At 38.3% G+C, this 144,179-nt stretch overlaps 2 protein-coding genes and 1 pseudogene across 4 annotated transcripts in view; 1 reads left to right on the forward strand and 2 right to left on the reverse strand.

The window, feature by feature from the left end:
• Positions 1-4,405, forward strand: part of VGLL2 (vestigial like family member 2) — an 8,050-nt gene extending 3,645 nt beyond the window's left edge. Inside the window, exons 3-5 of one of the 3 annotated variants that reach the window (XM_054568912.1) lie at positions 1,405-1,959; positions 3,076-3,138; positions 3,220-3,245. In XM_054568912.1, coding sequence (XP_054424887.1) covers positions 1,405-1,959; positions 3,076-3,119 — 599 coding nt within the window. In that variant the 3' untranslated portion in view covers positions 3,120-3,138; positions 3,220-3,245. Of the gene's footprint in view, positions 1-1,404; positions 1,960-3,075; positions 3,192-3,219 lie in introns of those variants that run through there. The other 2 variants (XM_054568913.1, XM_054568911.1) reach the window with 2 other exon arrangements.
• A 10,983-nt stretch (positions 4,406-15,388) lies between these two features.
• ROS1 (ROS proto-oncogene 1, receptor tyrosine kinase) lies at positions 15,389-116,826 on the reverse strand. The gene is made up of 44 exons (XM_054569869.1): positions 116,704-116,826; positions 110,431-110,475; positions 107,094-107,153; positions 105,458-105,484; positions 101,625-101,685; positions 98,315-98,463; positions 96,699-96,837; positions 93,813-94,014; positions 93,080-93,156; positions 91,527-91,649; positions 90,947-91,131; positions 90,133-90,230; positions 88,686-89,182; positions 87,102-87,314; positions 86,258-86,368; positions 84,768-84,946; positions 82,517-82,708; positions 78,691-78,791; positions 77,288-77,505; positions 76,539-76,699; positions 76,012-76,156; positions 73,524-73,786; positions 71,523-71,586; positions 71,007-71,209; positions 69,169-69,374; positions 68,039-68,325; positions 64,121-64,297; positions 62,560-62,762; positions 60,404-60,548; positions 59,388-59,620; positions 59,111-59,287; positions 52,754-52,916; positions 51,957-52,074; positions 48,670-48,860; positions 46,897-46,980; positions 43,540-43,675; positions 42,150-42,312; positions 40,353-40,417; positions 39,228-39,357; positions 33,127-33,224; positions 32,703-32,906; positions 31,355-31,489; positions 23,659-23,819; positions 15,389-15,721 (listed from the first exon to the last, which is right to left on the reverse strand). The coding sequence occupies exons 1-44, from the start codon at positions 116,824-116,826 to the stop codon at positions 15,411-15,413; spliced, it is 7,023 nt and encodes a 2,340-aa protein (XP_054425844.1). The 3' UTR covers positions 15,389-15,410.
• Positions 30,077-30,652, reverse strand: LOC129067726 (60S ribosomal protein L9-like; annotated as a pseudogene).
• Positions 116,827-144,179: the final 27,353 nt, after the last annotated feature.

Here is a 144,179-nt window from a genome sequence, read left to right on the forward strand (position 1 = left end):
TACAGACAAAACATCTCTGAGGGTTTTTCCCCAAACATATCCCTCTTTATTGCTCTACCCTTCTCAGAAAATACTGCTTTTTCTAGTCTTGGACAATGATTTCTTGGACAAGTCTACTAAATTTCCCTTCTATTTTGAAATCTCAACCTCCCTTTATTACCAAGGAGAGAGTGAACTATTTCATAAACTTTCTCACTAAGCTTAGAATTTGATGTGTACCAAGCTAAGAAATGAGGACTTTGTACAACAAAAAAAAGGAAAACAAATATTATATTTTGAGGGAAATGACAACCCCTACCCTTCCTTTTTTCTCTTGAGTTTGACAGTTTGTAAAAGCCTTGCCTAAACAAACTCGAAAAAAAATTAAAATGCAGAATGTTCTTTTTATTCTTCAGTTGCCTAAATATCTTTAATAGGAAGCCTGTTCATTACTTAGAAGATATTTTTAAAGTATTTTAAATTCTATAGTATGCATACAGATGCATTCCCCAGGGGTTCTCAATAAAGGCCTTTTAAATTAAATGTCTTTCTTCCTCTCCCTCCTCACTAAAGGCAACAAATTTTATCTAAATACTGTTCTCTCCAAAATGCTTCCAGACTCTAGGGGTCAACAATGATACCGATGATGATGGTGATGATGATGATGATGATGATGATTGATGATGATGATAATGTTGTTATTAGTGTGGCTTCCACACTCTGATGCAGACAGTTCATGCCCCTTTGTGCAAAGATTATAGCTGCTCTTTTAGTATGTCTAGTTTCACTATTTTGCTCAAGTTCTTGAAAAAAAATTTCAAAGACGGTTTCTAGAAAGGAAGCTAATAATAGCAAGACTTCGAAATATGTTGGTGGACTTCTAGTCTATCAGAGACACATTTTCTAGAGCAAGGGAGACTGAAACGCGAGAGGGGTTTAGTGAGATCACTAGGCGGCCTACCAAGAGTCGGAAGTGGTATCTTTAGCTTGAGAGGTTGCAGATTGGAAAGAGGAGGCCATGTCTGTCCTGTGGCCTTGAAGGTGGCTCAGATGCAGTTAGGTGAAACTCCCTGTGCCCCAAAACTGAGACTTAGGAGCAGGTCTCTCCGCTCTGCCTTCTCCCCGCCATTTCCTGGGTTTGCGCTCTGGACGCGTCTGCAAAATCCGAGGAAGCAGACCTCCACTCCAAAAAAATTCCCCCAATTTGTGGTGCCTTTACCTTAAATTCACAGGCCTCAGCCCCCTTAGAAAGGCACCTCCCCAAAGGCTGGGCTGCTAATCGGTCCCCAGCCGCTGCTTTCCTGCCCTTGGACGGGCCCGCGCTTTCAGCTCTCCCGAAGTGGCCTTACAAGGTCCGGACTCGCTTCTCTCGGCGGTGACGAGCTCCTGTTTTCCTTTCCTTCCCTTCGGCTCCTCGACCTACAGATGGCTCCTTCCCGATGAGCCAGCGCAGCTTCCCTGCCTCCTTCTGGAATAGCGCGTACCAGGCGCCTGTGCCCGCGCCCCTGGGCAGCCCGCTGGCCGCTGCGCACTCGGAGCTGCCTTTCGCCACCGCCGATCCCTACTCGCCCGCCGCTCTGCACGGCCACCTGCACCAGAGCGCCGCGGAACCCTGGCACCACGCGCACCCGCACCACGCCCACCCGCACCCGCACCCTCACCAGGCACATCCGCATCCGCACCATCCCTACGCGCTGGGCGGCGCCCTGGGCGCCCAGGCCACAGGATACCCGCGGCCCGCGGCAGTGCACGAGGTCTACGCGCCGCATTTCGATCCGCGCTACGGCCCGCTGCTGATGCCCTCTGCCTCGGGGCGTCCAGCCCGCCTCGCGCTCGCCCCGGCACCTGCGCCAGGCAGCCCCCCCTGCGAGCTCTCGGCCAAGGGCGAGCCAACTGGCACAGCGTGGGCCGCTCCCGGTGGACCCTTCGCTAGCCCGGCGGGAGACGTGGCCCAGGGTCTGGGCCTCAGCGTGGACTCAGGTAAGCCAGAAAGCGAGCATGGCGGACCCAGGTCCCTTCTGCCCTGTGCTCCACCTGGGGTTGAGCCCTGGACCCACTTTAGTTCTCCTTGGAAACCCCAGTGACACTGTGGCCTGAAGGTCTGCAATGCGGGATTGTGTTTCAGGAAGCCGATGACCCTTGGGCCATGGGTAGGGGCAGAATGAGAAAGTAGAACCCTGCCCTACTCTAGCTGGTAAATATTACAGAGGATTTTTTAAAAAATAAAATTTGTTGGAAAGGCTCTAGCTCCACCCTGTTCAGTTCTGTAGCCACTAGCTACATGTATGTGTTGAGCACTTAAAATGTGGCTAGGCCGACCTGCGATGTGCTTTAAGTGTATAATACACATTGGATTTCAAAACTTTGTGCAAAAAAGAAAAGTAAAATTTACCTCATACGTTCATATTGAGTCCATGTTGAATTATTTGCAACACATTACATAGTGAATATATTAGGTTAAGTAAAATATATCACTAAGTTTCACTTGTTTCTTTTTACTTCTTTTCAACATGGTCGCTATAAAATTTAGAATTATGCCTGTGGCTCCCATGTGTTTTTATTGGACAGTGCTGATCTAGAGTACCTGCTAAAAGTATAAAAGTCTAAAATCCTCTGGAAGGGGGGGGGGGGTTGTCTTGTCACCTAGTGATAAGGAAAGAAAAAAATATGACTCTGATATCAACATAATTGCCAAATTAGATCTCTTAAAAGCATAAAACTTACCAAGAATGTGATTTAAAGGATAATATTAAGTCTCTGTTTTAAATAGTTGAGTTTTAAAGATATATTCAAACAAGAGCTAGCAGTTTCTTTTTGCAGTTTTAAGAAAAATGAAAAATAAGTTACAAATACAATCTTTGGCTTGTAGTTTTGCCCACTCCCCCTTCCTCAGGTGACGATTTGACATTTCTGTTGGCTTTGCTTTTACTTTCATTCATGCCCATTAGAAGAATTGTGTGACTTTCACAATAAAACTGGTGTTTGTCTTTCTCTTTCTCTTTCCTTAAATATCTTGTCCCTTCCCTCCCCCACCCCCTTCTCTCCCCTCTCTTTCTCTTCTCCCTCTCTCTCTCTTATTTTCTCTCTGCTTTTCAGGTTTGCAGCCTCAGGACAAAAGCAAGGATCTGTACTGGTTTTAGACAGCCCACCTTCTTCCCTGTAGGTCTCTGCCTAGCGCCCTTGCTGACGCTCAGAGCTGAATGGAGTGGGTTTGTAATGGCTTCTGATCTTGGTTTGCAGCTCGTCGTTATTCCCTCTGTGGTGCATCCCTCCTGAGCTGACCTGCTGACCCAGGGTTCCCCTTCCCTTTCCCTTCTGACCAGCCAGAAGGCTCAGCATCTGTGCCTCTCACTGCAAGAATGAGGACACGGGGAAAGGCAGAGACTTCGAGCTTCTCCGTGTGCCGGGAAAACTAAAACACACATCTCAGAAACTTCATCTAACAAGAACTCCTTCTGCCAAAAGAGCAGATCCGAAGACTCTCAATTAAGTTTAATGACTTTTGGGCAAATCACTGGAAATATCTGTGGTGAGATCACTTAGGTGATGTGATATACATTTTCTTGGAAGGAGGGAAAGGAAAAAAAAGGACTTTTTGGTGTGAATATTTTTATGCTGATGTGAATTATTTCATTAAGTAGTGTGATCATAGCACTACTGGTGTCAGTATCCTCAGATTTAAAATGTATTTGTATTTGCATTGAAGACTGTGGTAGAGAAGTAAAAAGAAGCCAATCCTTCTTCCTCACCTCGGGAGCCGCCAGCTTCCTTCCTGCCCACTCCCTCCCTACAGCCCAGACTCCAGGCACAAAGACACACTTTTTCCTTTGGATTGTGAACATGGAAGCCTCAGCCTGAATGTGAGTGGCAAGTGGCTCATCTGGGGCCACCTGCCCAAGTCTTACTGAAATGCAGCTGTTGTAGGACAACTGTTTAAAACTCCAGAAATACATCGACCAAGGTGGCACTTCCCAGTGTTTGGCACAGCAATTGCAATTGCACTGGATATATTTTATATGTGTGTATATGTATCATTTTTTACAAGGAATATTTTACAATGAAAAAAGAAACCCTTCTCTGCCTTCTCTCCCACAAATTCTGTCCCTCTCTCTTTCCTCCCCTGGATGAAAAAAGACATCAGGAGACCCTATTTCTCTCCACGAAGAAGTGGGAATCACCTCAAGGGGAAGGAATGTTCCATAGACTCTCAAATACCTCGACTATTTTTCTCAGTTTCTGTGGTGATGACTGGGACACTTCAGTGTTGGGATAGGGGAAGGGGTCTGTGCATGGGCAAAGCTAAAGATGATGAGGAAGAAGAAATAAACATTAAAGGTGTCTGTTTACTACAAGGTCGCTGTGCTGTTTCATAACAAGAAAATAAATGTCTTCGTTTTTCTCTAGTAGAATAAAATAATTTATAGTAGTATGGCCTGATGTCAGAAAGTAATATTACTTTATGGTGTGTGCATGCATGTGTGTGTGTGTGTGTGTGTATAACACTTTTCATTTTTCCAATGTATTTGCTGTGCTATTAAACTTGTTGACCCCTCTACTCTCACATCAAGCCTGGAGATTAGAAGTTAAGTATCTTTCTTCTATTTTACAAATAAGAAAATCAGCCTTGGCCCACAGCAGCCCAAGGCTTACCTCTTAGTATTCATGGAGTCAGAAATGGAGATAGTACAGAAAGCACTACTCCACACACGATTCAGTCAGATACACATTTATTCTTTTCTGGAAAAGAATTGTTGCCTCTTAAATTCTAGACTTTTAAGACAGCAGAGTCATTGGTTTAAAAGTGTCTTTGAAATATTGGTTATTTTTATATTTTAATAAGCTAGGCTAAGAAACCAAAGCTACCACAAGGAAAAAAAATTACGAAATTAATGGTTTTCTCATGATGCCAAAATTATTTATCTCTGAGATATTTTGTATTATGCCCAACTTGCCCTTGTAGATTGTTAAAGCATAACAATATTGGTTCAAATCTTGACCTTTATTGTAACATGAGAGGCAAATATCATTTATCTTGACTAATAGTCTCAAGAGTTGAGGGCAGTTAGGAAATTTACTCAGAGCATGGCCTGACAAACTTACCTATTCCCTCTTCCTATGTTGGTAAGCTGGAAAGTAGACTATGAGCATTATAAGGACCTATTACTGTTTTTGCTGTGTTTTTGCAGGTGGGAGGTTCTTTATGATTATACTGCACTAGATGTGATAGCAGTAGTAATAGTTAATCGTTTTTCATATACCAGGCATAGTCTGAAGGTTTTATATGTAGGCCAACTAATTGAAGCCTCACAACAATTCTATGAGATATTTATTATTATGATCCCCTTTTTACTGATGAGAAAACTGAGCCTCACAGAGCAGAAATAATTTTCCCAGTCACATAGCTTAGTTAGTGGCAGAACCTGGGTGCCCACCCAGGCAGCCAGGTGCAGAGGCTGCGCCATGATCCACTGCCACGACTGCCTGTCCACTTTTGATTTGTCTTTGGCTTCTCAACTTCGGGCTTAATTTCTCCTCCCCAACAGATGACTGAGGAAGGGAAGAGTCAGGGTGCAGAGACTGGCTCACTATAGAACTTATGGAATCCCAGGTCTCAAAGGAACTATCGTAGGACATTGTCCAGACCCTTCATCAGATGCCACTACCAATAGACCAGTCAGTCAGATGCTGATTTCCCTTCTCCTCCAAGAGGAAGTTACCACTGCTTCTCTTAATTCGTTTCAGTATTTAAGCAGCCTTCACTGCTCTGATGTTCTTCATACAGAATGGAACCAAGATGTGTAAGAGTTGGCCAGAAGTTTGGACATTGAAGCAATAGCTAAAATTAACTTTGGACTTCTCTGTGGATTTTTTAAATCCATGTTCCGTTGGCATGGATCGCTGCAATATACAAGCATAAATAAAATGCATTAAGTTCCAGTTCACTTTTTAGAAGATGCCATTGAGTATGCATTGGAAGCAGAAAGCACTGCAGTGCATTCTCTGCTAGACATCTTCTTCAAGTAGTGCTCACTGGAAGAGGCTCTTTACCTGCGCTCCATCTTCAGGAACACTCACAATCTCTCTGATCAGAACCCACTGGGGGCATTTTCCCAGCCACAAGGTACTGATTACTGAAACCTCTCTCCTGAGCTGCATCTGACCTGAATATCAGGTTGCTGGTGAGGAGACTCATTCACTGGAACTGGCCTTTGGGGCGGTCCTGAACAGACTGTCCAGACGGCTGTACAGGGCTTCAGCAACTGGACCCACAGGACACACAGAGCAGAGCATTTCCCACCATGTTATAGGTTCCAAAAGTAGAAAGACAAGATGGCCTAAAACTCTAATGACTCAGTGTAATAAGAGCACCAAAGAGAACACTGGTGAATTCATAAACCTCACTGACATTCTTTAGGCACACCAAGTCATACACCAAATGAATTCCCATGCCTGTCTTGCTAATATTCGTGAAACTGTGCAGATTAGAAAAGGCTTTAGTAGTTGAAAAAGGGGCATTCAAGGAAATGAGAAGTGAGAAAAAGATGACATGAGAAAAGGCAAACATGATGTTCTTACCTACATTATACCTGGTGAGGGGCCTGAGAGAAAGATCAGATTCTCCCTTGAAGATCCCCATTGGGATCTTCTGTGTCCTCATCCAGTTTTCCCTTTGCACTTGGCCTAGGCCCTCAGAAGGAGAGGTGATGAAAAGGGGAGAGACAGCTCTCCTCCACCGAATAATCCTTTTGCCGATTGCCCTCTGGCTGAGAACTCAGTCACCCAACTGCAGGGAACTCTATCTGTTCTACTCCTTTAGTTTAAAAGGAATTGCCATCCTGTCTCATTTCCCCTTTGAAGTTCTATTTCAATGGATGGCATATTGTAGCAATGACTTAAGACTCATTGGGCCTGAATGGGAATGAGGGCTGGGGCGGTGGGTGCTGAGACCTACTCCCTGACTGGAAGCTTCTCTGGCCACTCTTTCTGGGTAAGTATTGCATTTTCTCTGCCCTTTTCCATCAGAGGGAAACGATTCAACCTTAACCTTCCGGGTCACTTGGAATCACAAACCTTGCCTCTATGTGTAGGCACCTGTACATCTTCTAGCCAAATAAACAAAGAGTTCTTTTTTTTTTTAAGTACTTAGTGATTGGTTACTTTGGAGACAGAGGACCTAAAAAAGAAAACTTAGACAAACTGCTTTCCTTTCCATATAAATGTCATTTCTATAAAATGCATTTTAAGTGTAATTCATTAAGTGGCAAAACATGGCAGAAAAATGGAAAGGTGTTTGAAAACACTTTAAAATAAACGAAACTGGAAAACATATGATTCCTTTATAAAAGTGCTTTAAGTCTTAATAATTTGCATGGAAATAATTCACACTTTGAATTGTCAAAGTCTTTGCTCTATATATTCTATTCTTCTTTGCAAGGTTTTTAGGATCAGTATTATCTCTTGCATATTCTGAAAATCTGGAGAAAAGGAATAATGTTGTAAAGACAGTATGGTTATTACAGTTGATGTTTGTACTTAACAGTTTTCATATGTACACAAGGAATAGGGTTAATCAAACATAAATTTCACATTTTCTCAACACCTACTCATCTGCAATGGATAAATGAATTGAAACGCTAATAAGGTAAGTACAATATCTGCACAATAAAATTTATTTACCTACAAATGTGCACGCACACACACACACAAACCCACTGGTATAGGCCTTAGAAATCAGAGAACCGTGCCCTAAGACAGGCACAGTCACAAATGATTATTCTCACTTGACAGACCAACTGTACCGCTCTTTCCTTGTATTTCACTCCAGCCCCAGAGGCTGGATCAGGAAAGAGACACTTGATAGCTGCTGTTTCCGTGGTTGAAATATTTGTGAAGTTAACGCATAATCTGAAAGCAGAAGCTAATAAATTATAGGGTGCTAATTGGAACGGGAGTGGAGCTGTCAATCATGTTATCCTAAACACAGAGAGACCCTCATAACCTAAAAAGGCAAGGCAGCCTTCAGGAGCAGCTCCCAGTTGTTTCAGCCTTGACCTCCACTCCAGCAGAAACATCGCGTCCAGGCAGGGTGGCCGCTGGCACAGTCGGCCGAGGCAATTCTGCTCCTCGAAGCTCATTTTGAGAAGACAGACACATTCCCTTTTAGGAGAGATGAGTAAACTATTTTACTGAAGCATTAATGTTTAGAGAAGTATATTGTTTGGAGCAATATATTGGATTTATCAGAATAATATTACTTTGGTAAAACATTACCCTTTTTCTGGAATATTTCACTTTATAAAACAAGTTTAACTCAATAAGGAAAATTAAAGTTCTCCACAATGTAGTGTCATATCTACTTCAAATTATAGTATTTCTAGGAGTTGCCAATGTACTCTTACGAAACTGAGCTCCTCGAAAACCAAAACAAAATGTCCAAATTTCCTTTGCCTTAGTGGAATTCATTTATTTCACCTAGAAAAGCAGCCAAAGTGTATTTCCTATTCCCTTGTTTTGTTCTTCAGGTCTTCTAGTCAGCTCTCACTCTGCTTGTCTCCCAGTGCCTCAGAAAAGTGATTTTGTTCAAACTCTCTTCCGCTGTCATTATTTCCATATCCTATCAAAACTACATAAATGAATAAATACATAATTATCACAATATAAGAGAAATTTAGGTTAAAGGTAAACTGAACTTTACAAACCAAAACTAAAGAATTAAAATTTTTTCATTTCTAATTAATAGTTTCATGACTCTAATAATCTAGTTACCAATCACATTTTTCCCAACATTTATTTTCAAAGTACATACTTTAGTCTCTACAAGTATTTACAACTACTAAAATATTCAGTTAGCTTTGTAATTAGGAACCTTCTTTAGAACACTTCAAATAAAAATAGTTTTCACTTTGGAAAAACAAATCAAATATCTGAAAGATTTTACACACACTCTTGCTCAAAACAACAATTATAATCGACAGCAATGTCTTGAGCTTATTTATTTTCCTGCTAATTCTCATTACTACAGTCTTGCCTTATTTTTGGCAACTATGTTATTAGCCCTATGCCAATAGTGGTATTACTGAGAAATAGGATGATAAACAAAACAAAGAATTTTTGCTATTGCTCTTTATTTTTACTAAATATAATCCTATTATCTTCTTCTAGTGCATTTTACTCAATGTGTAATCTAACCCATAAAACAGTTGGATATTTTTTTCCTCTAGTATCATATGATTTCTTTTATTGTACCTACTTCTGTATAGAATTTTCTACTGTCTCTGTAAGCACTACCTAAAAGTTCTGTATATTAGTGTTGTTCCACCCTACTTTGTGCAGTGCGAAATCTCCTCTCAGGCAATTTCTCCTCCAAACTCAGAAATTAAGAGAAGGGCACTGACAGGCAGGTTTCGGTTAAAAGAAGCAGCAGAAGAAACAGAACAGAGCTTATGATATTTGTGCTTCCTTATTTAAAGACTTTTTCTAAAAACACATTTTCATTTATACTTTTTTAAAGGAGTAAGAAGAAGATTTAGGGCAATCTCAGACTTATACCCTCAGGGAAAGCCATAATGAAGTCGTATTTGATTAGAATTGGTGAGAAGACCCACCAGTGGGGCAATGGACCCAGCGGACACACTGTAGGTTAGACTTTAGCCAGGACTTAATTTAATAGCTGGCTCCATAAACCCCTCTAATGGGATGTATGTGTAAAATGACGCTTCAGGTCTCTGGATACCAGTGCTAATTCAGACCCTGTGTTTAATAGTCTGAAATGTCTGGGAATTCCCTTCTTCTCCAGGGCACAGTCACTAGACCAAGTGGCCATAGTCCCCTGTAAGGGTGACATTACAGTATATGCTATGATGGTGTTACAGCATCCTTCGCCAGGATATTTCTTCAGTCAATGGGTGACAGATTTGAAAATTGTCTCAGATCTAAGATCTGAGCAAGGATCATAATTTTAATTGGAGTGACCATATCAGCTTCCTAGTTCTCCATTTTTGCCTGATTATAGATATTAAACTACTTGTCTGTTTTTTCTTAGAGACAACATGCTTTATTAACCATCTGCATAGCTCCCTATGCTCAACCCCATTGGCTGCCTCTCCATCATTACATGGACGGGGTTCCCATGGTTTCTAGTGGTCAAGTACAGCCATCTAGCCTCTATTATTTCAGGGCTGCCTCATATCCGCGGATGTTAACAAGCCCAGATCTGAGATGGCCTCTCCTAGCATCAGCTCTGGCCAGCAGAGCAGACCAGCACCGAGCAATAGGAAGAATGGAAGTCACCACTCAGTGAGGTGGAGAAGATTTGCAGAAGGAGGATTCATTTGGAGAAGCAGGGTGGCAATCAGAGGTTCAGTTTGCAGTATGTTAGTTTTGAGATGACTGCTAGAGATGTAAAGGAGACCTGAGTATGCAGTTGAAGAGGAGTTAAGGAGAGATGTTCAGGCTAAAAAGTCATCAATATGTAGATAAGGCTGACACTAGCCATTAGACTGGTTCAGCTCAACCAAGGGTGTATATAAATAAAGAGAAAGTGCAAGGACGGAGGCCAGGGTCACTCCCATGTTTAGACATTAGGGTGCTGAGGAGGAACCCACAAACAAAACTATGAAGAAAGGGTTTAAACAGGAGTAGAAAAATCCAGAGACATTGGAATCCTAGAAGTCAAGTGAACAAAGTGTTTGAAGGATGGAATTATGCACCATGACCTATTATTCACAGGTAAGGTAACCTTATGTCCCGCCTTGCCTGGAATAGTCCTCGTTTCTGTCACACAGCTCTTAATCCCTTTTCAGCTTACAACAGCCTATGCGATCTGACCTGCGCTACCTCTCTCCCCACCCCTCACGTCACTCTTGGCCTTGGTGGTGTTCCTTATGCAGGCCAAGCATCCCTCCCTCTCAGGGAAGGCTTTGGAACTTGTCTTTTCTTCTAATACATATTCTTATGACCTATTTTTAAATTTACTTGAGGTCTTTGCTAAGTATCTCTTTACCAGAGTGGCCTTCCCTGGCTGCCCAACATCAAACAGCCACTACCCTCACGCTCCATCTCTCTGTCTATACCTTGTCCCTTGATTATATTTCTACTAGCATTCAGTGTCCTCTGTCATAGGTTATATATAGAATACTTGTCATATATATTTTTGCTTGTTTATTTTTTATGTCTTCTCCACCAACTAGAATTCTGGAAAGTTAGCTCCATCAAGGCAGACACTTTGTTTATTACTCTCTTCCTAGTGCCTATAACAATGTTTCCTTCATAGTAAACACTCCATATAAACACTCCATAAATATTTATTGGATGAGTGAAAAGAATGAATGAATGGGGAGATTTACAAGTGAGCAGTAAACTACAGTATATCCATCCTAAAGGATTTTTTGCAGCCATTAGAAACATTACCAAAGAATTTTTAATAGTAAGTGGGAAAGCATATACTATCACGTTAAGTAAAAATACTAGATGCAATTATTCCTGCCATGAAAATAAGCTCACATTTGGGATGAAAACAAAAAAAAATAAAAGCTGAAAGAAAATATCCTAAAATATTTACAATACAATTTGGGTGGTCTATTTTGATGCATTGATTCTGATGTAAAAATGCCTGTAAGGATTGGGATAGATCAGCTGATTGGGCCACCACATAGCCCTGGCCATCCGCAAAAAGGAAAGTTGGAATGGCTTCCTTTTACCAAGAAGGGGTCAAAGAGAGGTCAGTGGCACCTTAATATTTATGCCATTTCCATAAAAGCCATTATGCAGATAAAAGGTGGGTTTGAGACAGAGGAAAAACATAATGACACAATAATTTTTTGCTTCTTTTAGCATACATTCACCACCATTTCAAACTGCCAGAATCCCAGGCTCCGCCTAAGTCTGATCAGAAGCTCAAAGCAGTTCCCTAGCTTCCATCATCTGTCTGCCTACGTCTTTTTTTAAAATTTTAATTAATTAATTTATTTTTTTCAATTACATTTGTCTCTGCCTTCCCCCCACCATTTTCCCCTGCCCTCCTCCCCCATCTCCCTCCCTCAATCCTTCCCCACTTTGGCTTTGTCCATGAGTCCTTGCTATATGTTCCTTGACTTTCCCCTTCCCTTCCTTTTCCCCGCCCACCCCTCCCTCCTTCCCTCTTGACTCTGTTGGTTTCTTTTTTCTTTCAGTGTTGCTGGTCTTATTTTCCTTGCATCTTTGTTTTGTTGGTTAGGTTCCACTTATAGGTGAGATCATATGGTATTTGTCTTTCGCCCTCCAGCTTATTTCGCTTAGCATAATGTTTTCTAGTTCCATCCATGCTGTCGCAAAGCGTAGTAGTTCTTTTTTTCTTTCTTCTGTGTAGTATTCCAGTGTAAATGTACCATAATTTTTGATCCAATCATCTACTGATGGGCATTTCGGTTGCTTCCAACACTTGGCTATTGTAAATTGTGCTGCTATGAACATCTTGGGAGATAATTCAGCATCAAACAATCTTCTTGAGTCCCTCCTGGCATTGGACCAATTTTCTGGCCTCCCTTATGAGATAGATATAGGTGAGACCTTATTGTGAAATGTGTTGGGAAAAGGATGACAAGAAAATCAGCCAATTAATCCATTAAAAACAAATACCTGCTTCAACTTAGAGAAGATACAGAGTGTTAAAAGATACCACCATCTCTTCAGAAAGCTTGCACTTAAGTAGATATGATACATAGAAATAGGATTGGATTACATGTGTCTGCTGCCAAATGAGATGTAACAACAAGAAAGGCAACAGTAGTTCTGAGAAGGGAAAGAGGAGGGGGTTAGGGACGAACCTTTCCAAAGAACTGAGACACGAGCTGATCCTCAAAGATGAGTGGGATTTAGATGAGTAGAGAAGAATGGGTGAGGAGAGTGCAAGAGGCCAGGGGAGCCAGTGTGGATAAGCAACACAGAGTGTATCTGGGGACAGGGACAGGTGCTTCTCTCAAGGGCGCTTGCAATAAAGCATTTTCATCAGAATTATATCAATGTTGGTTTTACATAGGTAAATCTTTGTTCACTTGGTCATGTTAAATCATGAGAAATATTTTTCATTTTCAACCTGAATACTTTTCTTATGAATTATTACTTCTCCTTGAAGAATTTGAAAATTAGATTTATTGCTTTTGTATTGTTTTGTTCTTTGTTTACCAATTACACTTTCTGCTTCTATGAGTAATTATTTGCCCCAAGTGTAATACTCCCAGGTCATATTTTGTAGGTAAAAAAGAATTCATCAATAAGATTTTATACTCCTGTTAAATTTTAGTGAGAAACACATTTTAACAAGTGCCATTTTTTCCCTCTTTTTTATAAAATTCAACTTTTACAGAATTAACTTACATGGTTTTTAATAACAGCCATATTGTATTCTATCAATCGCTACTTTCCATAATAAATTTTACCTTTGAGGTTTTAGCTACTGCCTATTTCATTTTGCATTAAATATTTCTACAAATATTATTATTATGAATTATAAGAGACTACTAATTTGTACTTATATTTTAGTTGAAACATGATATTTTTGGTCTGTTCCTCTCAGATAGTCTATACATTTCTTCACTGTCCAAATTGCGATGAAAATGTATTATACTGAAAATTCAATCTTTGTGTACATTTCTGATCCCTTTGTGTTTTTCAAAATAAAAGTCCATGGCACTGGCAGAGCAAAAGTCCTGGATGCAAGCAATGGAAACTATCTCTGGTTGATTTAATGTTTATTAACAAGATAAGGGGTTACTGATAGAATCCCAGACTGGGGGCTCTCTGCCCAGAGCAATGGCTAGAAGCAGACAGCAGGACCGGTCACTCTGGTTGCCCCAGCTGCCAGAGGCACCATGCTCTAGATTTGCTCTGCCAGCCCTCCTGGCCCTGGACACTGCAGTTGTGCCAGACCAACTGCAGTTGCCACCATCACCAGGAAAGACTCGCTGTGATGCCTGTTCTGTGCATCCTTAGCTCTCAATCAGAAGCCTGTGGTGGGTGCGTCTGAGCGGTGGGGCCAGGTCACGTGCCTACCTTCTTTGGGCAAGAGATCCTGGAGGAGTAAAAGGAGCACCATTCCCATCTGGAAGATGAAGACAGAGGAATTCCCTAACCTGAGAAGGGGTGTCAGATGCCGGGCTCTCCAAAAGAGCGATAAGTGCCCAGTAGAGGGTCAGAAGATGAGAGAAAACATTCTGCCTGGCTCAGCAGAATACCAGATGTGACCGCAGATCCTGGACTTTTACTTGGAGGTTGCACACCGCACAATGCATTGACTTCCCTGTGTTCCTCACCCCTCAGCCAATCATCTGTGAAGGTCAGCATACACTAGGCAAGTTTAAAAATGAGCTGCAGTCTCCAAGGTGGGAAGGGATACATGATCCTCTTCCTTGGTAGATGTTAGCAAATGTTTTCATCAAAGTGTTCTTCTCTATATCTAAGAACATCCTGTGTATCGCTATTTAGTAAGACGCAGAAAGTTTTCATTAGTGTTGCTATTAGAGCAGTTAAGACTTTCAGTTTAAATGGATAGCTACAAAAATAAATGATTGATTTTAAATCAAAGTGTTTCACAGAAAACATTTTAAATAGTTCTCATTTAGGTATTTATTATTTCGTGTAGTTTCTAAAAATCACAGAGCTTTTAGTTAGCATTGTATAATCATTTATATTTAATTTTCAGAACAATTTAGTACTAAATGGAATCTTAAGTATTTTATATGTAAAATAGGTATGACAAATAAAAACAATCTTTATATTAGCTCATTTTCATCATAGTACCCAAGTCACAGAGAGATTTTTATACTACCAATGCTAAACTTCAGGATTTAGACATCTTCATGGTCCCATTTCCATTATTTCAAAACCTTCAAAATACAAAATATTTCCAAATGGTCATTGAAGACAGTATTTTATTATAGCAATAGCTTTCCCAATGACTTCTTATGTCATAGGTGCTGGTTCCTTTGGGATGTGTAGTTATTTATTTTCTCAGTTTCTTTTGGGATCATCTGTGGCTCCATTGGACCCCTGAGCATGCTTCTCATCCCCTTCTTTCAGGCTCTGAACAGTCCCATTCTGTCCCTGACCATCTGACCCAGATGTTCCGGTTGCCATCCAGACGGAAGGGCGGGCAACGGTCTAAGTGTCCTCAGGGGGAAGGGAGAGCAGTTTCCCTTCCGGACTCATGAGCCTTCCTAAGCTTTCCAAATGCTAAGCAGTTCACCTCAGAATCTTACTGAAGTTTATACAGCTGGTATGGGGATTGTCACAACTGAAACAAGTGGTTCTCAGAACCAAGGTTAGAATTCAGGAACTTCCCAGTGTTCGTTCAGAGTCATAGACCACCACCAGATCTATCATTTTACTAGGGTTTCCTTTCAGTGACTGGTTAGTGGGAGTGTTTATCTCGACTGTGCATTTCCCAAACAGAGCTGTTAATCAGACCCATCTCCATGTCCGCTGTGAGTGAGGCAGGCATAGTTCAGGCCTTCGGGCTTGCCAGGAGGGCAATAAGCCACTTGTTTTTCTTGGCAGAGGCCTTTGTCTGCATGTGGTTCCTTCTCTCCTTTCCTCAGACCACAAGATCCAGATTCCTCGGAGCCTGGAGGACCCTCAGAATTATCTTCAGCTTGGCTGTACTCTGTAGCAAGTACCATATAGTTTAACCCTTCTTGGTTCTTGGTTTCCATTAGAGCAATTGGCATACTGTCATCCAAATTCAAACAAACCATGTTGCCATCTTCATCTGTGAAAAAAATATAAAAGTTATCTTAGTATCTATTTGATTTCCTTTATTTGTAATATACAGGCAGTATGAGAATTACACCACCAACAACTATATACATTGGTTCAGCAAACATTTATGAGGCCCGCAAGAGAACACAGAGATAAACAAGACATGCTCCCTGTTCTCGAGGCAAATACAGTCTAGTAGGGGAGCAGATGTAATACCATAGGGTGATATATGCTATAATAAAGGGATACATAAAACATGGTGAGGCACACAGAGCTGATTCTGCCATAACAGGTGGAATGGGTCATGGTCTTTGTGATAGAAGTGAAGAAATCAGGATCCTTTCTGTTTAAAGTGCTTATCCTTCCATCCTGCCACACCAGCTAAACTATCTACCTTTAAAGATGTGTTTCTTTAAATTAACTAACGTAATCATTTATTAAGATACTATTTATGGGATTCCTACTATGTGCCAGGCTGTGTTATCGATAACACAGCAGTGAATGAAACAAATTTGCATGTTATTTGGGGTTTACATTCTAATTGGGAGAGACAGAAAATAAATTAGCAGACAATTAAAGCTATGTCAGGTGGTAAACAGTACAATGAAGGAAAATTCAGTGGAATAGCAGGCAAGAAAGGAACGGTGGGAAAGGGACTGTTATTTTAGATGAAGTGTTAGCAAAGTCCTCCCCCATTAGGTAAAATTTAAGTAGAGAGTTGAATTAAATGAGAGAATTCGCCACAGGGAGAGCTTAGGAAGAAGATTCAAGTAAGAGAGAACAGTAAGAACCAAGGTCCTGAGGCAGCAGAGTGCTGGGTGTGGACTGAGGAAGAGCTAGGCAGCAAATGTGGCGGGCCCTCCTCAGCGATACCCCCAGGACAAGTAGCACTTGAAACCGCTAACAGTAATTGACAAATTTAAAACTAGCATGCTTCTGACCTCCGAAGGCTGATAGGAAATGGACCTAGGCTTGGCAAGTTCTGATGGCAGGATGGAGGTAGAAGGAAAACAACATGATATTTATTATTAATAATAACAATTGTTAACACTTACAGAGTACGTCCTATGTACCAGGCACTATTCTAAGCTATGAACATATAAGAACACATTCTTCTATTAAGTAAATACAAGCATTATCCCTAGTTAACAGATGAGGCAATTGAGGCACAGAGGAGTTAAATAATTTGCCCAAGTCACACAGCTGGAATTTGAGCCCAGGCAGTCTGCCTCAAGTCTGTGCCTTCTTATTTGCCCTCCCCAAGGGGAAGATGAAGTTGCTGAGCTGTACAAGGGGACCCATGTGCGTGAACAGTGCGCCCTGCAGGAGTCCATGAGAAGCACAGCCTCGGACGTGTGTGTGTGTGTGTGTGTGTGTGTGTGTGTGTGTGTGTGTGTGTGTGTGTGTTTGAAAGAGAGAGATGTAAGGGGGGCAGCAGAAAAATGGACAGCCAGAGGGTAATTGGCCTTCCTCACAGTTATGCTCATGTTACTTTCGTCTTTTTCTACTGAAAGGCTGACTTTCTTACACAAAAATGTATAAGAATTTTTAATTAGCAGAGCTTCTGAAACATTTCACAGGTAATCAAAAAGATAAATACACAATACAATATAAATACACAAATGTATATTTTGGGACTTGTTTTTTATCAGTACTTTCCAATCTCTGGGTACTAGTGCCTGGATAAAAAAATATGATCAGAAATATTACTGTCCTTGCATAAAGTATATTTGAAAAATCAGAAGTATTTCAGTAGCTGCATGATGGTCCTTCCCTTTGTCCCCCCACCTTTTCAGCAGGAGGGCATCGAACATGTGGGTAAGGCCTGCCAGGCTGCCAGCCTTCAGGACCGAGTCCCGATGTACATGCAAGTTGAATTTATTTGAAATGAGTTTATACCGAAATATGAGAACATGTCAAAGGACTAAGGGAAGCATCATTGTATCTACTTTTTTCTCGTTGGATTTTAGTGGCTCTACCTATTTACCAAGTTCCACACCTGATGCAAAGTTTATTTTATTACGAGAGCATATGAGCTACTGACCCTGCTCTGTATTATTAGGTGCTTTTTTTTTTTTGCAGACCCTCCCACTGAGGGCAAACAGGATGCCCAAGCTACAGGCTCGCAAGCTCTTTGGCATCATCTCATGTTCAAATACCATCATATTTTTGAATATTTCAGACCACATAAATGGTTGCACAGTGTTGTAAAATATCTTCCCCATAGAAATAACTTTATCAGATGCCAGGTTTGGTTAGTGCTTAAGTGATGGAAGGATCTAAACGTTATGAGTATTTTCAGTATGTACTAATTACCATTGAGAAACTCATAAGAATTAATTTGTCATATATAATAATAGCAATATAACCTATCAAAACGTGATAGAAAGAAGTAAGATATTTAACTTCAAGTAGTCCAGTGGCGCAGAGTATTGAAGAAATTAGGCTGTTCCTAAAAAGCTTATAAAAATTAGGCTAAGAAAAATTTAGAATTTCAACAAAAACTGAAATCTACAGTATAAGTCTGTATACTTACTTATTTTTATCCCATTAAATAGCATATTGGGAAACTTTCTAATGAAACATGATTTTAATTTTTTTGTCTATTGTTGATTTAAAAAACCTCATATAAGACAAATAAATGTTTTATACAAATCCTGGCACATATGTGAAAGGAAAATCATTAGCTAACTATTTTATTGGTTCGTGATACTTAGAGCAATATTTAGTAACCTGACCCTGGCAAGCTTTCAGCAATCAGTACATCTTATTGCATAAAGAGACGTGCAGTTGGTAGGGGGAGGGGTGTTTGTTTATTTTTGTTTCAAAACTGCTAAATAGAAAGCCTGCAAGTCAAATCTTAAAAGAGAGACTCTAAGCAAAGACAGCATGTACTCAGCAACCCTCTCTTTAAGAGGGAAATATTAAAATAAAGACTTCCAAGTAAGACAGGGTATTAACAGACGAGACATATGCCGGCTGACTGGCTATGTTTAGAACAGCAGCGGAGCATTTAGATTTGTTTCCTGTAGAACTCTGTGGGACTGGTGAGGTGATGTTTACACAAATGTTTGGATGAAGTCACTGGGATATTTTTACTAGATGCCCAGATATGTTACTTCTCTTTCTATCCCCTCTCCACCCCATTAGGTCAGTAGGACCACGGGATAAGCATGGTGTAACTGCTCCCTGTTATCGTAATACCCTTTTTTTTTTCCCAAAAAAGTCCTTCCGTGACTTTCTTATCTTCTTATATGTGTCTGACAATAACAATGAAGACAGACATTGCACTGCTTTGCTAAATATGCCTACCAGTCTGCCAAGCAGCAAACTATTACTCAACACATTCTCTTTCATTAAAAAGGTAATTAAGTTAGGCTTGCCTTGAAGGGATTCTTCCTTGAATTCCATCCTTAGCAAATATGAGAACTCTTTCATTCTATTTCTTCTCTCTTCTCTGCCCCTTTGGTTCAATGACTTATCTATCAAAATTTTTAGTGATTTCCATATCTCTTACTTCAGGAATTCCTTACCTTCAGGAATTACATGCATTGCAAATAACAGAATGAGATTTTCCCTTTCCCCTAAAATTATGTGTGTGGGGCACAGAATTTCTTGTTTTTACCTAAATTATCAAAGTTTGGTTATATTCCCGGTTAAACTCTTTCTGCGTTATTATTCTGCATATTTATGTCTGCTTCTCTATGTTTTTGAACACTATTTAAAATTTTAATTCAGTCTGCCGAAATCTGGCACTAAATAAATTTTATATACTATTGTTATATCTTTTCTAGTAGGCTAGAAGTAACGTTTTTTCCCGCCCCCTAGCTGTGCAGCCCACTATTGATAACTAATCGGGGACAGTGTACGTACGGGCCTAGTACTTCCCCAGCCATGGCTCTGCGGAGGCTGAGAGCACAGGCTCTAGAACAGAGTCAGATTTCAACCCCACCTCAACCGCAGGACCTTGGGCAAGTCGCTACACTTCAGTCTTCTCATCTGTAAAGTGTGATGATAAAAATACCCACGTCACAGGGCTCGTGTGGGGACTTAATGACTTTGCCTACATAGCACAGCGAGTGGCACTGGAAAAAAAGTGCTAAAATAAAACCAGCTATTATTGTAACTAAAAGTCACCTACAAAAAGGGTCTCATCCTGTATATTTACTGTGAGCATCATTTGTTACTCATCTCAGTTTCTTAGGTGAACTAGGTAGTGCAACGTGCTAAAAAGATTTTCTCGAGGATGCACAGGGACTTGTGGTAGAGCCAAAGGTGGAGCTGAGCTCTCAGGGCCTCTGACACCCCTTACGGCAGCCTCTGTAATTTTGATAAAAGTTATGCACATATGAGAAGGAAAAGATTCAATGAGCAAAGAGTTGGATTTTAAAACAGAAGTTAACTGTAAAGTCCTGCATCCCTCTGGAACTTCACTTCTGCAGCATTTGATGGCTCCCTCCTCCCTGAGCCGCCCTCCCTGGGGTTTCCATGACAATGCTCTCTTATGCTTTGCTCTTCTCCCTCTGGCTTCTCCTCTCTGTGCCCCCCTGATTTCTTTGTCAGCCCCTCCCATACTGGCAGTTTTCTGTGTCTCAGTCACTGTGCACTTCTCTTCTTAGTCTGCACACTCGAAATCAATGACCTCTTCTGCGCCCTGGACATCAATTGCCGATATTTACAGGACTGACCTGTAACTGAACACTGGGCTTCCCCACGTAGCCCACACCCAGCTCAAACCAAACGTGGCTCCTCCTCCCGTGGCCCCATCCTCTGGGAAGGGCACTGCTTCTCTCCTCGCTCCTCAGACCACTGGCACCATTATCTCCTCTCTCTTCTTCACTAAATCAGACACGACGTCCTCTGCCATCTAACTCTGTGGTGACTCTGAGTCCGTTTCCTTCTCTCTACACCTGTTGCCATTCATTAATTCAGCTTTCATTAGTTTTCATTCCCTACAGGAACTATCTGTCCAATTTCGTCATTTGCCATTTCCCACCTTCATACATGTTTATCATGTATGATAAACAACGTGAAGATCTGTGCACACCTCATTCGCTATTACTCCTTGCCTTTCTGCACACTGCTCCTACTCTTCTGAAATAGGATTTTTTTTCCTCACCTCCCTGCAGAACTCAGCCTAGAAGTAACCTCCTCCGAGTGACTTTTATTAACTGTCCTTCCACCCCACAGTGTGGATTCGACGCCCTTCCTCTGGACTCCCACAAAACATGGGTTTCTTCTCAGTGACAACATACCTCCTGGCTTCCAGCAGAAGACACAATATAAAATCATCTACTCGCCAAATCTTTAAAAGTAAGCTTATTTGTAAGGGAAAGCATAGTAGAGAACTGACCAGAGAATCTACAACTCATGTATTCCTCTAGATTACCTAAATTCTATCTCTGAATTCAGCCAGTACACATACAAACATGCTCAAATGAACATTTCTGTGAATTGGTTGTATATGCATATAAAATACCAGGAAGAATATAACCAAATTGTAAACTATAGCTAGCACTGGGGAGCAAAGATAGGAGGAAGCAAGAGACTTTTACTTTTTACTCTGTTTAGCTCATTTTAGGTTTTTACACAATAAACATAAGTTACTTTTATAATGAAGATCTGTAGATACAGTTATAAATAATATAACAAGAACTGTTACTGAGATTAATTGATGACAATGTTAAAAAGAAAATCAGAAAGAAATCAGCAAATGTTTTTATGGTTAATGTAAAACAACATAAAATTCTTTGGAAACCTTCAAAAAGATAACGATTCTGTTTAATTTTCATAAGGCCTACCAAAATAATATTCAGGAACAAATCTGCGTCAGAGTCTTATCAGTGAAGTGCTGCTTTTAGAGATTAGATCAGTGATTTAGTAAGAAAACCATGCTTCCAATGCCAGGTAAGCAAAACCAGGTGCCTCTTGTCTTTCAGATACCTACACATTCAACTCAACCCAGTTACTTCCATTTATCTACCTTAGGAACAAAAGATTTCGTTTGACATACAAGCATACCACTCGAGGTCATGGTTCCTCTAACATTTCCACACATCAGGTTACGTAGTTGAGAACTAAACCAAGAGGGGGCAGATTCAAATGGCTTGAGCAAAACAGTATTATTCACTAGTGAACCAGGACACTCGCCTTTCCTGTGGATAGAGACACAGTCCTATGACAGGGACAAGGCAATTTCACCAGGAGAAACAGAGCTCACCATGAAGCTTAACATATAAAATTAAAGAAACTGACTCTAGGTTTCTGAAGTATTTCTTACTTCAAATATTCTTGCCTCCTCTTTGTCTTTAAAGCAGCCCAATGAAACACATTGAATTCAGGTGCTTAAAACACCACACTGTGGGCAAAAATTAATAATTTTGTTGAAATAATTTCGAAAAATGTTATCAAAATTTCATTCAGAAAAATGCATTACATAAATATTTAGAAAATGAGATGGACTTGATAGCATGTAGAAGGACTTACAGGTATGTTTTCCCTTATCTTGTGTGACCTTCACATAAGCAAGTATAAGTCTAGAACCTTCCAAAAGGATGGAGTTGTGTAGCAGTTATAACTCTGCAGGTCTCAGCCCTGCTCTTGGAGTCAGCCAGCACCACAACGAGGATGCAGGTAGAGACAGTGTGAGACTGTTCTCTTGTCTCACAAGGGCCATGCATGCCAATGGAAAGCAGGGTCTTTCCAATCTGTCACCTAGCTGTTTATGTCAACGAAGTCACATGATCAGAGTCCTATCTCCGTTCATGTCACCTATTCGAAGTTACTCAAAATATGTAGTCAGAAACACAGCAAACAAAACAAGCAAATATTCACCCTTGAGTTTCTTATTTTCCTGTGATTAGTCAAGGTGAAGGTCTCACCATGGGCTGAAGTAGTGAGAAGACTCCACGACCGTCACCAGCCAATCACTGTAAAGACCAAGAAAGAGCCTAATTTCTGAGAAATTCTGAGTTATGATCCATCTTGCCGGGTTTATGTCCAAGCTCTTGCATTAGAAAAAAATAAAAATAGGGTGGCTGTGAACTAATAATGGGAAGGAGTTCCAAAGCAGCTGAAAAGGATCATTTTAAAATTCATTTTGCTGCAGCCAATTAAGCAAATGTATTATAAATCTGGTTTTGGAAATGAATCAAGTGACTACTGTGTTTTAATTATGTTTTGTACTTTTCATAGAACTATAAGGCTTAGTCTGTCCATCACAGGAGAATGACTCCAGAAGATTCTTCTCTTGATTAATAAAATACTGAAGTTGTGGAATCAGACTAGACTGTAGCAAGGTATGACCCACTGCAGGAATCACAGCAAAAATACTCAGCAGTTAGAACCAACGAGTTAGATATATGCATATCAACATGGATGGCTCTTAGTGCTTGATGAAAAAAGAAAAGAAGCATTATGTAACACAACAGCATTTGTGCATACAATGGACAATTTGCAGGAACATATACAGATAAAAAGATATACATTAAAAACATTAGAATGGAGTCTGGCAGGGGAAGGAAAAAGGTGGAACAAAAGAGGAATATAGAGATAAAGGAACCAAACAAGCAAAATAAAAGAGAAGTCCTGTATAGACCAGTGATGATAATGGACCATAAACTAAGAGTCCATAATTAGCTCAACTCTGCACTTGAGGGCCAAGCTGCTGTGAAGGGTGGAGGGGAGAGAGCCTCGTGAAAATGTAGTGTAACAGGGTAGTTCTCCTCCTCACTGTCTGAGATTATAAAGTCATGGACCACATCTCTTTTTTTTTTTTAATTTAGTGCATAAATCAAAATTATTTTCAAAGACCACTAAAATAAGGTGATGCAAGTATATTATCCTTTTTACCCACTGTAAAATGTCTTCTACACACATCCCATTTTAACTTTGTTCAGTCCACAGTGGAGAGAAAACCAGAAAATTTTGACAAAAAATCAAACGTACCTTCAAAGCCTTCATTTATGATTCCACTAGGGTTCACTTCTCTGCATTGAGAAATACTATTTAAGGAAAAATTTCTGAATAACTGAAGCTGCTCTTGAATTTTATGGAAAGTAGGTCTTTGGTCAGGTTCTTGAGCCCAGCACTGGGTCATTAAATTCCACCTGGATATGTGAGTAAAGGCATGAAAGTAAATAGTGATTGGATGTCTTTAGGCAACCATTACTGATAACATAACCCAGATAAGGTTATTTTAGAAGAAAAAGATTTTGAGTTATTGTCAGTTGTCTGTAATTAATAGAAATGAAACAAAACAAAGTTTTTGGTCTCTTATTTAATAGTAACCTGCAATATAGCTGCCTTTATTGGATAACACTTTTCTTTTGAAAAGCTGACAATATTTTAACAGTTATTAATCTAGATAGATAGATAGAAAGAAAATGTTCACTCAACACCTAAGGAAGCTAAAAGCTATAAAAATTATTGAAGATTAAAATGACTTTACATTCATACCTTAATATTTAAAACAAAATCTAAGATTACTCCAGTCCACAGAGATATTTAGTGGCACAACCAGAGGCAGAAACCATATTTGATTCTCATGTTTTTATTCTTCATTACATTGTCAGGTTAATTAAGAGACTCAGTTCCCCCAGACATAAATAGCTGATTGATTAAATATTATCTTTCCTTAAGGATTGTTTTAGAAATTTCTATGCAGCACTCTTAGCCAGTGTTCATCTATTCATTAAGTAGTTAACTAATTTATTGTATAGCTCAATAAATTGTACTTTATTGCCAGCAGTATCTCAAGAGCTGTGATGTGGCAGCGTGGCAACCTGTCCTCTCAGGAATATATTTGCATTGTAAATGTAAGAAGGTGATAAAATTTATCTCACTACAATTCATACAAGCAGGGGGGAAAATATAGCTCATTTATATTGTTTGTAACTAATTAGGCCTGTCTCAGAGCCCCCACCTGGCAGAAGAAAATTAACTACTTTTAATGAATGCAGTTTAAAACATAATCCAATTCAGCACTTTAAATAACCTTGGTAGGTACTGCTCACTCTTTTCTGGATAATAGTTTAATCTCTCATATTTTTAGGCTATTCCTACTCCCTCCGCCCTCTTCCTCAAGATAATGTCAAGATACAGTGTCAGGCTGAAAGTCTTGTGTGACATGCAGGGGCACAGTGAAACAGCGAAGCGTCCCTTAGGCCCCACTGCCCCTTGGATCTCTGCAAGTCTCCTAGTGGAATGATCAGTAATTCCATAGCAGTGACTGATCTGGTCCAAGATGCAGGCACCAGATGCTATCTGCAGGCTATGATATCTCTGCCTTATCTTTGGGCCCTGAACTGGTCTTCCTTTTCTCTTTCTGGCCATAGCCTTGAGGCTGTCCTTGTGTCTGCACGGTGTCCTTTATCTGCAGACAAGACCTGGGAATCCATTCTGTTTCTACTGCAAGCCCACAGGGCGCTCCCTGGCCTACTCTCTAGCATCCATCAAAAACTTCACATCACGTGGGGGAAAAAGGAGGCTTTAAAGTTGGAGCTAGACTTTCTCTGTGTGAACATGCCCTCCTACCCCCTTCATGATGCTGGGTCTGCACGATCAATGAGGGGCATCCCCTGCTCAATAATCTCCTTGCCATCCTCCCACGCCGAGAGGAGCGGGCGGTTGCTCCATGCCCTTGATGTTGCGCACACCTGGTCTGACCGAACCCTATAGAGAAGGCTGCAGGACCTGGATGTCCAACATCTTCACCCTCCTGCCTTTACCTGTCAAGGTCTCTTCTTCCTATGCTTCTCAAGGGCTTAGCAGGAGTAGTGTTTCTACTCACTTCCTTTTTTAATTAGATTAACTTCCTCTTTTTTATTAGATCATCCTTATATAGATTTGTAAGTCTTAGTCACCCAAACTGGCATTTAATACACTAACAAGGAACTAAAGGATTCTAGATAACACTGTCTCCTCCAGGCTTGGTTTTTCAAGTCTACTGCCTTACTAGGAAGGTCAAGTGCCTTTCTCTCTCTCTCTTTCTCTCTCTCTCTCTCTCTTTTCTGGTATTATAAGGCAGGTTGGGTGCAGGGAGAGAAAAACTAACAAAGAAGCATCAATTGTGAAGGATTTAAAAATATTAGGACTACTATATCAACAGATAAATATAAAATTACAAAATACAAGTTATTAAAAAAAGTGCTAAAGAAAACACTGTAAAATCTAACAAAGATGGAACAGTTTGGGTAAGTTGCTCATGGAAGGCCCCTCTGCAGATGTGACATTTAAGCCAGAGAACTTTGTGGGAAAATAAGATGTTAGTCATGGGAATAGGGTGGGGATGGGAGTCAGGGAACACACTCAAAGGAAAAGCATGTGTAAATTTCTAAATTTGGAAAGAGCTCGGCACATTTTAGAATATGAAGGGAAGCTGGTATGGCTGAAGAGCTGTCACTGAGGAGGGGAGCAGAGGAGATGGGGTCAGAGGAGGGAGGTGACACCATGCAGGTCACGTGGACCCGGCCAGGAGCTGGACTTAGGACACTGCCATGGTGAGCTGTGGAAAGTTTTTAAACAGCCATGATTTTTATATTTTTAAAGGATTACTCAAGCTGATAGGTGCGGAAAATGGGTTGTAGAGGAGCAAGTTGGAAGGAAGGAAGTTATTAAAGAAGACTAGGTGACAGTTAATGGTGGTTTGGACTAAGACAAAGGCAATGGAGCTAGTGCAAGGATATAGTCAATCACAGGTGACAACGATCTGCTAACCATTATGAGTATTGTAGTGAAAATAGCAACTATCTATTGTAGGAATTATAATCTCCATTTCATTAGAATGTGGTGAGCAAATTCTCCTTCCATTTCTATCATTTCTTGATAAGCATCTCAGGTCAGAGTTAGTACTGAATACGGAATACTAAGGAGAAACCTGATACTGGTCTATTTTCTAGTATTGATCTGATGCCTTTTCATATTTATTTATTTTTTTGTATTTTATATGTTTATTATATACTCATTCTTTTTATACATTCTACCTATCTGTATCACTTTGTTATAAATAATTTTTTAATCTTTATTTTTTGGTCAAATACATTTGCCTCCACCTTCCCCTTTTCATATTTATGACAAGAAACTTACATTCTGGGTATAGAGTGCTAAATTTGGCTCTATTCTTATAAAAATTAGAATCATGGCTGAGAACCTAATCTTTTACATAACACGTGGCATTTAGAAATAAGGCTGATACAAAGACTCCAATTAAGAATGATTATATTTGAAATAAAACATTTTTAAATATTTTAAGTAATAGAGTAGAATTTTGATGACTACGCCAAGGGTTGTTTTAGGAGGTGTAAGGAGAAAGTAAAGTATAATTCTCCACAGGAACCATTTTCTTTCCGAAAAAAAAGGTTATAATTCAAAGATATGGACAAAAAATAGAATCTCTCTAGACTTCTCATACTTCAATTACATAATTTTTACTTATTTTATTTATTTATAATCTGCCTCATTCTACAAAGGATTTTAAGACACTTGAAGGAAATTATTTAGGACAAAAAGAAGGAAAAAGCAAGAAGGAAGGGGAGGAAGGAACGGAATCCATGCTGATAGTTGCCACTTAGCCACACTGCACACTACCTTCACACTACCCTCCAAAAAGCTCAGCCTCTTGTTGAATCTGTGTAATTTATTTAAGCAGATATTCCTATTTTTTCATTGGCAGAGACATAATCTACATTAAACCTCATCATTTTTCTTAATTTTCTGATGGCAAAAACATATGACTTATGGCATATAAAACCTTTCTGTCCCCCAATCCAGGGACAAATGAACACTGAATTGCAATAGATTAAGCAAAGAAGGACTCTATAAAACAATAGTCATTTAAAAGTAAAGAGTACAACTTGGACAACTTGAAATAGCTTTAAGCTGGCAGTGGTATAAAATGAAGTAGCTTTCAAGAATTTAATTCTGAAAATGCATTTCTTACCATCAGGTAAATTAATAACAACTATTCTTTTGGCATACAGGTCTTCCCTTATAAATAGGCACTTGTTACAATTCAATATCATGCATTAGATACTTGCACTCACTTATAGTTACAAATATTCAAACTTATTACTCTAAATAGATACACAGGTACCTTACTGTTGTTACAAATTTATCTGGGCTGGTTGTTTCAGCTCTATACAGATACATACTCATTATACTTAAAATATCTCATTTAGCTAAGTGCTCACATTCAAATTCCTTCATTCGCTATGCCAACCCTTAACTCTTCATTGCCTCATTCTTTTTTCAAAATAACATGAGACTCATTAACCATGTTCATTTTTAGCATCAATGAGTAAAGTATTTGGATTCACAAATCAATTAAAATTCAACAGATGAAAACTCCACGGCATCTTTCAGTATTAAGGGTGTGGGTGTCTATAGGTATTTAAACAAAGCACATAAAACTTTGATTTTAAGAACTACCTTACTCATTACGCCAGTCCTGCGGAGACTCAATAGCATCTGGATGCATCACCCATATTTTTAAGGGGTAAAAATGAGAAGGTGAACCTCGTGTCCTCCCACTGTCCCTCGCTGCATTCGAGGGACTCCCCAGCAATTCCAGCTGCTGCCATGATGCATCAGTCAAAGAACCCCAAGAGCTCTCACTTGAAGTAGATTGCCCTTTGATCCTGCTTCTTCTTGAGAGCGATGTGGTTGTTGTGTGCACTGAAAGCTGAAGAGAACACCGAGGACTGGACTTTCCACATACATCCCAGGCTACAGGAAGAAGGGGGAATGCTCTGATCGCCTGCATTCCATTAATAGCTGAACACAGCATAGCCATCTACAGGCTCACCTGACCCAGAGTGCATCCAGGTGCTGAGAATTTAAGCAGTGAATAGAAGGTGCAGCATGGCTCAGTGCAGACTTTCAACCCTCTAAGCTGGGCCTGTGATCTCAGAGAACTGCTTCAAATAAAAATCAGTTCCCTCTGTACTCTAAGGAGAGTAGTTAATCTTTATCGTGACAACTTAAGGCCTTGGCCAGATTGAATGGCACTGCTGAGAGCTCCATTTCCTAGCACAGCTTGTTTTCCTGGTTGGCAATGAGTTAACCCTTCCTGGGGCTCTGAGAGTTATACAGCACTGGGTGGGGGAGGGCTGGGGGCATTGTTTACTTTTTAATTACCAATGTTTAAATGGACTTCAAAACCACAGGTGGAAAATTTGGTTTCATAAAAACTACATTTTTATAAAACTAGAGCAATAATGTATCCAACTGAATAATCAAGATAAAATTATGTAGAATATTATCTTTTCCTACTTATAATCAGAAATGTTTTTCTAGCATTCTTCCCCTTTCTTCCAGTTGCATTTTTGGATACCTTTGGATTAGAGCAAAGTTCAACATACGTATACTTTTCTGCTCCACAATAGTTAATTAATTATCCACCTTTCTGTCCCCAAACAATATAAATGAACACAATAAAAGTGTGTAACTCAGTGATTAATTCCTAAAGTGTTTATGCCAGATAAAGTCTAACAACACAAAGAAAATTTAATGTGATTGAAATTCTGGGAAAATTTTCTGAGTGTTTGATATATATGTAAAAGATATAAATAATGATTAGTTTACTTATTATTTAATAAAAATGTATTTCATATTTAGGTATCCTGGGTTTTACTCAAACCCTAGATCAAAGGTTTTCAAATTCTATATAAGTTTTTATCCCTAACTTACAGGATTCTTCCCATCTCTCCCCAAAATATCAGAAGCATATTTTTAGGCACTATCAGCAAACTTGTTCATGTATGTGTATAACTAATCTCCCTGTAAATACACCAGATGCTGTAAAAGCTAAATCATAAACAAGCAGTGATTCAAATCTTCTTCTTCTAGCTGGAAGGTTTAAAAACATCCACCAGGAAAACATCCAACCAAGGTGCCCAGTTCTTAATCATCTTTTGGCTCTGGTCTGAATAATCCTCTAAATAACACAGCACAGTCAAGGCAGTACAATCATGGTGTGTATCCGCATACTGCTAATTCCTTTTGCACTTGTCTGTACCACACAGTTTAGCACTTTATTACATGTTGGCTTGTTATCCAGCTGCTCCATCTGAATGTCTTTTCTTTCAAAATACATTCTGAGATGCTGAAGGGACGCGACCCTGTTTTAAACACCTCTGAATGTCATACAATCCTTAGTAAGGTACTGTGCACATAACAGATAAATTTATATTTGTTGCTTGCATATTCTTTTAGAAACTTCTTGTGTAAAACACCTCTTGGGAAAAGTCTCAAGACTTATTTTTTTCTCAAACTAATACATGGCTTTTATTGAATCTTTAAAATATTGCAAATAAGTCTGAGGAATCATTTGGCATCTTGCTCTTTCTGTAGCTGAACAACTTAGATCTTATTCATCAGCCTGCTGAGCAGCTCCTTTTTCAGAAACGAGATATCATCCCAAAATTTTCTGATACCTTTGTTTTTAACTGCTGTGTTTTGCTGAATCAAAGGAGCTGAATTGATACAAGTTCAATGTTGTTTCCTTCAAGAATCAACTTATATTTCTGGGCTTCAGATAATGAACAAGCAATGCCTGAACTCATCCAAACCCTGAAGATGTATTTGTCACCCACAATATTTTTTATTTCAACAAGAGAACCATCCTCCTGAATATCCACATTGATGGGGCAGTGAGCATACACAGACCTCACCTTGAAACGGAAGCCCAGAGCAATACCCTTGATCGTGGTCTGCGAGTGACTGCAGATGGCGCGAATGGTGGGCCGTTCCTTTCTATTTCCCCACCATTTGCCACCCCTGCACCTCTTCTTTTTCTGTCCATAGAGGCTGAGTTATGCTTGCTGTGACTTAAGTCCCTCCACAGGGTGCCTCCGGGGCCCTTCACAATAGCTGTGCGTCCTTTCAGAGTGAGGTCAGCATTTTCTGGCATGTCCACAGTCTGATTGCTGAGAAGGGTCTTCATCCTCACACTGCAGCAAAGTGACTCAAGACAATATTTCTGCTGATGTTGTTCACAAAAAGGTGGATGAGTACTCAGCAAAAATAGCTTGGCTTGTTTTTCTTTTATAATTAAGTCAAAATTACATACTCTTTGAGGATCACAGATTTATTACAATTCAACAGTGGCCAGAATCAATTTGATAGAGTCACTAAAACTTAGTCATTACATGTTAAGTTTATAAACAGATAAGAATTCATATACTTTTTATTAGTACTATATCTCAATATCAGGTCTATCAACAAATGCAGTCTAACTTTTAAACAATATATTCTTACCTAATAGAATCTTTTAATCTGCAGATTAAGATATTAGCCAAATCATACCTTCCAAAATAAAATGATAGATACACACACACACACACACACACACACACAGAGTTTTCATTTATTTATTAAAATTCACTTAGCCAAGTGTATGAATATATTCGACTCTTCCAAATTTTGTTTCTGAAGTGAAACAAAATATACACATTCACTTCAGAGAGAGAGAGAGAGAAACCATCTTGTGTTTAGTGAATTGTTACAATCAACTTATATTTTATGTAGGATATACAAATATATAAATACCAGTTTTTGTTTTAAAATACCATATCAATGAGTCATAAGATTGCATGTGCACAGTTTTGTTTTTTTGGGTACTTATGTTAACGTGATTATAACTTACAGATCATCAGGACAATTTCTTGGCGGCTCCAGTCTCCCTCCTGTTTGCACATAGTTTAGAACGTCAAGGTTAGAATGAGTTGGATAAGGCTGATGACCAAGAGTTAAAATCTCCCAAGTCAGAATTCCAAAAGACCTAGGATATTAGAGAGTTTGCTTTAATTATACGTATTACAAACCTCATGTTTACAGAAGTTTCTCCAACATAATATTCCTGGGGTAATAAGGCTATACTTTGTGATTGGAATGATGGGCTCCATAAAAGGCAAATGGGAGACTTAAAAGCAAGTTGATCACAAGAAAGGGTAGAACAAGCAACTGCCCACCAGCAACACTTCAAAGGCTATAGGAAGGCTCAGTCGGGACACACACACACACACACACACACACACACACACACACACACACACTGCTCCTTTTTTCTGGCTGAACCTGAGCTGCAGATCTCCATTATGCAGACATACTTAGGGGTGAGTGAGAAAACATTTCAGCTTTTCTTTTCTGAGCTTGAGTGCTAGTAAATGTAAAGAGGGAAAGCAAGAATCAAAACAGGTAGCACTGAAGACCAATTTTATCTCATCCCGAATTGGGCCTAGGACCAGTTCAGCTTAAAAGTTGTTGAACAAATCTTTCTGTTTTGAGCAGCACCCGTCAGAAGTTTGAGGTCAACCGCAAAAATAAGGGGTCCCATTCATACGCTAAAGAGATTTCCAAACCTCCTCAATGTCTTAATGTTTTTGAGATCTTTGATTTAAAGTTTGCTTTAATGACCAAACATCTCTAAATAGTAGGCATTTAAACACATAGGTAGACATTAATGTTTAGGTACCAATTCCTATTAGCCAAAGTTTCTACACTTTGGAGGAGTAGTAAAATATCTGAAGTAAATGAAGCTATTCCACATACACTAGTAAGATCAAGGATTGAAACTAATTGGAGGGGGGATGAGACCCAGGAATAGCTCCACCTTGGACATCAGCTTTCACTTTAACTTAAGGCAAATGACAGCCTCTCTGCTCTTCTGTTTTCTCATATTAAAAAGAAAAAAGAAAGAGATTAGGAGATCTCTTTAAAAAAAGACTTCCCCTGAAGATATGTTTATTGATTTGAGAGAGAGGAAGTGGTGAGGGGAGACAGAAACGTCAATATGAGAGAAACATAGGTTGCCTCCCACACTTACCCCTATTGGGGATCAAACATGCAATGTAGGTATGTGTGGGTCTAACCGACAACCTTTTGGTGTACAGCCCACTGAGCCACCTGACCAGGACCAGAAGACCTTTAAGATCCCTTTGGGCTCTGACATTGGATGGTTCTGCCCACATTTTTCTGTGTCCTATTGAGCTCACCATACATCAGACTGCGTAGTGAAGATTCCATCCATCAAACTTTCTGGAGCCATCCACCGAACAGGGAGAAGGCCCTCTCCTCTCTTTCTATAGTAATCATTTTTATAGATGTCCCTCGCAAGTCCAAAGTCCCCAATCTTCACTGTCCGTGATGGGCTGCTATAGTCATTCACAGAGACAAGGCAATTCCGAGCTGCGAGATCCCTATGGCAGAAGCTCTATTTAGTAATAAGAATAATAATAAAGTTCCAGAGATCAGACAAGTAATAGTAGTAGGTCTGTAGAGAAGGGAGACTTCTTTTTGTAGAATTATTGCTATTTTGAAGGAATAAAAATGTTTAATTATTTTCTATGTTTTACCCAAACTGGAGATGTCTATTGTGCTAATAACCACAAGAACCTTGTATCCAGGATATTACTGTACCTGTGAATAAAGTGCAGTTGCTCCAAGTAGACACAGCCTTTTGCAATATCTACAGACAGGTCTACAAGATCAACCAAAGTGAGTAAAGGACCATGAAACTGTAAGAAATGAAAGAAAGATTACAGGCACTTTTTCAGTTTACACAAAATACACACACATATGTGTGTGTATAAAGAGCTACATATATCTGCATGCACACACACGTGATTCAAAGAAATGATCAGTTATGGTTACAAGAATTCTAAACCAAGAGGAAAAGAACTAAGTGTACATGTTTCCTACCCAAATACAGAGAAATCAGGCTGCAGTTAGTAAGCAGAGGCAATAATGGGACCTCATTGGAAACAGGGTGCTAGTTCTGCCAGACCAAGGCTTGAAACTTAGTTCTGCTACTTACTGTTGCGTGAATGTGCTCACTTTGCTTTATTCACTCAGCAACTTTCTCACAGGTGTAATGGAAACAATAGACCTGACTTCATAAGATTTGAGATAAGATATATAATCTGGCTGGTATTTAAAAAAGCTCTGAATAAACAGTAGCTGCTCTCGTAGTAGCAATAATGATGGTTCAATCAGCACTCACCAGTGTAATTATTGGCCCAATGTCACACCATAATGTCAGTCATGACATTGGGCTTATTCCTCGTATGAGATCCATATAAATTGTTAGCAGCACAGATCCTGTTTCAAGGTCATGGATGACTCCTCTTATCTAAGGGAGCCAGCACAAAGAAATTGAGCCTGAACTGGCTACAATGATTTCTACATGAAACAATCAAACAAACGAACAAAAAGCCAGTTCAAGTTCTTGTTAGTACCATATGGAAAAAACTCAAGGTCTTGCAAAGACACTATATATACACATACTCTCTGTCCCTTGACATTTCCCTGAAGTTACCCTGGTTCAGGCCTTCATCATCCCTGTCTGACTCATCCCAAACGGACCATGTCTCCAGCCTCCTGTGCTTTAATTAGCTCATTCCACTGCGACCCACAGCCTGTAGGATTCAGGACAGATTCCCGAGCACAGCCTCCATGGCAGCGCCAGGCTGCACCGGCCTCTCTGTATGTCCATTTATTTCCCATAGTTTCTCCTCTCACAGTCTGTGCTTTGGTCACACTAGGACACTACAGTTTTTTATACTTTCTCTGCATTTCTCAACCTTTCTTCTATAGTCCTGCTAGCCTAGAATGCCTTCCCTAGTCCTAATTTCTATTCATATCCTTCACTGAGCATCTATAATGGTTCCCAACCTTGATATCCCTCAATGTCTCATAGACAGGTGTTCTTAAGTGCTGCTCCCTCTGCATCCCCAGCTACCTTATGTCTTTTCCCCAAAGGAAGAAGAATCCTGATATTCTGGGACTTAACATTGCCATGGTCCCATTCAACCACACCTAGGTCTGATAACCAGGGCAGAACTTATTGCCAACAATCAGTCCCCTTGAAGCCCTGTTCAGGTCCACTAGATGCCAATCTCATGGCCTGTGTGTGTTTGAGTATCCACTGTGAATGGAGCTCTGCTTTGCTCTTGGCAAAACCTGTCCCGCTTGTGAAGACTGTCTTTGCAAGAGAATCCTGCTCCTGAACTTTAGTCTGGTGCCTAGCGCCCTGCTGACAGATTTTCAGAATGCTGCCTGCCTGCCTGGATTTCTAAATATCATTTGCTCCTGAGAGCCTATGTGACAACTCATTGGGAGACCTCATCAGCCCTAGTTGAGTTTCCTTGATTCCAGATGCTACCCTGGGTTACCATGTATCATTTCTTGCTAAAACATCTAAAACATTGAACTTCTATCCAGGTCTCTCCTTGGTCAAAGCCTTTCAAAACTCAGTCTTAGCTGGTGTGTCTCAGTGGATTGAGTGCCAGCCTGCAAACCAAAAGTTCATTGGTTCGATTCCCGGTCAGGGCATATGCCTGGGTTGCAGGCCAGGTATCCAGTAGGGGACACTCGAGAGGCAACAACACATTGATGTTTCTTTCTTTTTTTCTCCCTCCCTTGCCCTCTCTCTAGAAATAAATAAATAAAGTCATTTAAAAAAAATTAAAAAGTCTTCCAAAACTCATGCTACTATAGTTTCAGAAAGCTTTCTGTCTCCCACCTTAGTTGCTTCTTCTCCACAAAGTCTTTCCAGGACTCCGCAGTTGGAAATCATCCTTCTCTGCTCTGTGCTTCAGCAGTATATTCTCTGCGCCACTCAAATGGGCCCTCCCACTTTCCACCTTAAATGGGTTGTGTCTATGTGACATACTTCCCTACCACGTGGTAAGATCCCTGAAAAGCCATATTCTTCACAGTTGCACCCTAACCATCCCACAAAGATTTGATGAATTATATTGTTTCTGGATATATGTTTGTACTATTTTGATAGCCTGGTTTTGTCTATTTGTTTTTACTTTTTTCTATCTTAACACAATCTTGGAATATCAAAGCTAAAGGTAACCTGAGAAAGTTTTTAATTTAATATTCTATTTTATACATGCAGAAACTAAGATCCTGAAAATAAAGGACTAGACTAACAATCTCAGTTTAGGGAAAAGGAGAAGGATGTTTGTCATAGTTCTTCTGGAATGTGCATCAGAGCACTCACTCTCTGTGGACAGATGACTGGCCAAATGAACTCAGCATGATGAGGGCTTAGAGCCTGTGGTGGTCCACTGAGGGCCCTCATTCCAGCACTGAGCACCTGACAGCACCCCATCCTCTGTGGCTGGAACAAGGGGGACGAAGCCTGGAAGCTGTCCTAGGCAGCTGGCAGGAAGGTGGTAGGAGAACTGAATGTACTTGAGGACTAGTCATTACAATCATTAGGGCCCTGGATGTATAGGAAGAGTTTGGAAAAATTGGATTCATGTTTTCTTCTAGTCCACCTTCACCCTCTCTTCTCGCCTCAAAAAATAAAACCTTAAAAATGTCTACAGATACATTTTCTTGTTAAAGACAGAGGACTGGTGCATTTTTAGTTCCACTAACTCCCCAAACCTTACTAAAATGACAGTCAAAGGGAAATTTTTATAATCTCACAAGGGCAAATAGATCAGGTGACTAGACACAAAACAACAAAACATGGTAGAACAGGTAAAGCAGGTGGGGCAGAAATTCAGCAGGTAGGTTGAAAGCTGACTACCTGCAGAAGAAAAAGATAGAGTTAAGCTGTCCTTCACTATAGAACCCCATAAAGGCTCTGGAATTGGAGGTAGCAAGCATTTCTGAATGCTGGTGTGAGGCCAGGACTCAAGGCAAGAGGAATATTTAAAAGTTTATGTCAAGGGCCAACTAGAACCTAGATGTCACCAGTGTAGCTGGAGGCTTTCCTCTGAGATAAACATACACACGTACACTCACATACAGTGAACAAGAATACATCAAGTTCAAAAATACCAAACATACTAAGGTGCTCTGTTGAAAATGAAGAGAGAAATTAAACAAGCATCCACATAGTGAGCCTTAAGACTCTCTGCCTCCTCTCTCCTGACTCCCCAAATGGAGGCTCAGTCTTTATTGTCTGGACTGGAGACCCTCCAATTCTTCTCTGGTGAAGCTGGGCATATGCCAGGGAAAACATCCAGATGCTGTCATTAGGGGACACCGAACAGGACAACTGAGTCCCACCTGACAGCCCAAAGGAAGTTTCTACAGACACACAGGTTCCAATCAGCTATTAAATATGAAGGCCTCACTATTAAGTATGAAGATCAGGCACAGTTTGACAAACATTTGAGAAAATCTCACATTACAAACAGATCCTAGAACAAAAAAGAAAGGAGAAAATCAGGATGATGCAGAAACCAAATTAACTGTTTAAAAAATATAATTAGCATCGTAGGAAAAATAAGAGAAGGTTTTGCATGTATGAGGGAAAAAACAGATAATTATTTTAAGATGTGCTCAAAATATAGGGTCGAGAAGAACTGAGACTTGCTTGAGCTTGGTGGGTAGGGTAATAACATAGGTGTAATAATGTATAGTTTTAACTTGAACATTTCACCTAAAATGTCATATGGTGTGCTTGAGCGTAATATTGTTATGTTACAGAATTACATGCTTATGATTTTGTAATAAAAGATTTTGTAATAAAAAGGGACATTACTTGTGCTGGACTCTGTATAAGAATGGGTTTGTAAAAATTAAAATTTTAAACTCTATAAAGTAGTTTAAACTCTATAAAATAGATTCTGGTAAACTTCCAGAATCGAGAGCAAAAGGACAAAGAGTTAGAAAATAGGAGAGAGCAGCTAATTTAAAAAAATGATAAAACAAAACTGTCCATTATTCAACTAAGAAGACTTCTCGAACAAGGAAATAGAGGGAACAAAGAGATATTTTTAATCAAAGAAATAAAATGAAAAAGATCCCAGGGTTGAAGGGAATGATTTTCCAGGATGAGTACTGAGATGTGTATGAAATACCACAGATAAGAAGTTCCTAAAATTTTCCAAAGAGGAGGGGCAAAACCAAGGTCACTTATCATAAGTCTGGGAACCAGAATGACAAAAGACTTCTTAAAGGCAATTGTGAAAGCAAGAAAACAAAGATGGAGTGGATTTATTTTTGAGAATAAAGGGTTTTCAACCTAGAATTAACCAAATTATGAATCTCATGTGAGGGAAGAATAAAGGACATTTTTCTCACAAAGAAAAAGAAAAAAAGGCAATTATAGCCTCCTACACATGTTTTCTCTTTTCTAAAACAACAAAGAAGTCATGAAACAGAGGAAACAAAGGTTCAATATGGAAAATACCAGGGTAAACATGAAGGAAACCCCTAGGATAACAACTGTGTAGGCAGCCGAGGACAAGCACCCTCATTGGCCCAGGAGGGAAGTGCCCGAGAAAAAAAATTGTTACATGCTGGATTATCTGAAATATTTAATCATCTTGAAGAAAGTATTACAATTCTGTTAGGAAGTTTAGGTATATAGAAAACTAAGCAAATACCAAAGAAGACACATTTATTAAAGTAGCATAAGGAAAAAACACAAACATAGCACTTGAATAATTCTGCTGCAAATGATAGTTAAGTAGTCATAGTAATGTAAATCTGCAATACTGACATATCTGACAATTGTAATACTGTTGGGGGATGGAGGAACAAACTGTGTAGAGTTGGTGGGGTGTGGGCTGGTACAGAAGTAAGTCTGAAAGAGTTAAATCCTCATCCTTCATCGTAGGCGGTCAATAATTTCCTTCAAGGTTGATAATCAGTTGTGCAGTGTTACCAGAGTATTTAGGAGCCTGGAGGTAAGTACCAGAGAAACATGTAGCAGCTGCCTGGGATATGAGGACAATATAAAGCATGGGAAGAGATAGTGAAAAACTCCTGTTTTTTACAATATATAAACTTTGTCATGTATCTAAATTTGTTAGCTATATAATGTACTTTGATATAAATGAAAACCAATTTTTTTTAATCTACAGATTTAAATTTTAGTCTCTTGTCTCCTGTGTTTCTCATCCGAGGTTTAATGTAGGTTCCCTAGGTGCTGTCACCTCCCCACCCCTCAGGAATCCCCACGGTGCCAGGCAGTGCTCCAGGTACTGGAGGGAGAGCAGGAGGGATTGGGGCTGCATCTTGCGGGCAGAACTGCAGAGCCAACAGGCCCTGTCAGTGTGGTTGTAGGAAAAAAGAAAGCAAAAAGTTGGGTGGATGGCATGGAGGAGAGTGTATGACATCAAGAATCTTTTTTTGCCCCAAATTAGTTTCAGCTGCCTATTAAAATCCAAACAGATATGTCAACTGGGTGGGGACATATAAGTCTAGTAAAGACATAAAGACATATCAGTTTGGAATAGATAGACATAAGGTATAGAGAAAGATGTGCCTTTTTCAACTTCACACAATCTCTGTTTCCAGAAAACATAATTCTGGCAGCGAAGGACCTATTTTCCTGTTAAACAGGCTCAAATAACCAGAAAATGACAGAAATTTGTCCAAGGTGCTAATTGTCCTAATCCAACATGAAGGATATTTCTTTCCAAGGAAGTCTTCTAAAGTTCTCCCATTGGCCAAAACTGCAGTCTATTGAATTTAAAGAAAATTAATAGGACATTATAGGACATTTCCATTACAAAACCAATACTGAGAACCTTATTTCCCACCTTTGTCATCCGGGCTTTACGCAAATAGGTGAGGAGGTCTCCTCCTTCCATCAGTTCCAGGATAATGTACTGGGGTTCATTCAGCAGACAAACTCCAAGCTGCTTCAGGATGTTGGGATGATTAAACTTGCTAAACGGCGGAAAGACACAGGCGGAATGATGTGATAGCAACAGAAGTCCTCACTGAGGGGCTTTACGGACTAGAGCAATTGCTTATCTAGAGTTTCCATCAAAAACCCTGATTTTTTTTCCTCTGATAAATGAAAGCCTCCTTTTTCAAGGGTTGTTCTGTGTTCTTGCCTTGCAGAGGTAAAACGGCAACCTCTAGTGGCCAGTGCATATGGATAGAATAGGGTGAGTTTTAGAAGAAATCATGTTTATATTAAAGCATTTTGTGTTTTGGAAAAGAAAGTAATTTTAACCAGTTTCCTTCTTCAAAAGATATTTGAAAACTTTATGTTTTGGGGCTTCACAAGTATGAAATGTTATTCTTTCTTTCTTAGAATAACAATTCAGACAGGCAGGTTTGGTTCCCACTGTTTTCTCAAGACGTCAAAGCAAGTAAACCTTAGTCTAATACCTAGAGCCCACAGCTCAGGACCACTGCCTCAGATCTTCCCGTTAAGATGTCTTTGAACAGCTTTTTTGTCCAACAAGTAACTCTAACATCGAAGATAAATTTATCAAGACAAGGGATATTTTCATCGGCACCATTATATTCAAGAGAACTTTCACTCAGTCTACTTCAACCGTTATCATACATTTAAAAGAACATAAACATGTCTAAAGCCGAACAGCTTCAGAAGACACTTGTAAAACACACTTCTTGTTGAAGGTGAAGGGAAGGAAGACCTTTTGCCTGAGGACAGCCTGTGCCCAGGCTTGGAAGACTGGCTTCTTTAGAATACTTGTCATTACAGACATACTTCTATTTCAACTTCAGCCATGATCATTTTGGGCATGATTTATTATATCAGATGATTTTGAATTGTTAAAAGTCTACCAACCAGATGTAGACAATTGTACTTGAACAAGAATAAAATTTTTTTTTAAAAAGTCTACCAACCAGATGTAAAAGCTTCCTACCCATACCAAGGGAACATTATTTCAGAGCTGCCCTGATACCTCATCAAATGTGCTTCCTTCAGGAACTCGATCTTCTCCTGGTCTGTGGAGCCCTTCTTCAAAGTCTGTGCAACATAAAAACAAGCCAGGAATCAGCACAGGAGAACTTTCTGTGAGCTCAGTGGGTTAATGGAGATAATCTTTGCTTTGTTTTGTAATATATACCCTGAAAGTTCGAAATAGGTAATGGATAATGAATGTGTATTGCTGTATAAACTATTCAAAAGATAACTTCTGTTATTGAAAGTATTTAAGTAGAAAAATCTGTTAAAAGGCCTAGTAATATTTATACAAAGTCCCTCCAAAATGTAGAAATTTTAAAAAGAGATCAAATTTGACATTTAAGCTAATTTCTTTTTTTCTTTTTGTTTTTCTTTCTTTGTCCTCACTCGAGGACATGTTTATTGATTTCTAGAGAGAGGGGGAAGGGACAGAGAGAGAGAGGGAAAGAAACATCAATGTGAAAAGGAAACATTGATCAGTTGCCTTTCATATGTGCCCTGATGAGGGACAGAACCCATAACCCAGGCATGTGCCCTGACCAGGAATCGAACACGTGACCTTTTGGTATAACGGGATGATGCTGCGACTAATTTGAGTCACAGTAGCCAGGGCTAAGTTAATTTCTTAATTTTCAAAATTTTCTACTCAATAACTGTTTCCCCACCTTTCTTGTTGACAATATTGTAATTTGTTTCTCAGAGGCATGGTGCCCAGTCCCTGACAATTGATCTGAGATAATTATGAAAATCATGTTCTGCAATTCTTCAGCCTCCCTTGTAAATATGGTTCAGTTCTGGTCAAAGAACGTTCTGACCTGAACAGAAATTCAATGCCTGACTTTTCAGCAACCACCTTGGGACCATGAGGCAACACATATGTACAGAGTCAGGAGAATTTCAGATGTACTGGCACTGCATTAAAGGCAGCAGTCATCCGGTTACATGAGAAAAATAAACATTTATTTAAACCAGTTGAGAGAATCTTGCCAACCCTTCTGGTTGTATAGCCCACCCTCAAAGCAACAAATTCCTAACAAGCTGTGGTCAGGGTATTGCTCAATTACATAAAAGATTCATCATCTCTCAATCAAAAGCAAGCTTTACAAAAATCTGAGAATATATCCAAGTGCTTCCTTAAAACCACATCAAACATACGTGGTGAATAATTGTGTAGCACAGGTCAGCAAAATATAGCCTGGGGAACAATTCCACCCTGCCACCTATTTTTGTATAGCTGGCAATTTGAAAATAATTGTGACATTTATATTTTATTTTATTTTTTCTAGCTTTATTGAACTATAATTGACATGTTACATTTCAAATGGTTGAAAAAAGTTAAAAAATAGTACTATTTTATTACACATAAAATTATATGATATTCAAACTTCAGTTTTCACAAATAAAGTTTAAATGGAACATAACCACCCTCAGTGGTTTACAAACTGACTATGGCAAATTTGCAATTGACATGAGGTGGTCACAAGCCTAAAATATTCACAATCTGCCCTACTACCTAGGACCTTGAGAAGGTGCTTAACAACCTTACTTCTTTATAGTGTATTTGAAGGGAAAAACTGCTGGGTGTTAACTAATCAGAAACCATAGAGGTTACTATTAATTTCAGAGCTCATGTAGGAAGTGGAAGAAAAATGTGATTTCTATAGCCATAAATAGGCTCCTACCTTCTACTAGTTCTCTTTTCAATTAATATTATCCATCTTTTATTATAGTTGCACCCATGTAAATCCATGTAAATGTGCAAACAACATGTCAAGCAGTTAAAGATTCACATTACCTTCACTGCTACTTTGGTTTCTCCACTTCCAGCTCCTAAGATGTCTACTGCTGTCCCTTCATACACTTCTCCAAAGGCCCCACTTCCCAACAAGAGACGCAGAGTTAGTTTCTCCCGAGGAAAAGCAGGAAGACTTTCAATCTCCTCTTGCGTTGGAAGAGTACTAGAAAATAACAATATTTTTCATCTCCCAAAATACATAGTTTGAAAGTTGGTGTTGGTGTTAGTGTTTGAGAGAGTATGAGGAAGAAATGTCATGGCTTTACAACACTGCAGTGCATTCTATGTGATACAGTGATGCAGCATTTTGTGTTCCTCTTCCTTCCCTATTCCATCACCCAGAATATTCCTTCCTTATTCTAAAACCCATACAGATCATGTCACTTTGTTTCTAAACACCTTCATTGTGATAGAAACATGCCCATGTGCGTATTGCTCCAAGGTTTTTTGGTTTTTTTGTTTTTTGGGGTTTTTCTTGCTGTAGCTTGTTTTGTTGCAGTTATCAATTATTAACTTTTTCAGGTCACCAATTTGTGTAAAAAACTATCGTAAATTAGTAATAAATACATCTGGGTTTATGAGCTAAAAGACATTTACTTTAACAATTTCACACACCTGGTCTCTTACATAAAACAAATTTACTATCATGACAAAAATCAACTTCATTTCCATCAGGTTAACTTTTATAAAGCCAAGCTTCTCACTTGGAATATTATGAGGGAAAAAATGCATCTGCATTTAAAATGCTTTGAATTTTTAAAAGAGAACCTTCAATGTTGGATATGCTGAGTATTTTTCTCGAGGAAAAGTCACCTCTGAGTAGCTAATTTAGATCATCTCTGTGTCTACTCCAAATCCTTCATTTTTATTTCTTGAGTTACAAATTTCAAGGCCTATGACTATATAATCTCCTTGTGCATAGACCATATAATACAATGTCTTGTATAAAAAGACATTTAAATATTTTCTTTAATTATCATGATAACAGAAGTTCAAAGTACACCTATCTTAGAGAACTTTTGAAGCCAACCACCATGCAACTTCTGAAAACAGAATTAGACTGAATTAATAGCGCGCGCCCACAAGACTCCTGAAATTCCTCTCTCCCAGATGCCGCCAGCTGAACCAACCATGTTTCCATCTGCTTTCTTCAATGTGATATTTATTTCCGTGTTTCATTTATTTTTGAACTATGTGATAAGACACTGGAAAACAACTGATGTTTGCTGATTTTCCTTAGGAAGGCAGAACGTTGTCATTTGCCCCCAGGCCACATTTGAGGCTAGAAGGGTGTGTTGCTAATGATCATGCCAGAAGTGGGGGCGTACACCAGGGTAACCCCGCCCGCTCTCCCTCTCGCAACCCCAAGCTGACGGCCCCTGTTACGCACCGTATTGCACAGCAGCCATTAGCCAGTCCCACTGCCGCCGCCAGACCTCGTAGCTCAGCCAGCTCTTTGTCTTCGTTTATGAAAACTGTCAGCCCTTCCTTGGGAGTTTTTTGATCCTTTAATCTTCTATGCCAGACTATAAAGAAAAACAGACATCATTTACAAAATAAAGCACTGCTTCTTTTTCCCTTTAGGATATGTTAACAATACATTTTAAGCATTTATCTATAAGAACATCACTGGTAAATAACTGAATTTGATTGAAAAATATGCCCATAATAAAAAAAACTAATCAGCCGTGGCCAGTGCGGCTCAGTAGGTTGGAGTGTCATCCCATAAATCTAAAGGTATCAGGCTCAATTCACGGTTAGGGCAGGTGCCTAGGTTGTGTGTTCAGTCCCTGGTCGAGAAGCACTGGGAGGCAACCCATCGATGTTTCTCTCTCACATCTCTGTTTCTCTCCTTCCTTTCCCCTTTCTCTAAAATCAACAAGTGTGTCCTCAAGTGAGGATTTTTAAAAAAATGTTTTAATTTAATTGAATCTATGTACAAAGTCACAGAGAAACACATAGCTGATACTACCTCACTTTTCATTTCATATCATAGTAATATTTAATATATTTCTTATTGCTATTGCAAACAAGTTGAATTATCTTAATATCAGAATTTAGTTTCAAAACCACCCATAAACCAAACTCAAACCAAAACATACTTGCATAATAATTATTAGTGAGACAAATTCATTTCTGAATCCAGATATGTCCAGGTTATACTCCTCAGTAGAGCTGAGGAGTGCTTTCAATATAATTAATGATTATAATGGCATGCTTTGTTTACATGCAGAGTACAACAATGCAGAGTGTATATTCCATTGTTGTTCCATATATACATATTCAAATACACACCAAATGTTAGTTGTGGTCCTCCCTAGTTGAGAAATCATGGGTGATTTGTATTGCCTTCTTCATACAATAAGCAAATATTTTTATAATCATACAAAATAAATGATATTTTAAAGATTAAAATACAATTATGTCAATAAGAGCATTCATCTATCTTAAAATCTTGGCTAAGAAGCTGAAAACAGCAAAGATGTTTTGTTAGATGATCATGAAAATTTGAACCTTATTGCACAGTACCTTCTGTATTCAACAGGTTAGAGTTTTATTCGGGTGAAATTCCATCTAAGGCACCAAACAAGGATAGATCTTAAATACTTTTGTTAATGTAATTTTTCAAACCCAAAATGCTGTCATTACTCCTCTTCACTATTAAAGGCCCAGGATAATGTCCCCCATCTTCAGTGACATCTTCTTCTGAGACTTCTGCAACCTCTACTGATCTCTCATCTCAGAACGTATAAGACTAATTGTGGCTCTTGGCACTTCTATGTCACTGTCTTATGTATTTCATGTACCACTCACTGCCTTTTATTGCTGCTTAACACATATATCTCTATTTATCTTTTCACACAGGTAGATCTTACCTCCTGCTTTAAATGGCAAGCTCCCGAAGCTGGTATTTTACTGTGTTACCTTTCCCTCTGCTCCCAGCATATGGCTAATGTTGCACACAAGATGTAACTACTCCCCACAGCAAAGGCTGTCAATGCTTATTTTTAAACCCTTGTTTCAACTTTATATTTATAAGTATGACTGATGAGAGAGCCCTCGGCACACTACAAATTTTAAAATAATTCTACTTTTCGTTATTTTAATAACTCCGTCTTTTCTCATGTACTTATGCACCCCTACTAGTAAAACCACATGCACTGCTCCTAAACAACCAGATTAGCTTATCTATACTGAGAAATCTGTGAGTTCCAAACAGAATAAAGACCTTTAAGTCCTGAGAAAGCCAGATATCCAAGGGATGTCTTGAAAGCACAATAGGTTGTCTGAAATTATCTCATGTTCATCCACTAAAGTTATGAGTTTAAACAATGGTGATGTACAAGTAGACAAGCAAAGGTCAGATGGAAGATTCTTCATGTACTACTCCTTCTCAGTAGGAAAGCAGACAAGCAGTCAAGCCTATATGCCAGCTGCCAAATATACTGCAGTCATACGCGTAACTCTGGAGGGGCTGGCTTAGCGACACAAACATCAGCTGTGCAATACTTAGACTCCCTGGAACCACAGGTTAATATCCTGTCAGGGTCAGCTGAAATTTTTAGCTTTCCAAGTTAGCAGAAGGAGTTCCATGTCTTATATGTGTGGAATCTATGAAAAGAAATCTCAATTCAAGTTCTGGCATGCTCTCCAATAGCTTATGATTCTAACCGGTTTGGAGAAAAATAAAAATTTAGAACATTTAGTGAAATATTGGCTTTCTTTATCCTGAGAGACTTCAGCTTTATGTTTGTAACTTTTCCTTAAATGTTCTCTTCTAACTTTTCCTTATTGATGAAAAAAATAGGCCACAATTTTCTGAATAGGTATATGAGTGTTCTTTTATGGTAAACATCATGTTTTTCTTGTAATGTTTCAGCATGTCAGGGACTCCTGATATGAATAATGATAGGGTGACCATACATCTTATAAACCAAACCAAGACATTTTAGGGACTGAAAGGAAGTACTACTGATGTATATGCTGCAACAGGAATGAACCAGGATGTTCATGAGCATGACAATAACATTATAGGCCCAATATTTGACCAACCTCTTTGGAGTTGTCACTGTATTTTCTCACGATTAAACTAAATCTTCACAGACAAAAACTTTTAGGGCGAGCACATCAGTATAGAATGAATAGTGGGAAAGAGCCAGTTTTCTCTCCACCTAACCTAATTCTTCTGTTTTTCTGATCATTTATAAATGAGCAGGGATTTGAAATAAGCAAGTTAGACATCTGAAAGTAAGAGCAGACCCTACAAACCAGAAACGGATCTTCTGCAAAAGAGGCCCTGCTCATTCCAAACCGGGCCATCTGCCTGGAAACCCAAACTATCCCAACCAAGAATTTCCTCTGGTCTTGCATTAATCTTACTCTTTAAAAAAATATGCCCAGAGCATTTTTTAAATTTATTTCAAACTATAAGCCACAAGATACTTGTTACATAGTCAATCAGAAACAAATACTGTTTTAAAGAAAGCTCAAATAAGTGTTCTTGCAAGTAGTTTTATATAAAATATACCATGAAGTGGTAATGTAGATATATATTATTCATAATACAGTTATTCTTATATCCAGAAAACAATTCACACAATATAATGGTTATGAAAGTATAGCCAAAGATAACATTGTCAATTTTATAAATTTATTTCATGTGGAAGATTAAATAAACTAAGAGATAAATCAATTAGTGTAACCAAGTAAATAATTTATTACCTATGAAAAAATCTTTTTTACTTACCATAGACCAATGGAATTGTAACAACCAGAAATATTCCAATTATGATAGTAAGTATAAAACTTGTTTCTGGTATCCAAAAACCATCTAATTAAATAAATGAGAAAATGAAATTAATTCATAGGATAGTCCAGGTAGTCTGCCTGATATATCAGAACTAGATCCTATGATATTTTAGGAGCCAATTTAACCATGGAGCTTGAAATCATATCTATGGTGATAGTATTTACACCATTGGAAATAAAACTCAATGTTTTATACATTTTTTTTCCAGAGAGCCAGTTTACCAATACATCATAAGGACGTACCCACTAAGGTTTCTCCCTTAAAGTGACTGAGAAAACATGTATAATCCTTTTAATGAATTTGGGACAAAGAAGTATCAGTCTTTAAATATATAGTCAGGATTATTATTGCTCTATAACACTTTTATATGCATTTAGTCCCATAGGTATTAAATTGAAGAATATAAACAAGAGAACTTGGTAACTTCTCTTAAATAGTTTCAGTTGAGAAGAGATAAACATGAGCTTGGCAAACTATGGCTTGTGGGCTAAATCTGGCCACAGCCTGATTCTGTACTGCCCATGAGCTAAGAATGATTTTTAAAGTGTTATTAAAAAAAGAAAGGAAAGAAGAAGAAAAATATGCTACAGAGATCAGATGCAGCCTGCAAAGCCTAAAATATTTACTATTTTATTCTTTTCAGAAAAAGTTGTCTGGACTCTTATCCAGATAACTAACTATAATTTTAAAAAAAATAATAATGAAAGTTTTATATAAAATATTGGGCTGTGTGTTTGTAAAGTGCAATTACTTATTTGCCTAAGTATTATCAGTTAAACATCATGATGGGTTCATTTAAATTAGGCCTTGAAGGATGAGAAAAATTTCAGTGGACATAAAGTGAGGGAAAGGAAATGCCAGGTATTGGGATGAATAGTGGGTTGCGGGAGACTGCATTCCAGGCTGATGAAAACAGGCTGAAGACCCAGTGTCTCAAAAGCTTTTTAACAATCTACTAGGGGCTACCAAATAGGGATAAACACCGGAAGAGATAAACCACAAATGCAGGACAAATCACAGAAGGCCTTAAATGCCACATGGAAGTTTGTAGATGGTCCTGAAGGCAGTGAATGGAGAGCCATTTTGGGCACTTCAGAGAGGGGTTAAGTGATCCAACTGTGCTTTGGCTAGATTAATTGTGAGATGTGATAAAGCCAAGATGACACCCAAAAAACAATAGGTTAAGTTTGGAAAGTCAAAGTGGAACTAGGAAGATGGGACCTCATCAGATAGAAATCAAGGATGGTAAATCAACAGAACCCAGTGACTGAGTAGAGGGAAAATAAAACATGGCACTGAGATTTCTAACCGATGTGATTAGAAAGATGATATACCATAGACTGAAATAGGACACACAGTGGAAGGTGTATATATTGGGAAAGAGACAAAGCATAGTTTTAGGCCTGCAGTATAGAAGATGGGAACAGAGTAATAAGGCTGGATAAGGACCAGACTCTGGACAGCCTTGGGAGTCTAAGTAGGAACATGGACTCGGTGAGATGGACTTTAAGGGGCAGCTGATTATTACTGGGAAGAAAAATGGCCATGATCTTGATCTTTTAAGAAGAACACATCAGATGAAATGAACAGTTCAGTACCTTGAATGATAAATTATAAAGTCACCCAATTTATTGCTAATGTTAAGAATGTACTCTCTTATCTCCGAACCTTTTGTAGTAAGTTAGTATGTAAACAGACATGGTAATATACCTCCAGCTAATAAAATATCCTCGCTGATTCCACTATATTCACCGAATCCCAGATTATTTGCAGCTACTACTCTGAACTGAAATGTTCCTTTAAGGTTTTTGGATTTCCATGTACAAATGCTACTGCAGGATCCATTAAATGCCATCTTCCACATTAAATTCTGGTTCAGTGAATCATTAGAAGTACCTTTTCTGCAAAAGAAAGAGCAAAGCCATGAATATAGAAAATATATGAAACAACATATGTGTTATTTCTAGATGCTCATAGATCATTTTAATGGCAGAACTCCAGGGCATGCCCAGTTGCACACGTTACCATTGATCTCATTCCTCTCACATTGTTTGGCCACAGAACATAGCATCATCTTATAAAGTCATCCCAGAAATGAATGGAATCAACCAATTGAGCCCATCATAAAAATAATGAATAATCAATGGCCAAGAGAACATTTAAGGATAGTAGCCTTTCCCTACTATCAGAATGTGTACACTTTCTTCAAGTTCCAAGCACGTAAGACAATTATTCTATAATTTTTAATTGGGGATTTTTTTATCCTAACTGAAGGACATGTGTATTGATTTTTAGAAAGAAGAGAAGGGAGGGGAAGAGAGACAGGGAGAGAAACATGGATGTGAGAAGCATTGATTGGCCACCCCTCACACATGCCCCAACTGGGACTGAACCCGCAACACAGGCTCTGCCTGGGAATGGAACCCATGACCTTTCAGTCTATGGGATGACACTCCAACCAACTGAGCCATACTGACCAGGGCTAACTGAACATTTTTTTTCTTACTTCTTAATCTTTATATCTGTAGTTTTCAAATACCATATCTAAAATAAAATACAAAATATAATATTGATAAAGAAGATGTAACAGCTCAGCTACCAAAATTACTATGTACGAGATTCCAATTTTTGTTGTTGCCATTTGTATTGGCCTACACTCACCTCAAAGTCAAAACACATCATTCTTCACATGAAACATGGAAAAAGCACACACAAGAGCTGGATGTAAAAGATATAATTGGAAAGGCTTTTAACAAAATCACAGACTGAAGGTCTTCCAGTTATGTTTTCTCTGACAAGAAGTCAGAAACTTTTCAGAACACAGCAGTTTTAGGAACTGGTGCCAACCTACAATAAGCACGGGGGTATGTTATAGAGGCCAGTTCTGCTCCTACTAACTGAGCAGCTATCCCAAAAGAGCAACAATGACAGCAAAGACTGAACCTGTTAGGGACTGGGGATGGGCAAGAACATCCAGAGGATCAGAGCAGCAGGTCTGGTCACAAGTAGCTCAATGTCCTAGGGACCATCCTGAGTAAAGCTTTATGATACAGTGTTTTTGTACAGTTTGTGAAGTCTCAAACAACTCTGACCCAAAAGAAAGAGACCCTTAAAAATTTGTAAAGTGGCTCTTCATAGCTACTGGCAACTGAGAAAGAGAAAGAATTCTGACATTGATTGATCACCTTGTATTTACAACACACCATATTCATGTTTTCCGTATGTCATTCCATTTCACTGTCTTCACAACAGCCTATAGAGATATAATTACCCCAGTTTGTGGATGAGAAAATTTAAGTTTAAAGTGGAGTAAAGCAAGGAGTTAAACATGGTCTATGTACTAAGTCAAAGAGGGACCCCCAAAATTCATGCCAACCCAGACCCTGTGAACATGACCTTGTTTAGAAAGAGGGCCTTGTCAGATGTAATCAAGCTAAAGAGATCATGTTGGATTAAGATAGGCTCAAACATAATGACCGATGCCACGTTCCCCTAAGAAGACAGAGATTTAGGCACAGACACACACACGGAGAGCACCATGCAATGACAGAGACAGAGGCTGGAGCGATGCATCTACAAGCCAAGGAACGCCAAGGACTGGCGCCAAACGCCAGAAGCTAAGAGGAGGCAGGGAAGGATTCTTCCCTAGGACCTTCAGAGGTGGCATGGTCCTGCCGACACCTTGATTTTAGACCTCTAGTCTCCAGAACTGTAAGAGAATAAATGTCTGTTGTTTTAAGCCATCCAGTGAGTGGTACTTTGTTGTGGCAGTCCTAGGAAATACAATCTGTTTAGCTCTCAAGTTCATGCACTTAGCACTAGCACTATCAAGTTGTACCAAGGGAGCAAGTACACAGGGTATACTAGAGTGTCCTGACTGAAGAAGTTATTTTGAGATACTACAGGTACAGCAATTCATATATTATCCCACAGATTCTGTCCTAGAAGTAGAGACTTGTGGCAAGGAAATGCAAAGTATTTATGGAGCAGTGCATTTAAGGTGTTACTGAGGGGAACACGCTAAAGGAGCCCTGCAAGACCATGGTGAGGGCTGACTGGTGAACACAATTGCAGTCACAGACCACCAAGACAGTACTGCAGGTCAGAATGTATTTCACTCTGCATAAAAAGCAGTAACAGAAATTTTAAGAAGGTTCCAGTTAGAAATACGGCTAACGCAATCTTCTGGCATGAGCAGGAAAAATTTTTTAAGGTTATGGGAATGCCAGAGCAAGATGTAGCAAAAATAGATCTAAAGCTCAAGTAGCCAGGACTATAATTATGGAAGTGACTTTTGTCCTTGGAGCTTCTTAAAAGATGGCTTCATAGTCCCGTGAGAGGCGTGTCTGTGGAATTTGGAATTCTCCCCTCATGTTGGCATTAAATCAGTTCATCTGAGCCAGTTATGATTCACAGAGCTCCTCATACTGGCGGGACCTGAGATTGCATGCGTTCATCAGCTGATACATTTTCATCAAAGACACATTTTCCCCAGGAACACACTGCAAAACCATAATCTTCACAGTGAATAAAAAGTCTGGCGTGACCTATGCCTGATTTTACATTCAGAAAAATACCTAGCTCATTGACAATTCTCGCTAGACATTATTCACCTCGCTAAAACAAATTAACATCAGAAATTTTTATGCATCCCATCATCTAACATTAAACATAGCTCAGCTTCTAGGACAGAATAGATATTAAATAAATAAAAGTTGCATGTGCCAACAAAGGAATTATTTTCATAAAGTTTTGACAAGCAGTTACAGATTTCTGAGAAGACTGGTGTGACCTGCTCATAACTGGAATGCCGAGGCTGGCTGCTCGGAAGTGAGCAAAGAATAGAATGATACATTCAAGGTCTTTAAACTAAAGATCTCTCATGTTTATTTATAAAGTACACATTGATAAACCTTGTTAATTTTGATCTAATAACACCTTACGATTAACTGCTTAGTTCTTTGTAGTTTACAAAGCACTTTTGCCAACATACTTACCTTATCTCAAGGATATAGTACATAAGTTGGCTTCCATTATCATCAGCTTTTTCCCACTGTACTGAATTTTTACTGCCTTCTAATAATTTTGGAATGCCTGGTTTACTTGGGACGCCAGCTTTGGAAACAAAAGAAAATACTAATTGATATGTGAGAAGTATAAAATATTCTGCACAACATATTTCTATAGACTATATTTTCTAGGAGGAAAGAGAAATACATTAAAGAAATGTTCAGAAATATTCTCACATGAGTGTAAATTTTTAAATGACTATTTGAAGTTTCTATTAGTGGTGGATCCTTGATAGGACTAACAATATATCTTAGCTTGATATGAAATAAGTGATACAAAAAGAAAATATTGTTAGTTTTGAAGCATTTTCCCTTGATTCTTGTAAGGGTCAACTTGGAGTTATGGCATACTTTTTAGAACACTAGTTAATTTAATGAGTACACTTTCAGATATTTTACCTTTAGCATGTGGATAGCAGTCAGAAAGTAAATATTGTAACATTGTTTTCATTTAGCTCTTACTGCAAAACATCATAGCTAGACAAGAAATCCGAATACTGAAAGGCAAAATTACTTTAGCCTGCTCAAGATCTTGCAAAAGCAGGTGAGTGTTATCTCGTTATTGTCTATAAGGACTCCTAACTCTTCCATTTCTTCACTCAAGTTTTAGAAATAGTGATTAATACTTTTTTAAGAAAAGTGTCAACTTCTAGGATTGGTGAAATAAGTGCTGAGAAAAGAATTGAGAAAACTTATAGGGTTTTCTGAGTTCTGTAATTACTCACCTTTTGTCTTAAAACTTTCTGAAAGTGAGGTGCTATTCTCTCCTGTGCTGTAAACCACCACTACGCGGACTTTGTATGAAGTATAAGGCTGTAGCTCCGTGACGTTACAGACATAAGCAGGACCTTGGCTGCATGAAGCTTTAACGCGGTAAAACTCATTGTACTTCCATCAGAAAGAGAAGACTAGATTAAGATTTTTTCTCTTTAAGAAAACCTTCTTAAACATAGAAATTCACAAATGAAGGCAAGAAGTTAAACTTTAAATAAAATTTATTTTATATTAAAATATAAGAGCTCCTTTGTGTTTGACCCCAAACATCATCCCTACCACTGACAGCCCTTTTCTCTTTTACAGCAAGCTATGACTGACCTGAATGGCAAGTTCTTAGGGTAAGTCCAAGGTGCGATATATACTTCTGACTACACTTCTGTCATTGGAGAAGATATAGAGCTTGACTTCTTTTCTCTGCATGTATATGTCTACACTAAATCAGGGTGGCTAAGAATACAATTATGGATCAAAATTAATTTCAATTCCACAGATTTATTAATTTCAAAATGATATTTTTACATGTTTTGATTCTATGAAGAAGTCCACAGTGAGTTATAGATTAAAACATTTAGGGTTTTTTTCCCCAAACTCTTTTCAGACATCTAACAAGCATTTCTTACTATTATATAAAAGACTAGATCCCCCAAAAAATAAAATTTTTGTCCATCATTATTTAGCCACTGAGTAGCAAGGTTAAAAGTTATATATAGGAAATCTTACTTTTCATTCCACTTTAGATACTCGGTCTCTAATTACACCTTTCTTAAACTTCTTTCTCTATGACATTACTTTTTTAAAAATCATGTATTTGGACCCTTAAGGTCATTATCTGAAAATGATTTTTTTTTCAATGTACAAATAGGAAAAGAATAGGATGTGGCATTTTGTCAAGGGTTCTTAGTGTATTTTCCCCAGTAGAGTGTCTTATGAAGGACATCTTCCATACATAAACTTTACTTTACATCTTATTTTTCATTTAGCACTCCAAGGTCATGTGATTTTATTGGGTGAACATTTTATATTAGTTTTCTATTCAATTAGGAATGATTCTCTATAGCCCTTTCAGGAAGTAGGCCACCTTGTTACATGAAGAAAGGGAAAAAGGGAGTATGGAAGGACTGAGAAAAAATAAAAATGCTGATGTCAAGGACAATGTCTTATACATGTATCAATTTCACTGAGACATATATCCTAATGAAATAGGTGCATTGGATCCATAACTTTTACTCTGAACCTGTGCACCTGTTTAAGCAGGAGAGCGGGGAGAAGGAGAGAGAAATGTTGATTACTGGCCCAAAAATTGTATCCCTTTTTGGTCCTGCCTCCTTAATGATCTGCTATAGAAACTATCTTAATTAAATAGTCCGGGTGGCCCAATATTCCACACTATCCAGAACTTATCACAGCCCCTTGAATTGTCAAGGTAGATATTTGACCAAAGGTACTCCTGGAAGACTGTAGAGTATCAGCCTTACCACAGCAATGAGCGTGCTGGGCAGACCACCAACTTGGAGGGGTGCCATAGGCTGCGCCAGTAAATCACAAAGCCAGAACCTCTCATGTGACAGTTCAGAGGTGAAGGCTACCACGGAGGGATTTTCAAATTATTTGGTGGAGAGGGGTGTGATAGTGCAGACTATGAAGTCTCAGAAACTGGAACTTCAAAAATGTTTGGTTCTGGTAGGGATTTCCCTAGGTAACTGAAGAAAACACAGTGTTAATGCGCTTCCATGAAAAAAAAAAAATTGCCAAAACAAAATTACTTCTTTCTCTCCAGTCTTAAAGATGTTCTTCTTTCTTATATTGTTGTGATTTGGAATCTATAAAATTAAGACCTACATAGAAATTTAGCCCTGTGCTTTAATTCCCTCATTTTTCATATAAGGAACTTTTGGCTGAAAAGAGAGAGACTAAAATTTATCCTTATCTCCTCTTTCTTTTCTAAAAAAACTATTAATTAAAAAGATAGCTATTCACTGTTGGTGTACAAAATGCCATTGATTTCTGAATACTGACTTTGCATCCAGCTACTTTGCGAAATTCAGTTATTAGGTTGAGTAGTTCCTGGGTGGAGCCTATAGGGTTTTCTATGTACACCATCATGTTCTCTGCAAATAATGACAGTTCTACTTCCTCCTTTCCAATTTGGATGCCTTTTATTTCTTCTCCTTGTCTGATTGCTGTGGCCAGGGCCTCCAGTACTGTGTTGAGTAAGAGTGGTGAAATCAGACAGCCTTGTCTTTTTCCTGATCTTAAGGGAAATGCTTTTAGATTTTGCTCGTGGAGTATGATGTTGGCAGTAAGTTTTTTTGTATGTGGCCTTTATTATGTTGAGATATGCTCCGTCAAATCCCACTTTGCTGAGTGTTCTTATCATAAATGGGTGCTGGGTTTTATCAAATGTGTTTTCTGCATCTATTAATGAGATCATGTGATTTTTGCCTTTTATTTTATGCGATATATCACATATATTGATTTGCAAATATTGTACCATCCTTGCTTCCCTGGAATAAATCCCACTTTATCATGGTGTATGATCTTTTTAATATATTGTTGGATCCTGTTTGCTAGTATTTTGTTGAGAATTTTAGCATCTATGTTCATCAGAGATATTGGCCTATCACAAAGAGAAACTAAGACAAAAATCCCATCGATTATAGCAACAAAAAGAAAAAATATAAAGTACCTAGGAATAAATTTAACCAAGGAGGTAAAAGACCTGTATTTAGAAATCTATAGAACACTGAAGAAAGAAATTAAGGAAAATACAAATAAATGGAAGCATATACACTGTTCATGGATTAAAAGAATTAACATCATTAAAATGTCCATACTACTCAAAGCAATCTATAGATTCAATGCAATCTTATTAAAATACCAATGGCATATTTCACAGATCTAGAACAAATACTTTAAAAATTTATATGGAACCAAAAAAGACCCTGAATAGCCACAGGAATCTTGAGAAAGAAGAATAAAGTTAGAAAGATCACAATACCAGATATCAAACTATATTACAAGGCCACTGTAATCAAAACAGTCTGGTACTGGCCTAAGAACAGACACATAGATCAATGGAACAGAATAGAGTACCCAGAAATAAATCCATCTCTCTTTGGTCAATTAATATTTGATAAAGGGAGTATCAGCATACAATGGAGTGAAAGTAGCCTCTTCAATAAATGGTGTTGTGAGAACTTCTCTGGTGCCTGCAAAAAAATGAATCTCGACCACCAACTTACACCATACACCAGGATAAACTCAAGATGGATAAAGACTTGAATATAAGTTGTGACACCATAAAACTTCTAGAGGAAAACATAGGCAGTAAAATTTCAGATATCCCACATAGCAATATTTTTGTTGATGTATCTCCTAGGGCAAGGGAAATAAAAGCCAAAATAAACAAATGGGACTATGACAAATAAAAAAGCTTCTGCACAGCTAAAGAAACCATCATCAAAATGAAAAGGGAACTGACTATGGGAGAACATATTTGTCAATGATACTTCGGACAAGGGTTTAATCTCTAAAATACAGGGTCTGGCACAAACATCCCTTTTTTATTACAAAGTCTTTATTACAAAATCATAAGCATGTAATTATGAAACACAAAAATATCACACTCAAGCATACCATATGACATTTTAGGTGAAATGTTCAAATTAAAACTATAAATTATTACACCCATATTATTACCCTACCAATCACACTCAAGCAGGTCTTACTTCTGCCGGACCCTGTATATAAAGAACTTATATGACTCAACACCAAAAACACAAATGATCCAATTAAAAAATGAGCAGAGGACCTGAATAGACACTTCTCCAAGGAGGACATGCAGATGGCCCATAGACATGTGAAAAAATGCTCAACATCACGAGCTGTCAGAGAGATGCAAACTAAAACCACAATGAGATAACACCTTGCCATCTGTCAGAATGACCATTATTAATAAATCAACAAACAACAAATTCTGGCAAGGATGTGGAGAAAAGAGAACTCCAGTGCACTGTTGGGAATGTAGACTGGTGCAATCACTGTGAAAAACAGTAGGGAATTTCTCAAAAAATTAAAAATGGAAATGCTTTTTGACCCAGTGATTCCACAGCTGGAAATATACCCTAAGAATCCTGAAACACGAATTCAGAAGAACTTAATGCACCCCTCTGTTCACAGCAGCAGTATTCACAATAGCCAAGTATTGGAAGCAGCCTAAGTGCCCATCAGTAGATGAGTGGATTAAAAAAACTGTGGTACAGTTACACAGTGGAATACTATATAGCAGACATAAAGAAGAAAAAATTCCTACCCTTTGTGACAACATGGATGGAACTGGAGAGTATCATGTTAAGTGAAATAAGCCAATCGATGAAAGACAAATATCATATGATCTAATGAACAAGAGAAGCTAATGAGCAAAACAGAATCAGAGACATAGAAACAGAGAACAGACTGACAGCTACCAGAGGAAAGGGAGGTGGGGGAGAATGAGAGAAAAAAAAGGGAAGGGATTAGTCAAAGAACATGTATGAATTGCCCGTGGACGTGGACAATGGTGTGGGTGGACTGTGGAAGCAAGGGGTTGGGCTGGACAGAGAAGGGTAAAGGGGGAAAAACTGGGACAACTGTAATAGAATAAATAAGAATAAAAAAGTATGTATTCATCCTTGTTGCCTGCCTCAGAATTTTAATATGGAGTTATAAATTCATTCCCAGGTGTCTTATTATTATAAGGTAGGTTCAAAAAACATAAAATTGTATGACTAGATATCACTCATTAACCATCTCAGAACACAGCCTTCTATTGTGCTTATCAATTAGTATCTATAGACGGTCACACATGTAGAAATAACTGTATCAAACATTTCAGTTTCATGATTTCCTAAGTGGTCTTTCTGAGACCTGTGTTGAGCAAGTATAGGAACATGGGAAGTTTTGGAACAAGAAGTGTTCCGTGAAAGTCATGAGAACTGAGACAGGCAGTCCCTACCTGCTGTCCCCCTCTCTCAACTTTGAAGAGCTCGGTGGCTTAATGACTCACCCTCCTTCCATGGAGAGCACCCAAGGAGGAGTGCGGCAGGAGTGAGCCAGCCCCTGGGGTCCTCCTCTGCCTGGCTGGCAACATCTGACTCATGAGGGCACCTGCCTGGGTCTCTGACTTCTCATCAGTAAAATGAGAGGCTAGAGATCATCATCTCTATGATCCTTCTCCATTTCACTTCTTTGATCTGGGAAATGAGCTTTACATCCCTCCTCAAGACTTTAAACTGAACTGCACTAAGCTTACTTAAATAGATGTAAAACAAAAAACAACAACAAAAAGGAATCCTTCAATTTCTCCAATGTAACTGCATTTTATAAGATGACTATTTTTTTAAAAAAAGCAACACATCACCATAAACATGGTCAATGGGAAAAGTCTCGTTAAACTATGGCCTGTGGTTTTATCAACTCAACATTCACTATTGTTTCACATTTTTCATAGTTTTTATCTAAAAGTACAAGATCATAAAAAAATCTTATGTAGTAAAATCTAAAAACATCCTGGGAGCAACTTCATTTTTAAAGGGAAATGAGGCCATGACTATCCTGATTAGTCTTTAAGTTACCACTAAACATGGCATTCCTAGCCAATCTGTATAAATGTGGACATATACATATACAATAATTAAAATGAAATGTAGCAATTATAAAAATATAACAATATATTCTAAGTGTAGCAATATAAAAATCAATGTAAGTTTTCCCTAGTACTGAATTAATTAGATTGATGATACTTTAAAATTCAGTGGCTATTTTCATATTAGTTAAACCATGAAGATTTTTAGATGAGGAATAGATTACATGCCAAGAGCAAAATGGTTTTTTACACTTTACTTCTCTTCTGTTGCTATATAGCCCTTAAATAGTTGAAAGAACATTTCTAAACAAGGTTTTGGGGGTTTTTTTGTACAGTTCTTCCATTTTTTTCATAGAAAACACCAAATTCCTATGGACTGTAAACCAGAGAACCATGCTGGTAACATCAAAACTAAGTAAAATATTATGAAATCTGTAAACCATAATTTATTCACTTTTACATGGAGCCTTTTAAGAACAAATTAATCTCTCTGGGAATTCCTTCCATCAGAAATTAGTCTAGATAGCTCACCACTTCTATATGACAAACCTGAATCAATGAATGTGGTCAAATACATTGTTGATTTATACAAGAGATTGCTCTGGAGATATACAAAAGGGCTCCCAACTTATACTATGGCATAAAAGAAAAATCGGCATTAGAAGTATATGGTGTGATCTACCTTCTGGAGTTCAAACCAGAATCTGATGAGGTTAACATTAGATGGAGGCTTCCAATCTAATTGCAAACTAGTGTTCCCTGGAACCACGGCATAAGGTTTCGCTGGTGTGTCAAACGTTTCAACAGTGACAGGATGACTCTCAGCGCACCACATTTCCTTGGCATGGCAGGCCAGAACCTTTTTGTAAAGAAAATAAAATGAAAAAATAAAATTGCTTAAACTTTTCTAAATCTCGTGCTTAAGAAAGGCAATAAAATACTCAGTAACCTCACCGTACCTTTAACACATAGAGTTTTCCACCAGACAGTCCAGTAACACAGAGAGCAAGGCTTCCATTTGGATATTCACTTTGTCTTAGAGGAGTCTCTGGAATTAGGCCCAGATGTGAGATTGCCAACTGATAGCGGACTGACTCCTTAGGTCCGTTTGGCTTGTGAGATTCTCTCCAGGATATAACAAGGCTGGTGTCTGACTGCACGGTGGTGTTAATATGCCAAACAGCCTCTGGTACTGAAATAAATAGCAACGCATGACAAGGGATGTTGCAATCGCACTGGAAGATGGAAAGAAGTAATGGGGTCTTGGTTGAGGAATAGTCATATCATGTGAGCAGAATGAATGACAGATGTTCCGAAGGAAAGCCAGCCTCTTATATAATGGTAAGATATCAGGCTGCCTGAAAGGCTCTCACTTATTTTTGCCTAATGACTAAGTCATTCTCTGACTCTAGCTCCAGGATTTGGCCAGGGATGATGCTGAACAACCAAATTTGGGTAAGTTTTGTGAATGTCTTCAGAGACATCTGAAAGAAATGCCATCACCTCATAATAACCACCACCTCTAAGAACAACTTCTAACATTCTAGATTCATTTACTTTAAGGCAATGATGTTATATTACGTTAAATCTCAGCGGCCTCAGTAAAATTCACATAAGGGAAAGGCTTGATTTTCCTGTCTCACCATGTGTAGAGAGGCCTATGAACTTATGGGAAGAGGGTGACACTGTGTGGCAAGGCTGAAGAATAGGTTTCTTGGTCAAACTGTTGATTTTGATGTTCAGCTTCTAGTTGCTTTTCATTTTGATGGAATATTATTTATCATCTTTTGGTGTTAGATCAAAAATCAGGTCATCAAAGTATTTTTCAACCAACACATTTTTATTAAGTTTTTGAAAGCTCATATAATAAATATTATTTAATATTCAGGTAAAAAACAACAAACAAATGTAGACATACACATCACATATATCACAAAATTCCACTCTAGCAACCCATACCAAGCCCATAACTCACCTCCAATTTTGGTTTCTCCCCAAATCTTTTTTCCCAGTGGTAATTGTTCCAAAGGATCTGAATAGTAATTCTTTACAGCTATCTGTATCATATATGTTGAAAATGGTTGTAAACCTTCAATAAGGGCTATACTCTCCTGAAATTCCTGTAATTAATTTTTAAAAATCAATATATGATTCTTACTTTTTGTAGAAATGGGGAGAAATTATTTAATCAAAGAGAAAAAATTAAAAGACTCAAAATAGTTTATTTTTTAAATCTTGAATTAAACAAGATTTAAAAACATTTGACAATGTTCACTGCTCTAACCTTCCCTGGGCCTAAGTTGTTTATCTACAAGGACAAATGCTAAATGACTGACAGCCTTTAGTCAATTTTTGTGACATACTCATTTCAAACAGGAAGATAGATTCCCAGAGAAGGACGCTATTTCATTAGTATTGCATTAGAAATTAAGCAAGGTGGTATTAGAAAGATGTGACACATGTGAATACAATAAAAGATTAAACTACATTATCTAGTCATTCTTAGAAATAAAGTTTAAGTAAATGACTTTCTTTAGACCAATGGTTCTCAACTTCAGTGTTACTTTGGAATCCTCTGGGAAATCTTAAGAAAATACTGTTCGCTGGGTCCCACCCCCAAAGATTCTGACCGAATTGGTCTGAGGTGAAACCTGAACCCAGAGATTATCAAAGCACCAATGTGCCCACGGTTGAGAACCACCGCCTCTGCCGCATATTAGTCAGTGTGAAGACAATATGAAAGAGGAGCTCCAAAGGGAATGTCCAGTGCCCCGGGCCCAGTCTTGGTCAGCCAAGTGATCCAATCTGCCTCTGAGACAGCCATCTTTAGAAATATGTGAAGAAAGATTAAAATATAAAAATTAAAGGAATCAGCTGTTCTTTCTGGTAAAGTACATTGTGCTTAACATCAAATAGATGATGTTCAGTTTCACCTTTGGACTTGGTTAAATAATTAGCACAAAGCAAAATATTGAATGTTTACGATTCCATCATAAGGACAACTAAAACATCACTGCCCATGGTGGGAGGAATTATGCCAATTTATTTATTCATTTGAAGAATATCTAGTGAATGCCTATGTAATACCAAGCATTGGGTTGGCCAAAACGTTTGTTTGGTTTCCTTCCTTAAGATGGCTATAGTAGCACTTAGTTGTCTTTAACTTCATTTGAAACAATTTTGTTAGATTGTGTTATGATAGCTGTCATATCAGTGTGCATTAAAAAAACTTATCAAAATTGGTAAACTTTTGTGCAGCCATTCTAATATTGAGGGTGGAAGAAAATAAGTGGCATTTTCAGCATATTATACTTTATTATTTCAAGAAAGATAAAAATGCAACTGAAATGCCAAAAAAGATTTGTGTGGTGTATGGAGAAGGTGCTGTGACTGATCGAACATGTCAAAAGTGGTTTGCAAAGTTTGGTGCTGAAGATTTCTCCTGGAATGATGCTCCCCAGCCAGGTAGACCAGTGGAAGCGAATAAACTGAGACATTAATTGAGAATATTTAATGTTATACCACGTGGAAGATACTCGACATACTCAAAATATCCAAACCAATAAAGTTATTTGTGAAAATAAAAAATGTGCCTTTAATTTTATGGAAAAGACTAAACAGACTTTTTGGCCAACCCAGTACAATGCTAAGTACTAGAAACACGATGATAAATCAAAACATAGTCCCTGTTTAATGGCACATTTCACAACATACAGGAAATAACAAAAATATACAATTTTTATGTTAGATATATGCTGTGGACGAGAGAAATATATGGCAATATTCTTTCTGTCCAATTCATTTCTTATCTCTCAATCTGCAAACTGTTGGATAAGATATAAAAAAAAAATCAGTGTCACTTTCTGGAGACAATTAGATAATCAGCAAGGGCAACAAACCCCCGTTCTTTCAGGACATTCAGGAAATTGATACTGTGGTGATCTACCCACTGGTCAGCTTAACTTACTCCCAGACAAAAAGACTAGAGCAAAGTATGTTTTGACAAATCAGCTGTAACAGGCTTCATAAAAGCACCTTTCAGAAAATGATATAGAAAATACTGTAACTGAGAATTTCATATAAGAAAAGAGCACCTAATGAAAAGATTTAGGCCACCAGCTTCAATCTTACCAGCATTCTATATTTTTGTTCAGAGCTGTTTTTCCCACCAGTAACTTCTTTGTAATAAACCAGGTATGTTGCAGTAGGGCTGGTAATGCCATACCAAGTGAGGTTTGTCCTGGAAGGCGGTAATCTGATTGTGAGGCTGGTGTTTGTGGTGTTAAGTATTGTTGGCTCTGCAATATCTGAAGCTAGAGACAGAAATGCTTTATCTAAAATAAGAAAAAAGATTAAATATGTACACATATATGTATAAAAGAGAAACAACAGATTTGCTTAACATCGAGGGTAATATAATCTCTTATTTTTATTTAACTTACAAGACATGATGTATTGAAGTGTTAGAAATGTTATTCAGTGCAGGAAGACAAGTTTTTTCCGTACATCTTGGAGATGCTATGTGCCTCAGAAAAAGGAAGCAAGGTAACTAGTAATTGTTTAAAATTTCCAGCAGATGGAGCTAAAGTACCTTTAATAATGTACATAGTAGCAAAACAAAGTCAACCCTTGTTTTATTTTGAAGGAAGCATTTAATTGAATTCCAATTATGAAAACTCATGCTAGCTTTAGGACTTTTTAGGGATGTGCATGTATGTGTATATCTGTTTAAATTTAAAAAGATATTACATGGACTTTTTAAATCTCTTAAATTTCTCAAAGTGGAAAATGAATTCTTTACCCAAAATGTACATTCAATTTATTTATAAAATCTTCCATTTTTAGTAGTTTGTAACTCACATACTTCATAAATGAATACACTTAAGCAAAGATTATTTGAGTTTGTTTCATTCAGTCCTGCCCCTCTCTAGTGGGAAATAATTCTTCATTTGGAATGACAGAAGTACTTTAATGGCAGAGAACTTGAGAAAAAAAACTCAAAAACCACTTTAGGTCTGAATGTTGCCCATGGATCTATGTAATGCTGTTTTTATTGTTGGTTGGTTGGTTTTAGATTTCAAACAGTTTTTTATTATGATTCCCAATAGTAAATATACAGTCAGTTCTGCCCATAATGTAACACATACGTTCCTAAAAGGGATTGCATTATACAAAATTGCACAATAAAACCCACAGGGTTTATGGGGGAAATAGAGTTAAGGACACAACACTAAAAAAAAAAAAATTACAAGTGACACTTTTTTTAAAAGATAAGAACTTAATAAAAATGGTAGCACAGATGTATGCATGTTAAAGAGTTGGTGTACCTAATACTATTCTAAATAGGCATTTCACCTTGAAAAAGACCTGAAATCTGATGCAGTGCTTTGTGACACCGTTGGGCGTCTAAAGAATTGTCAGAAGGAAGGTTACTTTCAGGACGGAGAAGGGAAAGAGGGGCAGGCAGAGAGGATGGCAGGACAGGGGCTTCCCCCAACAGCCCAGCCGCGCACACGCTGGAGGAACGCTGGGGGGCAAAGCCAAGGGCAGCCCCCAGCCATAGGGCACACCCGACCCTGGCCGTCCAGAGCACAACACAAGAGCTGGAGAAACTGCCTGGGGAAGGAGACGTTCTGAGCCTTTTCCGACCCTGAACTGGAAGAACAAGCTGAGTGAGACACGACTTTATTACCTGGAAAAGGCTGCAGCAGCGAACTGTAAGCCAAGATACGCTCACTCCTCGGGGCCCTCACCCGGGAGAGGACGGCCCCACCGCTTTTCTTTACTTGGCAAATCTGGGTGCTGTCGTTGGCTATGGACGACCAATACAGAAATTTCCCATCCACGGTTAGGCTGACAAGTGTTTTTCCTGTTTACGAAAAACATAAAATAAGGAACATATCTTATGTTTTCTACTCTCAATAATATGTGATATCCTTTTTTTTTACATCATAACTGCTAAAGTTTGAATCTTCTTAATATGGAGAAGTAACACTTATTTTATGTCATTAGGCTAAGGATTAGGCTACAGATTTCTCATTTTAGTTCCACATCAAGCCATAAAATAAATATTATTTTTATTATTATTGACCTTATTTTGTAGGAGTAGAAACTGAGGCTTGAACCCATTAAATAATGTCAAGGCCACAAGATTAGTAAAGGGCAGAGCCAGGATTTATTTACAACTTAGCCATGAGACTTCAAGTCAAACAATGCCTCTCTGAAGAGAGGTATTAGACGATAGGCAGAGGACTCAGTGCCTTGTTCACTGTCTTTATCAATCATTTGAAATGAATGCACAGTAAACATATTTGTCAATTTTTCAGATAACATACAATTCTTACAGTCACTAGTATATTCAGTCACTGACTTGGCATTCAAAAATATCACAACAGAATCAGGAAATGGATTGAAATTTAACAGAAACAAACGTAGTGTCCTAAATTCGGGTTTAAAATTAACTCTAGAAATGACAAATGGAAGACACCCGGCTTAATAATAGTTAACATAAAAAAGATTATGGGTTGTCGAATGGCAGGCGGGCAGTCCAAAGACCTAATGCCACTTTTAGCTGCAGTAAAACATGACCTAGGAAGTCAGAGGCCTCTCGCACTGATTGGAACACACGGAGAAAATGCTGAGTCACTCTGGGGATGACGTTTAAGAGGACATCGCGTAGCTGAAGTGAAAACACAGGGGGGTGACTAGGGCAAAGAAAGATCTAGATACCACATCGTCTGAGGAGTAGTTACAGACACCTGAATTTTTCCTCCAAAGGAAATGCTTAGCGTGGGCTATGACAGCTATCTTTACATTGCTCAATGGCTATCACCTCGAAGGTGATTGGTTAATTCTTTGTAAATTCAGGGGTCAGAACTCGGATTAATGCATGGGAGGAACAGGGAGAAGAATTTGGCTAACTATAAGAAGAAAAATATCTAATATTTAGAATTGTCCAAAGAAAATTAAATGGACTTCCTTATAAAGTAGTATTTTTTTAAATAAACAGTCAAAATTGTTTTTGCAGAGGGATTTCTTCCAATATCATGTGAGCTAAGTGATCTTTATAGTTATTCCAATTTTAGGATTATAAATTTAAGTTATGGATTCACCAGTTCTATACCTGTAACACCCATTAGATAACTCTTAAGTATCAGATGTTTAAGAAAAATTATTCTGATACATTAAAATGTTAAGGAAGACTTTAGTCAAGATGACTGCAATATTGTAGAAAGAGATATATGGGAGAGAGAGATGCTCAACTCTGAATACAACAGAGACAGCTGAAGATTAATAACCAGCATGCACAATGAGAGAGCCAATGGCTAAAATATTATTAAGAGGACATATCAAGGGTAAGGAGATTCTTGCTAAACTGGCCTAAGATTCTTGCTAAAGGCAAGCCAAGATCATCAAGGGTGGAGTATGACGAGCTTAGTCAGATATCAGATGTGGGGGACATTCCCTCTAGACTGACTTAGCAGGATTCTTGCTAAAACTAGACTCAGCAAGGACGAGCATGGAAGGCTAAGGTCTAGGCCTAGTTGAGAAGAGGGCTCAGAAAACTCTGACTAAAATCTGGCCAAGAAAAGAGTCTTTGTTACAGATTCAACAAAAGCAAGTAATTTTCTAAACATTATTTCTACTCTTAAGCCTGTTGAAGGTACATTAGAATTGTTTCTAAAACACTCCAAATGACATGCCAACAAAACCATTGTGCAGTTACAACTTCCATATTCAGGCACCCACAAAGACACACGCACACATACACACACATGTTTGCAATTTCAAAACTTCATTGTATATATATCAGCAATGCCCAACAGCACTTTTGATGGTAGAAAAATTTTATATCAGTGCTGCCCAATACTAGCCTTTGGCCACGTGTGACTTTTGAGTATTTAAAACGTGGCTAGTGTGACTGTGCAATTACAATGTTAATTTTATTTATTTTAATTAACTTAAAGCATCACATGTGACTAGCACATACTATATTGGACAGTGAGAAACAGACTCTAAAATTATATGGGAGAGTTTAGAAGGTATATCTTTCTTGTTGCAATTACTCCTAATTAGGAGACTTCCAAATTGCTTTAGACTTTCAAATATCTATTCCACAAGCAAGTGAGTTTCAACAGACAAACTTGTCAAATTTTTACCAACCCCTTGCTGAATTCACATTTGTCAATGGAATCACCAAAACCGAAGTAAAAAAACAGGTACCGAGAGTAAGATCATGAGTTGTTGTATGGCCCAATTTCAAATCCAGCTCATTTACTAACCAACTGTGGCCCTTTGGACAAGTTACCTTACTGTTTTCAGCCTTAGTTTCCTCATCTGCAAAACGAAGAAACTAGCAGGGTAGACAGTTAAACACACATGAGCAGAGCAAGGACAAGGGGTCAGGTACAGAGGTCACCAGAGTGGAAAGCCTCAGGTGCCCAGCAACGGGCAAAACTGGGAAAACTAGAAGCTTGCCCTCAGGGTAACTTTTCCTCCCTCTGACCTTTCATATTGCTGGTTGTGAGGCTCAGATCCTCCCAGACCTTTCCTCTCCTGGCATGTTGTCAGGCATTTGGGTTAGGCCTCCTTAGAGCAGGAACAAACTAGGGAGCCAGAGAACAACCTTTAAGCGTTGAGCCCCCAGGACACTGAGGTTCTGACCTGCATCAGATGCATCTAGGCCTCACTTGTGTTTCAGCTCCAGGCCCAGAAAAGCAGCAAAACCACACCAGCAATGCCATAGCTGGCCTCGGGACCAGCTGCACTGACAAATGATGCCCTGCCCCGGTGCCAACCAATCCGTGGAGACCATGACCCTGAAAGGACACACCTGGAAAGCTGATGAATATTCTGTTGACATCCTCCCCGCGACCTACCCTAAAATCTCTGCCCTTAAAAGCCCTTATGATGGAAGACCCTATGAGCTCTCCAACCAGGGAGCAAGCCGAACTTTTCCCCTCCTCTTTTTCTCAACCCCGACCCCCCCACAAGGCGTGTTGCTGTGTTGATGCATTGATGCATGGATGCTTGACCTTTACCCTTATCTCTAAGCTCCAAGGACCCCTTCTTTTGCCTCTGGAACTTGTTTCCTAAGCCCATTTTTTTCTGCAGCCCACTTCTTCAACTTCTGTGACTTTCTACATAAACTTTCTCCTAGAATTTGAGTCTTGACTCTGAATTCTTTCTTAGACAGAACTCAAGTACCGAAGTTGCTAAACCAAGGTTTGGTCTGATCCCACCAGCCGAACACCTGGTGTCATTCTCGCTGCCACCAACACGAGTACCTGCTTCATCAGGGTGTTGTGAGAGTTAAACGAGATAATGCACTTAGTAGCATGCTTAGAATATATCATTAAGCTCAATAAATTGTAGCTCCACTGTTAATTATAAAATAATAACAAAAAATCTCCACAGATCCAGAAAATTATGTGGATGCCTATATATAATTTGCCTGGAAACCACTTTAAATGTACAAGACTGTTTGGCATAAGCCAGAGTAAATACCATGTGTATATTAATTTGAGTATTTGTGGGATGTAAGCCCTTTTCAATGAGACAGGAGGGACTGCCATTACTAATCAAAACCTATGTACACATGGTGTCTTACCAAGCAAAGCAGGCATTACGATAACTTGCCGACACTGGCATCCTTCCAGATCCATGGCCCAGATCTCTTGTCCTTTAACAAAGTATATCTGTGGTTGCTTTAGCTGAGAGGTATCAATAGTCATTGCTCCGCTTAACTCAAATTCAGTCACATTGCAAGAACATCGGCTCCTTCTATTTGGATGGTTTGTGGCTGGGGGTTGCAGAATGCGGTGCAAAGTCTGATTGATAATACTGTAGTAGAACATCTGAGAGCCCAAATCAGAAACTTCTGTCCAATACAGGCGACTGTTGGGGGAAAAAATACCCTCCAACTTAATGAGTACAACATATTATTTCAAATATGAGTTTTTTATGAAGATCAATCATTTCGAATTATTTGAGGAACAAATGCAGCCTTTGGAGAGAACACGTCCACATGCCCAATGACCTTCTGAGATGGAAGGGGTCATAAGAAATCTAGTTATAGCTTTTCCAATTATTTCTTAATAAATGTGTTTATAATTAAAGCCTTGGACTATAATCACCTGAGGCACTGTATAAAGTGGCTTACTACTGATTGTAAATATAAAGTATATTTGCAGCTTTTCATCAACATTCATCTCCATTCCCCTCCTCTCAATTTTGTTTCTGCTTTTTAATACTAGTTAACAATCTAGTTTTAAGATAGGCAATATCCATGCTTATGGCACAAAATATATCTTTCTAGCCCAAGAAACAATCGCTCAGTTGCTGAATAGAGGCCTTAAAACTCATCTGATGAGGACAGCAATTAAAGATAGACAGGTGAAGAACAGATTTCACCGTGAAAGGCATGCTGCCCATCTACCTCCTGCTCATCTTCCGCCATTGTCTCCGTCCCATTCTTGGCCCTCCCAGCTGAGGATTTTATTAAATTCGCTGATGTAAAAATCCACTTTGGTTTCCTGCTGGTAAACCTAAGTTTAGATTAGTTAAATTATCAGTATGGATTCAGTCTATATATTTGTGGGTATGGGCTCATAATTTATAAGTAGAATTAATTATTAAAAGTTCATGTAGTGAGTCAAAAACCCTAAGTATCTTATTTTCCCATCGATGACTTCTAATATTAAACCAAAGATATTATATTAAATATGACTCTTTACATACCTTAAAAGAGGATACACAAAAAAAGAGATTATTGTTGAATTTCTGTTGCAAAGTTTCAGCTTCCTGGGATATTTCAGCTTGTGTTCAAGATCAATATCAAATATTTGCATTCCATTTTGTGGATCTTTCAGCACAAAGTAGAGGTGCCTTGAAATCCAGTCAACTGCAATAATTGTGATATCAAAAACCACTGCATCGCGGAAAATCTTAAATCAGGTAGAAAACACAGCCAAGAAGATAGTGGTCATTTTTTTTTCAGATTTGAGGACTTTACTGTAACCACTCATATTACTTATTTACTGCACTTCTCTTTTGTAATCCAAAACCTCAATAACTGGATTGTGTGCCACTGTAACATCGGTCCTTTTCTCACATTGTGTGTATTTTCCCTGGATGATTTCAACTGCCATGACTTCAACCGTAATCCATGAAGCAGTGCTACAAATCCACATCTTCAGCAAGATCCCTCATTGAGTTACTAATTCAAATAAACTGCCTACTAAACATATATGTGTCATCTCAGGTAATAGAACTAATCACTCTGTGCCCCCAAACCCCCATTTCTCCCGCATTTATGTTTTTATGGATTCCCAGCATTCACCTGAAGAGCAATCCCATCAGCTGCGGTTCAACCTTGACTTCTTCCTCCCGTTACTACCCATTGTGAATTGGCCCCATTTTAAATGTCTCCCTAATTTGTCCTCTCCCTTCTCACTTCCGTGCCTCTCATTTCCTGCCTTTCCTCTCTGGATTTCTGTGATAGCCTCCTAATTGCCCCAGACTTAACCTTCTCTCAGTCATTATCACACTGCTAACAGAGAGGTCTTTCTACAACAACTTGATCATGTTAATGACCCACTAAATTGCTTTAATGGCCTGCTCTTGGCTTCAAGATTGACACTTGACTCCTTGGTACAGTAAGGGAGGCCCATGATATGCAGGCTCCTGCCTACCACTCCAGCTTTACCACCTGCCTTTCATTGTGTCCTCACCTCCATCTCTATTCTAAGCTCTCTCTATTTATAGCTCCCTGAACATGCCATATGGCTCTCTTGTTTTCCTGACTTTGCACTTGCTGCCTTCTCAGCTTTTCCCTACCTTCTCCTGGTTCACCTTCTGTGTACTCATGATATCTTTCCGTTCTTCCACAACCATCACGACTCCAACCTGGATTGGGCATCCATTGTTGGTGATTCCACCACATCCTGCCCTCAGCACAGCACTTACACTATGTTCTGCCTGCCTCCTCCACTAGCTAACATTCAGCAAGTGCCTACCACATGCCAGGCATTGTGCTAAGTGCCTTACATACATTATCTCATTTGATCTTCACAAGATCCCTATGGTGAGGTACTATATAACCATGACAGTTAAATAACTTGCTGATGGTCACAGATCTGGTAAGAGGTGGAGCCAAAATTAAATTCTAGGTTGTCAAATTTCAAAATTTACCCTCTTAATCCCTGTGCAGTACTGTCTTCCTAGTGTTAGACCAATATTAGACTGGTGGGTTTAAGGACTGTAATTTTTCTTTTTTACCTCTAGTCCAGGAACTTACACAGTGCCCCAAACTCAACAACTGTTTGCTCGATGAACCCTTAATGACATTTGCCAAAACCTAATCTGAATTCTGTAGTGACTAAATAGTTGTATAGCATCTGTCTTTTACAACCATTCTAATCTTAATTGCTCACTCAGAGGCCAGTCATTTTAATTGCAGGGTGGTGTGATGTACAAATGTCCTACTTCCTTCCTTTCACAACTCTACTGAAATTGCTCTTAATAACAACCACAATGGTCAACACCCTTCCTTTCAAAAGAATTACGTAGTGACGTACCTCAGAGCTGGACTGATTGTGCATGTTCAGAAGGAAGAGTGAGTCTCCTTGAGCGTAATACCCCATTGTATTATCAGCTGTGTAGCCCATGGCACTGATGTCTCTTTCTGCCAAAAACACCCACAAAACCTGATTTTGATCCATATCTAACAAAACTATCTGGTTGTCAAAAAGAGTTATGAGGTATGGAAATGGATTGATTTCTGTAAACAAAAAACAGGTAAGTAATACGTGTGAGAAAAATAACTTTCACTTACCAAATCCCTGAACTCAATACCAGGTTGCTTTGAAATCCACGGGTTTCCTTTGGGTTCATCTACTAAATCAGACTCAATCCACACAGGCTAGGTGCTCTAAGCTTAGGTTTTTTTTTAAGCATGATTGATGATGATAAAAATTGATTACTTTATTTGGCTTTAACTTCTGCGAAGAGACTGTGCTTATATCCTGAGGATGCCAAGGGTTAAAAACTTGTATAAAACACTAATTGTTATTTACATGGGTTTTAAATAGTACCTGATGTTTGGGACTTTACCAAGTCAGAAAATGGTCCAGGTCCTTTGGATGTGAAGACTCGAACCTAAAGACAGAAAAAGATGACAAATACTGCACTCAAGAGTGTCCTCAGTGACAATAATTAAGTTCTAAGACTAATAAGTTATTGAGTGTTTCATTTCACACTCTTAATACACTTATTAAATATTTCAGATAGTTACAGATCTAAATATAGATCTAAATATAGAGCAATAAATCTTGAAAAGGAAAAATATTGCCCATATTCCTGTTGATGGGTTTTCTTGTCTAGAAAAGGACAAAGAAAAGGCACAAATCTCTATCGCAAAAATATTTAATTTCTAAAAAAGAATTCTTTAGCTAGTTCCAAAATTAATTTACTTGGAACATTTAACAGAAATAAAATTATATATATTATGGTAACATTTTGCTTATCTTGAATTCAACAACTAGGAATTTTAATTAAGTTTATATACTTTCTGAAAGATTTATTTAAAAAATAGTTAAACCTTATATTTAAAAATGAATTGTGCATTTCAAACCACTTTTACATATGTTATCTATTTTGATCCTCACAACCACTAAGAATATACGCTGGATAAGGATCATAATTAAGGAAAATAACGCATCCCCAATGGCGCGTGAAGAAACAGGTGAAAGAACCAAGTATTCTGAGGTCATCTATATATTTTCCTTCTACTGTGCTGTGCTGCATCCTAACAGCACAGTTTTTTAAAACCATCTTTATTAGATGTTTTTCATTGTGTAATAAATCATTTCCATTTCCAAACCTTGCACAGGTACACACAATAGTCTATAAAGAAAACTGACATCCATAAGATGGCCTCAAAATAGATCCTCAAGTGCCCTCTCAATTAACAAAACAAACATTGAATTATTTTTATCATACTTCTGGCTTTAAATACACTTTACTATATTCTATATATAACCACCTCTGTATGATAGTTATGTATCATGGGGCACATATATATCAAGCAGTCTTCACTTTTACACAGAAACATCTTAAGATTCATGCATATTCATGTATATCACTTTGCACAAGTCTGTAATAAGTGATATTTGAAATTATATGTACATATATAGAGAGATATACTTAACCAGAATACTTATTTAAACAGAACATACATAATTCTTCACAAATAGAGTATGCATTATCTTTAACTTTTACGTACAATTTTTTATTTTTATAGGTAAAGCTAATATATTATGAAAACAATTATTAAATTAGAATTTTACAAAAAAGAAAAAGAGCCTTAGGAAAGCCAAATCTCTAAAACAATCTCCAAAACATTTTGGTCCCCAAAAAGAAATAGAAAATATTTCTAAATATATACAACATTGTCACCAACCTGGTATTTAAGGAAGATATGAAAAGCATTAAGCCATCTATGTGGAATGTTATTTCATAGGAAATGTAAAATGTCAGAATGATGTGGCAGTAGCTTTTTTGCTGGTTTCTATTCTCTCTGACTTTCTCCTCTATCAGCTGCTGTGTGATAACTGTGAGATGTCAACTACCCAGACCCTCAGTTTTGATTGCCATGCGTAGCTCTGTGTTTGGGCAGCCAGATGACTCGCAGCAGTGATGTGATGTAGAGGAAAGGACTCTGGAAGTTGGACGGTAGGACACCACTTAGCAGCCATGTAGCTTTGGTAGTTCATTGATATACCCAGGGACGCAGCTTTTTCTTTCCCCCCATAAAAGGATAAGGATCAAGTGAGATAATAAATGTAAAAGAACCTACTGGAGTAATGCTCTGCAGTGATTGCCTCAAAAAATCATGGTTTTCTGAATCTGAAACCAAGAAAATTCTCAAGATGCCCTTTACCCTCTCTCTTTTGTACCTTTGCTGCCCACTTGACCTCTGTGATCACAATGAACCTCAAATTATTGACAGAGTGGCAGAATTCTTAAAGTAGTCCTTTAATCAACCTTCTGTTTGCACTATTAAGACCCCCATATCCCTATTTCCCCTCCCATACCTGGAAGGCAACAATACACCCAGCACTCGCGCTCTCAAGTTGAAAAGATATCACTGAAGGAGTGACATGGACAACAATCCAGTCTTCAAATGTTTCGTTTGTGTCACTTTGGTTGAATATTCGATAGAAAATTTCAAATCTTGTCAACACACCATTTTCATGCTTGGGCTTATTCCACCTAAATTCCACTGCAACTTCATTGTTGCTGTGGTATTTTCCACTTGGCAATATAAATATTCTGGGATTCTCTGGTGCTGATGGAACTGAAAAGCAAAGACACAGACAGGGTGGAAAAGAACAGAAGATTGACTTTTACCACCCATCATAAGGGTGTGGAGCAACTTAGTAATAAATATTTCTTATTCCAGACAGTTGAGGTGTATCTATTTTGTTCTTAAATATCTTCAGGAGAGAACATTCCATAGACTTCTTCAGGATCCTATCTTACTATTTCAGCAAATCTCCCTCATGTCCAATCCAAACCCCTTTTGCTACTACCACTGAGGGGCATTTTTCTTGTCTGTGCCCTGTATAGCTGGAAGGTGGCTGATTCTCCTTACAGAATACAATTTTTATTCTCATCCCAACAGAGTGGTTTAGCTGGAGGCAGAAATGGCAGTCACCAGGAAGGAAGGCAGTAACTCCATCTAACCTTCAGCTAGTTCAGGGTATAAAACACAGAGTATCTGGCATCCTAGGCCGTCTGACCCTGAACCCTCCCAGGAGGCAGGATGTTCCTCAAGGGTGTCATTTGAGGGTTGCCATTTATTCTAGAACCAAACCAAGCAATTTACTCTTGCTCAGTCCTTTAATTAACTTCTCTCTCTCTCTATCAAAAGAAAATTTTCTGCCTGATTTTCAAGTCATTCCATATAAGATAGGATTCCTTTTTCTTTGGATTGCTCCGCAAGGTCCCCTCCTACTCTCCTCTCCAATCACATTGCTTCTCAATATTCAACACTCACATTGTTATCCAATCTCCAGGCCTTCTTACATTGTACTCACTCTCACATGGGATACTCACTCTTCCTGCTTCATTCCCCAGGCTCTAGCTAGAGTTTCCACCCTCTAAAGGCCTCCCCGGCCATATCAGTGCATGTACATTGCCCTCTCTTAAAAATGTTGAGGCAGCTTGTGGTCTTGTCCACTTATTCCATGCCATCACTACTCCATTATCACTGTCTTATTTCCATTACCACTAGCGGAATGTGTTTATCTCTCTAGTGTTTTATGAGCTCTAACAGAGAAAGCACCCTTTCTTATTCCTTCTAAAGTGCCCCCATATCTAGTATAGGACTGGTATACTGTAAATGCTTAATAAATATTTGCCAATTTGAATAATTTCCTCACTGAATTGTAAATTTCCTGATGGCCAAGGCCAAATCTTATCAGTCTTCTTTATTGCCCCCGATACCCAGATACCCAGCAGAGTGCTGACGACCGCAGCCCTCACTGCATCCCCTGCTGAGTGCAGTCATCGACCAAGGATGCAGTCATCACCTAGGTCACCAGCTAAGGAGGAACCGCAAGACAATTTCAAAGATAGCGTACTTGGGCCCGAATGCTAACTGCTCTGAACCTGCCGTAGCTCCACTATGTTCCACTATGTATATGAGACTTGTGGTAAAATACTGTTGAAAGAATCCTAACAGTAAAAAAAAAAAAAAAAAATGGTAAAGGGATGGCCATGGATAAGCTCGTACGACCTGCCAAGTCCTAGTCTACGAAATTTATATAGATAAATCAATATGGTACTATCATTTGTATCATTACTATCAATGTTTGTAAAAATGACTGACTGGAGATTTGATGAAACTATAGCGAAAAGTCCCAGCCCTGTCACTTACAAGCTATTTTACATTGGGAAACTAATGAGCTTCTGTTTTCTCCTTCTAATAATCAAAATAATAACAACTGTCTACCTACCTTAGAGCTGTGTGTGGATTAAATGAAATGATGAAATGATGTTTCTGTCACATGATAGGTATGTAATAAACGTTTAATAAAGGAATGATACACATAAATATGCTTTTCACACTTTAAAGTGATAGACACATGTAAAGATATGGCTAGTATGCATTTTTAAATATAGTCCAAAGAAAGACATTAAATTTAGACCTCAGTTACCTACAGATGATCCTGAGTTACCATCTGCGAGAACACCTCCCAATAAGCCTTCTACAAAACTGTCTCTGCTCTTAAATGCCCATTTTCCTTACAAAGCCATTCACAAATTACCTGAGACATGTTTCTGCATCTTGTATATCATTACAATCAAGTGAAGCATTTTAAAGAAATCTTTGAAATATACTTGTGGAATAAATTATGCAGGTTTATTGTAATGATGGTGTTCTATCTCCAAAAAGTCACTGAAAGGGTATTGAATCTACCAAACTGAAAGTTATTCCAAAAAATTATTAACTATTCATTCTAGATCATGTAGTGAGATTCTGCCTTTTTCTTTTTTTAAAGCCTTTAACCTCTGTACCTGTTTCAGGTGCTCGAAGTGACAGAGATGTTTTGGGGCCCTTTCCCCAGTAGGTATAAGGAGTGACAGAAAGATTAAATAAGGCATAAGGCTCCAGACCTTCCACAGTAAACACAGGTAATGGATGTTGCTCAATAGCCAGGAACTAAAATATAAACACAACACATTATTCTCTTAGGGAGAAAATCATAAAATCTTTTATTCCCACTTAAGTAAAATCTTCAAGCTTTGGTTCACATGTAAAATCAAACTTTGCAATTTTGGAAGTGTTAAATTGGTAAGTTCCATGTGGTTCCACCGAGGCCACTTAAAGTGTCTAACATGCCAGCTCTTAACACTAACCACAAAGCTGTCAAAGACTGGCCGGAAACAAAAGATGTCAGGAACAATCTTGATGACAGAGGCCCATGGAACAAGCACGGAGATGTGCTGGGCTAAGTAAAGAAAGTACGAGTCAGCGTGGGCAGGGCGGGCACGGACGGTGCGGTCTGTTTGGGAAATGAAAGTTGCCAGAGACAATGCCATACCTTATGAGGAGCACCAAATTCCACCCTGTAGAAAATCGCACCCCAATCCACTGCTGGGACAGCATTCCACAGGATATGAAACCTTGAAGCATTTCCTTCGATCCTAAATGAAGACTCTTGAATGGAATCTGGAATCACCTTAGGGGTAAAAGAAAAGTTCCCTAGGAGGAGATAAAACAAAAATAATGAGAGAGAAGCAATTTACAATTAGCAGTCATGATAGAAAACATGGAAAATTAATAGTAATTACTAACAGTTCCAAAACAAAATGTTCTTTTCTTTAAATATGTCCTGAAAATTATCTTTTTCGGACTATTTCAAGCTGTAAATTTGAGTTAAGAGTAAGCAGGCTGCAAACAAACCAACAGAAACTACTAAAGCCTTTTTTCCTCTTGAAACATAATTCTTTTCTTTTTAGATTTTTATGTATTCATTCATTCATTCATTCATTTACTCATTCATTCATTTATGTATTTTTAGAGAGAGGAGAAGGAAAGGATAAAGAGAGGGATAGAAACATCACTGTGTGGTTGCCTCTCATGCGCCCCCAGCTGGGGACCTGGCCTGCAACCCAGTCATGTGCCCAGACTGGGAATTGAACCAGCTACTCTTCAGTTCGCAGGCCGGCACTCAATCCACTGAGCCACACCAGCCAGGACTTAAAACATAATTCTTAGGAAAAAATCCCAACCTAAACATTTATTTAACAAAAGTAGGGAGGAGCAAGAGTAAGCAAGAATCAAATATACCTGGCAGAGGTTTGAGGGATGTCTGAATAATTGTAAATTGATTACATGTGGCTGGTTCCAAAACAGAGACACTGGTTCGCTGACCTATTTCTTGAGCTGTTATAATCTTAAAGCCATTGATCCAGAAAAGCCGACCACTATAGTACATCAGTGCATTCTGGGAAATTTCAGAAGTACTCCAGGCTGCAAATTCTGTGATGGTGGTGTCCCCAGCACTGCTAAAACATAACACCAACCAGTGTGTGTATATGAAGTGGGGGAAGGGCGGGCACATTCAAGTACTGGAGAAAACACATGTTTGTGTACATAAAAGCAAAGAGAAAACACCCTGCAACAATAATTGTCATTACTCTTAGTTTAATATTAAGTTGATGTATACATTTTTTAAAAAATATTCCTAAAGCAAATTTTCTAGGGCTTTTCTTATTAATGTGATACTGCAATGGCAAGAGTGTTACACAGATATTAATAGATACTTGTAATTCTTGGTAATACTCTAAATCGGAGGTACAACTCATTGATTCATTTCTCACTGAGTCATGTCTCTCTCCCATTCTTGCTTATTTCCTTGCTTTTATTATTCTAGCCTGTTTGGTCCTTCTCTGTACACTAATCACAACTCTCTATTGCTTCAATGATACTTATCAGCTTCTATAGCTCTATCAGCTTCTTTTATAGAAAAGAAGTCAAAATGCTTCTTTTCAGACCAGAGAATTCAAGTAAACAGACTATTGCTTAAATTTCCCTTAGAATTTTTTCTCATTGTCAAGAAATTTTACAAGCATGTTTTTACTTTAAAAATTTGTTTAGTTGTTTCTAGAATTACTCTAGTTACCTAGTACTCAGTAAGAACACTAAATGATTGTCAAATTTTTAGAGTAGAGGCTTGACCTCTTTTTAAAATGATTTCTCTAAATCTTGTTAAAGTGTTGACATTTCCCTCTGTGGAAAATTATAAAGTATGGCATTTAATACCAAAATCAATGAAAGTTTTGTTTTGAGAATTTCACAATACAGCCTTGAAAAAAACAGAAACTACCTTGGAGGACCATAGCTGGGAGTTTCTTATAAATAAGCAAGTTCACTAGTGCTATTCCCATAGTCCTTGGTCTAAGAAATACTACTTACTCACACCTCATCCCTGGTGAATACAGCATCCAGTTTGTCTTGCACACTTTTACCCACCTGACGGTGCCTCCACTGCACTCCTTTTATACCCCATCACGATATGCACCATATTGCACTGTAATTTGTAGTTTACAAACCTCTTTCCCCACAAGCACAATGTCTGCAACTGAGTGGATAACTGTTTACTGAAATAATGAATTCTCATGCATTACCATTTATAAATGAGGGGCAAGTCATTCTCTTCCTCCCAGTTGCCTTCAAGGAATATTACATACCTCTGTCCCCTAAGAACAGCAGTGTATAGGTGAATACATTGACTGTCTTGAACCAACCAATATAGGAGCCCATCGCTGAGGTCCAAAGTTAGAGCAATTACCTAAATAGGACATAAAGTAAGAAAACAAATCAAATACACATTTAAAGGACGCCTTTGTGAACAAGTCACACTTTAGCTATAGATATCTCTTTAAGATCCTCTTTGGAATAATAAACTCACTGCTTTTTTACCTTTTCCTGAATATAAAAATTATGTGAATATGCCTATTACTCTGTAATTTGGCTATAGGTGCACCGGTTTCCTAAAAATCTTCAAAAGGCAGGAATATTACTCATTTCTACATACTTGTCTCCAGCAGCTTCAACATCACCTGGGAACTTGTTGTAGATACAAATTCTCAACCACACTCAAGGTCCTGCTGAATCAGGAACTTTGAGCCTCTGTGTCATGTCACAACTTTGGACTCTTCAGCCACTCAAGCCAATGAATTTCACTGTTGTTTGAATCAGTTCTCAAACATTGCCGCACGTTAGAATCACCTGTGGAGTTCTTTAAAAATCTCAGTTCCCAGGTCGCGTCTTATTGAAGTGTGGTCTCTGGAGATGAAACCCAGTTCCCCAGATCATTCCAACATGTTAACATGTGTGAGAACCAATGGTTTAAACCATTTTAAGTTGTATCTTCTGTTCATTATAACCAAAAAACATCCTGACACATTTTGAAAATATAAGACACACAGAGTTTCCATGTGTTACAATTGGATAGAGTGTGTTTGTGTGTGTGTGTGTGTGTGTGTATTCCTATTTCCAGCTGACATCTGAAAATCACTTCTTACTACTCTCTCTCTCTCTCTTTTACTTCTTGTTACCATCTTGTCTTAATTTTATGTCCAATTGTTTAGGTGAGGAAGGACTACTTCTCCTATAAAATAGACTGTGTGAGATGGGACTTACAATCCAAGAGATCTTTCTGGCTTTATTGGCTTTATAGGTATTTTTCAAATAGCCTGAGATTGCCAGGAGTCTGAACTCAGAGTAGTGGATTCTCTCTATAGCAGGCTTAGGGACTGGAAGGTATCACAGAGGATTAAAGTTGATGACTATATTTTTAGCAATATCTTTAGCAAGGTAAAGTAGCATGTAAACAAAGTTGATGAGCCAGTAAAAAAATGTAAATGGAATACAATAATGTATTCAAGAACTAAAAATACTTACTAACATTACCCAAGGTCTTCTACAAAGGCATAATTTTGAGGTGCATGACTGGAAGAGCCTTCAGTGGTCTTGTAAATCACACCTTTCTGTTTTCAAAAAAAACTCAACCTACTCTTTTCCCAAAAGGCAAAAAAAAAAAAACTATTCTAGCAACTCCCAACCTTCTGGTCATTGAATCATGTACATACTTCAGGGTAAAAGAGGTTTATTGATTACTTTTTCAGTTAATATGAAATCAGGTTAATCTTGTTTATTTATTATGAGATGCACTAGAGTTTTCTAAATAATAGATTAACTCCATGTTATCTCTTTTTAAATTACTTTTTTATTAAAGTACTCTTAACATAAAATATTACACTAGTTTCAGGTGTGCAACATGGTAACTTGACATTTGTATACCTTACAATGTGATCACAATAAGTCTAGTAACCATTTGTCACCATACAAAGTTATGATATTATTGATTATTTTCCCTATACTGTACATTAATACATCCTTGTGACTTTTTATTTTATAACTGGAAGTCTGTGCCTCTTATTTCTCTTTGCCTTTTTCTACCCATCCTCCTACCTTCTCCCTTCTGGCAACGAGCAGTTTGTTTTCTGTATCTGAGTCTGTTTCTGTCTTGTTTGCTCATTTTTTTTTTAGATTCCACATATAAATGAAGTCATAAGATATTTGTCTCTCTCTGACATTTAACTTAACATGATATCCATGTCCATCCATGCTGTTACAAGTAGCAACACTCCTTACCTCTTAAAAAAAGGAGACTTTACAGCTCCCTTTGCAGAATACAGCAAACTATTCAAGATATAAGTAAAATTTAGGTGTAGAGTCATCATCCCACCCCTTCAGTCATTTGGTTTCATATTTAAGAGTCAGAGGGCATATTCCATAAGCCTTTGGTACCACTGTTACACACAAAAGCTCATATGCCTTGGAAATAATCCCTTTGATCTAAACTAAAACCTTGAAGTTTAATTCTGTGGTAAAATATACTATGTACTATGAGCCCAACCCATCAGATGTGGCAAAAAGTGTCTTTTAATTTAAATGACTATCTCACTTTGCCTACTTTTCATCACACAAGTAGTTTTGTTTTTCTATAAATAGCTGGCTCAATATTTTATCAGAACTGTTGATTGCAAAGTATCTTATGACTCCACGATAAATCTATGAATAGTGTAAACGATGACAGTGAAATGGAGAGAACTCTGCTTCCTGCAAAATGTGTTGCCTTCAACACGCCCGCTAGCATTAATGGAAACAGATAGCTAGACCTCAAACCACAGAACCAGAACACAGATTTTTGCAGGCAGCCACAACACCCACCAGCCTCTGAGAGGATTTGGAGTAGGAATTTAAAGAAAGGTGTATTTCACCAAACATACTGAGAAATCTAATGATCTACTCATTTACAGAAAAGTCCCCAAGGCCACTCCAGAGTTTTCCTCAATAAAAATAACTCAAACAACCAGATTAGGGCAGCAGAAAAATTACTGACAAAGCCCCAAGAACAGGAAGTTATTCTTGAGATACCTTTAATACGTTTTTTCAAAAAGAAAAGTGCTTTCCCCTAATATCTATTATTGAGATATAAAAACCATTTTCTTTGTATTCAGACCCAAATGGCTCCAAAAATTTTTTTTCAGACTGTGTAAATTTCTATTTATTTTAAATATCTATGTTCCAATCTATGTATGCAAATCAGGTCCTTCTAAATATCTTATGAATTATTATCCATATGTCCTATGGAACTTGAGGATCAAATGACTCAACAATTTGTTTCTTTGTTTGTTTATAAATAATGTGGTATATTTGTATTATGTATATTTTACCTCTACAGACAAAAAGAAACCTGAATTTTTTTTTAAATTTAAGAAATATCCTAGGTAGAAATAATATGAATGATTTATTTTTTTCTTCATGCTTTTCTATAATTTCTAAATTTCCTACAGTAAACATATATTACTGTAATGATCAGAAAAAATTTAGAAATTTGGATGGATGAAGAGAGGGTAGCTAAACAAGATCAAGAAAAATAGGCCCTGATTCTAGAAGTTGAGGAAGTAAAAATGACATTTGTTTCAGAAACATTCCTATATCAGGTTATTTATACTGAATTACAATAATAAGAGCTTAACTATTAAGCAGGTACCATGTGCCTGGAACTATTCTCATTATTTTCCATGAATTATCTCATTTAACCTTTACAACAACAGTGAAATGTTGAATAATTGTAAATATACCCATTATTCAGATAAGGAAACAGACACAGAGAAGTCAAATAAGATGCCTAGGAGTCAGTTTTCAGAGTGGTCAACATCCGAAACTGATCAAAGATAATAAAACACCTAATCACCACTCAACAAGTTCTAATGTAGCCAATAGAATTCCTGAGACTATAAAAACAATCAGAAATCAAAATGCATTTAAGTGTGGACCATTCAAGATAAGGCAAACTACAAAACTTTCCATCTTATGTTTTAAAATTTTAAATCAATAATGACAATCAAATAAAAGAGAAATTTGCTTATGCCTTAGCTACTCATAATAAACAGAAACAGTTTTATTCAAAATTATTAAATAATCAGATCTTTAATTTCTCACCTTTTTCCCAGAAAGCCAAGGCTGTGCCTGCAAGACAAGGGAATTTTCTCCATTTAGCCTGGTGCTTTCAACTGAGTACAGTGTGGTCCAATATAGGTATCCACCAATGGAGTCCACTGCCATGTCATTCACCAGCAACTTCACGTGAGTCACCATATCTGTGTGTCCTGTCAACACAGACTGCCTTTGTATCTGTGAAACATGATCATATGGCCAGTTAATGATTTTTCAAATGACATCATGATTTCTGAATAGCTTACTGCAACCATTATTAAATTGCTGCATTTATCCATTCATTTGTTCAACCACTAATATTTATTGGCACTATGGGCTGAGCAATGTGCTAAACCTTGTAAATCTAATAGTCATAGTACCTGCCCTCATGGAGCTTATCACTTTTCATGTCTCTAAAGGGAAGGGAGATAACTTTATTTTGAGTTAAAATACTTGTTCTTCCAAATCATATATCCAGAGAGTCAAAACACTGCTGGATAGGAACGTATTCTACTGGATTCCAGAAGAAGTATACATTCTGACAAATAATGATGTCTCTCCTTGCTTCTTTCTATCAATGTTTTTCCTATTATTAACTACCACCATTATTAGTGAGCATCCATTATGTGCCAGGCACTATACTTTTTTCAATCTTTAAAATATAAGCTCTTGTAAACCTTCACATTAAGCCTATAAAGAATTTCTATTCCCTACTTTTTCAGGAGGACATTGGGTTCAAAGAAATTAAGTAAACCTTCCTAGAGTTAAACAGTTTTATAAGAGACTGCGCAAATACTTGAAGCCAGTTTTTACATCCATTCTTCCACTTCCTCTTTCTAAACTATTTCCGACTAACTCATTTTAGGGAGCATTCTCTGATTAACACCACTCAACTCTGCCTACATGTCATTGGCACTTATCAATTCAGACTATCCCACATTGCCTTGCCTCTAAATACATTGCTTTGTATGTCTCTTCTATTATTTCATGTATGTATTTTTATCTCATTAGAAGAGCAAGGGCAAGTGGTAATGTTTGCACAGCACAAAACATATTAAAATACGATCCATTTTACATAACAAAAGGGTGAATTTAATGCTGTGTGAATTATATCTCAATAAAGCTGATTTTAAAAAAATATTTATATTTATAGTATTTCTATTCCTTCCTATGCCTACTCTCAGGGCTCTAACCAACACTGCTAGTAAATAAACGATTGTTGAGTGAATAAAATCATGGAAAATAGCACCCTCCTGATTAAGAAACGATTTCAGAAGTATATTTCTTGACCTGTCAGACAGTGTTCTCTATATTAACCATCTTTACTTTCAAAACATGCCACCCCACAAGCCCCAGATGTCTCCCTCTTGCCTCTGGGTCCACTCTCTAACCCTCGGCACCCTCCTCCGTGTCCCCGGGAGCTGCGGTCTATGAACTGCATCAACCGGTCTCCCTTGTTCTCTCGCTCCCAGGGATGTTTAGCCAACAGCAGCACTGGCAGGAGATCAGAGGGCAGAAGGAAAGAGGAGCTGAGGTACTCATTCTCCCAACCCCTGCATTTTGACCGTGATTGGGTTTCATGTCAACCGCTCACCTGAAGCTACGGCCCTCACAAGTTCTCCTTCTTTCCTTTGTCCCCTTAGGCCAGGAGGTAATTGTATTTTTCCACACTTGCTAGCCCAGAGCGTGTTCACCATCCTTTGCTCACTTTCCTTAGCCCTGTCTACACCTTTGAAAACAGTCCTTTCACCCATTTTCTTTTAATCACGCCATCGGAATGTGCCATCTTTCTCCAGGACACTGACCCACTGGTGAATATTTTAATAGATTTTATTTTAAGATATTAAAAATAGTACACCAAAGACATAAAATTTCTTTTACATATAAATAAATTATAATTTTAAAAAATGATCAAGCTTATAGGCAAACATTAAATAAATAATAGGTGTGACACAAGCATGAAAACAAATCACGGAAATAACACTCGAGCCACTGAAGTGGACGGGCATGGCTCTAGCAGGGCTGTCCAGCCTTTTGGCGTCTCAGGGCCACACCGGAAGAAGAGTTGTCTTGAGCCACACATTAAATGCACTGCAACATGTAATCTCAAAAAAAAAAAGAATATCTCCCAATGTTTCAAGTAAATTTACAATTTTGTGTCGGGCCGCGTGCACAGTCATCCTGAGCCCCGTGCGGTCCTCAGGATGCAGGCTGGACACCCCCGCTGGAGCACCCAGAATGCCAGGCTTTAACTTACCACATGTGTCTTTCCAGCCCAGTAGAGAAAGTGACCCAGCCACTCATAAGCAATGGCCCCTGCTCCTGCAATGTTGGGTATGTGATAACTCTCTGAGATATTCGTCCCATTCAGCAACCACACGTAAACATCGCCTTTCATGTCACTGTAGTAGAGGCTGTTGTTATACCAGTCCATGTCTCAAAACAAAGTGAATTGATAGCAGTTATTTTCTCACACGTGCTGACATAAACATAGCGGATGGAGGAATCACACATGCACCTGAATCTAATTTTAAGGCATATGCTAACATAGATAGTCACTAGAACTTCAGGGATCGGTCAAGAATATTTAAGTAATGTTATCCCAAAACCATTACCCCGGAACTAGAGAAAGGAACTAATACTCATTAAGCATCTCCCCTTCCCAAACACTGTCCCAGGCACTTCTACATATCTCACTTAATTCTTAAAACAAAGCTATGAAATAAGAATTATTCTGATTTTGACATGGCAAACCCAAAGCTCAGTGAGGTTATCTACTCTGCCCAAGATTTCACAAATAAAGATCTCACAAAATAAAAAGAGGAGGCGTCCCGATTCAAGACAACGCCAAAGCCTTCTTTCCATTAGTAACGCACTATCTCCTAAGCCCGACTTCTTTGTAGGTCAGAAATGCTGTTATATTTTTAATGACCAAGCAAATAGGTCAAAAAATTAGATGATTATAGAAGATGTCATATTCCAGCAAGATCACTTTTATCATCCTATAATGAAGATTTTTCTTCATTCTTATGTCTTCCAGGCAAAATTACCCACTTATTATTTAATAATCTTCTTTGACATAAAACTCTTTCTTATTCTTTATTTATATTTTCATTTAGCCTTTCCATGCTCTAGTCTTATGGCTCATTAAAAATTACTAAAGCATAGCTGTCTTAGTGGAACAAGATAGTTTACTGTGAGACAACACTGATAGATTAAAGTACATAAGAAGTATATTAAAGTCTTTCTGAAATGAGCATAAATCAATAAGTAACCTCAAATTTTGTGAAATAATAAATAGCATTCCTACTTGAGAACGAACATTTTTCTTATCCTTATCCAAGGACATTGTTTCATTGCTTTTAGAGAGAGAGGAAGGGAGAAAGAGAGAGCGAGAGAGGGAGAGAGAGAAACACCGATATGAGAGAAAAACATTGATGAGCTGCCTTCTGTACACACTCTGATGCCAGGGATCAAAACCACAACCCAGGAATGTGTCCTGACCAGGAATCAAACCTACAGCTTTTTGGTGTACAGGATGATGCCCCAACCAACCAAACCACACTGGCCAGGGCAGGAGAACCAACATTTTCTTAACACTCACTGGCATTATAATGCATTCCATTTTTTTCCCTTTCATTATTGACCTAATGCCAAAACACTCAATTCCCTTGATTTATTGAATAGCTTTGGAAGTCTTATGAGTAGAAACCTGTCATTCCAAGTGTAAAGGGACTTGGTATTTACCTGACACATTCCCTATATCAGAGGACAAGAATTCTCCTGGGCCAAAGCTATTTAATGGTTTACTCCAAAGCCCATCTTCTTTGACAGCCATGATAAATGGTGGTTCTGTAGCTATTTGGTAAAAAAAGAAATTAGAAGAAATATCACAGAAAGCACATTTTTTGGCACACATCTTATACCCTAGGATTTCTTTTATAAAGTAAAAGAGTATCAATATTTTGAAAATTCTCTGGAAAGGTATGAGCAATAGTATCTGCTTAATAGAATTATATATAATAGTAAACATACTTTTTGATTTTTATGTAAATATTTGAAATTGAATGTGAAGGGGAACATGTGGTAATATGGCCTCTACAGCAATGGTCATGGCAGATTTTTTTTTTTTTTTTTTTTGCTTCAGCTATTAGTTACCATGGTCCCATTCAGAGCACCCAGAAGCAACTATGATAAGAACAGCAGGATAAATGGTACATTTATCTTTCCATTTTCTTTCTGCCAAGAGGATGGTATTTAGTGTAATTTGCAGCCCCTCTATTTCTCTCCCCAGGACCTTCAGAGTTCAAGGAGTGCTGTTGCTTAGCAAACCATAAGGAAGAAGGAAGCCATAAAGAAGAAAATTATATTGCTTCTGCAAAATATCTTGGCAAGTTTAAAATGGCAACCTAGACACAGCTCTATGTGTTATCCTAATCTCAGGTAAACACACAGTCAAGAGGTTGTCACACCCTCATTCTAATTTCTTTACCACATTGGAGGTGACTCATTTTAAGGAACACAGGGAGCAAGTTTGTTTTTGTTTTTTTTCTTGTCAGGATCACTCCCTAAATCAAGAACATTTTCTTACCTGGCACCAGGGTAGTGCCCACTGAGGCCTCTGACCAAGGGCCTGGCCCCTTGGGAGAACTTGCTCTCACAGAAACCTCGTATCTTGTAGCACTCTGCAATTTAGGGACATTAAGCATGGTCCCATTTATGTTAGAGAAAACATGAGCAATTTCAGGGAAGTCTTGGGTTGATATCTTCACCTCGTAAGTCCAGTTCTGCCAGGCAGAAGGGCCTAATCGGGAGAATTAACCCATATTACTGACCAGGAAGACATCAGCAAGAGCAAACAAAAGATTGTCAGTAATGTGTCTTCAGCCTCACCTTGAATGGAAGGGTAACTGGGTAGTAACACATGTTATACCACTAATCATCAGGGTTAGTTTGACTAGTTTGACAATATGACTGGGACAGTGTCCATCCCACCCATGCCACTCATTTTGCTTTTTGATGGAGACATTATTCCCAACAACATATTAGGAGCCACTGGTCCACAGTCAAAGCTGTGTGTTTAACTGCAGAGAATTATCAGAGGGGTGCTCCCTAACACCACCAGGTGGAACCAGGCTCCTAATAAACAAATGCTTTGTGAGGCATCTCTAATATAATTCCCAGTGCTTGCATAGCACCTTCCTCCCAGAAGCTCAACAATATCAAAAAAAAAAAAAAAAAAAAAAAAAAAAAGGCCTCCTTATTTTCAGCTCTTTGAGATATACAGCAAACAGGCATAATTAATTTTGTCTTGGAGTAGAAAATAGGCAACGTTTGCAAAACACTCTACAAGACCAATGGTTCCAAAACTGCCTGTTTTGTAACTAAAGTCATATTGGAACACAGCCAAAATACTCATTGATGTATTATCTGTGACTGTTTCTGTACGACAAAGGCAGCGCCGTGTAGCTATACCACAGATGACATGACCCACAAAGCTGAAAATATCTACTCTCTGGTCCGTCATTTGTAGCAAAAGTTTGCTGACATCTGTGCTAGGTAATGTTTTAATGTTCTGCTTATGCATCTTAATTTAATCTGTATGTCAATCCCATAGAATGGCATATTTAATATCCCCATTTCCCAGTTGTGGAAACTGATGCACAGAGTAGTTAAGTAACTTGCCCAGGGCCATGCTGCTAACAAATGGCAAGACCAGCCTTTGAGTCCATGCAGGCTGGCTCCAGAGCCCGCTTACTTAACCCACCACACAAACTGCCTCTCCAGGGATAGAAGTTCAAGTTCAGAGAGTATTAGGGAGTTGTTCAAGTTCATTCAAGATCATGGTGGATACAAAGTCTCAACCCAAGCACTCTATCTCCCTGACTAATATTCACTCAGACTAGCATGTCAGTGCCTGACTCCTAGTAGACACTCAATAAATGTGTGAACCATTCTTTTGGGATAGAAACGGAAAATATAGAGATCCAATGCAAAACTAATAATTGCAGAATAAATGTGTAAAAACTTTTTTTTTTTTTTGAGCTAAGTGGCACATCTGGTCGATGAGTGAATCATCACAGATGAGCTCTCGAAATTGATCCACAATGTCAAGCAGCTCAAGCTCCCCTTCCTTCCAGCGCGGCCATAAGCACACTGGGGAGAGGGCACTCACTGGCTCCTATGGCGAGGGCAGGAGGCTTCCACTGAACCAGCGCCTGGTGGGAGCCAAACAGCACAGAGAGCCGCTGCGGGTGGGCTGGCAGCGGGTATGGCTGGGTGTACAGGCTAAAGATGACCAAGTTACCAAACCCAAACTCTTCTATGTGTGTCAGGTCACATCCCACGATGAACTCATTAAAAGAAAAAGCATCCTGTTGGAAAACAGCCTTGCCATCTGTGACAAGGAAGTCATTGTTTTCACAAGCAAAGCTCTTCACATCAGCAAAGGGGACGCGAGGCAGGACAAGATGGGAAGCAGAGCCATCCAGAAATGTCGACATGAAGACTTGGGCCGTGCCATTGAAGTAAATGATTCGCTTGGACTGTGGCTTTACTGCAAAGTCCTTTAATGTGCAACTTTCCACAACACGCATGGCTTTCGAGTCCCGAGCAGGTGGCAGCGGGAGATCTACTCTATAAATGCCGTCTCTCAGAAGATAAAAGACATACCTGACATGGGAACAAAAGAAACATGTGTGACTCGATGCAAAGGTAGATGAATAACCTCCTTGACCCATGGCTGCATCCAGTTTTGCAACCAGAATCATGTATCTCCAGAGTTGGTAAGTACAGGGTTTCCCAGGGAGTAAAAGAGTAAAGATATTTACTAAAGATATGCTCTGTTCATTTAAGTTAGAAGTTGGAACACTGTAAAAGTTCAGCCTGCTTATGGTGCTTAGCATCTTCGTCATTATACAAGGCTTTTTAAGGAATCATGGAATTTAAAAAACAGCTAAACATGTTATTTATTATAAAAATAACTTTCTCCAAAAAACACAAATTGTTGTCTGAATTTTGCCATTAAATTTTCCCATGCATTGTAAATGACAACATGGAAGAAAGCAAAAATATTTCAACCATTTTTTAGAAACCTCAGTTATTATTTTACTATCAATATCTAACAAAACTATTTTGTATTTGTAGTAGACTGAACCAGCCCCTTGAAATGTTTGAGAACCAGACTAGAGAAGTGAACTGGTGCTGAGTTTTGCTCAGCAAAAGAAAAGAGTGCAAAGGAAAAAACAGAGCAAGAAGGGCTTTTGGGGGGAAGAACTGAGGGGGCCAATGAGACCCTGAGTTGTGCCATAAAATAGTGACAGTACTAGAACACAGGTCCATGAGTCCTAGACAATAGGTCTGTCCCATATACCCATGTTTTACTGTGAATGAGAAAGGAAAAACTGTTTAACTAGAGAAGTTGTGGATCACATTTGAAAGAAATTCCCTCATGGCTCTATAGAATTAAAACTTTACCTGTTTACTTAAATTTGAGCTAAGACACACAGATTAGCTCATAGAGCTAAGAACATATGGTACTGTGATGTTTCATTAGCAAGGAAGTTTCCCAAAGTTTCTTGCCAATGGAAGAGAATTCATATTTGCAAGGCTAATTCACTTACCCATTGTACGAATCAGCCACAAGTTTTTGAGGTGCAGTAATTGAGGGAGGAGTAATTTCTTCAATGTTTGAGCAGCTCTCTAAGTCACAGACATACACCTGGAAAATCAAAATTCCATCAGTAGGATTAGTGCTTGCCTATGTTTAATTTGGCCAACAAGTATTTCTTAAGCATCTGCTCTGTGCTTAGAATTGTGCTAGTCACTGAGCACTTTTGAGAACATGAAAATGCCGTTAAAAGTCAGTTTTATATCCTACTCACATCAAAAAAATGCAAGTATGTATTTTCCTGGCTTATGAAAGCACTCAACTATTTTTAATATTTAGGCTGATCCAAGCTAGGGACTTCCAGCCATAGTGATTGTGATAACCCTGCCCCTTTCAAAGAAGGAGACTTGGAACACATCAAGGCTGTGTCTTCTCAAAGATTTCAGTAACACTGTGTTTTCAGGGACCTACTAAAGTTATCCCTGATTATTACATAATTTAAAATGCTTGCAGCTGATTTTGACCATAATTGGCAGTCTTACCTAGTAATAACACACATATCACCACTATCTTATGAAACGTGGGTTATTATTAGTATAAACTCATGACTCTGAAAAATCACAGATAAAGATAAGTTAATGGTAGGTCAGGACTAGTACTAGGTAAAACCTAGACCATATCTATGGTTCATTGCTAACCTAATATCTAAAAGAGTAAATAATCAAGGAGTATTTGTTGAATGAAAGAATTATGTTTACTTGTAACTAGACAAAACTATACATGTGAATATCAGTGTCTGGTTATTCACTTTAAATTCGCAGACTAACCAGTTCATCCATGATGAAATACAGCCTCTGATAAAGCCAGTCTACGGAGATGGAAGAAATCAATCCTGAACCTCTGTAAAAAATTCTCAGGTCAGACACATCAGACATGTTGGACACCTCCTTCACCCATATGAGAGTTCCTTCAGAGAAATAAACAACTTGCTGGTGGACATTAACTGATATTCCTAGAAGAGCCATGTAAATACATGTGTGTTATTATATAACACTAGACAAAAAACTTACATAAAAGATCATTTATTTTTTTAATTTTTAATAAAGGGATTAGCCCTGGCTGGTGTGGCTCAATGGACTGAGTGCTGGCCTGCAGACCAAAGGGCCACTGGTTCAAGTCCCAACAAGGGCATAGGCCTGGGTTGCAGGCCAGGTCCCCAGTTGGGTGCCCGTGAGAGGCAACCAAGCATTGATGTTTCTCTCCCTCTCTTTGTCTCTCCCTTCCCCTCTCTCTAAAAATAAATAAATAAAATCTTTAAATAAAAAATAGTAATAAAAGAATTAAAATAGAAGTCAACCAGGATCTTTCTTTTCACCCTAAGGAAACATTTCTCTCTATTATACTAACCTGTAATATTACGGTGTATAGCTTCTGACACAAGGCACTGTGCTTCATCTACTAAATGTTTTAAAGATCTCTTTCTTAGAGAAGATTTTCTGGATAAAAAGAGCCACTGTTCCTCTTCTTGAACTAAAACAACACAATTTACAGAGGGACAACCCCAATCATATACACATTGACCAAAAAGATCAATACCATCCTCCAAAGCAAGGAGCACTTGAAAGCGGTTGGTCAGATTTTCTCTGAGGGCCCTGGGGCATTTCAATTGCTGTATAATTGTATTATCCTATGATTGCGGTAGGAAGTACAATGTCCATCAAGTGGGTTACATGTGTATGTGCCCCTCAGTGCCCTCAAAATAACATCCCATGGGCTATCACCATTCCTCCACAGCCTTGCCCCAACAGAAGTTAAGCTCATTATGCTCAGCCATGAGAACTTGACTGCTCGGTGGCGGTGGTACAGCCGGGGCCAGAGTGGTTGTTTGAGCACACATGTACACACAGACATTGGTTGTCTTCATTTTTTTTTTCTTCGATATCTCTCCTTTTGGGGCAGAAGAAAAGTCGTTGGAGGAATGAAATTTCAGGACCACATAACTGTGCTTAATGTCCTGTTCTCTTGGAGACTGGTGAAGTATATACTGGTGAACACTTTTAGGGCAATTAATAAATGTTATGCAATAAGCACACTAGTGACAACCTTAAGCCAGCTCTATATTTAACTTGCCCTTTGGATGTGTTTTTTTGCATTGCAAAAATACCTCTCCTTTCCTAGAGTCTAGTAACAGCCAAAACCCCCCCAAGACTGGAGATAGATGACATTCAATACACCCTGGCCTAGGTGTGTGCAGATCAGGGTAAGGGGCATTCAAGTCAGCAAATGGGATTTGTCTAGTGAAAATAGACAACAGACTCCTAGAATTCTGAATCTGTTATTCAAAACTCTTTTAGTAGCTTCCCCAAAATATTTCTGGTGCTTCTTAGAAAGCATTTTCATGTATTATTTTGTACACCTAGGCATCGTGCAAGAAGTATTCAGTCTCTCAGGGCAATTGTTAAAATGTCAAAGCCCTAAAAAAGCATAATTATACAAAAATAATAAAAGCTAATTGGTAGATTGGATATTCAAAATGGTAAAATATTAAGTCCGGATAAATTTGAAAACCTTGAGGAGACTGGAGGAAAGAGATCTGATATGTATTGTATTAAATGACAATATACAATATAAAATGGGGATTAAGGCAGAGAGATTATATGCATTCTCTAAGTGTGTAAATGTGAGTCATAATCGCTGGTGATTTCACCCGAAACCAAGGACTTTTTTTTAATCTCTAAACTTTTTCATTTTTAAATTCCTAAATTCTTATGTGAAATCTTTCCATCTATCAACTTATTTCTATTTGTCAAACTGAAGGTTTACTAAGGACCAAAAAGGACACTTGGGCAGAAGAGGTGGGGTCTGGATGAACACCAGACATCCCAGGGCCTCTGAGATCTGAACCCACGCTTGCCACCCCCTCAATTTCCGCGTAGCAGCAGAGCATCCCTGGGCCATACCTGCTGGGGATGAAGTGGTAATGCTAGATTCTGCTTCTGGCCCCTCACCAACTTCATTTACTGCTGCAATTGAAAACCTATTCCAAAAACAATTTGGAGAGATGTGTTTCACAGAGCATGGTGTGAACAGGAGATAAAAATAGAAGGAGCAATAACGTTTCTATTTAAAGGATGACGTAACAATGCATGAATCTAGTTACTTGGTGCCAGTGCTCGGCACTAAAATGACCATCAATCACATCCTTGTTTGCATTTCCCATAGAACAGTTTGGGGCCACAGAGGTCACAGTCTGAACTCTGCTATCTGCATGACCTCCATGCCTACCTTAATTTAAAGGGTCTTAGTAAATGCTCAAAAAGCTAACATAATAAAATAACATCTCCTAATGGTTAATAAAAAAATTACCATTAACAGAATTTCACTTCCTTACTTCTTTATGTTGAATTTCATGAAGAAATGATATTCATGGTATTTACGATGGCTTTTATTAGCCCATATCTATAAGGGTCCTCTGAATATAATAGAAATAACTTGAGAATGCTTTCTGCTTAAAGTGGCGTGATCTAGCAAGCATGCAAACTTGAGGAAAAACACGATACCTTCCTCTCAACAGTACAGATTCAATAGGACTTCTCAAAATACATCTAAACTATCTTTTAACCATATTGTTTAAATAATTATCATACCTATAGCAATGCTGGTTACATTTTCCTTGCACCACTCCATTCTTACCTGTAGGTGGTATTTGGTAGAGTAGAGTAAAACTGGAAACTGGTTCTCTGTGTTCCTGAATCTAATTTTTGGTTTTTGCTAATCAGCCGTAAGTTATAACCCAAAATGGGCCCGCCGGGGAACGGGGGTGGAGCCCAGCTGACTTCCACGGTGTCAGGACTTGCGCTCTCAATATTTCTAATGAGAGGAGCATTTTCAGGAACTGGAAGAGGTAATGGTGACAAAATGAGCCGAAAATTGTGCAGCATTTATGTTTTTAAACAGGAGAGAAAAAATGTCCAGTTTTCTGAAAAGTTAACATAAGTGAAATACTTTTATTAATATTCAAAATAAATGACAGAACGTGGTAAGATATCTATGAGCTGCAACTCTTCATCCCTAAATCTTACCAGCTAGCTGTTTTTCTAAGGGACTCTCTCAAACGATATTTTCCTCACTTTTAATTTATGAAAAATAATTAAATGTGAAAGTATACAAATAGGATAAATATTCCAGGAAAAAGTTGTCAAAAATCTCCAGTGAGTTAAAAACAACTGCATGCGGGGTGGAACGAAGTTGGGAAGGAGAAGAGAATCTGTAACAAAACTGGAGTTAATGATTAACAGGAGTTGAAAGAATTAAGACCTGGGGCCTTTTCACTCACTAGGGTGCTATGGCCTGACTTGTTCCAGCTGAAGATGTGGGTTCAGATAAGCCTGAATCAGAACAGGCTGCTTCACATTTGCTGGCATCATCTCTGATGAGCCAGCTCTCAGGGTCCCTTGGAATCCAGGATGACTGTACTTTAGTTACACTCCTTCCCTTGCAAAGAATTAAAGGAGCATGCAGTAATTAATTAAGCATCCACTCATAGACTTCAGAAGCTACTGAAGTGGCAAGGAACAGAAAACAAATGCTCTTAACAGCTTGTCTTCCATCCATGTCCCACCTACTTTTCGTACCTCCCACTCCCTGACACCAGACTCTTTAATTTCTTATTTCCATAGAAAGGCATACTTAGATGTCTCTTTGCTCTTTAGTAGATTTCTCTCCCTCTGAACACTTTTGGCAGATGTTCTACATCACCCCTGATTCGTTTGTGTTGGGAGAAATCAGACTGTTTTTACAACACTGTTTTTAAAAAGGGCTTTAATTGATCTCTCAGCCCTTCTCTGATACAATTCCACCCCAACTCTCAGACTAATCTTTGGCAAACAAACATCATTGCATCCCTCCGCTGCTCCATGCATTCGGTCACCTTGGGGAAGAAGGCAGTAAGAATCATGTACCACTGAATTATGTCAAAAAGCCTAGCTCATTGCAGTTAATGCCCAGATATAATCTCCACTTCAAGCAAGTTACATGCCACCTACATGGTGTGATTATTGTCCAAATCTCCCCCACAAAAGCCCTCCCTGAAAAGCTGGTCAGGTTGGGCAAGGTATTCCTTGCTTAAAACCATTCTACTTGGTTAAGAAATTATTTAGAGAAGGGCCAAAATTAAAAGGCAGTTGTACCATCAAAAATCATGTATTTCCCATAGATAAGAAGAAAATAAGGCTATGTGGCAATGGAACACAAAACAGACAACTTCATATGTTTTGATGTGGCCAGAAAAGCGAGAGAGAATTGAAGCATGAGACGCTATCCACGGGAAGGACACCCAGTACGGGGTCTGGCACACCTGGCGGCTGTGTGGTCTTGCGCATCCAGGAGAACGGCCCAGAAATGGAAAGCAAAATTTGCTTTCATTATTTTGATTTGACCAGCCATGGGCTCTGGACCATGGTGTCTCTCCAGCCCTGGAAAAGAATCCAGCACAGTTGAAGTACATGAGGCATTTCTCTGAACAAAGGATTCTTATATCTGCTCCAATGTGGACCGTGGCAAACATGGTCCTTGTCTAGTGTTAGCCCTGAGAGAATGGTCAGAGAAAGATCAGGAGAGGTAGCCATGCATACCCTAAAATCTAATTAGCAAGAAGAGGGTGCTAATTGGAGAAGAGGGAAAATGCTCCAGTCAACTTCATCAGCTGTCCAGCTATGCTTCCTTAGGTTCAAGGCCTGGTTGGATCTGAGGGTCTCTGCACACAGCTGAGTATCTAGAACGGAGGGGTAAGGACATCTAACATCTGCCCTGGAGTAAGTCCTCACAGGCGCCCTCAGCTAACTCTGAGGCTGAGGCCAGGCAGCTCTCTTGGAGTGTCTGCCCAGGCGTTCCCCTCCCTAAGGCTCTAGGCTTGAATCATTTTCCTGATGTGAAAGTTACATCTCCAAAAAAAGAAATAAGAAAATGCTCCAATATATGTACTATGTTCTTCAGTCATCTTTGATAAAATGTATTGTAAGTATATAATAAAATGTAGTGTAATAACCTCCCAGTTTGTCTCTCTACCTCTATACTTTCCAATCTGTTTTATTCCCTCAATCCATTCCACGCAGAGTTGCTAAAATTATCTTTTCAGGGAGCCTGTGAAGCAACTACCGTTCTTCTTGAAAACCTCCTGTAACTCCTAACTCCTTACTGAGTCTTATGCTGACCACCTTATTTATACGGCAACCTGACCCACCTTCCCCTCAACTCCCCATTTCCAATCCCATAGAAGACAGACCCTGCTCAGAACATCCCTCTTACCATAGTGTACAGCACCTTTCCACTACAACAGACTTCCCTTATTTATTATGCGTACTGTGCTTAATTTCTTTTCCACGAAAATGTGAACTCCACAAGAGCAGGGATTTTTGTTTTGTTCACAGAGGTACAGTGAGCACCTAGAACACTGCTGGGCACATAGGAACTCAATTGTTAAATGGATTAATTAAAGAAGGAATAGATTTGTTTCATTGTTTAAAGAAAAATGGATTAAAACCAAAGCTTTAGAATAATCTCTTTCGTGCGCACGCGTACCTCCGTAAGGATGAGTCCTGTAGCTGGGGCTCGGGGGAGAGTGCAGCTGCAGCTGGGCTGTGAAGATCCAAACGACTCGAAAAATATATTCAGTGAAGGGATGCAGGGGCTGTACCACATATGACACCTGGGACACGGCCTAGATCAAGGAGAGAACAATCGTCAGCACCTGGAGCATCACCACCACCCACTGTGACTCCAGAGCACGGATTAACTTGGAGAAGGTGGGTGGCCTTTTGGATATGGGGTGACTCAGCGCCTGCCAGGCCAGACGAAATGAAGGTCTGGAGCTCAGAGCTGAGCCGTTAGATGTCAGTCTGCAGCATTCACAAAGAAACTCTTTCCTTCTTAAAAATTGCAAAATTATGGATTCAATTATTTGGCATTAACCACAAGGCTTTAATTTTTCTGTCAGTATAGTTGGTGTCTTGGGAATATTTTTCTCTGAAATGGCTCATGCTTTCCTAAAAGGTACACTTCTGAAGACCTTCTTGCCCTCCTCTATCCTAGTTAGAATCATTTTAAATGGAATGGGCAGATAATGACCAATAATATGAGCAGTTGGCTACATGATGCTCTGCTGAAGGAAAACATGTATGTGCAACAGGGGCAGCCAGGGCCCTCCCAAAGGGTATTTGTAACAGGGTCCAGAAAATGGGGTGTCCAAGAAAAAATATATTCTCCCCACCCCAGGGCGGGCCGCCATGGGGGATGGGAGCCTTGAGCAGGGCCATTGAGAGTCATTTTGCATGCCAATAACAGGATAGCTTCATTCCTCCTATGCAAAGAGGGTTATTTTGCATGTCATCAAAGCTAATCAGGAAGGTTTAAAAGACTTACACAGACTGTAACTGGGAGAGGGAGGAGGAGAGACGGGGGCCTGCAGGAGAGAACAAGGGGCACAGACTCTGGGGAACAGTGTGAAGACCACGCGGGAAGAAAGAGGGGAGAAAGGACTCTTGCTAGTGGGCCAGGAGAAGGTGCCACATGGTTGTGGATTAAGAGCTGGAGATCATGGCGACGCAGTGGATGGTGCTGAGAACGGCGAGAGGCCTGCCTAGCCGAGCCCCGGACTTCTGCTCTTTTTCTTCTGAAGGACGGTACCCTTGACAGGCCTGACTGGCCTAACTGGGCAGAGGCGGGAAGGCAGGACGGTGTGTGTGCTGGTGACTGTTTTAAAGGGATTTTGAGGTTTAAGGGTGACATTTAGCCATTAATCAAACCCGTATAACTTTTGAATAAATAGTTCCTTTCCTTTTCACAAAACTCTGCCATTCAGAGCCATTATTCCAAGGGCAGCGGGCAAAGGACCTACAACTGAGGGACCCCGGGGAAGGGGGTGTCATTGTTTTGGTACTAGCATCTAGGCACCACCCCCGCTACTAGTCCATTTTTTCGGTAACATGCCCAATAACCTATTTTCCTCAAAAATAAAGGTATGATGTTGACATGCTACAGAGTAGCAGAGATTAAAATTCATCTAAACCAAACCACTCATTTTATGGTTGAATCTTCTCAAGACTGTCTTTATACCTATAATTAAGTGTAGTAATTTGGCACTCTTACTAACTTCGGGAGAAAAGACTGTGTTTAAGTACATAGCCAGCTTTTCATACCTCAGTGTAAGTCCAACTTCCCAGAAATTGTGCATATTTCCACTGAATGATGTATTTTATTCCAGAAACATTGGCAGATTTCCATCGTAATGTCACACTTTGGTTTCCGATGGAAGAAGCAAAGGGTGCGGTGGGGAGGTCTGCATTTTCTGGGGAGAAACAAGATTTCATTCACCAAGCACCAACATTCCCACCAGCAGTGGCCGGGGCTCCAATTTCCCCACACCTCTTGAACATTTACTTCTCTGCGTTTTTTTCTTATTTTAAGAGTAGCCATCCCAATGGGTGTGAAGTGGTATTTCATTGTTGTTTTGATTTGCATTTCCTTAATGATAAGGGATGCCGAGCATCTTTTCATGTGTTTATTGGTCATTTTCATATCTTCTTTAGAGAAATGTCTATTTAAGTTCTTTGCTCATTTTTAAATTGGATTATTTGGGATTTGTGTTCTTGTTGTTGAGTTTTAATTCTCTCTATATATTGGATATCAATCACTTGTCCGACATATCATTTGCAAATATTTTCTCCAATTTGGTTGGTTTTGTGTTGGGTTTTTTTTTTTTTTTTTTTTACTGTGTTGACAGGGTCTTTCTAGACATAAAAATAAATTTTCATGACACCTAACTTGTTTATGTTTTTCTTTTGTTGCTTATACCTTCGCTGTCATAGACAAAAACTCCATAGACAAAAGAATTACCTAACAACTCCATTTATTATTATAACTTAAGTATCCAGAAACTCATCCAGACTCATTGTCAAGTCCACTGTTGTGAAGTTTTTGCCCTATGTTTTCTTCTGAGTTTTATAGTTGTAGGTCTCACATTTAGGTCATAGATCCATTTTTAGTTACTTTTTTTATGTGACATTACGTCAGGGTCCAACTCCATTCTTTTGTATGCGGCTATCTAGTTTTCCCAGCACCGTTTTTTAAAAAAACTGTCTTTTCCCCACTGAGTAGTCTTGGCAGCCCTGTCAAAATTATTAGACCATATATAAGGTTTTATTTCCAGACCCTCTATTCTAATTGGTCTATCTGTCTGCCTTTAATATGTGTCCAATGACAAGTTATACACAGAGTAAGGAAGAGGAATGATGAGGCATGAGAAGAGATGTAATTATAGCTGGGCAGAAGGGACCAGAGTTTTGTAAGTATTAGAAAATATATATTTCATAGCTAAAAAAAGATATATGGCTCAAAGCCATGGTGATACATATGGAAAAAGAAAGATAAAGTAGGTTTATTCTAAAATATCAAGACAAGAATGAATTAAATGAGAAAGAGAAGCTAAGCTGGGCTATACGCTACTTTCAATGCAGTACATAGCAGAGTACATAAGAAAAGGCTCTAAAATGAGATCGTGGGTTACAATACAAATTACACCCCTCTCCAACTATACAGCCCCAGACAACTCTAAGCAAGTATTTATAGTCGTGCCTCATTTCTCTCATCTGTAAAATGAAGATGATGATAATAATTTATATCTCTGAGGACAAAAAGTTAATATCTGTAAATTACTTAGAACACCACCTGACAAAAAATGACTAATAAATAATAACTATTTGTATTTCAATATGTTATTAGCTATTATTCCTGCCATGTAGAAAAGGCACATGGAGTGTATTCAAATAGGATAATAGAGCAGACCCACAGGCAACTGGATCCTGTCAGACAAACAAGGTCTTAGGTACATGGGCAAAAGATTCATTGTAAGAAACTAAAGATACAGTCTGTAAGCACAGATACCTTTATTTACATGTAGTACATCTCATTTGCCAGTGGTACAGAGACATTGATCCAAAGCCAGTGAGAAATTTAAAATAAAGCACTAATAACACTTGTATTCTGACTGAACTGTATAATGAAGTTGGTAGTATAATTTCAGAATATAAGAAAGGATATAAATCAAAGTTTCCAAAACTTTCTCAGTTCTGAAATCTTAAGTTTCTCAGTATTTTTTCAGAACTCCATAGACAAAAAGAATTACCTAACAACTCCATTTATTATTATAACTTAAGTATCCAGACTCTATCAATTTAGGAGATGTTTGAAAAATAGCACATAAAAACTTAAAGACAAAAATAATATATTTATTTCATTCTTTAATAAAAATAATTGCAAATTAATGGGATCTGTGTACTTATTGGGCACTGCACAGTGTCTCCAAACTTGTAATCAGTTTAGATACCACATCTTCATTTCTTGGTCCACATTGAGTTTCTCGTGGCACTTGCTTTCTATCACAGCAATAACAAAAAAAAAAAGCTAGCATCACAAAGATATGATATCTTTGAACTACTTCCAGCTAATATTGTTCTGGTGTCCAACAGATGTTGACTATCTCCGTGTTTCCCTCAATATTTATAATTCCCCTTGCCTCCCTGGGAGGTAGATGAAATGCCTTGGGGCACAGTTTGGAAATCATAGAATATAAATTTTATCCACAGCTAACTAACTCGCAAATACACAGAAGGAAAAAAGTGTGATATCACTGCCTTTCCATACTAAAGATCAGAAGTAAATCAGGACAGCAAGGCAAGATCCTTCTTCCAATCCATCAGCCACTGAGAACGAGGAGTAAGCCATTGAAACAATTAAGGAAAAGCCAATCCTCTCCTAGCCTGGAGGGGACTATCTCTCAATGGGAGGAGATCAGGAGGACTTCTGGAAAAGATAGCTGCTGGCATCTAGGCTATGACTTATCAAAGCATTGGCTCTTCAGAAACCACTAGAAAACTAATACTCTAGGGCAAAGTCACCTTAGAGGTATCCTCTGAAATCAGGCAGAGGGAGCTAGTTATACAGATGCATCCAAAGTTCCTTCTTTACTTAAAATCTAACACTGAGAAATGTAGCTTCTATACATTCTGCAAATTTCCCAGTCTTGTAGGGAGCCATATTTATGGAAGGTACTTTATTGAATAACTGCCAGTTGAATAATTAAACAAGCATCAAATTTAAAAATGCCTATACTCAGTTCATTAAAACAGTAGCATTTCCTGACCTCAAGTAAGCTGCTTCCCATTTGTTTCTCATTGATAGGAGTGATTGCATCTGCTGAACTAAGGGCAAAATCTCGGGTTCTAAACATGGCTCATGTGCTATGTTTGCCGTTTTGCTCTGAAAGAAGACTCTCAGTGAGTCCCTATCAAAATGGCTTCCACATTTGAAATTCTTAAATTACAGATAGAAAGATCACACTGAGGTATAGAAGTCTAGATATTTGAAGAGGTGGCTCATTATCCCTACAGAAGCATAGGTTCCTAGAGTGCTGTGGATTATTTTCAGTAATAGCTTTCTGCACCTACTTACCTAGCACTTGGTCTTCATATGCATCTTCAGAACTGCTGCAGCCGACCTCACAGGATTCTCTCTGAGGGAGACAGGGAACGTGCCAGTCAGTGCAGCCTTTGTACTGCTTTGGCTAATAAGGTTCAACTAAATTTTGAACTCTGAATGTCTGATATATAAGGATACCTGTACATCAATTATTGCAAGTGTAATACTTAAAGTGGCCACTCACCTGTGTGATTAGAACAACACCCTTTAAACTTTTTTGATCATGTCCCAGAGTCCAAAAAACATGTAAAGAGACAACTTAGTATAGACATACATGTTGTGGCAAAATACGTTCTTAAAACGGTATTTACTTTTTTTTTCTTTAACAGTTTTATTGAGATATATTTCATATATCATAAAATTCACACATTTAAATTGCACAGTTTAACAGTTTGTAGTATATTTATAGAATTGTAAAATAATCTCTGCAATCTAATTTTAGAAGGGCTTCATCCCAAAAAGAAATCCCATGCTTGGGATGCAATCTTTGTTCTGTCCTACCCTATCCTATCCTATTCCATTTCATTTGCTTATTGGGATTTTATTTACTAAATTGATTTCATAACCCTTTAAAAATGGGTCACACCCCACAGTCTGAAAAAACACTGAGCTCAAAAATGCAAATTATGTTTGCCATCTCAGTCAATGATTTGGTAACCTAATAATTGAAAACTCTAGCTTAAAATTATACCTATTTATTTCATATATCTATGCTTTCCTTGAAAACTGAAAAAAACTGACTATAATCTTTATAGTAACTGACCAGTTTAAAGGAGGTCTTAATACCAACATTAAATTTTAAGGTCTACAAAAATGTAATGATGATTAACATTTTATCTCATTATCTAAAGGTAGAATAAACATTTTGATGACTGATACACATATTTCCTGCAACTCTTAACAGATGCAATCAATATTAACCATGAAAAAAACAACTTGGAGAAAAGTCATGCATTGTAAAACTACAACACAATCATGATCAATCCTTCCTGTTCTCATTCAACTTATAATACCTAGGACAACATGCTATTGTTTCTCATGATAATAGTGGAAACCAATGCACAGTTTCTCTAAGCATCCCAGGTAGAGGGCTATGATTTGCAACTAGTTCTCTGGTGTTTGATCTGTGTGTTCAGAGGAAGTGGAGCCTGATAAGCCCAGGTTTGCTCAGTTAAAGATTAACTTAAACACCTCAGTTTGCGCTCAGGATTATTTAAGTTAAGGGTATAACATGCTTTTCACATATTTTTCAGTAAAACATATTCAACATGTTTATTAACTGCAGAGAATAAATATACCAAGTGGCAGCAAAATTATCATGTAACATGAGATTTTTTTTTTTCCAAGAAAGAAGGAGATGGAATAATGTTTATTTGGAAATATAGCTAGTACTGACTATTGGGGAAATAGTGGGCCTATTTTTCCTGCTTTTTTTTTCCAGGGGAAAATTGATAACAAAACTCTAATCTCTCTGGGCATGTAAATGTTTTGTTTTTGTTTAATTTTTATGAAATTTGTATTTTTTCCAGATTTAGGAAGATACATTTGACACATAACATTGTGTATAACAAAGTATACAACTTTAAGATGTATACTGTGTTGGTTTGATACACTTTTATATTGTAATACAAGGACCACCATAGCATTAGCTAGTGCCTCTAACTAAGAGTTACTCTAAGTTCTACATATTTAAAGTATAAATTTTGAAGTGTAAAATAGCCACATATAAATAGAATAGAATAATTATATAAATTATAACACTGCAAGAAAAGATTTATATTATATAAGCACAGACAACTGGGCAGCATAATGAGTGAGAGAACTACCACACTAGCAATCCAATCCTGAGCTTCTTCAGCGCTTGACACTTTTTAACTCTCTCTGGCTTTCTACACGCAATCCTCCTTGGACTGTTTTATTTGTTGTCACTGTTTTTGTTGCATGTGTGTGTGTGTGTGTGTGTTTTGGTGTGTGTTTTTGTCTAACTTTGCTTTTATCATAACAAAATGTTCTCACATAGTTTTTTAAAAAAAATGTTAATGCCTGGGTTGCGGACCAGGTCCCCAGTAGGGGGCACACAAAGTGCAACCACACATTGATGTTTCCCTCCGTCTCTTTCTCCCTCCCTTCCCCTCTCTAAAAATAAATAAATAAAATCTTTATTTTTTTGTTGTTTTTTGGGGGGTTGGAGAATTATGGATTATTTTTGTTTCTTTGAGCTTTTCTGTTTAGCACCTCTTTTTTATCAATTGCTTTTTTTTCATTGTTGTTCAAGTAGCGTTGTTTCCATTTTCCTACCATCACTGTCCCCTTCCCCAACCACCCCCACCTCCCACCCTCAATCTTTCCCCACTTTGGCTTTGTCCATGGGTCCTTTATACATGTTCCTTGACTTGACCTTTCCCCTTCTTTTCCCCCATTACCCTACTCCCCGCTTTTGTCGGTTTGTTCTTTATTTCACTGCCACTGGTTATATTTTGCTCATTTGTTTTGTTGATTAAGTTCCACTTATAGCTGAGATCATGTGGTATTTGTCTTCCACCAATTCGAAAGAACCTATGCACCCCAATGTTCATAGTAGCACAATTTACAATGACCAAGTTTGGGAGCATCCTAAGTGCCCAACAGTAAATGAGTGGATCAAAAAACTATGGTACATTTACACAATGGAATAATACACAGCAGAAAGAAAAAAAAGAGCTTCTACCCTTCACAACAGCATGGATGGAACTGGAGAGCGTTATGCTAAATGAAATAAACCAGGTGGTGAAAGACAAATAAATAAAATCTTTAAAAAAAATAAATATGGGGCAACTTCCCCCCTGCCCTCTGTTTTATCTCTTCTTAGGCAACCCCACCACCATCCACTCCCAAGGAAAAATCACTCAGGCACAGAGTAGTCACAGGCTATTGAGAAAATAATCCAATTTAAATTTTTGTTTTTATTTTTATTGTCTATTCAAGAGGAACTTTTCTATTTCACTAATGGATGATTATTTGTACTTCTTCCTCAGGTGAGATAAGTAAGTTCTGTTCTAAGGACATTTAAAAAGGATACAACATAAACTTTAAACTGAAAAATAATGTAGCCATCAATACTTATTGTCAACTAATCTAAAACAAATTCTAAAGAACAGATTAAGTTCACTTCAAGAAGCTCAAGTAGGAAAAGGCCAAAGTCCTCAGGTCTTTCTGAAGGAGAGAGACGTTCAAGGGCAGGGGGGAGCTGGCTAGGGAGCAAGAGGCGGCCAGGGCAGCCCAGTCAGCCCAAAGTCACTCATTAACGTGGCAAGAAAAAAAAAAAAGCTGTGTTTCAAAATGTTTCAAAGGAGTTTTGTCGAATAAGGAAAAAAAATTGCAACTAAAGTGTTCTTTTCTATGCATTATATTTAATGATAAAGCATATGCTTTATGGGGAAGAAAATACAGTCAGCAGAGATAAGGACATCCCTACATCTGCTCCTGCCTCCTCTCCCTCCTCTCCCTGCTGTCCTCTCCTGCCCAGGCTTCCAGGATTAGAACCTTTCAAACCAGATTAGATGGATGCATGTATACATATACATATCTACATATTTATACACACACACATATCACATACATGCAGATAGATATATAAAACACAGAAAATATTAGAGCAAAAATAGAACTTCACAGTTCCCTTTGCACCCAGAGTCAGAGCAGCCTCAGGAAGAATGCCTCTGTGCTCTGAGAAAGACTTAGGCTTCATTCTTATTTCACCAGCTTTTAAACAAGACATAAAGACACCTAGTTTGATGACCTCTGTTTTAGAAGGATTGCCAACTTACCTCACCAACTGTGGCATAGGTATCATTCTGCATAGAAAAAAAGAGAAAAAAACTTTAAAATCTTTAAAGCTGTCATAATTTTAGTGACGCCTAATGATACATTTCATCCAAATTAATTTCTTATTTCATCATTGGCAAACAACCAATGAAAAACAAGCCAGAGCAAGGGAGCCCGGAGCAGGGCCTTCTGTTGAGACAGGCCACTGAAGAAAGAGCTGTGAAAATCAGGTTGTTTGCATCTCTGGCAAAAGGGTGATCATGATGTCTGCTAGGAAGTCCCAGCCAAGTAAGAGGCACTCTGCGATGGACCAGGTGAGAGAAGGAAGGGGTGCTGGCCGCCACCCAGGGAAGACAGAGCCTGAAATGACAACCGCCAACAGCTCTGGCTGAGAAAGGTCAGCAGGTTCCTCTGCCCAGACGGGCCATGCCAGCAGCCACTCTGCTTCCTGGGCTGTTCCTGACAACAAGTGGTACTCCCTCTTCACTCACTCATCAATGTTGTTAGGACACCTGCTCCCAGGCCCTCACTGTGTTCTGTGCAGAAGACACAGTTTGAACAGGACAGAGAGCGACCTGGTCTGATGGGCTTACATGTTGAGACAAAACATAAATAGACAAATAATTACTTAAATTGCAATTTGTAAAAAGTGCTGCCAAAGAAAGGTAGAAGTGTTTTTAGAGTGAATAATACTTCCACGGTCCAGCTAGGGTCACTAACATGAGAGTGGGCGTGAGTAACCCCGGGCAGAGATCTGCAAGGCTGTACTGCAAGAAGGCTGTGAGGGCTATCGGAGAGGCCAATGTCCTTATTTAAATCTCAGTGCTACAAATCTGAGTAATTAATAGAAAATATTACCCAACTTTACCGTGACCTTACTGATTTAATCTCTGACCTCAGCAGCTGGCCATACAATCCACAAATTACACAAATTTACACAAATTACACAAATTTAAATTATACAAATTTTATCCATGGGATTGAGTAATGACAGTGTATCAGGCACTATCCTTAAGAGAGATTTGATTATTATCTTAATTTAATAATGAGAAAAGTAAAGTACCAAGGAGATAAGTACCTTAAGCCATACACTAAGAAGCAAAGCCAAGAGAAGTGAAAAATAAAGTATTGGGGGATGCATTTCCTACATAAAGAGAGATAAACGTAGGGGCTTGTGACCTCTGGATTAGATCGCTACCGTGTTGCCTACAGAGAAACTCTGAACATGGCCTAAGGCCCTGCTCTCTGAAGGGGGGTCTGGAGCCCACCAGCGTTGCATCACCTGGGAGCTTGCTATTAGTGTGGAATCTCTGGTCCCACCCTAGACCTACTGACTCAGAATCTGCATTTTAACAAGATCCCCAGGTTAGTGTATATCAAAATTTGAGAAGCACAGGACTAGGACATACCTAACATCCTACTAAAAAGCCTTTCTAGATGGCAGCAATTGGGCATCTTCGGGGTTCCATGATTTGTGTTAACCTCATTGGTTAACCAGTTATATTAGTGATGTTGATCTTCATTTCTCCCCATTACTGTGTATTACTCAGGCTATGGAAATTCACATGGGAATCTTCTTAGATGACTACTCCCTAAAAGGAACATTAGTATTCAAACAGAAACATAATTAATACTTACACACTTCAAAGCACAGCTCTCCTGGTTTACAGAGTTCCAAAAATGACATCCTTGGATGCACTGCAAGAGGCAATAAGAGACAATGGTGACTGACAAGAGTGACTTTCTTTTGTCACCTGAAAATGCAACATAGTAAAAAAAAAGTGTTTTAGAAATAGAAATCTACTGAGGAATCTGGGGCCCCAAAGAATCAGGACCTTTGGGCCTGTAGGCAGAGCTGTCCCGGCTCCAGGCAGCAGGGTGGTGTGGTTCACGGAAAGGTAGCAAGGGGGCTGAGTGGAGTTCAGCCTGGGGCGGGCACCTCAAGAACCCGGACTACACCCAAATTTCAGGTAGCACACTGTCCTCAGGTGGCTGGCAGCAGGTAAAGCCCAGGACAGCAGGGCATTGATCATATCATGGGGTCCATCGGGTGGCCTCGCATGACAAGCAAGTCTCAAAGCTGGCACTCCAGCAGAAGGCAGCCTATCAAAACTTAAATAGAGGGACAGTGTGAGGAGTCTGCTGCCCACTGGCCGGCTTTCATGCCACAGCTGCCCTGAAAAACCTTCTCCCCAAGTTGCCCTGGCCTCCTGCAGATTCAGCCCATTCCTCCTTACTTTCCTTGATCTGTCTGAGCCTGTGATTGTGTAGACATTCCTTCCGTGGGCCACAGTGACCCCTGGATCCCCCTCTCCCTTTTCTCAGTTCCTTCTTTAGCATCTCTTTTCTCCTCTCCTCACAACTTTTGAGTTTGTATCCTATCTTCAACTTTTTCTCTTCTCATCCTTCAAGTCCTTCACAAGTGAGCTCATCCACTACCCCAGCTATGGGACATTGTACCTTTCTAGGAATTTATTCATTTCTTCCAGGTTGTTCAATTTGTTGGCACAGAGTTGTTGGTAATATTTTCTTATAATCCTTTGTATTTCTTTGGTGTCAGTTATTACTACTCTTTCATTTCTGATTTTATTTATTTGGGTCTTCTTTCTTTTCTTTCTTTCTTTCTTTCTTTCTTTCTTTCTTTCTTTCTTTCTTTCTTTCTTTCGTTTTTTTGATAAGTCTAGTTAAAGGTTTATCAATCTTGTTTGTCTTTTCAAAGAACCAGCTCTTAGTTTCATTGATTTTTTTATATTGCGTATTTAGATTCTATTTTGTTTATTTCTGCTCTGGTCTTTATTATTTCCTTTCTTCTACTCACTTTGGGCTCCATTTGTTGTTCTTTTTCTAGTTGTTTTAAGTGTAAGGTTATATTACTTACTTGATATCTTTCTTGTTCCTTGAGATAGGCCTGGAATGCTATGAATTTCCCTCTTAGGACTGTGTTCTCTGTGTCCCATAGATCTTTGGCTGTTGTGTTCTCATTTTCATTTGTTTCAAGGTACCTTTTGATTTCTTCCATGGTCTCGCTATTACCCCATTCATTGTTTAGTAACACGTTATTTCATCTCCATGTGTCTGTTGGTTTTCAGTATTTTCCTTGTGATTTATTTCTATTTTCACACCATCATGGTCAGAGAAGATGCCTGATATGATTTCAATCTTCTTAAATTTATTGTTTTGTGTCCACACATGTGATCCATCCTAGAAAATGTTCCATGTGCCCTGGAAAAGAATGTATATCTGGCTGCTTTGGGGTGAAATGCTCTGAAGATAACAAATCCATCTGATCTAGAGTGTCATATAAGGCCATTGTTTTCTTGTTGATTTTCTCTCTGGACTATCAATCCATTGATATGAATGGGGAGTTAAAATCTCCTGTTATGATTTTATTACTGTGGATCTCTCCATTTATGTCCATCAAGATTTGATTTACATATTTATCTGCTCTTCTGTTGGATGTGTAAATGTTCACAAGGGTTATTATCCTCTTGTTGATTTGATCTCTTTATCACTATGCAGTGTCCTTTGTCCTTATTATAGCTTATTTTAAAGTCTATTTTGTCTGATATAAGTATTGCTACCTCAGCTTTTTTTCTCTTTCCATTTACATGAAATATCTTTTCCCAGCCCTTTCCTCTTAGTTTGTGGATACTACCTCAGCTTCAACCATCCTAGGTGTCAACATCCCCACATCAGAACTTCAGCTGAGGCTCTTTCCCGAGCTCCAAACCTAGATTTGCAATTGCTCATTAGATACCTCTGTTTAAGTTCCTACAATCACTGCAAATTCAGCATGTGAAACATCGTAATCCTCACTGTCTACCATCCTGTCTGATTTTTATCTTGTATTTCTCATCAGTATGTTAAAATTTGAGTTGCCTGAGCCAGAAACCGGGGTGTTTCTCTTTGCCCTGGTGGCTCTCCATCACCAAGCCCTACTGACTCGCCTCTCGATGCACTGAAATCTGTCTCGGCTCCTCACTCCCTCCCTGCCCCTGCTTTTCTTCCGTGCCCACCACCACTTGCTAACAGCTCTGGCGGGGGCGGGGGGGGGGGACTTCTCTTGTTTCCACATTTGAAATGACCCTTTTCAAAACAAAACTTAATCACCATGTAAAACCATGCAATTGAAACCAAATTCCCACCATGGTATACAAAGTCCTCCATAGTCTGGCCCTGCCTACTTGGCAGCCTTGTCTTCTACCTCCCCATCCTCCACAGACATATCTCATTTTCCAAGCAGACTGAAATATTCTTACTTTCCTGAACAAGTTAGGGCTTGTTCTGACTGGTGGACCCTTTCCTCTCTAGACTTTCTAGAAAGTTTTATATCTTTCTAGTCTTAGTTTGAAAGTCCATGCAGGCAAATGAGGTGCATTTACTCTTGTGTATTTTCTCTGTCCCTCACCTCCACACTATTCTGGCTCTTGTGATGCTGTCTGGTGATGATTTTAAGTATATGTCTGTTTCTCTTACAAGGTTGAAAGTCCCTTAAAACAGAGACCCTATTTTATTTATTCTTAAGTCTTTATTAGCAGAGTGCCTGCTTCCTACTTATGCTTTCAGTCACTAAACACTTGTTGAATAAATGGGCACAGGTACAGAAAAGTAATAGAACCACTAATGTCATTGTTAGAATAAACATTGGAGACTATCTAATCCAATCCTCTCAGATAACATGTAATAAAATTATGTCTCAGAAATATTAATTTGCATAAAGCCACACAGATATGTAGAATCAAACTCATGGATTTGGATTGGTCCTGTGCTCTTTCCACTTCGACACGCTTTCCCTGGCTTCATTTTTTAATATTCTGTAATTGAGACTTACATGTATTTTTAATTGTCCTTCATCCAGCAGGGACAAATAAATGAGATCTTTCTTAGGAATTATTCTTATTGTAATAAAACCTGACCATTGCTTCTTATCAATGAGAGCACTATGCAGTTCTTAACAATAGAAGTGACTGCTCACCGGTTCACTCCGGTTACACGGCATGCCACTGTCCAGGTGACCGCCCTGCAATGCAGAAGTAGGTAAACACCAGCTCCCAAAATCATGTTCAGGAATGACTACCACACCTTTAAAAAACAACAGCAACAAAATCTTCCTGGAATAGTGCTGCCTCCACAGTGCCTTCTAAGTGTAAAGTAAGAAGGAAAAAAAAATATCTTAAAGTTCATCAAATCAGTCAGACAAAAATTCCAGTGCAAATTATAAGCTGTAATGTCTAAAAATTCTGCAGAAAGGATAAAGGTGGGATGGGGATGTGACTTTAAAAAGTGCCAAAGGACAACAGAGAGAGCCTCACACAGTATTAAACAAACCTGTGACATGCCAATTAATCCTGGCAAAGGACTCCTGGATTAAACATGAATTTTTCTTTTTCATAAGTAGACTTATGAAGAGCAGAGGAAAAAAAACAAATTCAGAATTTTACATAGAGTAAAACATCAGATTACTCTGTTTATTTCTCATATTTCCCCAAAGTTTAAGAACTGTTTTGTGCTGGGGGGAAATGAAAGAAATGGGAACTAAGGGGGAAAAACTCCCTAAATTGCTCATCCTCTCCCTGTTCCTTATTTGAATGAATCCTTCATAAACAGCAGGACTCACCGCAGACAGCAATACTGGACCCGTGCTAATCAGATATGTACTTGAATAGCATTATATAGATATGATCAAATTGTCCACCTGTCTCACTGATTGACTTAGAATTATAAGAAGAGGAAAACGAAGTGAATTTTTCTAGTTGGTATCGCTCGGAACCTCCCCCTTGAAAGCTGCTGAATTTGAACAACTGAATCAAAGAAATGGTTAATCTAGCAAGGAGCACACACCAGCTGTCCTTGGCTGACTCAGCATTATAAGCAAGATATGTTCCAGAAGGTCATAGAAAATTCAAGGGGCAGGGGGATCGGGGAGGGGGGTTAAGTGTCTCTTGTGTCCTTCTGAACATGCTATGCTTTTCAAATGGAAGAAAAAAGATGTTCGTCACTAAATTTCTTGAGCAGTCTCTTCCTTCCACATAAGCAGCACCCATTTCTCTCTTCACTCTCTCCCCTGTACTTTAGAACAGTGCTTTAGGGATAACAGGTGCTCAGTGAATATACTGAAGAAATAAACCCATGAATTCAGGGTGGCCAGCACTGCCCAGGGCCCAGTCGCATGGGGGTAACTTGAGAAGTAACCAGATGCAGAAGCCAAAGAACAAATGTTGCCTTTTTTCTTCTTATTTGGTGTGTGAATAAAGGCTATTCTAATTACCATTCCCTCACCACTTAAATGTGTAAAGAAGGATGCTCAATATGTTTTTATTTTTTAGATGATGAACACTAAGAACTGTGTCTTTTAGATTAATTGTGCAACCATGTACTTAATATTACTTTGTTCCCATGATTTTCTTCAACATGAAGATTTTGGTTCTCTCTAAACCATGACTGAACCACAATCATATACAACTGAGTATAAGAGAGTAAACTTGCAGTAAAAATTTCTTATATTTCTTCAAAAATCTATTGGTTCATAACAGCAACAGGGTGGAATTTGAGTCGTTTTTGTGTTAGGACAGCAGAGATGTTTCTTGATGACCATGAAGTCACATTGTAACAGTACTGAGTCCTTCAGTTGGCAGCTCTCAAGACCAAGTATAACAGGCTGGACGGAATGCCCATCAATGGTCTTGGGCAAAGGCAGCCTCATGAGCCACGTGTACAGGGTTCTGAAGAAGCAGATTTTAGCAACACTCTTCCCTAATCTCTACTCAATCTCCATTCCCCCTCCTCATCGTTACAGCTAACAATTTGTGAGCAACTCCTAAGTTCCAAGCACTCTTCAAGGTGTGTTACACTAAATGTCATTTAGCACCTCAACAACCCTATTAGGTAAGTATTATTATTAACGCCATTGTACAGCTGAGAAACAGGGAAGTTTAGTAAATTTCTCAGGAGTTAGGATTTGAAGGAGAAGGAGAGGAATTGCCTCCAGAACATCTTAACCAAAGCACAGATGCCCTCTGTGATCTGCACCAAATTCTCATTCTTCCTTTTGGAGTTAGGAGGTGCCTAGTTTACCTTAGTTCCACCTGCACCAATCGTTTGCTTAAAACACACAATCCACGTCCTGGATCTCAAGTTCTTTTGACCCAACACCTACTTCCTGGCACAAGATTTTCTGCCTTGCCCACTTCAGCCGGAACTAATTTCATTTACTTCCTACCCTAATAAATGAAACAAAACAGAATGATCTTTATTTTAATTCCACTGCTCCTGATGTGATATTTTGAAAGGTAGCCTGTGTGTCTAAAATCAATATTCTCACCTGTGACATAAGCAAAATAATACTTAATTCACAAAGTTCTGTGGGGATTAAATTAAGTAATGCATTAATTATTATAGCATAGTTCCAGGCACTTAGAAATCTATTATTAATATTATGTATAAGCTTGCTATAAATAGGCTTTTGCAGACATACCTTTGGTTCCTTATGCAATAATCTCTTTAGATAAATTTCTTGATGTTCAGGGTTATAAGTATATTTTTCCTTTTAGTTTTGGTATTTACTAATCTGTGTTTTCTAAAAATGTATCAATTTACTTTCTAACAAACAGTACATGAAAGTGCCAGTTCATCCAAACTCTGCCAATTAAATGTTTTTAACTTTGCCAAACTGATAGAAAAGTTGATAATTCATTTTTACTGTAAATTTCTATGTTTCTGTGAAGATCACATGCTTTTTAGTCATTTATATTCCTTATTTTTTGAAGTAGGTCTTCATGTTTTAACCTTATTTTAAATTCTTATACATAAGAATTGATAAAATTTTGTTTATCATGTGTAATCCTTCTATTTTTTGACTTTACTTTTACTGTCATATAGTTTAAGTTTTTAAGCAGTTATATTTATTAATAATTTCCTTAAAGGATTCTGGATTTTTGAATCAGGTTTCTTAAAGCATTCCCACTCCAAGATCATGGAAATATTTGCTCCTAATTTGTTTTAATATTTGAATGGAGTAAAGTCTTATTTTGTTTTTGTTTTTTGTCTGGATTAAATCATACCATTTTTTAATACCTCCTGGAATCTATTTGAATCTGATAGCGATGTAGGGAGTCATGTGTGTTTTTTCTTATTTTTGTAAAGACTATTTTTTACAGTTTAGCTTCACAACAGAATTGACATTAAGGTACAGCGACTTCCCATATAACCCCTGCGCTCACACATGCAGTTTTCCCCATTAACAACTTCACTCACCAGAATAATACATTTTTTACCAAGGATGAACCCACATTGACAAATCATAATCATCCGAAGTCCACAGTTTATGATAGGGTTCACTCATAGTTTACACCAAACTCTGTAGGTTTGGACAAATGTATAATGACATATATGTATCATTATACTATCATACAGACCATTTTCTCTGCTTTAACAATTCTCTGTGCCCTGCTTATTCATCTTCTCCCCCACTCCCCCCGAACCCTGTCACCCTCAATCAGTGATCTTTTTGTTGTCTCCATAGTTTTATCTTCTAGAATGTTACAGAGCTGAAACCTTACAGTATATAGTCTTTTTAGGTCGGCTTCTTTCATTTGTTGATAGTAATATGCATTTAAATTCTTCCATTTTTTTATGGCTTAATATTCCATTTCTTTTTAGCTCTGAATAATATTCTTTTGCTTGCATGTGTCACAATTTATTTATTCATTCACCTACTGGAGGGAGTTATTCTTTATTCTAATCTGATAGCCCCACTTTGATTGAAATTGTCATCTTTATCATATTCCACATTCCCTTATGTACATGGTCTTATTTCTAAACTGTATTCTGTTGTACTGGCCTGTCTACTCCTACATCAATACAAACTGTGCTAATATCTGGATATTTTATGGAATTTTTGGATATGGTTTTATTCCATTATCTTGTTATAAATTTACATATTATATACAAGAAAAATATTAATGTTTGTATATTTTTTTAATAGAACAATCTTCTAAACTCTATTACTACTAATGGTCTTTTAGTGAATTAGATTGGTACTTCCCACAGAGCACTTCTCAACACTAGTTCCATAGCTGTTGGGATTCATTACTCAGAAAAGAGGGTTTTATTGCTGAAAAAGAGAATATTGTGATTAAACAAAGCCACTCACATGCTATTCTGCCATGTGGATATACATAAAAAAAAGGGTATGGCAAAAAGAATTTCCATAAATTACTTGATCATAAATCTCTTTTGTTTCCTCTTCATAACAGATCTCACAATGCTGGTGTTCTGAAGAATATTATGCTTTGTTCTTTGCAGCACATAGCATATATAATTCAAAAACATTAAGTCAGTTAATGTAAAATACCCATGTGCAAGCATAGAATTCTGATTTGTGCATTTTTGGACAGCAATTCTAACACTCCTTTGTATAATACTCTCTTGTTTTTCTTTAAAAAGCAAAGATGTCTCAATATCAAGAACCTCCCCCCAGTAAAATCAAATATGACCTTCACAGCAAATGTCCAGGCTCAAAAGGATGGCACAGAAAAAAATTTCAAACAGTGTAATAAACTTGAGCACTTTCTATATCCCTGTCCCTAATCCATGGCGGTGTTCATTGTCCATTCACCTAGATTCTGTCCTGCAGGCCCTGTGTGGGAGGCCCAGGCGGAGAACCTTTATCACAGTCACTAGTCAGACTGGTAGACCATGTCTCTTGTAGTTGCCCCCACATCAGCTGTGCCTTTCTCTGTAGGTGGTGAACGGAAGGCAACTCAGCAAAGGAACAAACGGTCTACTCCTACTGCCAAACCCTGAAATCAAAGAGCCCACACAAAGAGATAAGATGGAACATAACGAAAAATGAAATCAAATAAATAGGGTAGAAACTACAATGATGGAAACAACCAGCACCAATTTTGATAGTTGCAACGGTCACAAATTATGGTGATATTTATATGATGGAATATTCTAAATACATTAAAGATCTTGTTTCCATAAAAACCCCAGGGTATAGGAGAAAACATAACGTTAGGTGAAAATGCTGGGTGCACAACTGTGTGTAAAACTACATATTTGAGGAAAATATACTGAAAGAAAGTACAAACAGGATAATAGTGGTGGAATTTTAGGGTTTTGTCCTTTATTCTCCTCTATTATCTATCTTGTAAATATTTTACATTAAATATGTATTCTTATTATACACAGAGAAAATTTTCAAATTTTTTACACATAAAACATTTAATCATCCCATTCTTTCATTTTTAAGTTTGAATTACAACTGCAAAAACCTAAAGCATATAATTATACATTAATGGCAACTGAGTCTTCAGCAAAGATTTATGTAAAACACCAAACTTTTTTTAAAAAGTGCTATGCTCCATAATAATATCCACTATATTTAAATAGAACCAAAAAGAGAGTAACACAAATTTATTTTCTAATCTACCCTTGACTTTGATCTCCAGTACTTTAAGATATTATTGAGTACTGCATTTTATTTGATATTTTCATTATTTTTTAAAATATGGCTCAAAGTAGTGTCACATGTAAGCTATCAGGCTATTTCCTTCATCTTTAGATGAGTATGTCTTTCCCTGGTTGGAATGTATTTGGCTTTTAAAGTTGATTCAGTGACTGTTTTAAGTACAACTAAATCACAATAACTAAAAAGATATGAAATAATACATACAAGAAGGGTGACTCCCAGAAATGAGAAGAAAAACAAATTTAAATTTCAAAGAAAACCTCATTATAAAAATATTACAAATGCATAGATAGCAATAAAGGAACATACAAACAATTCTGGCTTTTTAAATAAACCATTATTCTCTATGGTATTGCATCGGCTTCCTTGATCATTCACCTCCCCATACAATCATCCAGCCACCATATAAATAGCATTGATGTTTACCATTGGAAGGCATTGCCCTGTGCCCAAACCTATTCCATACTTCAAGACAACTGTAAGTGATTTGGTAATAAATGAGTTTTAAAATTGTTTTTTAAAGCATGCAAAATTGATTCCATCAAGCCTCCTTTACTCAGATCCCAGCCCTTCCAAAATCTGTGAACAGATAAAGAAATAAAATAGCCCTGCCATACCTTCTGGAATTATACATTGTCCTAACATACTTTGAAAAAAGAATCTTTCTCATGAGAAAACTTCTTATAAAGTGAAAATAATTTAATCCTTTATGAAAAGCTGAATTCTATAGGTTTTAGTTCCTGCAAAAATAAATATTAGACCAGTAAAACTTACCAGGTTAGTTACACATGACTTTAGGCAGCTGTTTAAAACTGCGCACTGAACCACAGAAATCCATGTGAAGCCAAGAGTCACAAAATTGACAAGTTTCGGGATCAACCAACAAATGTTCTTCATCGCTTCAACACTGGCGAATTTTTAGATGACCATCCTAGTTTTCTCCATTTCGCCATATGAGTTCTCTGGGTTTCATCACTTCAGTTGAAAGAGTGGCTGGTGGATTTCTTTTTTTAAATAATATATTTAGACCTTCTAGTTTAGACCTTTGAATCCCAGATAGCTTGTAACATGCACATAACAGCTATTTCATAACTTAGCTTTGTTTTACTCCCATAAAAAAAAAAAAATCACCCACTGACTAAAGGTTAGATCTTAGAAGAGCGCTTCACATGGAAAGTAAACAAATTGGAAAATGCAATTGCATTTCAGCAAGCATGTGACACATGCACTGTCTGAAACCCAGACGCTTCAGTGGGGCATCTACCCTTCACTTTCTTGAGGTTGGTTCAGCCGTGCAGGAAATTGAATTTTCATCATCTATACTTTAACAAACGGTAGCACTATTATAGTAAAGAATTATGTATAAAAAATAGAAGCACTTAAATCAAACAACGTGACAGAGAGGAAAAACAAAACCCTTTAAAACCAAGAGCATATTTTAAAATTAAAAAGCAAATAAAGATGAATTTAATAGACAAATACTCTGAGGGCGAAGTAAAGACAAGGAAGTTAGAGTGCTTTCAGAACTTCACTACATATTAACTAAAAACACTGCCTTATCAGGTCTGGTGAGACAGAGAGCTGAAAGTAGCCACCACAGAAACCTAAGATATCTACTAGTGTAGCTGCCTTGAAAAGGAAATATTGTACAAATTTCAATTAGCCTAGAATCAAGATAAAGTTAAGCTGAAGTTTAAACAAAGAATTTGCAATCTGTAAAGTATGGAAGTGAACCATTCTGGGTAACTGCTTTTCTGATTGCTGAGGGTTAACTCTTTAAAGCTAGATATTTGGGGGTTGGTGTTCTTTCCCATGACAACCTCAAGTATCAAATAAACTTTCTTGTCTGCTTAAATAAATTATACTAATATACTTACCATTTCTTAATGGCACAAGATTCTCGTTATAAATAGTACATGCAATAGGCTCGTTTTGAGCTGAACATCTTCTAGTAAATGTTGACCAAACTGATGCACAACATAAAGACGAATGGCACTGACTCCAGAAATAACCCCTAAAACTTGTCTTGAAATTTTTTTTCACTGTCTACTTGTTCATTTCCTGCATTTTAAAGAATGTAGATTAAAGAACACAAAACCATATGCAGAATATATAAAGGATGTAAAGAATATACAGTATGGCTCTCTTCCTACAAAATATACTTTTAAATCAGAGAATAATTTATCTTGCCCAGGGGATTTTCTCATCCCAACAAAATTTATCTTCTTCACTGTATTACCAGTGCCTTTCCCCTTATCAGCACAAATAATATGTGTGAATTTTACTTCACTAAGAAAATGGGCCACTAAGCACTTCCTTGAAAACCTAAATACATTTTTCAAATTTCAGTTAATTTAATTTTATTGGTGGCATGTGAGATACAAGTTCCCACCAAATTCAAGATTTTGTGTTTATTCTGGTTTCTGAAATTTAAGCAGCACGTAGATTTGCACTCATGAGAAATAGAGTCTATTCAAAGATGCTTGCTGCAGAATTATTTATGTTAGCAAAAGATTGGAAACAACGTGAAAGCCCAATAAGATACGACTGGGTCCGTGAATTTACATATCTTCTCCAGGGGATTTCTGCGCAGGGCTGGTTCGGACGTCCCCGCAGCCTGCTGTCCTCCGGGCAATCGGACGGCTTCCAGGGCGCCTTGGAGCTCTGGTGAAAGCGTTCCCGTGCTAATCTGTGTTGTCTGTATGATTCAGCTTTAGAAATTAAACTTATTTTTGTTGTGCTTTATTGGTTACCGGAGAGTCACAAACTGCCCAAAATCAAGGAGGGGGTCATTTAGACCGCAGCTCTTGATGTGGGAATGGCAAGGTTCTAGAAGAACATGCGGGATGGGGGAGCTTATTTATCGCACCACCTTCGGAATATGCAATGTGCCATTGAAGAGGCAGTCTTCATCCGCTTGTTTCTGAAATGCAGAAATTCCACTTACCACAGTATAATTAAATAATACCAGTCCCTGCACAGCACAGTTAAAACCCTAGCTACCATGATAGATTAACCGTAACTGCATTAAGCACAAACTTCTCTACTATCTCTGCATTCCACAAACCAGATATAAATAAAATATACATCAAGATCAGAAATCAATCATGTCACTTCTTTCAAAGTCTTTCAATAATGGTCAGGCACTGCACACGCTGTTTAGTTCCTACACAGATAGCAAAGCATGCAGTTTTGTTGCCTCCTTGTCTCCTGGTGGTAAATCCATATGACGTTTTTCAAAATTAAGTTTAGAAAAATGGATAATTGAAAGGGGGAGCTGACCAACAAAGACAGAAATACAGCAAAGAAACAAAAAGTAATGAAACCAGAAGTGAAATTTAAATCAATTATAAGAGGATTTGATGTCTACATTAAAGGCAAAAATGCAAAAAATAAAGAAGTGAGACTACATCAAACTAAAAACTTCTATACAGCACAGGAAATCATCAACAAAATTAAAAGAAAACCTACAGAAGGGCAGAAATGACTTGCAAATAATGTATCTGATAAGGAGTTAATATACATAATTCATAAGTAACTCATAACACTCAATAGCAAAAAATACCTGATTAAAATATAAACAGAGGAACTGAATAGATATTTTTCTAAAGAAGATATACAAATGGCCAACAAGTACATAAAAATGTGCTCAACATCACTAATCATCAGGGAAATGCAAATCAAAACCACAATGAGATATCACCTCACATCTATTAAAAATTGGCTATTACCAAAAAGACAAGAAATAACAAGCGTTGGCAAAAATGCAGAGAAAAGGGAACCCTTATTCCCTGCTGGTAAGAATGTAAATTGGTGCAGCCACTGTGGAAAACAATATGGCAGTTCCTCAAAAAATTAAAAATAGAACTAGAATATGATACAGCAATTCCACTTCTGGGTGGTTATCCAAAATAACCCCAAAACACTAATATGAAAAGATATCCACATTTATTGCAGCATTATTTACAATTGTCAAGACATGGAAGCAAACTAAGTGTCCTCATATAGATGAATGAATTAAAAAAAATGGCATACACACATACACAATGGAATATTATTCATCTACAAAAAAGAAAGAAATTCTGCCATTTACAACAACACAAATGGACTTCAGGGAATTATGTGAGTAAAATAAGTCAGATGGAAAAAGACAAATACTGTATGATTTCATGCATGAAATTAAAAAAACAACTCACAGATACAGAGTACAGATTAGTGGTTGCCAGAGGCAGAGGGTAGCGGGTTGGTGAAATGGGTAAATGCGTCCAAAAAGTACAAATTTCCAGTTATAAGATAAAGTCCTGGGGAATGTAATGTACAGCACAGTAACCAGCATTAACACGGCACTGCCTATTTAAAAGTTGCTAAGAGAGAATATCTTAAAATTTCTCATCATAAGAAAAAAATTTGTAACCATGAGAGGTGATAGATGTTAACTAAACTTATTCTGATAATTATCCCACAATGTATATATGTACCAAACCATTTTGTTGTACACCTATAAGCAATACAATGTTATATTTCAATTATATGGCAACAGAAAAAGAAATGTCAATGGAGTTTTATAGAAGAAATAGCTGATCCTGAGAATGTTATACTGCTGTTTACAGATTCGAAGTATGCAACAAAAGGAACTTTGCAAAGTTCAATTTATTGGCATAAATGAGGTAAGTAGTTGTGATGAAAAAGAAGATGTCCCAGAGGAAGTGACACTGGCCAAAAATTTCACATTAAAGTACTTCTTGGAGATATTTTATGACATTGAAAATGCAAAAGATAAAATGTTGAACCCTGATCTAAATTTAGGAATATCCAAGGTATAGAAAAGAGGTTCTCTGGATGAAGTTGTAAGATGAGAAGTTTACAAGGAACAATAATAGTTTTCCAGCTCATTATTAAGATCATTTTGCATGGTTTCAGTGTGCAGTAATTTTTATCATACTGCACTATCTTGCAAAATAAGGATTCTCCATATAGTAAGCGGCCATGAAAGGGGATGGGGGGGTGGGATTACAGTTTATAGGCAACCGTGATTGTCTCCTTGAGGGAGAAAGAGAAAGATATATTCTTCGCTGGCTACCCATTTGTCAGGTCTGAATCTTGTACTTGCACATATTACAGATTTTAAAAATAAATTTTAAAATAATGTTTACAATATTCTGTACAAGGATTTGAAAGTGAAGGATTTATAAACCTCCAATTTCATCTCAAGTTAGAACGGATACTCTTAATATAAGATGAAAGTTCAGACTAAACAAGTACCTCTAGGGTGTCTTTGAACAAAATTTTGGGTATTTGCATTAAAATTTTTATCCTAACAAATAAGACTGAAACACTTGTAAAATCCCTTACAATAAATTAACTTTCCCGTGGGATCAGTTTTGCAATTAAGAGATCACATTCTGAAACAATGATCTGGATCATAGATCGTATCAGTGAGGTGGCCTTGTAAAAGGACAAATTGTTAAAGTATGCCCATATCTTAACCCTGCTTCATTAGAATGAGTTTTATAATTGATTAGCAACAGAATGGATTTAATATGATCAAATGTATCTGAGTTCTGAAGTCATAGATATTAAAAAGACAAAATTGACTTCCTCAAACTCAGCTGCACTCTATCAGCATCATGTAACTTCAGGGAAATAAAAATTTACAGTTGTCAACAGGAGTCCCAAACAAGGACCTTTTTTATACTGTTGGTTGGAGGGGTCCATGTCCACATTCAAGGCTCTGCCACGGTTTCTTTTACAGCTTTATCAGGTCCCAGAAAAGCCAGATCATGGTCCAGCACAGCACATAAGGTGAACCTTGAAACTGGCCAAAAGACTGACAGGCTGACACCACCAGGCCAATAACTTTTTTCTCTGGAGAGATATTGCTGATACTTGGTGCTAGCAATCGAGGGGGCCTTGGTCCCCATGTAGCTCCCTTGTACTCAGTGTATCTCACCTTCGTGCTTTGGGGGAGGCATGGTACAGAATGCAAAGAAGGAAAATGTTACAGAATTAACTTTTGAGTTTCAAAAGCCAAAGATCCAGTCTACAGGAACAAAGTTGTTTCTGGTCTGCAATTTGTTTTTTCTACATTGTTATCAAATTGAACTTTTATTTTAGTTTGGGACCTTGGTGGTCGAAATTCAGAAGTGGGCTATTTGACACCCTTCTCAGCATTGTTTCCCTGAAGCTTGAAGAGGAAAATGGTTACAATCACCACATGCCTTTGGCTTGGTATAAGGAAAGATAATGTCACAATAAAAAGGCAGAATTTGGCGGGGCCGGGGGGGGGGGAGGGGAGGAGTTCTTCTCATATATTTATTTACCTCTGAGTGTTCAAGGGATATTATTGTTACTCTTACTGTTATTTTTGTTTTGCTATTGTTGTTCAGGGCCTTCTTCCCTCATGCTCCCAAGTCTGGAGCTTTTTTAGAAGCATAACGTTCTAGAAGGCTAGTTTTTAAGTGGTTGCTCTTTCTATGGGTGAGTTGTTCCAAGTTATTAAAAATCATCTCATTGAAGAGTTTTTAATGGGATGAGGGAATTAATGCTGTGATAGTAGGTAAATAGAATTATATTTATACTTCTGTACATTTATATATTAAGACTGGTTGCAACTACAGGGGTGAGCAAAAGTAAGTTTACAGTAATACAAATAAATGATGTAATAATAATAAATAACTAATAAACAAGAATAAACTGTGTTTTGTGTACTCTCAACTGTAAACCTACTTTTGGCCACCCCATGTGTATGATAAAAAAGAAGAAAGTGGATAAAAATATACCAAAGTATTATTCTCTAAGTGGTGTTCTTTAAAAAAAGAAAAAGATATGTTTCCTGATAATTTCCCTTTTTTCACTTATTGTCTAGAAGACATACAGTGCAGTAAGAGTGCATTAGCTTTATTACAGTCTTTAGACTGTGGTTTCACAGTTAAAAATGATTGCATTTTTTAGTACCTTCCTTGTCTGCCTCCCTTGACCTGCTGCGTCCATACCCTGCAACTTCCCACAGATGAACCGACTTGCCGCGCCCCTCCTGTGGGCTCCCAGTCCTACCACTGGCCGGAACGGAAGGCGCCCTCATTCCCTGGTGAAGACTGCCCTGAGTCAGCTTTGCTGGGTGTCTCACTTCAACCTTATGACTCACTTCCTTTTACTGAGTTTCTGCCCAGAGTGTGGGGCCCCATAAACTTCTGCTAGACATCTCCAAGTTTGTGTCTTTACAAAGAATCTGCCCCTTGACACCACGTTCCCATGCCCTGGTGGGGGCTGAACTCTCTCCAGCCACACCCACTAGTCTCCAAGGTGAGTACTTGCTTCCACTTGCTGGCACCTCGACAGTTCGTCCAGAGTTTTCGGGCGACCCACCATCGCTCCTTCTAGGCGCCCAGTGCCTTCTTTACTCCTGTTTCTCACAAAAGCATTCATTTTACTTGTTGCATCTTCCAAATACTTGCATTTTAGAGCCTTTTAAATATAATTGTAGACTAAAAGACACTGTTTCCATGGAAGATATTTCCCAACATTGAGACCAGATATTGGATGACCACTTAGGCATCTTACCTACAGCTAGCCCTGAAGTGAAAAGCACTTTAGCAATAAAGTGAAGAGGTTTTCAGAAGCAAAGCCAGGCTCCTGAACCTTTTCCCCTTCTCCCAGCCCTCAGGTATCAAGGAGCAAGAGTCTACTACAGCATTTTCACTCCTCCTTCAAGAGCGCCCCCAGCCTTTGGTGCTAAGGCGGTTTCCCCAGCCCCTGGGGCACTGAGGCCACGGACCAGGCTGCAGAGCGCCCCCCGGTGACCTTCATGTGGCCGCCCACACACCACCACCACCACCACTTGGACCAGAGTTGCTGCTGTTTCAAACCCTTACTCCAGGCATGAAATATACAGACAGAAAAAAGAAAGCCACGCCCAAGGGCAGATGGTGGACAGACGGCAGGGAAAGCGCAAGTGGAGCCCGTTCAGGCAGGGAGCCGTGAGAACCGAGCCCTAGGACTTTTGTCTTTCTGTGAAGTCAGACACTTTAAGAACGGTGTGATCATATTTGTAATTATTAAGCTGTGAGTGACACGGGAAAATTCCAACATTGGCCTTATTACAGTGACTGAGAAATCAACTTTTAAAAAAGGAAAGCCTACTAATAACTAATTGCAGTGAAATCTCGGTACTCGTCGACTTCAGAACTTGGCAAAGCCTGTACTTGTCTCATTTCGATGAGAAAAATAAAAATGTTTCAACATTCGGCACTTGCTCGGGACTCATCACACTTGCTAAAACTTGTATGAGTCACAACACCACCGCAAAACAAAGAGCTTCATCTCTTGTCGCTTGCTCGGTACTCGTCAGTTTTGGCACTCGGCACGAGTTCCAGAACGAACTAAAGACGAGTACCAAGGTAGCACAGTATATCATTTATGAACGCTTACCACTTGGGACTAGTCTGGGCACAAAACCAAGTAGTTTGAATATTGACTTCAGACTTTTAAATGTCCTTTCAAGGGTATCTGAAATTCACCTAAGAGGAGAATGTCACTCTTTCAGATTTCTTTGCTTCAAAAATTATTGCAGTGGTAAAGTGAGGTTCTTGGTAAATCAGGAAATGTTCTTACCCCTTAATATGTATGGAGAGTTTACTAGGTGGTAGACATAGTATTGGGTTTCAAAGAACTTTATGTTTTTTTACCTCCCCAGCAGGTCTCTGATGCCAGAGCCCTCCCCTTTTCTGGCTCCTGGAAGTAGCACAGCGATGACAGCATGGACTTCCACGTTACCTATGTCCAGTTCTGGCTCCACCTATGAGTTAAGTTACCTAAGTTCTGTTGGCCTCAATTTCCTCTTCTATAAATGGAGATGGGAATGGATTCAATCTCAGAGTTTAAATACCTGCCACATGGAAAGTTTTAATCAATTTCTTCACATGTTTAAGAATTTTTCAGGTTGTTCTAGTTAAAGCTCAAATTAGTCATAATGATTTGTTGAAAGAATATCCAATAGTTATTGAGTGCCTACCATTTGCCAAATATCATGGAAGGAACAGGGAAAACAACAGGGAACCAAAGAGTTAAAAATCCTTGTCCTCATGTGGATAGGGGCTAGTGGAAGGCAAAACAGATATAAACAGGTAAAACATGTATTAGGTTACGAGAGTATTATATGGCAATAAGTTCTAAAGAGGAAAAATGGACAGGTTTGCAGGGATAGAGGGTTAAGTCTGTGGGTTGCTATTTTAGATATTATAATATTACATAGACTTTTCATAATTTTATTACTAAATGAGATGTAATACTGTGATTTTAATTGCAACAGTGAACTAGCCTTTGCTAATATAACAAGGTTATCTGCTCACAAATTTAAAACATATGCACATTGTTTTGTTTAGCTATTTATATGTAATAAAAAGTTTTCTCAATCTCCCTCTCATACTTCCAACAAGAGCACTTTGACCACTTACGAGTACAAGCAAAGATCTCTAGCTGAGAACAAAGTGTTACTGTTAGAAGTTCTTATTGCTACTATGATAATAGACATACTGTTTAAACTCAGAACTCAGAGAAGATGAAGAGCTGAGAAACTGTGACTTCAGATTTAGCAAGGATCTGCATTTCTTTATCTGCAGCATCGCACTTGCAAATATCACAACATATATGTTAGACAAAGGTTCCAATTGTATCCAAAGTAACTTAACAATGAAAGTGCTTACAAAACCCCTCTAAAATAGAAATTTAGAATACTATAACTTTATGTTTAAAATCATTAACACTTTATTAAATGTTATTTAAATATCCATATCAAGCGTTCTAAATATTTTTAAATGTTTTAATTAAATATTATCAACATATAATTAATACTTATTCATTATAATGTAAAATATAATAATTAAATATTAAGTATGTTAAATTATATTTGCTATTACTAAAATATATTTACAATGTAATTTAGAATAATACAATATTTAGTTGTCTATTTCAAAGCGCTGAGCTAGGAGAAACAGGCGAGTCCAAGCCACAGGCATCAGCGCATTAATTGGAGGCCTGGAGAGTGGAGCTCAGAGCAGAGCTGTAGTGCCGCCAAGGCAGCCTGGTGAGAGGGCAGCAAATGACTTTGGGGGCCTCAGTCAGGGCACCTATTTAAAATAATTAAGGGAGAGTCTACAATTGCAGTTTTGAAGATATGATATTTGAGTTTTTATATTTACATATGAAAGTTTAATTTCCCTGTTTTAAAATACATGTGTAATTTGGCATGGTTCAGGTGGCTCTCTTCTACCTTGAGTTGTGGATTGAGAGAGAGTCCTAGCTGCTGAGAAACAAACATGAGGCACATCCTCTTCACTTAATGAACAGTGTCAGCGTACTGCATACTGAGAAATACTGTTGAGTACTCTCTTTTTCCATTCTCTTACCATTCAATAAAATGATTTTGAGCATATCCATTTTAAAGGTAAGAAAGTTGATGCCTGAGAAGGTTTAATGTTTCTTGGGTTCCCACAGATAGGAGCGTGCAGAAGAACTGGGACTGAAATCCATATTTTATTGACCCTAAAATCTATAACCTGAACCTTGACATTGAACCGCCTTTGGCCAGGTAACACTTGCAGTGGACCATCAGCATTCTGTTCATCTTTTTGGACTGGAATATCTAACTGGAATGGTCCTGCTCCTTTTAAGGAGGAAATGTATGTATTTTATTTAGTATTGTACTCAATTTAAAGTTTAAAGTAGCCCAAGGATGTATTTACTTAAAAAAAAAAAAGCAGCTTTATTGAAACATTATTCACATACTATGTAATCCACCCATTTAAAGTATATTATTCAGTGGCTTTCAGTATATTTAGAGTTGTGAAATCATCACCACTATCTAACCTGAGAATGTTTTCATCATCCAAAAAAGAAATTCCTACCCATTAGCAGTCATTCCCCAGTTCCCCTCCCTCCAACCCCGGGCAACCACTGATCTACCTTCTGTTTCTACAAATTTGTCTATTCTGGACCTTTCATGTAAAGGGAATCATACATGTGGCCTTTGTGCCTGGCTTCTTTCACTTAATCTGACATCTTCAAGGTTTGTCCACGTTGTAGCATGTATCAGTACTTTGTTCCTTTGTGTTGCTGAGTAATATTCCATTGTGTGAATATACCACATTTTATGTATCCACTCAACCATGGACAGACTTCTGGATTGCTTCCTCTTTGGGGCTATTATGAATAATGCTGCTCATGACATTGTCTCTATCTACTTTTAATTCCTCAGACTCTTCTTTTACTTTAAAGAGATTACTATGATCTCCCATAAGTCTGTGACTAATTACTTGAAACTAAGAATATTAAAATTACTGGGCAAAAGAGTAATATTTTTAATACTTATGGTAATCAACTCTTCCTGGTTTTCCCAGAACTTCCCCAGTTTTAGCACTAAAAACCCTTTGTTCTAGGGAAACCTAATTCCAGACAAACCAGGACAATTGGTGCTCTTAGACTGGGATTAGCTCATTAGGTAATTCTTGAAAAGCCCACTTTCTGAGATGAGTTTTGCGGTTTCTCTTGAAGGGATAGTTACATATTTTTTAATTGGCTTATTCAAAAACTACCATTTTACATACTTTCGCTTTAGTAGGAAACAATTATTCTTCTAATTCCTACATAGTGACCAATGCCTGAAAATTTCACATATACTAATTTTAAAGCTATTACATATATATATGTGAACACACACAATTTGCACTGCTTTGTGTGTGTGTGTGTGTGTTTGTGATATTTTAAAGACATTATTATTATGTTGTTGGAATTGTAGGTCCCCAGCAAAATTAAGAGGAAGGTGCAGAGATTTCCCACATACCCCTTGCAACAACACATGCATAGCCTCCATTATCAAAACCCCCACCCAAATAGTACATTTTTTAAAAATTATAGTTTACATTCATATCATTTTGTATTAGTTTTAGGCATACAGCATAGTGGTTAGACAATCATATACTTTAAAAGGGGTTGTTGATTATATTTCTGGTGCCCACCTGCTGATGGGCCTGCGTAGGTTTTAGGTGGAGTAGCAGTAATCAAGGGCTGAGAAGTCTCGTGTCCACAGGGTGGCAGTGTGACACCCATAAAACTAAAGTGAATTGAAGTAAAAGCTCTATGAATGAAACCTAACCTTTTGTCTGGACTTTGTACTTTTATGGGGAAATGGATACGGTCAATTAACTACTTGTGAAATCAATAGTTTTGTCCTATACTGATAAATAGCCATTTAGGGTTAACTATTGATGTCTCCTACAAGACAAGAAATACAAATTCAAATTCAAGCCTTCTCGAAAGCTTTTTATTTTAATTCTTATTACAGAATCATAGAATTTTAGAAACCTTAAAAAGTACAAAATATAATCTTTTATCCATTCTTTCCACCAAAAAAAAAAAAAAAGAAGCAAAGAACAGATTGCATTTTCAGGTTCTATATAAGCCTATGACATTTCATGGAGTATAGCTTTATCCTTTTCCCTCCACTTAAGAAAGGTTATCAAAATTCAGGTGAGAGACAGGGATATTATAAGTATATTCTCAATTCTTCTCTGTTTTTAGGTTAATCATTCACTAGCTTCAATACTTGAATTTTAGAAATAAATTACTTTTACACCCAATCTGAATACATAAGTATGTTAAAATTCTTTAACTGAGAACACAATTCTAGTACAACCTCTCATTGAATGCTGAAGCCCCTCCCAGAACATTCTTAACTGTTACCTGTCACCAAAATGGACACAAAGCCAATTACCTTTAATTTACATTGGTCCTATTATCATAAACCCAAGGCGTGTAGGCTTGATAGTCATAAATTATATACATTTCCTTATTGACAGAAAAAAAAAAAGAGTTTAGAAGAATATGTATACTTTCTCCTGCAAACAGCAACCGACTTAGAATTTGGAAACTGTTTTAGTGTTTGTTCACATGGTTAAAGGTAAAAGCCAGGGAAAGTATGGCCCACTCTCTTTTGCATGACAACACTGAAACTGCTGCGAAAAGCCGCTTGGCTGTTACAGTTTCTAAACAGTGCTCCCAGTCAGCTTTCCCCTTCTGTTAATAAGGAGGCACTATGAATTCAACAACCAAGTAGAGATACATTAGCAAAGGAGGGGCAAGAAAAGCCCAGACTAAATATGAACCTAGTGATATATACTCACAACCTCTTCCTTTTTATGTCAGGTCACCGTGCCCATGGAATAAAAAGCAATCTGATTTCTGAGGGCTCTTCATGCTAAAATCTGTTTTCTTCCAAAAGTCTTTGGTCCTAATCTTAGTTGTTTTTCATTTACCCGTATTGACTCAGGCATTTATCATGGCATTGCTGAAATTCAAATGTGTAGACAGTGAATATCTAACCCAAGACATAACGAGCATATGTTTAAAGGCTTATCCTGCTCTCTGAACTGTTGTTTTGAGATTCTAAATGCCCACTCTTAGAACTCTTCTACACACAACCACTGTATAATTATAATTAGGTGGAATAAAGTCATTTTTGTTTGTTTTTAATATTAACAGATGCCCTCCCGGACTTCCATCCACTTGCTGCAGAAGATCTTTGAGTCATAAAATACATATCTAAGACTGTGAAAGCTGCTTGCTTTAAAAAATTCCATGCATTGTCTGGGTTAAGTAATACATCCTCTAAATCATATTGCCTGATACATGTGAAGCGGTCAGTTGCTAATGAGTTAATACAATTATTTTCTCTTTTACAAGAGGCCAGCAGCTTCCCACTGACAGCTTCTCAATAAACCCTGAAGTTTATGTAATAACTTCCTGTTTGATAGTATGAGCAATGCAAACATTCTTCTGATATGAATGATGCTTTTGAGAGCCGTGTCTTTGTTATCAATATTTTCTTTAGGCATGGTTGCTCACCTTTATTACAGGTTTCAAAGGCCCATTCAGATAACTTGCTTATTGTTGGTTGCTCATTAAGGTTGGTCCCCAGGAAATTCCCCTGAGAGTCTGCATTGCTATCAGAGGGTTCCTGAAAGTCAAACCTCAACTGTCTGAAGGTGCCAATCATAAGAACTGTCACTTGTTGAATGCTTTACTAACAAGGCTACCCGTCCAATCCTCACAACCCTGCAAAATGGCTGTTATCCACAAGTGTGCATGAAGAACCTGAGGCCAGGAAACCCAGTAACCTTCCTACCGCAGAGAGTGGTAGGAACCAGGGTTTAATGCTCTCCTGCAGCAGACTTCCGCCCTGGGGCTCCTCATACAAGTGGTGCCAGCGGCTTGTCTGGGAAACATCCGTACCCCTACTCGAAGAGGCAGCATGACAGAGTGACACAGATCCTACCTCACAAGTCAGAAAGCTGGAGAGCTCTACCCTAGCCCTAGAACTATTAAAACAGAACGCTTGCCCTCCATCAAAATATAATCACTTGGGGTGGGCATTATTTATTTATTTATTTATTTTTTCAATGGTAAAAAGCAATGGTAAACAGAGGGTTCTAGTCAAGATGGCAAAGTAGGTAAGCACGGTGCTTATCTTCTCTCGTGACCACATCAAAATCACAATTAAATTATAGAAAAATCAACCTGAGAACCACCTGAAGACTAACTTAATGGAATGCCATAACTAAGGATATAAAGAGGGCACATTGAGACTGGCAGGAGAAGCAGAGATGCAAAACAGGCTTGTCCCACAGCCATGTGTGGCAATTGTGAATCAAGAGGGGTATCTTGGCTGTAGAGGTCTCCACCAAGAAGTAAGTGGTCCTAACCCATGCCAGGCTCTTGTCAACTAAAGAATGTCCAACATAAGAAAAAGTCTGAGAAAATGCTCCAGAGAGTAGAGTTTTTCAGCTTATTTTATACACTAGAATCAGAGGAGAAAACATGGTGGGGGTTACATGAAACTCATTGGTGGTAGATTAGGGTGGTGGGGGAGAGCAAAGTGAGGAAATATCTGAGATAAGATAAAAAGTAAAACAGAGAGACACATACTTCTTTCACATTGGCGGGTACAGGATAGTTAACATTTAGAGCATATGGAGATGGTATTTGAACAAGACAACAATGAGGAATTCTGTGGTCTGGTGCTCTGGTGTGAGGTTATGCCCTGCAGGATCTGGAAGAAAAGGGATCACTCTGACATTCCAAAGGTATGTTATCTTGATGCAAGCAGATAACAGACAGACTCACTTAAAGATTGACCTTTGACAAGGAAGCTACCAGGCTAGGACATGACTGCCTGCCATGACTCACTTTTTGATAGGATTTTTTATGTTCAGACTGTCCTCTGTGGCTACTTTTGGTCTCTGAGTTTGGAAGGCTGTCATGCAGGCCTCCCCTGAGCCATGGCAGGTTCAGTTTATAGCCCCTTATTGGTCCACATTGCCCAGCCCAGGAATCTGGTGCCAGGAAGCATAATCCCCACCACAGTTGGCTGTGAGATCAGCAGCAATTCCATCCTATCCTGGTAGGATGAAGAGTTGCTGAAAATACACACATCCTCTTTGAATTACACAGACTCACTCAAGGGATAGTAGCTCAAAAGGCACCAAAGATATTCAGGGAGAAACTGCATTTGTGTGGCTTTGGGGTGAAGGCTGCTACTGTCACTGGGTTGAGGCCTCCCCTCACACAGCCTAATGGACAACAGTCACCAAATCTGAATCTGCATTAACCAGACAAGCACCACTCGCCCCACTCTAGTGACTCCCTGAGACTTCACACCATCCAGCTCCTACTCTGCCCTCAGCAGCTCACTGGCAACCTCAGCCTACGCTGCAAGATTTCTTAAAAATTCTCTAGGGTCTGCAGGCCCATGGCAGGCAGTGGCTGGCCTCAGCATGCCCTGTGCCTTTTGTTGAGTGGCTCAAAGCCCAGTAAGTGGCAGTTGGCCTTGGGTCACTGTGTGGCATCTCTGGGCCCAGCATGGGGAGCTTCCAAGTAAGGATCATCCTGTAGCTCCTACCAGGTGGCCCTGGGCTGAGCACAGGCAGTGGCTGACTTCAGCTTGCATCTGAGCCCTTCCCAAGAGGCTCCAGAACCAACACACCTGGCGGCCAGCCTCACACCAAAACAGAGCACCGCCCAATTAATTCCCAAAGGGTGGTCCCCACAAGCACCAGAACACACAGGCACAAATCCCAATCCATATATTTAGCTCCCGCAATAGTTATGGTGAGTCCTCACAGCCAGTCAGCCTGAGGGTCAACCCCACCCACTGACAAGCCAAGAGCAGTCAAGGCTCAACTACAACAGGAGGGCACACATGATCTACACAAGGGACACCCACTGGGTACCACAGGATACCTACTACATAAAGGCACCCTACCAAGACTGGCAGACATAGCAGATCTACTAATACACAGAAACAAACACAGAAAGGCAGCCAAACTAAGGAGACAAAGAAATACATCTGAAACAAAAGAGTAGGGGAAAAGTCCATAAAAAGAACTAAACAAAATGGAGACAAGCAATTTATCAGATACAGAATTCAAAACTCTGGTTATAAGGATGCTCAGTGAACTTAGGGGAAGAATAAATCGACTCAACAAGAACTTCAAGAAAGTATATGTGTGTGTGTGTATAAATGATAAAAAAGAACCAGTCAGAAATGAGGAACAGAATAGCTGAAATGAAGAATACACTAGCAGAAATCAACATCAGATTAAATGAAGCAGAGAAGTGAACAGCAATTTAAAAGACAGGTACTGGGAAACACCTACTCAGAACAGCAAAAAGAAAAAGAATCTAAAGAAATAGGATATTTCAAAGGACCTATGGGACAACATCAAGCATATCAACATTCATATCATAGGGGTACCAGAAAGAGAAGAGAGTAAGAAATTAAAAACCTATTCGATAAAATAATGACTGAAAATTTTCCTAATCTGGTAAAGAAAATAGACATGCAAGTCCACAAAACACAGAGTCCCAAACAAGATGAACCCAAAGAGGTCCACACAAAGACACATCATAATTAAAATGCCAAATGTTAAGGATAAAGAGAGAATCTTAAAAGCAGCAAGAGAAAATAGTCAGTTACTTACAAGGGAGCACCTATAAGACTGTCAGCTGATTACTCAACAGAAACTGCAGGCCAGATGGGATTGGCATGAAATATTCAAAGTGATGAAAAGCAAGGACCTACATCCAAGATTATCCTACTCAGCAAGGCTATTATCTAAAATTAAAGGAAAGATAAAAAGCTTCCCAGACAAGAAAGAGATAAATTTATCACCACTAAACCAGTATTTCAGGAAATGTTAAAGGAACTACTTTAAGAAGAAGAAGGGGGGAGAGAAATATAAATATGAAAAATGAAATAAAAATAAGTAAATATCTTCAATAATCACTTTAAATGTGAATGAATTAAATGCTCCAATCAAAACACATAGAGTGGCTGAAAGGATAAGGAAAGAAGACCCATACATATGCTTTCTACAAGAGATCAAAATACATGCACAGACAGAAATAAAGGGATAGGTAAAGATGTTGATATTTTATGCAAATGGAAACAAAAAAAAAAGCTGAGTAGCAATACTTATATCAGATGAAACAGACTTTAAAACAAAGTCTATTTCAAGAAAAAAAATAAAGGACACTACATAATGATAAGGACATTAAGCCAACAGGAGGATAAAACCCTTTAAACATTTACACATCCTAAAAAAGAGCACCTAAATATTTAAAGCAAATCTTAATGGACAAAAAAGGGAGAGATCAACACTCATACAGTAATTGCAGAGGATTTTAACACCTTTCATTAATGGATAGATCAACCAGACAGAGAATCAACAAGGAAACAGTGACCTTAAATGACATATTAAGCCATATGGATTTAATAGATATTTTTAGAACATTTTATGTCAAAGCAGCAGAATATGCATTCTTTTCAACCACAAATGAAACATTTTCTAGGACAGGCAACAAGTTGGGACAAAAAACAAGTCTCAGTAAATTTAAATAGATTGAACTCAGCCCTGGCTGGTGCAGCACAGTGGATTGAGCTTTGAACTGAGAACTGAAAGGTCACTGTTAAAATTCTGAGTTAGGGCACATGCTTGGGTCGCAGGCCAGGTCCCCAGTTGGAAGTATGTGAGAGGTGACCAATTAATATATCTCTTGCACATTGATGATTCTCTCTCTCTCTCTTTTTCTCCCTCTGTTCCCCCTCTCTAAAAATAAATAAATAAAATCTTAAAAAATTTTTAGATAAATTGAAATCATATCAAGCATCTTCTCCAATTACAATAACATGAAACTAGAAATCAATTACAAAAAGAAAACTGAAAGACACACAAACACATGGAGACTAAATAATATGCTAATAAAAAATGAATGGGAGTCTTCACCAAGAGTGGCTGTGGTTTCCTGCTTCAACAGTGCTTGAACGGAACCTGGCACTCAACACTCCCATCCTAGCCAGCTTCCCAGAAAGTAAATAACAAAAAATAAATTTAAGAAGATTGAAATCATATGAAGCATCTTTTCTGACCACAATGATGTGAAACAATGCTATGACCGCAATGTTATAATCAATCACAAGAAGAACACTGAAAAACTGGCAAAAACATGGAAACTAAATAACATGTTATTAAATAATGAATGGGTCAACAACAAGATCACTGAAGAAATCAAAAGATACCTTGAAACAAATGAAAATAAGGACACACCAACCCAAAATCTGTGGGGCACTGGGAAAGCAATCCTAAAGGGAAATTCATAGCATTACAGGCCAATCTCAAAAACTAAGAAAAAGCTCAAATAAACTATCTAATTTCACACTTAAAGGAACTTGAAAAAGAACAACAAAGTCCAAAGTGAATAGAGGAAGGAAATAACAAAGATCAGAGCAGAAATAAATGAAATGGAGTCTAAAAAACAATAGAATAGATCAATGAATCCAAGAACTTGTTCATTGAAAAGATAAACAAGATTGACATATCTTTAACCAGTCTCATTAAGAAAATAAGAGAGAGGACCCAAATTAAAAAAAAAAAAGAAATGAGAGAGGAGAAATAACAACTGACACCAATGAAATATAAAGGATTGTAAGAAAATATTTTGAACAACTACATGTCAACAAACTAGACAACCTGGATGAAATGGGTAAGTTCCTAGAAATATACAATCTTCCAAAACTAAATCAGGAAGAATCAGAATCTGAATAGGCAGGTTATACCTAGTAATACTGAAACAGTAATTAAAAAAACTCCCAGCAAACAGAAACCTTGGATCAGGTGGCTTCACAGGTGAATTTTACCAAATACTCCAAGAAGAACTAACACTTCTCCTCCTTAAACTACTTCATAAAATTCAAGAAGAGGAAAGGTTCCCAAACTTGGTTTACAAGGCCAACATTATCCTAATTCCAAAACCAGATACAGATACTACAAAGAAAAAAATTATAGGCCAATATCCCTAATGTACATAAATACTAGCTCAACAAAATACTAGCAAACTGAATAGAGCAATGCTCAAAATGATTGTGTACCATGATCAAGTTGTATTTATTTCAGGAATGCAAGGTTGGTACGATATTCACCAATCAATAAATGTGATTCACCACATAAAAAAAATAAAGGGCAAAAAAACCACATGATCATATCAATAGATGCCAAAAAGCATTTTATAAATTTCAGCATGCATTTATGACAAAAACTCTCAGCAAAATAGGATTGGATGGAACATACCTACACATAATAAAGGCTATATGTGACAAACTCACTGCCAGCATCATACTCAACAGTCAATAACTACAAGCATTCCCCTTAAGATCAAGAACAAGACAGGGATGTTCACTTTCACCTCTCTTATTCAACATAGTACTGGAAGTCCTAGCCACAGCAATCAGACAAGAAGAAATAAAAAACATCCAAATTGGAAAGTAAGAAGTAAAACTGTCTTTATTTGCAGATGACATGATACTGTACATAGAGAACCCCAAACATTCCACTAAGAATCTATTAGAACTGATAAATAAATTCAGCAAAGTAGCAGGATACAAGATTAATATTCAGAAATCAGTTTCATTTTTATATGTCAATAATGAACTAACAGAAAGGGAAATAAAGAAAACAGTCCCATTCACAATGGCTACAAAAAAATAAAGTAAAATACCTAGGTATAAACCTAGCCAAGTATGTAAAAACCCTGTACTCAAAAAATTGTAAGACATTGAAGAAAGAAACTGAAGAAGATACAAGTAAGTGAAAGCACATACTGTGTTCATGGATAGGGAAGAATTAACATCATTAAAGTGCCCATACTACCCAAAGCAATCTATATATTCAACACAATTCTTATCAAGATTCCAATGACATATTTCACAGAACGAAAACTAATATTTCAAAAAATTTTTTATGGAACCACAAAAGGCCCTGCATAACAACAATGATTCTGAAACAGAAAAAAGTTGGAGGAACCATGCTACCTAATATCAAACTATACTATAAGGCCATAGTAATCAAAACAGCATGGTACTGGCATAAAAACAGACATACAGATGAATGGCACAGAATAGGGAGCTCAGAAATTAACCCACACCTTTATAGTCAATTAATATTCAACAGAGGAAGCAAGGACATACAATGAGTTACAGATAGTTTATTTAATACATGGTGTTGGGAAAACTGGACAGTTATATGCAAAAATTGAAACTAGACCATCTTCTTACACGACACACAAGAAAAATTCAAAATGGATCAAAGGCTTAAATGTTAGATCCAAAATCATAAGAATCATAGAAGAAAACATAGCAAAATCTTGGACATTGTTCATAGCAATATTTTGTCAGATATATCTCCCCAGACAAGGGGAAAAAAAGAAAAAATAAACAAATGGGACCACATCAAGTTAAACAGTTTTTGCATAGCAAAGGAAATCATCAACAAAATAAAAAGACAACCCACAGAATGGAGGAATATATTCACCAATACATCTGATAATAGGTTAATATCCAAAATTTATAAAGAACATAGAAAACTTAACATCAAAAAACAAACAACCCAATTAAAAAACAGGCAAAGGAGCTGACTATATACTTCTCCAAAAAGGATATACAGATGGCCAATAGACATATAAAAAGATGCTTACCATCACTAATCATCAGAGAAATACAAATTAAATCACAGTGAGATGTTATCTCACACCTCTCAGAATGGCCATTTTCAATAACTCAATAACAATAAGTGCTGGTGAGGATATGGGGAAAGGGGGACCCTTTTGCGCTGTTAGTGGGAATATAGACTGGTGAAGCCACTGTGGAAAGCAGTATGAAGGTACCTCAAAAAATTTAAAATGGATCTGCCCTTTGACCCAGCTATCCCACTTCTGGCAATATATCTGAAGGAATCCAAAACACTAATTCAAAAGAACAAGCACCCTTCTATTTGTTGCACTGTTATTTACAAACGCCAAGATACAGATGCAGCTCAAGTGTCTATCAGTAGATCAGTGGATAAAACTGCTATGGGACATTCTCATAATGGAATACTACTTGGCCATAAAAAAAGAACATTTTACCCTTTGCTACAGTATGGATGGACTTCGAGAACATTTTGCTAAGTGAAATAAGCCAGTCAGAGAAAGACAAATACCATATAATTTCACTCATATGTGGAGTCTAATGAACAAATTGTACTAACAAGGAAAATGGGGACAGATCATAGACCGAGAGTAAGATGACAGCTAGTGGGTGGGGCGGTGAGGGCACGAAGGGACTGAGTAAAAAAGGAAATAGGACTCATTGACATGGACAAAAGCGTGGTTGCTGGGCGGAGGGGAGCATGGGGACTAAATGGTTTTCACGGGGAGCGCCATGTGGGGCGCTTCCGGATCTAAGGGTTATTGTCTGAAGCCAGTTGAGACGGGAGCAGGGCTCTGAATTCTGCAGAGCTTGTCCTGGGGCTGTCACGGGTGGGGAGTATAACACGAGTCATCGCAAACACTTCTCTGTTTGCCAGGAGAGGGGACATGGCTCTTCCCTCTAGTGGAGAAGGCCTGGAGCCTCTGTGTCCAAAGGCTTTTATTGAGAACCATTTGAGCAGGAATATACAGCACAGCTCATCAATCAATGTCAAAAGGCTATGTTTACAGAAAACAGACAGAGATCATAGATAACAATTGAAGGAACAGAAGAGACCTTTCTCAGGTCAGGGCCTATGAATAATGTAAGTCTCCTTCCCAGTCTGAGCAGGTTATCATAGCTTTTGAGGGAAGAACAAAGCATGCTTCAGGGAGTTTACTTCTAGGCCTGATTTCCCCCTGGGAACCACTGGATCCAGTTTAGGGCTGTACCTGCCTTTAGTATTGTTTCAAGCCTGGGCCAGGAAGGTGGGGCAGAGCCGCCGAGAGATAAGGAGACTTCTTTCAGACAGAATGAGGATCCCCACCATGTCCAAGCTGAGGTGAGGGGTGTGAGCCATTTTGCCCTTTCTCCGTGTCCCCCAGGTCCTTGACCTACTGCCCATATCGGCCGTGTCTGGCTTAGATTGCCCCTCCTCTTGAGAGATCTTACCCATCATTGATTACCAACCATCACAGGGCCAAGCAGGGTGATGTCAGGGGGACAGGTTTCATCTCCTCAGTGGCCTGTTTTCCCAAGGCCTCCTTGATTATTTCCAGCCTTGGGGCCCTCTCGCCTGTCGGTGGGGCTACAGTCCCTGAAATCAGACAGGGTGTTTCCCAACAAATGGTAATAGAAAAAAAATACAACAAAGATTAAATTAAAAATAAAAAATGGACAGAGCACCTGAATGGATACTTTTCCAAAGAGGACATACAGTAATAGGTTTTCTTCTTTTTTATTTACTGAAGAACCTGCATACTGCTTTACATAGTGGCTACATCACTTTGCATTTTTATGAATAGGGAACATGGGTTCTAATTTATCCATGTTTTGCCCAAACTTTTTTGTTTTATGATAGCCACACTATTTTTTTTATTAAGATACCCCTGACTCTTATTCTTTTATAACTCTGTCCATTTTAAAGCCATTTCTGCTTTATTCATTTCCTTGTTATTTGAATTTTTAGAAATCTATTGTTTTTGTAAATTTTAAGGCAGTGAGAATATGTCTTTTAAAAAATCTGTTACAAAACGTTTGGCTTAAATGTTGGAGCTTATAAGGGGGATACATGATAAAGGAAAAAATACAATAAAAAATAAATTTAAAAAAGAAAAAATAAAATTCAGCTGCCAATGGGAATATGAAAAAAAAATTGGGGGCCCAAACCAACATTATGGAAGTGTTTGATAATTTTAAGCATAACATATGTCACTGAGTACTGAGAAAGATAATGAAATTGAATTTTGGATGTTCTAAACAGCCTGGAGATAAGATTAGGGGGCCATACTGTGGACCAAATAACCCTTGCACCTTCATCTCTCTTCTTCTCTATATGCAATCAGATAAGGTTAGCATTGTTAAGAAACTTCTGGTCAACTAAGGCACATTAAATGTCAACATTGGAGTGTTTTCCTTTGTTAAGCAGATACATATATTGATTCATTGTAAATAAATAAAAATAAACATGCAACATCATAAATGAAATCATAGTATGTGAGGTGTAACCCAGGGGAGAAATAAGAGTTTTTTATAGAATGAGGGCTGTTCTGGGAAGAACAAGTTAGATCTATACCCTCACTGCCTGTGCCTGTGCAGCGCCCCGCCCAGCCCCTCCCTGACCCTGCCGTGAAGGGGACTCCGGAGTAGGACAATCTCCAATATGTTGTACACCTTGCTTTACAATAAGAACACATAAAAGTTCAATAATTTATTTTTTTAGAATTTTAAAACATCGACATGTCAAATCAACTTATGTCAAATTATCTTATGGCCCTAACTAGCGGTGTGACTTTGACCAAGTCACATAACCTCTCTGATACTATCTCCTCTACCAAAAATGCCAGATTGGAATAGATAACTGTGCATTCTCTTCTAGGGCCAACATTCTAAGATTTCAAAAAATAGTTTCAAAATTTCCATGGGCTCTCTGAGGACTGAGAAGATCAGCCCCAGGAGGATCGCCGGCACAAGATAATCCATGGGAAGGCCTGTGCTCAGCTACCCCGATGCACCGTATCATACTGCCCGCTCACGTGTCTTCATCCCACATTCTAGCACCTCCCAGTCCTCAGCTCGTCCTTCCCCACTCTCAGTCCTCTCCATACCTCAAACTTGAAACAACTAGAAAGAAATTTATCTTGACTCACAAAAATCGACTGATTACCTTGGAACAAAATGCCATTAACAGTGTTTGTCAAAACTAAGAAAAAGGCTCTGTCCTTCTGAAAATGTGTGTTTACATTATTGAGGTACCTTAAAGATGACTAATAACTTAGAACTATATAACACATGAGAATCACAAAGGCTCTCGTGTATAGTGTCTCTCTTAATATTCCTCATAAGCCTGAGAGGTGGGTTTCATTCTCTCTCCAGCAAAGATGAAGAATGCAACATTGAAGAATGAAGTGGTTTGTTCAAGGGCTGAGTTAACACCTGGCAGATCCAGACCTACTGAATCAATCTTCTAGGGTAGGGCTTTGAAGTGTAAATTTTTACCTTTAATTCTCTTCAGGAATATATCAGTTTTATGACTTAAAAAATAATTTACCACAAAGTCTGCTTCGGGAATTGTAACTAGAACATTGATGTTTAGTCCTTGGGGATGCCACTGATGTTTTATGAGTTTTTTTGTTTGTTTTTTTAATTCTCTTACAGCTCTACCTCCAGAGAAGATGTTCAAAAAATACTTTTGAGAAGATGGATTAAAAGATGAATAAATGGATGGATGGTTGGAGATACTAAAAACAACAAAGGAGTGAATAAGTTAATCAATTAATGAATAAACTTAGAACCACTTGTCTTTTCAAATTGTTGATGAGAAAATATTACACCCTTTTTAGAGTCATTTATTTATCCATTTATTTAGAAAGGACTTTGATCCATTTATTATTTTCTCACTTCAATTAAGCATTGGTAATTGGAAATATGCAATTGAAAATTACTCTCCTACTTATATTTACCTAACCTCATTTGATATGCCAATAATTTTGGCTGCAAATTAACAGAAATCATTGATCTACCTCTTTGATGTACTAGAAAGTATAAAATGGCAAGTTGTTAAGCTTTCGTATCCTTTCAGGTGCCAAAGAACTTGGTACAAATCATCCCAAAAGCTTTTCTTGCTTTGACAAAAGCAGCTATTGCTTTTGACAAGGTTTAAACTACTGTCCATTCTAGCTATTTTCCAGCAAAAAAAAAGTAGAAAAGAAACTTATTCTAGAATTACTAAAAGTAAAAATAAATAGATAAGTGCAAAAGCAAGTTTTAACTGGATGTATAACAATTTCGGGCAAAGCTGAATTGAGCCAGGAAAAGATTATGGGAACCAAGGAAAACAGGCCTAACCAGCTCTTCTTGTTCAAAAGAATGGAATCTAAAATGAGTCAGATATAACGCTGTAAAATGATTCTTCAAAGGCCATCTCATAAATTTACATATATTAAACCAAATTTTATCTGCATTTCAAAATGTTATCTATATAATGGTCAATAGAGTCATTATGGTTAATAGAGTCATGATATAATAATTAAATAGCAACATTCTTATGGCAAAATCAAAGCTCCATTCTAAAGAAATACACACAAAAATGTAACAGGTTACCTTGGGAGGGTGAGGAAAAGGAATTTAGAAAACAAAAGACCTTAATTCTGTCCTTTACTCATAAAATTTTTTACCTTTTTACAGTAATTGCATATTGCATTTTAAGTAGAAAAATCATTAAAATTTTGTTTGTGTTTGGCTTCTAGAGTTTATGTGATAAACAATTCCCAGCAGATTTCTACTCTGTATTATAAAGATGCCTACTCATACTTATATTGATTTCTTTTGGTTCAGTGTGCGTACAGACTTTAGCATCTGAGTGAGTAGGGTGACTGCACAGATTAGAGTATGGACCTTGGAAGATGTATGTTTCTAACTGTGCTGGAAACATTGTTGCCAGCCAAAGATTTCACAGTCACAGTTTCCTTAAACTGGAATTGAAGAAATCAAAAGTTAAAAGTCATTACGCCCTGGCCACGTGGTTCAGTTGGTTGGAGCCTTGCCCTGTACACCAAAAGGCTGAGGGTTCAATTTCTAGTCGGGGCACATTCCTAGGTTGTGGGTTTGATTCCCCTCTCGGGTGTGTACAGGAGGCAACTGATCATTTCTTTTGTCTCTCTCTCTCAAATAAATAAAAGAAAACATATCCTCTGGTGAGGATAAAAAAAACACCTCATTATTATCATTCTAAGTTAGAAAGAAATTTTGCAAACCTAGCCATAAAGGTAATATAAATTTATTACAGATTACTATTTAACTATAAATTTCTGATCAAAGTCTACAATTACATAATACAAAATATACATATTGCAAATTTACAACATTCTGTAAAAACAATAGAGCATTTAACATAATGGCTTAAATTGAAGACACTTCTTCGCTTAAAGCACTTCCATGTGTAACTGGTTTTAGCAAAGATTTTAGAAACCATTATAATGAACTTGGGCTTATTACTTAGGTAACTGCAGGAAGGAATAAGGTGTACGTTTTCAGAAGAGTACAGAAAGTAGATGTAAATATACCAATGATTTTAAACAAGTAATATCCAACCCTAACTCATTTATCAAACAAGAGTGGGAAATGAGGGGTGGCACATTAGTGATTTTTCAAATAGCTCGAGTTAACCATTTTACGTAACTTTTTATTTTTAATGGCAATCTTGAAAATTGAGTTATTTTCTCACTTAACTGAACAGACTATGTTGAGCAGAAATCACCTTTGTCCTGCATTCAAGGACATCAGTTCCCCCGGCATGAGGTTCTCCACGACCACTAAGGTTATTACATGCCGCTTGGCTCCCTTACCACCTCCCCTCTTGTCCCTTCTTCCCAGCATGCCACAGCCCCCTTTTCTTTTTTCCTCCTAGTATACCACACCCTAGGAACATACTGGTAACTGAAAGTAGCCCGCAAAAGCCTGATAAGCAAGCTTGTTTAATCCGTAAACTTTATTTTTCACATGAACCTGAATCAACAGGCTCTATCATAATGCTCTGATAACTCCTCTCTGGTGGTGGGAATATTATCTTTAAGCCTCGACTGCTTTTTGCCAAGTACAGGCTGCACCTTGATCCAAGTGGGTAAGATGGTAGGGAAAATGGTTCCCAAATAATAAAAACCACACGGTTTAAGAAATTTGCATGCCTGTGACGGCTACAGTCTCTAAGAATGCTCCCGATAAAGAGTACCCGTCTCCCCCATCCAGTTACAAAAAGAATTTAAGTCATAAAGTAAACATGGAAGACATTGCCAACTGACCTTCACTGGAAGTGTTACACCCAGTTGGGCCTGCTGACTAAGCTACAGAGTTAGGAAGTTTTGCCCATGCAATTCCAAAGGGCCCCGGGCCTGGGAAGGCCTCCCTCCCAAGAAAAAGGAAAGAATTGGCCTTGCATGCCTAACGTGTCTTTCCTGATTTACCAATTCCACAGAGCTGATGTTTGCCTGAAATCATCGCAGTTTTCAATTTCATATACAACTGGCCTTCTGCTACTTCTTTATCTCTTCCTTCTTTAATTACCTCAGGTGTAGAAACTATATTCATTCCAAGGCATATTGTCATCAACATCAAGAGCCCGTAACATACCCCACTTTTCTTATTTATTTATATACTATACTGCCCCTGTTTCCCCACCCCCCGACAATACAAGTAGTTTATATGTTTTCTTGAGTTCGTATGCAACCTTATAAAAAGTGTTGTTGTTTGAATGTATATTTTAAAACTTTATATGAATTTGCCCCAGGTGTGGCTCAGTGGGTTGGAGTGTCATCCCTAACCGAAGGGTTGCAGGCTCAGTCTCTGGTCAGGGCACAGGCACAGGCTGCAGGTTTGGTCGGGGCACATATGGTGTATGGAAATCAACAAGTCGATGTTTCTTCCTCACATCAGTGTTTCTCTCTCTCTTCTCTCCCTAAAAAGCAATGAAACCTCCCCCCAAAAAATGTTATATAAATTTATTTCTTAGTCCAATACAATGCTTTGAAGATCTGTCTCTGCTATTTTATGTTGGTCAAGCTCCTTGTCTGTAACTGTTGCATAGTGCTTCAAGGTGTGCAACCACCATATTTGACTGACTCCACATTACAGACATCCAGATTCCTCTACATCCTTTTATATGGCCTGTTACATGTATGTGGTCCTGGCCCAATCACAGAGTGGT

Source organism: Pteronotus mesoamericanus, unplaced genomic scaffold, assembly GCF_021234165.1.
Source record: "Pteronotus mesoamericanus isolate MK-2021 breed Mesoamerican mustached bat unplaced genomic scaffold, CSHL_Meso_final contig_20, whole genome shotgun sequence".
In the NCBI taxonomy this organism is placed as follows: Eukaryota; Metazoa; Chordata; class Mammalia; order Chiroptera; family Mormoopidae; genus Pteronotus; species Pteronotus mesoamericanus.

Excerpts from the sequence above, each read along its gene's own strand:
- ROS1 (XM_054569869.1), bottom strand. The coding sequence starts at position 116,826 with ATGAAGAACATTTGTTGGTTGATCCCGAAACTTGTCAATTTTGTGACT. Across the intron at positions 91,650-93,079 it reads TACCACTTCATCCCCAGCAG|TTCAAGAAGAGGAACAGTGG; the intron begins GTATGGCCCAGG and ends GTGTTGTTTTAG. Across the intron at positions 87,315-88,685 it reads TGCCCTCGCCATAGGAGCCA|GCCCTTCTGCCTGGCAGAAC; the intron begins GTGAGTGCCCTC and ends TCTCCCGATTAG.